The 144179-nt window shown below is 28.0% G+C and overlaps 1 protein-coding gene across 2 annotated transcripts; it reads right to left on the reverse strand.

Annotated features, from left to right (window-relative positions):
- Positions 1 to 1047: 1047 nt before the first annotated feature.
- LOC107448079 (uncharacterized) lies at positions 1048 to 91261 on the reverse strand. Of its 2 annotated transcripts, XM_043039404.2 has the most exons (23): positions 89596 to 91261; positions 31070 to 31215; positions 28975 to 29080; positions 27972 to 28132; positions 27632 to 27758; positions 26281 to 26520; positions 25191 to 25358; positions 23816 to 23935; positions 22175 to 22585; positions 20818 to 21063; positions 19886 to 20230; positions 17969 to 18232; positions 16582 to 16845; positions 15168 to 15407; positions 13791 to 14033; positions 12609 to 12860; positions 10832 to 11146; positions 9586 to 9936; positions 8398 to 8605; positions 6976 to 7121; positions 5897 to 6108; positions 5685 to 5720; positions 1048 to 2583 (listed from the first exon to the last, which is right to left on the reverse strand). In XM_043039404.2, the coding sequence occupies exons 1-23, from the start codon at positions 90893 to 90895 to the stop codon at positions 2518 to 2520; spliced, it is 5967 nt and encodes a 1988-aa protein (XP_042895338.1). In that variant the 5' UTR covers positions 90896 to 91261; the 3' UTR covers positions 1048 to 2517. The 2 variants fall into 2 exon arrangements, with proteins under 2 accessions (XP_042895338.1, XP_042895339.1); XM_043039405.2 differs by lacking the exon at positions 5685 to 5720 and having other exon boundaries at positions 89596 to 91230.
- Between the last annotated feature and the right edge of the window lie 52918 nt (positions 91262 to 144179).

Consider the following 144179-nt stretch of genomic DNA (forward strand, 5'->3'; position numbering starts at 1 on the left):
TGAGTAATCAGTAAAAGTCCTTAGTTAGAAGTCTAATTTATGATTGTGCAATACTACAAAAAATTTATGAGCAAATCGAGAAACTGGGTTAATTAAAAGAGTGTTGTATTACTCTAACCGCAAATGACTCTCGAAAGTGTAAATATTTCTCTAATACATAATTTAATGATAAAAATGTGTATAATAATTCGAAGAAAAATTTTCTGCAAAAAAATGATTCTTGCATTAAAAGTGATGAGTTTTTTTATTGAGTAATAATTATGCTGATTTGAATTATCAAGGCAAACGAAAGCTACCAATGAATAATAACTATGAAAATGTTAATAAACAAAGAGTTTTTATCAATAATATATTAGAGGTAAACATAATAAGCATAGAAGATTCTATTCAAAAGGTAATCAAATGAAATGCGTTGATCAATTTAATAAGCATTATACTATACCTGCATCAAATCATAAATTAAAATCTAAAAATAGCTGCTAACATAGATTTGGAACTGTTTATAGGACTTGAGCTCAAGAATATGGACTTTAACTTACAAAAAAATTCAGCTGATTGTGATCAATCAAAAAAAAATATAATAATAATAACAAATAAATAAACTGTTTGTAATTTTCAAACTTTTCTGTTGCGCTTTTCTCATTGTTTTTTCAGGTAGCTGTCAACTGTCTCTTTGGTTTATTTTTTGATGGGGCACCAGACTGAATCAACTATGTCGAGGACACCATATTCCTGGCTGGACGAGTTGTGGGTGTCGTTATCAACCACCATCCGCGAACAACCACTTGCTTCCTTATTCAACAACGCGGGTGACAATTCAAAAAATTTTATTTCTTACCTTTTTTTTAAAAAAAATCTTTGAGGTAGAGCTATTCTATCATCAATATAATTTTTTTTGGGGGGGGTGAAATGAGAGAACTGTCCAAAGATGTTACTGGTACTACATGAATAAAATTTTAAAAAAAATCAGTTTACAAATCTTTCGTATACAAGAAATCTGCAAAAATATGTTAAAAGTTATTTCGAAAAAAGTAACAAAAAACTTCATTATATACAAAATTTCTTTTATTCTCATTACAATAAAATTTTTCTTTTACATATAAAATGCTTTACAAAGTAAGAAAATAGTGCTTTATAACACAGATATAGTGTATATATAATAAATCTCTCACTGTACATTTTATAATACAATTCAACAAATAGGTATTGGAAGAAATAATTTAAGTTAAACAAAGGTACAGATTTCTTCAGTGATCAACACATAAAGATAAAAACATTTTACAGTTAGTTTTTCAAAGAATAAAAAATTAAAAGTTAAGATATTTAAAGAAATAATTGCTAAAACACATACCAAATTACAGGTTAGTACAAGTATTGATGATATACAAAAATTAAATTTTAGCCAAAAAAATAATTACTGATTCACAATTCCATAGAAATTCAAAACTGCAATTAAATGCTTTTAATTATTAAAATAATTATAATTATGAAATTTTAACTTACTTGCATTTAGTATTTTAACAAATTTCTAGCCTTCTCTATCCCTATTTTTAATTTGTACAAACTAATTACAGCCTAATACTTAGATTGCTAAGTATTATTTTTAATATTATACATAAGAACACTAGATAACAAAGAACTAAACTTCAAACAGAAGATCAACACAAAAAATTAAATTAACATTTTATCACCAAACATTCCACAAGTTTTATTACTCAAACAGTCTCAAAAACTCTTTCTATAAAATTTCTAAAAAAAAATTATATAATATACTTTTTGAGCAAAATATCACACAATTTTCGACCCTCAAAAAGAGAGTTTAAAAGTACAAAAATGCAAGACTAAGAAAATATCAAATCATCCCTAAAAATAGATAAAAAATTTACACTTATTATTATTTGAATTAAGTCAATTAGCACATTATCAGATAAGATTTGCATCTATTTTTAAGGATTTAACTAAACAAATTTAGAAAATTTGACAATTTAATTAAAAGTATTTAAAATATAGAAAAAAGTCATTTTAATTTAGTTTCAACAAGTATTTAAAATGTTAATTATTGTACCTTACACAAAATACAAAAAAAAGCTCATTTACTGAAAATAAGACAAAAAAATGCAATAAAAAAATTGCTTTGACTTATGCAGTAACTTCTGTAATATAAACAGAACGTTTTTAAAACCAAAACTTCACATGTTAATATTTAGAAGTAACTCTAAATAATAAACAAAGTTTTCATTCACTATAAAATCACTAGAGAATTATTCTTCCCAAACTACTTTATGTTCTCAAATAGCTCCTTTATGTTCTTATAACCTCAAATAGCTTCTTAGTTAAGTTCTCTTTAATTGACAAATAAAGTTCTTAGTATTTTTCTTTTCAGCACACTTCTTTAAATGGCAGTACTATGTTGACTAAGTTAAACAAGTAAAAACGTCAATATATAGATAGAACTTTTTGCTTAGTTAGGTCATCCCATGATTGTTGAACTTAAAAAGTCTATTTTGTAGCTAGGAGCTACGCTTGAGTAGTTTGAATGGTTTGTCCATTTACTTTGTCTTCTGGCCGCTCTGTATCATAAGTCTAAAATGAGAAGAAAAATAGCTTGATTATAATATGATACAAAAAGAATACATTTAGAAACATTTTGTCTGAATTATCCAAACTTTATTCTTCTTGAAGAAAAACAATTTGATTAAATATATATGTCACAGCGAAAGACCGAAATCAGTGGTTGTTGACTTTCACCGGTGAATGTCGACAAACACCAAATACGCCGGTGAAAGATTGAATATTACATTCTTGTACATTCGGACCCTCACCGGTGTATGTCGACAATCACAGATATGCTTTGATGAATGTCCGAAATATTTATTACATTCGATTCGATATGAATTTATTTGTGGATATAAATACATTTATTCGATATTTTAACCCTACACTGATGTTTTTTAAGGTTAAGTGCCACTACCCGGTATACATTTGCCTGGTATACCCACACTGATGTTTTTTTTTAAGGTTAAGTGCCACTGCCCGGTATAAATTTGCCCGGTATACCCTACACTGATGTTTTTTCGGGTTAAGTGCCACTGCCCGGTATACCCGACACTGATNTACTATCATCACTATTTGATTTAACAACATAACGATGTCTTCATCATTCAAATACTGGAAGCCAGGCTCACATGCATCACTTTGAACCTTAGATTTCTTTTGCTTGTTCGAGAATACTGTTATCACATTTTTCTTGAACATCTGAAGAGGATTGTTCATCAAGCGGTATGATCTTTCTCCATGATCGTGATAACGTAGATGATTTTACCTTTGACCATGCTGCTGTTATTCCATATACTGCAATCCAATAACGAATATTGCTTCCAAAAATTTGGTAGTGTTATAACTTCATGAATCAAATTTTTTAATCTTGAAAATGTTTCTCTTTGTATTTTTTGTGTGACTCCGGAATGAGCACGGATAATCCGCAAATTGGATAATCCGCGCACGGATAATCGAGAGTGTACTGTATATCAAATAAATAATAATTCAATAAATAATTATTAATATCAAATAAATCAATAAATAATAATTCAATAATCAAATAAATAATAATTCAAATAAATAATAATAATTCGTTAATATAATAATATTAACGAATAAATTAATATAAAATAGGATATAACAAATATTTCGGGCATTCACCAAAGCGACTATATTGACATTCAGCGGTGAGAGTCAGAAATAAGGGTATTGAGCAAATATTTCAGGCATACACCAAGCAACTATGTGAATGTTGACATTCACCGGTGAATGTCGACATTCTCCAGATTTCGGTGTTTCACCGTAACATATATATAGTCTCTCTACAAAAAGATGAAAAAGAAAAAAATTTATAACATTTTAAAAAATAAATTATTCTGCATAAAATAGCAAAGTATTAAAACTTTTCTAATTTAAAAGGTTTCAAGAGAAAAGAAAAAGCTTGATTATATCATGATGCAAAAAGAATACATTTAGAAACAGACTAAATTATCCAAACTTTATAAATCTTGATGAAAAATATTTTGAATAAATGTATTTAATCTCTCTACATACATTAGAAAAAGAAAAAAAATTCTAAAATTTAAAAAAATGAAATTATTCTACATAAAATAGCAAAGAATTAAAATTCTTCTAATTTAAAAGGTTTCAAGAGAAAAGAAAGAGCTTGATTATATTACAATACAAAAGGAATACATTTAGAAAAAGTTGAACTAAATTATCCAAACTTTACACTTCTTGATGAAAAATATTTTGACTATATTTAGAGTCTTTCTAAATGCATTTAAAAGAGAAAAAAATCCTTACATTTTAATTATTCTACAGAAAATTATTAAATAGAAAAGTATGTTTATAATTCAAAAGGTTTTACTTTGTACTGCATATAAATAGTTAAAACAAAATGGGGAAAATAACACAAAAACAGACAAATGATTATATCAATATAAAAAGTGAAGCAGCTTCAGTGTCAGAATACAGAATTAAACTTATCAACACAGAAATGCAGAAAAATCTACAAACAAGTTACAACAAAAAAAAGGATTAACTAATAGAACAAAAGGAATAAGAATATTAGAAAATCTTCCATATTCTCTTACCTACCAACCTTTTATTGAGTATCTTGTTCCCCCAACATATTAGTTTATCCTTTTTTCTTGTAGTAACTTCTGTTGCATCTCTGCTTTCCCCCCCTTTTTTTTTTGTTTTGACACAGAAGAAAGTGCTTCATTACATTACCAAAACAATTGTATGTCTTTATAAGTTATTTTTAAGCTTACTTTAATTTTTTTTAAACTTTGTTGGAGCTTTACAATATTTATAATTTTGAGCTTTGAAAAAAAAGTGAAATTAGAATTTAAAATATTAAGCCTGATAGTAAATAAAACTAAGAATAAATTCATCAGTTCAAAAACCAGTTATATAAATTAATTACCTACATAATAAGTTATGTCATTCATATTTACGTCGCATAAATTATCAAATAAAAATTAGATATCCAAATAACAGTTTACTTTTGTTTATTTAATTTTTTTTTTATTTTAAAAATAATTCAATTATTTTTTGCTAAGTAGAACAAATAAGTAAATAAATAATTAAATTATTAATATTCTGCTTAAAAATAATTAAAATGAACAATGCAAATAAACAATGATTGATTTTATTAAATTTCAGTTTTAAAGACTTTATGTATCAATATATAAAACTAGACACAGTATATTAAAACTATTATACAGTGTTTATTACAATTTCAAATGGAAAATATCAGTAAAAAGATAATATAAAGTAAAAGTTATAGTTTAAATGCAAAAAAAAAAGTACATAATGCATATTTCCCTATAACCATCTCAAATATGACTCTATAATCATAAAACATAATTTTACCTAAAAAAATTAATAAAATAAAAAGAGAGGAGAGGGTATTTTTGAGAAATGTTAATAATCAAAAGAATATTATTAGTTAACAGAAATCCTTAAGTCTCTTAGTTTCTGAGGCCTAAATTGATTTCATAAGTTCATTTTAAAACAGAATTTTTTTTTATTATGAGGTTTAATTCAACTAATAATTTAAAAATAACGAGGAAGAAAAATGAAAAGAAAACAGAAAAGTAAGTTGAAACAGAAGAAAAGTATTAGAGATGTTAGCGTACCTGTCTAAATATTTCTTTTAAATCCAAATTCTTCAACTAAAATAATAAATGTTATGAGATAAATAAAATAAACTAAAGAAAAATCATAACAAAATTTAAATGAAATAAAAATTAGTCTTAAAATAATATTATTTCTACGAAAAATAATAAGGACCACAGATGCTAATTTGCTTGTTGTAATTTTTTCAAAATTTTTTTTGTTTTGAACTTACTTTATAAGTAGGATTATCATAAGCTGACTCTGACGGCGTTCGGGAAATAGGAGCTTTGGCAGAGGCTTGCCTCTTTACTAAAATGACCAATAAAAGTACGAAGCCAAAGCCAGCCACAGCAGCTACTACAGCAACAACAACCAAGGCAATAAAGTAAGCTCTGTTTTCATCTTCCCTATTTTCATTACTTTGAAGTAGTTCAGCTTGTTTCCCTAATAAATTAGAATTCAGATTAATAGAGGTAAATTAGCATGTTAAAAATACAATAGAAATTAAAATGTTAATACTATATGCTACAGATACCAATAAATTGTAAAAAAAGCAACTCTGTTTTAAAATATTATGGAGAAAAGGCACAAAATGTTTCTGCCTTGTGATATGTTTGTGACAGATTTTTAAATCAAATATGATGAGTTTTTTTTTCTTTTAAAAAAAATTATGAAGTTTTAACTTTACATTATTAAACTGAAATCAATTCTATTCTGACGCTAATCATTTGACTCAAAGACTACAGACTTAAAAAAAGCATATTTTTGAGTTTCCTTTACTTAGACAAACAGATTGGTATAGGTTAAAGGAAATGCTCTAAAATTTTTATAAAAATACTAGGCGACTAAGCTCCATCTTCGCTGTTGCTCACATGCATCTGAATAATTGTTGTTTCTTGAAATAAAACAGTTTTTTCTAGGAAACCTAAATTATTCACCTTGAATATATGTACAAAAAAGAATTTTGTTTGTTGACCCTTGTGTCTAAACTTCCCATGTCCAAATATTTCTCTTATGAATCTACTAAGATATACATCTGAACATATGCAATTTTTCTAAATAATAATTTTTCAAAATAACATTTGAAAATAAACTTTACACTGTTATAACAAATTTGGTTTGTTCACTACCATTATTTAACATTGTCGCTAACCAAACAGGCGGATATACGAAATACAATTTTTGTATTCATCACAAGCTGATTGTTTAGCTCTAAATCATTTAACAAATCTCTTTAACTATAATTTATAATAGTATATTAATGTAATTTGCAAGAAAAATAATAATTGTAAAACAGTTTAGAATAATTACCATTCGTATGATCTTCTTGACTAATAACATTTTCAGTTTCTGAAACATTAACTTGAGGTTGTTTTGCAGACTTTGTGATAAACTCTACTTCATTTGATGTTAGTGTTTGGCCATTAGTTAAATACAGCTCCAGTTGAGCTAAATATCTAAATAAAAAAACAATGCATTATTAAACAAAATAGCTCAAAATAAAATAAACTAGAAAACTAATTGTGAGTTAAAGTTTAAAATAAAGGAATGGTACAGTAATAAAGGTAATGAATTTTAAGTTTCTGAAACATTAAACAGAAAAACTTAAAAAAAATAAAACACTTCATATATTATTTTATTTTCAACTTATTTTTTAAGCTAACACGTATTTTTTATTAATTTATTAATGAGATATAAATAATTAAAATTTTAACAAACATATCGCTCTGAAACAATAAAAAAAATGATCAAATTTTAATAGCAAAGTTTTATACAGCTATATATTAAGCTAATACATTAACATTTATTATAAACTCTTACAAATTCGTTTCAATCCTTTCCAGAATAAAACTAAGGCTTCATTAAGTACATTTAAATTCTCTTATTACATTCAAAGCAAAGAATATTACACACAAAAAATTTTTAGTACAATTATAAACACTTCAAAAATAAAATTTCAAAGAGTGTAAAATTAAGTAAATGAACCAATTAATTTTCAAAATACAGATCAAGAATGATACATATTGCCATAGTTATAAATTCTTATTGTGTAACAATTTACAGATTTCTGCATCAAAATTGTGCATATTTTGCCAACTTAAACACTTAAAAAAACACTTAACATTATAAATTAACTAGCATCGATATATTTCTAGTATTTTTATAAATTATATATATTTTTGAAATGTTATACAATTTTAGTTTTATGACATCATTAAAAATTTCTTGTTAGTTCAAAATATAAAACTGGCTCGCTTTTTAATTTATATAATTTTGCTTCATTATATTCAACAAATTTATTCAATGAATACACAATAAACTAATTTAATATAATTCTCTCTATTGATTGTGCGCTTCAAAAATTTTTTAATAAATTCTTTTATGAATGTGAAATTATGCAAATGAAACAAATTACATGAAAATGCAGATTTGCAAGACTGAACATAATTACGTATTATTACACATTTAACTTTAGGCATAACTTAACTAAAGAAAAATCAATACATACATAGATATTTCACATCTGAGATTTTTACATGGAAATTAATAAAAACATTTTTAGTGACATAAAATATTTCCATAGATTAACAGATAAGAATAATTTTGATATATTTCTATTTAACTTAAATATTATCGTCATGTAGCGTGTTTCTTAGAATTTTAGTTACCTGAAAGCTTTTATAAACTTTTTAAAAAGCTTTATTAGTTTATAACATAAACTTGGAAACTTACTTTTTTCCTGGTTTCAGATGATCAAGCATGATATGATTAGTTTTTGGCACTTTGAAACTATAGGACTGCTCTCCATCACTAGTCTTGTACATGATTTTTATAACATGAACATATTTTGATATTGGTTCTGGTATACCAGCAAATTGGAAAGATGATTTATCTTCCTCAAGTTTATTATTTTCAACAGAAACTTGTAAATGATATTCATCTAAAAATAATTAAGCTAATTTAATAATTATGTGACTTATATCATTAACATACATAAACGAATTTAATTTCAAAATCACTCCATGAAGACATAAAATATTTTCTATGAAATCTATTCAGGTTTCACAAGCAGAGAAAGACCAATTATTTTTTTTTTTTAAATCTAGTACCATTTATTTCAAAATTTTGGAGTATTTTTCAAAATATTTAAAACCATTATAATCTATCCTTTTTATTGTTAATGAGATATTAAATTAAACCATGAGGAAAAAAAAAAGTTTATGGTTAAAAATTGAAGCTTGATTTCCTCATTTCTCCTCTTCAAGGGAAGCTTTGAATAAGAGAATATATTTTTAGTATTACAATTAAAATCTGCACAGATTTTTCACTTAAAAAAAGCATTCACATAAAAACAAATATCACTTTCATGATACTTATCATATTACGATTAAAGCTTAGTATAATATTAATTTCTGAACATGTATCAGTATATCTAAAAATATACATTTAATTCTTCAGTGTATTTCAAATATACTAAAAAATTGAAATGTAATATCAATTGAAAACAAACTTATAAAAGTTCTTAACCATTCAGTATCAAATTTAAAATATTTATATTGAAAGATTTTTTTCCCATTTTCTGGAAAAATATAGATACATAAGTAATGTTAATAAAATATTTACTTCATGAAATGCGAACATTCTATATTTCATCTGCTTAAAAAAAATGAAATTTTAGAATTAATAATTTTTTAGTACAAAAATTAAAGGACATACTAAACGTCGATAAAATAGTTTCGGCTTAACCCACTGACAGTTCTGCATGTAAAAAGTCGTATTTTAACCTACAATCTTCTCCCCATAGCAAAACCTGTTTTCCCCATGTTATTAGATAGAAAAATAGTGTATTGGGGAAAAACATTCTCCCAGTTTTGCTCCTTTGCTAAATCTAATAAATAAAAATAAATGTAATTTACAAACCCTTAATTTTCTTGGCAGTTCTAAATTCTACTCCTTTTCCAGAAACAATTTTAGTTGGCACATCTTTTGGAGGCATAAATACAACATCTACAATGTAATCTGCAGCAGGTTCAAGGTCATGTAGAAAATATGACGTAACATCTCTATGAATCATCGGAGTTGTAATCCACTTATCATCAGCCTCATTTTTCAACTTGTACTTCAATTGCATGGCATAGATATATTTCTTTTCCTTTAAATCAAAGTTTCTCCATGAAATTCTAACTGTTTTAGCGTCAATTACATGAGCTTCTGGATTAGCTTCAATTATCATCATAGGAGGAACAGTTGTTGTGGTAGTGACAATTACTTCTAAAAAATTAGATATTTACTATGAAATAAAATTTTAATAAATAAATTTTTAAAAAAATCAGTTGTAAAATTTATTTTTTAAAAAGGAACTGGTTTAAAAACGAACAAAGAAAAATTAAAAATGCAAATACATTTTTGCAGTATTGTAATACTACTATTTAAAATTGTCATGAAGTGATTATACATAAACTATAACTCGAAAATTTGATGTATTATCGTCCCACATTTGAAAAAAAAAATAAAGAAAAAAATTACTTTCTAATTTAATAAAAATATTGTGTTTATAACAATTCTCTTTCACCATGCTCCAAATAAATGTATCACATATGTTATAAGCAATAACACAGTTTCAACATCTTTCTTAAAATAATACAATGTTTAAAAAATAACACATAGTAATTATAAAGAATATCTTGCTTTTTTTCAATTTTAATATGCCCAAGTCTTAATACAAGATACTACAAATTAGGGAAAGAGTTCCAAACAATTTAAATGCTTATTATGTGTTCAAATTTAACAAAACAAAATAAAGCTATGAAAAAACTTTATTTGGTTTTAAATCTTATTCCCCAAATTTCTGAACAAAACAAATGTTTTGTCAGAAATTTTACAAATCTGTCTACAATTGTCTTAATATCCACATATATTTTCTTTGCATAGGTAGCATATTTTTGAAAAACTTTCAAACCAAAGTTTTACCGAAACTTAATGAAGAATTTAAAATTAAAATACAACTTATTAAAAAATATTTCTTTCAAAGTCTTAAAATAGTTAACCCAAACTTTACTGCTTGTAGTAAAGTTCTTTGATTTTTAATACCAAACTTATTTTAAAAAAAATTCATTTGATCTTACGTAATTTTTAAACCTAAAAATTATATCACATGTTTTCATACCTTCTGGCATTCTTAGCTTGAAAAGTTCACTTTCAGGCCCTCCACTCAGAGCATCTATTTTAATTTTTACTTGCAAGAAATAAGTGGTATTTGGTCTCAAGGCATTCAAAATATATTCTATATTAGGGCTGTCAAAAAGTCTTTTTGGTCGAGAAAACTTCTGGATGTGCCACTGGTTGGGTGGAAGGGTAGGATCAGTAGTAAAATGAAGTTCAGCATGTCCAATCAACCCAACAAAAATATTTGACAGAGAGAAACGAACTCGCACAGCAGTTGAATTAAGGGCAACAACATTGACATTGTACATTTCCTGGCCTAAACACAAAAGAGGAAATTAGTATGACGTTAAAATAAATTCTGAAAAACCAAAGGTTTTAATATGCAAAACTTTTAGACTGAATTATTCTTTTTTAAAAAAAACCTATTAGAAAAATAATAAATTATAAATAAAATTTATAAATAAAATTTATAATTATGTATGTTTAAATTATAAATGTTTATATATGTTTAAATTATAAATGTTTATGTATGTTAAAATTATAAATGTTTATGTATGTTCAAATTATAAATGTTTATGTATGTTTAAATTATAAATGATTTTATTAAACTGTTCTGCTACATAATAAATTTCTTTAAAACAATTTAAAAGCACCATTTTATTTTAATACAAAAACTTCCGATTTTTCTAGACTGATTTTATCGAATCGCTCTGATTTTTGTAACCGGTAGCATTAATTTTTCGGAAATATCCCATGCTAAAAGAAATTTTCTTTAACAAAATACCCTTTATCTGAACACTTTTTTAAGAAAGAAAAAAAAAATATTATGAATTAAATTTTTTTGAGGGAAAAAACAGACTTTTAGGCACATTATCAAAATTAATTCCCTGACTTTTGGGGTATTTTAGATAAATTTTTTAATTTTTCCAGTGTGATAAAATTCCGACTTTTTCTTGTTTTCCCTGATTTCCCTGCTCAGTAGCAGCCTTGTAATAATTTTTTATTAAAATTTATAATGAGTATAGATTTTTTAAAACTTTTTAGAATCTGTTTTTTGTATAGTTTGATTGATTCATTGAAGTAATTGAATTAAAAGTTTAGTGATTATAACTTACTCTGTTTTAATAAGACTTAGTAGGTGCATTGATGATTTTATTAAAAAATTTAAATGCAGGTGCTGTTCACTGATGTGTATTGCATAAGAAATTTATCTTTTAAATTTAATGTTACAAATAAATGTAAAAATTTTATTTAGGTATTTAAAATTTTATTGAAATATAGATATGATGAAGAGCTTACATAAGTTGCAAAATTGAATTAAAAACAACATATTTCAAGAGGGGAAAAAATGAAAAAGAGAGAATAAATTAAAAAGTTGAAATCAGAAAAGTGTTAATAAAGTAAACCAATTTTAGCATACAAATAAAATAACAATAAAATAAATGAATTAATTAAATTAAGGAAACTTTACTAATTAAGCTTTTGAAATCATTTCAGAAAACATTAATTTTAGAAAATTTTAAGTCAAAATAGCTATTAAACCAATTGCACAAAATATAGTGACAAACCCCTATAAGAGAAAAGATTAATGTCTATTTTAGGAATTGATACTATTCAGCTATTTTAACTTTTTTTGTATTACTTACGGTTTATTACTAGTTTTGCACATGTATTAATATGCATAGTAAATAAATCTAAATATGAATAAAGTGCATGAAAATATCTGCCTAAATATTTGAATATTAGAAAAAAGAATAAATATAAATTATTAGCACTACCTCCAACAGTATTATTGCATAAAGCATAGGGACACATAAGTGGATTGTCTGGAGTAACAATAACAGGACGAAGACACTGTTCAGTAGGGGACATAAATTTCTGAGGAATTGGTGGACATCCCCCACGGCAATCAACATGTGGTATTTCTTCTCCGGGAGCCAGTATACAACTGCACAATTTTTGTTGATTTGAATCCTGTACATCCCATTTCTCAGACACTAAGTATCGAGATCCTTGAAACATGCAATAATCTACAAAAATAAAACAATTTTTTTTGTTGTGACTCTTCAAGAGTAAATGATTTATATAGAACTTAAAATTACACTATACATAGGTTACAAATAAAGTAGTGCAATACAAATATGAAATATTTTATAACAAATATGTTAATAAAATTGCGTATTATTCCTTCAATATAATTAGCAAAGTTTAGTGCCTTTTATGATAGAAAGGCAGAGAATATCATCGACAAATCGTTTACTGATGATAGCCACACCAAAAAAATCAGATTCTGAACCCTATCATAATAGCTTTGATCTATAATACAATCATCCTTTACTGTAGTCCATTTAAAGGCTTCTTGCACAGCTCTAAAACATTCAAAAGCAGACTTAATTTTAAATCATGCTGATCTCTATTTCCAAAAATTATTTTGAATGGTAAAAACAACTTTATCATCACACAGTAACAATTAATTTCACTAACCAACAATTAATTTCTCTTCTACACTATTAGCATTGACACTACTACACTATTGACTATTAGCATTCCGATCGGTTTCATTAGAGCTTTTATCCTGCAGATACTATAAAGAATTCCCTAGAATCTGCCATGAGACAACAAAGCTACATTGTTATTCTAGGAATGCTGTGTTTGGGGATTTGTCTGACATTGTGGATCAATGACTAGTGTTTTAATGTTGTAAAGTTTATTTATTAAGTTCCACTGGATTCACTTGGCTTAAGTTACGAACTTGCGACCTCACAGTGGTCCGCTAAATACCAAAATGGACTTGTACCTACTGTTTTATGGTTTTATAAATGGTGTTTAGGTTCTTCTGGATTCACAGTGGGTTAATTATCGGCTGGGTCTTAGCACTTGTATTAGCAAAGATTTACTAGTTGTATTCAACATGTTTATTTGATATAATATAGGTTAAAAAACACAGCACAAAATCTTACTAGGTTTTAGAGGTTCTTTACACATCCATTTCAAGCAACATGTTTCACCAGGTGCATAACCTTTAAAGGCCAGGTTTGGAGAACAAGGTAATTCAACAGGTGGCACATCTGCAACTGGAGGACATGTATTTTCACAGGTTACATTACCATTGACACAAAAGCATCTTGTTCCACAAGGCAGAAGTTCATCATGGATTTCCTGGAAGTTTTCAAACTTTCTTCCATTTAACAAGCAAGAGCCATCTAGAGAAAGAGAAATTTTTAGTTAAATTTACAACATGTTTTGTCATACAGTTTTAACTGAATTCCTAATTACATTAAATCAATATCTAATGATTTTTTAACAATAATTATCTAATTATATTAATTTTAATTACTGATATGACCTTAATGTTGGTATTTCAACCAACTATGTTGCATTTAAAGCAAAAGTATTTTAACATGAGTTCTACTAACATTACATTTTGNTTTTTTCTTCATTTTTTTTGTAATAATTTTGAAATTTTTACTTTAAAATAAATACATATACCGATTTTTAAAACCATCTATAGAGGGGAATTTAGCGATAAGCTTCTTTTATCTCACTTTCCCATCCCTAAACAAACCAAGCAGATATTTCCAACCCTGGCAGATAGTGCACCTGTAAGGTGTCAGTGGGATCACTATGAATTTTCTGTCAGGATTGTTCATCAGCTAAAGATTACTAAATATTTGGTTTTTTTTTGTAAGCAAGACGAAGAGTAATGAAAAATAACACATTTTTCGCTACTAAATAATATTTTTCAGTCATTTATTTAATTAATGTGTAATAAAAGAGAGGAGTTTGGGAACCATTAGTTAAATTGCCTGCGTAACGGATATAGTGAACTCCCGCTTATAGTGAACCAAAATTTAGGTCCCTTGAAGGTTCACTATAGAACTTGACTGTATATTCATTTTAATTACTGATATGACCTTAATGTTGGTATTTCAACCAACTATGTTGTATTTAAAGCAAAAGTATTTTAACATGAGTTCTACTAACATTACATTTTGCACTTTTATTTTCTAATTCAAAAGTTAAAGTTTGATTGCTCTTATTTAATCAGCTAAATTTTGATAATGATGAAATAAATAAATTTTTTGTCTCTGGATAAGGTGAAATAAGTAATTCAGCAGAAAGTAAAGTCATTGTTTCTTAGAAAATAATGTACTTTTTAATAATTATTTCATATATTTATAACAAAATAAAACATACAAGCACAGTGACGGCATTAAAATGGTACAACAATAAAAAACTTGTGCGCCATATTCCACTACTTAATTTTAAATGAAATACATGAGGGATTTTATAATAAGTCAAAAATCTAAATCTATAAAATAGATACCCTTACATACCATTTTTGCATTTAGCCGGAGCACAGCAATGAGGGGGTGTAGGGAAAAAATGAGGATCAATGTCCCACTCTAAACAGTTAGTAATATCAGCAGAGAAATGATAAGGGCATTCTATAGCAGCACAATTCACTCTCAAATCTTGTCCACAGTGACAAAGGGCAATGCATCCATCATGGAACTCTTGACCCATATCATATCGCTGACCCTTAAACTCACACTGTGGGCGAGGTGGTTGAATACCTGAAAGAAAGATAAAAGTGTGAGGTGCATTCTCAAATTATAAAACATTACAATTTATTTTTAAAAGGTATTATTACAATCAGAATAACAGTTCTCCTGCAAGTTTAGCATGAGGTAAAAGCTCGTAGTTTATCTGCACACTAAATCAATTTCTCTTCCATATTATACAACGAAAAAATATGCTTGACAAAGAAATTTTTTTTGTACAAATTTGGCAAATTAGTATAACGGTTAAATTTAACACATATTTACAAGTTATATTTCTTATATTAAATGAAAAACCATACCGATTTGAAGAATAAATAAATAAACAATAAATAAATCACCCATATTTACATATTAATTTTAAAAAAATATCTTGAAACTAAGTTTACTACAAAATAGTTTAAATTTCACAAATATTTTTAATAACTATAAACCTGTGATTCAAATCTTCAAAATAAAAAGCCTTATAGAAGAAAGTTTGCACCTTAAAAGGAAAAATAATTGCATAAATTATTGATAAAGTTGTAACCAAATGCAATGAACAGTTAGCAAAACAACTTTTACATTCATGAAAATTTTATTTCTTTTGAAAAAAAATTAATGTTTGCTTTAACAAAAAGTGAATATTTATACTCATATGCTACATTTTTGTTACCAGTTCTTATTAAATGAGGATGTATTAGAATAAATGAGGATGTATTAGAATTCTCAAATAGAACACATTCATTATTCAATTCTTCAGCAATGTTATATATATTTCCGTATTATTTACAAAAATACTTGTACAGATAAATAAATGTGAGAAAAAACATGAATATATTACACTTTATATTTTATAATGATGTATATTAGCAGTTTTGCTTTATTCAATAAAATTTCTATAGAAATAAATTTTCCTTAATGACGCAAAAAAATGTATCAATGATACAGTTTAACTCGAATTTACTAAATCTTCAAAGGAGCAGGTATTACTAAATTTTCAAAAAAGGCAATTTGCAAAAGTTTGGTGGAATCTATGGTGAAATGCTATAGATTTGAAACAATTTAGAGGAAAAATCATCTATCTTGGAGCAGTTAAGGTGAATTGAAGCAATTGTATGGTCTACTAAATCACATCCTTGAAAATACCTTAATAGAGTGAAAAAAGACTGCACGCCTCAAACAAAATGCTTAAGTATAAACAACTTACGCCTGGGAGCATCATTGCAGACAACATATGGACAATTGCATGGCCCATCTGGTTTAATGAGCACTGGATGAGGACAACGTGCTGTGGGTATGTGAGCATTTGGAGCGAGAGGTGGACATTGACTTTGGCACTGAATACTTGTATTACCATTCCCGAGAAGGGTACATCGACAAATTTTAGTTTTGCAGCCATCTTCTAATTCCCAAATATCTCCTACTCTGTACACTTCAGTGTTGTCAACAATGCACAAGTTTTCAGCTGCGCCTACAAATAGATATTTCATGATTCCAAGATAGATAAACATAGAAAATACTAAGATAATTAAATATTGCACAGAATAAAAATAAATACACAATATTTATTATAGTTATTTTTGGAATAAATTTTTTCTGATTATATTGTGAAAAGTTACAATAAAAAATTTTAAATAAAAGAATTAATCACCAGACATATTATGAGAGAGATTTTTTTAAAATTTATTAGATAAATAAATGAGAATTTTTTTTAAAATATAGTTAATATTCATTTATAAATTGAAATAAACGATTGTCCTATCTTGCTTTGTAAAATCTCTTTTGTTGATATTTTCTCATGCACTTTAATTTGCTTGATAAAAAAGCAAAGTATTCCCACAACATTCAGGACTGAAGAGTCATGGAAGTAGAAACTTGTAAAATTGCATTGTTTTTGTTCTTCTCAAGTATTCTGCTTGTCAGATAATGTTATCATCTATATGTCTACACGTTCCTAATTAAATTTATTACTGCCAAAACTCTTTTTTCTTTCATAATGATAATTATTATTAATTCATATTGTTCTTTTGTGGCAATTAGACTTCCGAAATTTAATAAAGTTATTCAAAGACTTACCAGCTGCTCATTTTCTAAATAAACATATCCTTTTTTTAAGTAATATTGATATAAAAATTGATAAATGTGGTGATTCCTTATCCATTCTTATGTACTATTCCCATCAGTAGCAGAGTTAAAAAATTCTGCACATGATTGAGAGGTTGGTGAGTGTGATATGTAAATTAAATCAATTCGATCTCCTATCTTAATAGAGTATGTTGCAAATGCAAGCATACAGTTTTTGTTATTTTCAGATTATCACTAATTATGAATCTTAGTGTGCTTACACTTTTAACACACTAGTTAGGTTCTAGAACACTTTTAACAATCAAATCAAAATGTACAGCATAAATGTTAAAAAAAAACAGTAAAACAAAATAATTGAACAATACAATTGCTTAGAATTCTAATCTATGAAAATCCCTATTAGATGATTAAAAATTTAGATTTTTACTACCATATTTCTCAACATGCAAATATATTTCAATAAACTGTAACTATGACAGATATTATACACAAAATAATTTTTTTCTTACTTGTAAAGGGTACTCGTCCATCAGGCATTAGAGGAATTTTACGGCGATTGCACATTGGAATCATACAGCATGAATCTTCTTCTGAAGGTACCCAATCACATCCTTCATAGCCAACTGTGTCGATGTAAATTTCGCATCGATCTTGACACTCAATAAAACCCTTTTCTCGGCAAATGCATTTGTGCTCACAACCTTGATAAAACACTTCACCCAAAGCATAGGATTGGTTGTGATGAAAGCAGCCTTGGAAAACTGTTTTTACAGCTGTGGAAAAGAAGTAATAAGTATCAGTTAAAATTTGCATTCTATCATCCATTCAACTAAGCAATTAAAATATATAATAAATTTATATAGAAATATGTATTACTAAACCTGAGAATTAAAATGAAAAATGACTCGACAGTAACTATTTAGCAAAAAAAAAAAAAAACAACAATTTGGCACTCTTTGATTAGCTGAGTATCATATGAAAATCCGGCCAAAATGATAGTAAACTTTTTAAAGTATTATGAAGAAGGATTGTTAAAAATAAATTCACTTTACTTTTACTTATTGTGCTTTGTGTCATATTTTTTATTTCCAATGGCAGACATGAAAGACAAATTTGTAGCCAAGAACAATATAAAGAAAGAACAAAAAACGGAAACAAGAGCTACAAAAATAAGGAGTCTATAGGTCTGAAATAATGCATCTCGCCCGCCAATATCGTTCCCACAAGGGCCCGGGAGGAAGTGCAGGGCAATGTCTTAAATGGTTAGCGTCCATTTCTTCTTGTTGGTTACATAATGGACAAAGGGGGCTTGAAAAGATTTTAATTTTATACAGGTGTTTTGATAAACAGTCATGGCCAGTGGCGAGGCGAAAAAGGGCCACAGATTTTTCTCTTGGCCATGACGGAATATCTTTAATTCCTTCCAACCAGTCCTTATTTTCATTTGCTTCTTGGAGTTTTGCTTCAAATGTTGCTCGCAGAGAGATTTTTATTAGCCTTTTCGCGGTGTGGGAAGGAACTGGCTTAAGGGATATTTGTAGAATCTTGGCGGCTTTTTTGGCCAAGAAATCTGCAGTTTCGTTACNTTAAAAACAAAGGCTGTTTGCACCTAACTTTGCACAGCACTAGCACTTTATTTAACACACAGCACTTTATTTAAATTTAGTTAAAACTGTAAAATTTTAATTAACGTTTGAATTAATATTGGTTCTCTGGTCTCGGATCACTAAATCTTGACTTGGACCACCATATAATAAATAATCACTGCTCACATTTAACTAACAATGGATGCAAATGGATGGTATGCTGTAATATTTGTGTGCTTTAATCTGAGTTTTGGTCACAAAATAGCATATTTCCTCATTTTTTTCCTCCATAAACTTTTTTTTTCACAAATTACAATATATGGGTGGGCTTTCCACCCATATATTGACATTTGTCTTTCGGATATCAAGGCAGATGTGATGACCACTCATTCAAAGGGCAAAATATAAGGTGTACCAATGTGACCTCTACAACATGAAGGACAGATGGAACACAGAAGAAAGAAGAACATCCCTGTTTTTGACTGGGATTTGAACCTGGGACTATTATGACATGAGGTCAGCTCTCTGACTACCTTACAGGCAGGTTGGCACCTTTCAATGTAATAGCTTCTATTTGGTAATTATCGTTTTTTTTTTTAAAAAAATTCTAATAAATACATGTAAATAAATCAGTGAACATAGTGTACTGAATAGTTATATCTTTTAATTACTGGCCTTGTGGACAAGAGACTAAATTTTCTTAAGACTAAAATTTTAAATGTTTCTATCCCTAACTTTAACTGAACACAATCCAAACTTAAACCGTTACATTTGCACATATAAGATTCAAAAATAACAAATTTTTTTAACATATTTACAACTTTTTAAACAAGAACATACCAGCAGCGAAGGTCTTTACATTAACAGTATTGCTGAATTCAGCCATATTGAGGTTGGGTGTCCCTTGATTCTCTTTTCCAACTTTGATGTAATAATCTGTTTGAGGTATTAAATCATGAATATCAAATTCAAAGACCCCTTGCTGAACTTCAGTCAAATCCTTTTGTGTTAAGTGTTTCTTATTCCACTGCGAAAGATCATTCTCACTGTCAGATGATTCTCGATACCACACTTCTAATGAATCTCTTCCAGCCATTGAAGGAAGTTGAGATATTGACAGAGCTAAACGTACACGAACAGCTGTACCATTTTGGGCTAATGCAGACAAAATTTTCAGAGGTAAACCTAGAATTGAACATACATAAATAATCTTAATTTTGCTGTTAATACTTCAAACAATACATTTGGTGTAATTTTATAGAAATTTCCTGAAGAAATGAAAAAAATTTTACTATGAAAAGTATTTATTACAAGAAAATATGTCTAAAATCAAAATAGATTTTAAAAATAAATTTCATTCATTTAATGTATTACTGGAATGTTTAAAAAAATTATCAGCTTGAATTAGAATAATAAGAACAACTGAAAAATCCTTCCAAAGATTTTAACATGTCAGACTAATTTGGGCATTTTGAACTTAGTAAACATTTGGGAAGAAAGTAATAATTCATAAACATACAGCAATAAAGTATAATTCTTTGGAAAACTTTTTAAATAGTGAAGGTAAAAATCAATCGTTAGGAAAAAAAGCTAAAACGTAGAATATTAATAACTCATAAAAAACAATAATCAAAAGTAAAACGTAAATTATTTTTCAAGTACAATAAAATTCCAAAATGAACATTTTTGAAAATTATAATAAAATATATAAGCTATAAATTTTATTAAAATTGAAATCAATAATTGAAAAAATAAAGGAAGAAAATATTTACTTTCAACTTGTTCTTTTTCAGTACTTCCAGGAAAGCTGCAGAGCATAATTTTACAACAAGGATCATCCGGATCTTGAACTTCTTTGCATGTAGGACCACCCGCAGAAAGAACAGTGCATCTAGGCACACATGATACATGTCCTCTTCCTTCACATGTGCAATAAGCTTCACATCCATCTTCAAACTTAACTCCTCTGTCATAAGTGATATTATTATATTCACAACCATCGAAGAGCATTTGCGTACCTGAAAAAAAGTTTTTTACTATATAATAAAATCTCAAAATAATAGTTTCAAAATCAAAAGTTAACAAAGAATCAAAATTAAAAAAACACATTCTCAATCAGCACAACAAAGACTTTAAAGTAACAAATAAGCTTCTGCACTTGTAAGGACATTTTCTAAGAATCTTATTAACCATCCAAGTTTATTATATCACATTTTTCTGTAATTGAGTAAAATGATTAATTTAGCTTTTTGATATGCTTTAGACTAGGTGCCAGATATGTGCCTTTGTGCACATATTTTTATAAAAAGTAAAATATTATTAATTTTTCAATAAAACTTTTAAATATTTTAACAGTTAAAAAAATATCAAATAGTTATTTTATATTATAGTACCTATGCTTCATATTTTAAATATTATTTAAATATATATTTAATTCCTAGAATTGACATTTTTTAAATAAATTTAACGTTGAGTTTTGATTCTAATGTCAAATGTGTTAACATGTGTTCATGCACCATGAAATTCACATGTTACAAAACAATTAAAAAATAGTTCATTTTAAATATAAAATAGAAATTGATTTTTTTGAAATAAAATATCTTTACAATAATATAAAGACTAACATTACTTGAAAAATGGCATAAAGTTTAATAATATCCTTTCAATAGCCTTACTGGTTTCTTAATACCAGATAGACACCAAAATAAGACAATTTTCACAGTAAGATGACACAATACCATGGAAAATACCATTAATGGCAAATTTTACTTCATGATCATTGATATTTTAAAATTTAAAGAATAGAAATAGTGAGTTCAGGTAAACCAGGAATAAAATTTGAAATATTTAATACTGAAAATTCAGAGTACCAAAGTGCAAAAAATTCATGACTAGATTAATTCACTACTGCACTATCCTGAGTAATTCTATTGCAATTTTTTACATTTGGAAATTTAATTTTAATTTTTTTAAAAAAAATTTCATGGTTTATTCTATACCTGAACTCAATCTCTTTCATACCTTGAAATACCAGCAGAGGTGAGAAAAAATTTGCTATGAAAGTTTTTTCCCCATTGTATAGCGCCTTAAAAATAAGTAATATTATAGATTTTATGGAAAATAAAATACCCTCAGGCTCTGTATTTGAATTTTCCTCCGACTTCATCTCAGTTGGAACCATACTTCTTGAATCTACGTCTTGTGGTTTCTTAAAATGGAAATTTTCTTCTTCATTGATAATTGTTTCAGCAGAATTATTAGACATGACATCTGAATTAGCAGAAATATTTAAAGAATCCATACTGTGATTACTGTTAGAAGTAAGATCAAGTTGAAAAGGAGGTTCAGTTGCAACTGGCATTTTGGGTTCATGGTTATCAGTTTCTAACTCATTTTTTGATTCTGATTCATCAGATTTTTCTTCAGAAATAATAGTTTTATTGGTATAATTTTCTTCAGAGGCATCTTTATCATCCAAATTTAAATGAAATCCTGACCTACTTGACTGTGTGCCATTCAAAACAGTATCTGTTGAGTTAGCTATTAAAAAGAGGCAAAAGTTTTAGTTAATAATGATTATTAATGATTAAACAGTACAGATTGATATTTAAAAAATAGTAGACTCAAAATGTCAACTATGATATAGATAGTTCATGTATCAAATTTAGTCATTCAGCAAACTTAGATATAGATGTATGCTGTCCAAAGTTTAGCTCTGATTACCATAAACAAGTATACAACTACAGTACCGTTAATTAATTTTATTACACACATTTTTGTTTATCAAAAAAACACAAATAAATTCTTGCATGATATAATAATTTATTCAAGAGAAGAAACCTATTTCATAATATGATCTAGTTTACACAACAGCATGCTCCCTTAAATTTTTTAATAATCTAAGTACGTCTCCTTAAAAGTGATTATTCAATCTCACACCCTTGGCACATTTTATTGGTTAGTTTCCCCAAAATTATGGATCGAATAAATTTCTGGTTAAATTAAATTAGACATCATAGTTTTGTCAAGCAATATCTGGTGCACATGTTCAACCGATCAACAGTGATTAAAATTTTTGTTCCAGAACATATGCAAAATAGATATTACTACAATATATTTTTAAATCCAATGTTTGATACCAAAATGAATTGTAGCAATTTTACAAGAAAAAGCAATGTGAAAATTGCCTTAACCGGCCATATTTTGCATGCTGTTTGTGAAAAAGCCAAAAAATCAGATGTTTAGTGAAATGAATAAGGTGTAATGTAGTGCGGTATTAATAATTTAAAACTAAAAGCAAATAAAAAATTTTAAAAACAAAGATTGAAAATGCAATACTGGAAGAGTAGATTAATGAAGATTAGATGAATAAGAAAAATTAAAAATTTTTAAAAACAGAAATTGAAAATACAATGCTGGAAAAGAAGATTAATAAAGATTAGAAGAGTACTAAAAAATTAAAAAAAGAGCAATAATTATTGAAATGCATATGCAATAAATATTGAAGTACAGGAAATAAAACTTGTTATATAGAGGGCTTGTTGAACAAAATTTTGGCATACAATTAGATAATTCATGCATACTTAAATTCTGCATAATAGAATTGGCAACAAAGATATTGCTAAAATATTGCCCACTCATAATGCACCTACTTATCCAAAAGACTATCAATTAAAAACAAAAGAAAAATTACAAGCATATAGTAATAAAACAAGAGAAAATGAAATATTATTCACCTAATATTTTCAGAATGAAAATAACTATGCTCACCTAAATAACAACCTATCATGAAATCATGAGGATTTCCTGTATATCCATCAGCACATTCACAAGACATTTTTTCAGACACACATTTTGCATTCTGTCCACAGTAAATATGTTCACATATATCTGCAATATTTTTCATATTATAATAACACTTTTTACACATGACAAGGCAACTGTAAAAGCTTATTAATATTTCTCACAAAAAGTACTTTATCATTAAAGAATATTAAATTGGCAAATTAAAACTACACATAAACAAATCAAAATTTATCAAATAAGACCAGTTTGAAATAAAATATATTTTTCCTAGAGAAATATCTTTTTTGAATTTACACTTTCAGTTAGTTTATTAGTGATTCTAAAATTTTATATTTTCATATTTCCATTATGAAAATAAAAGATTCTGAGAATATATTTTAGTTTCATTATTTATAACAATTCTAAAACAAAAAAAACAGTTTTAAAACTCAAAATTTTAGAAAAAAAAAATAAAGAAAAATACAAAACCTTAATTTTATTGCAAACAGTAATTTACAAAAAATATTCTTTCTTTAATGTATATGTTACCGTTAAAGTATGAAATCCGTTATTTTATAGAATACCTAGTTATTCCATGAAATAACTGATCGTGCCCGTTCAAGTGTAAAACTCTCTTGTATTTCATGGTTTAACTAGTTATTTCATAGAATAACGATCTGCTGTCCGTTAAAGTGTAAAATAATCTATATGCTACAGCTCAAAGTTTAGGTACTGGTCAGGGATTTAAAAAATGTTCGTGTAAAACCCAGTGTGTCAACAAAAAATGTTTTTGTTTTAGAAATAATGTTCTTTGTAATTCCAAGTGTCATTTTAGTAATCCTTGTTGTAACAAATGATTTCTTGGTACGTTTCCATAAATACCATTTATACGCTGCATAAATTAGATAAATTGCTTCTTTTCCATTTTAATTGTCTATCATTAGTTTATTTATAGAATACCTAGTTATTTTATTTTAGATAAATTGTTTATTTTACACTTTAACTGTCTCTCATTAGTTAATTTATAGAATGCCTAGTTATTTCATAGAATAACTAGGTAATCTATAAAATAAAGGCATTATATACTTTAACGGTAACATATATAAATTTTAATGCATATAAATTCTAACAATATACTCTTTTATACATAAAAAAAAACATTTTAACCTTTTTTGAAATGGGAAGACTTAAAAAAATAAATAAAAAAACAAGCACATAAAAACTTTTTAAAAAAAAATAACATCCAACAATAACAACTTATTACATAGTGTAAATTCATTATTGCAGTCTTTTCAAAAAATTATCAATCTTATTAAACTTTTAAAAACAAAAAGTTGCATGAAACAATGAATAAATCTACCTTCAGCCATCAATGGCTGTACACATACAGCCCCACCACAAGAGCTTGGACAACATTTCAAATTACCATCGCAGTCACCATCATGATCACAGTCAGATAAACATGACTTTTCTTCAGCTTCAGGTCCTTCTAATATTTCAGGACAGTCTCCTGTCTTATTTTTAACACCTAACAAATAAATAATCAAGTTTAAAATTTAAATAACATGATAGGGAACATGTGAATACTTAATTAGTATGAATTATACGTTCATTGGCCTTTAAGACACTTAAATAAATAGATAAAAAAAACATGCATGAAAGCAATCAAAAATAAGTTAATACTTAAAAAAATTGAACATTGCAACAATAAAGTTATTAAATGTTTCATATTCATTGGTTATCAACACTTAAAATCAGCTCATCTGTTTTCAACACTTTTCTTTACTTACATCATAAGTTATTAAATACACAGGTGGGCAATCTCTGTGCTAAAATACAAACTAAGGCAAACAATGTTAAAGAGCACAAAAATATTATAAAATACATATTTTTGTGCTCTTTAATAATTTTGTGCTCTTTAACGTTGTTTGCCTTAGATCATAAGTTATTGCCTAACAAATCACAACAGTTATTCCTCGTGTACTAAAATTGTTAATTCTCTTTTAATTGCTTAAATTAAGTATAAAATAAGAAAAAAATATAAATCCAACACATAATTATCAAACATCAAATTTAAATGTATTCAAATTAAATAAATAGATATTGTTATATTTAAATTCATAAAATTTTTTAAACATTATTTTACTGATTTTAATTAATTAAAAATGAAAATTTCTTTTACAGAGTTCTTCAGTTTTCTTCTAGTTATTGAAGCATTGCAATCAGTTTCAAATTCTTAATTGCAATGAGGAAAAAAAATTGCATTGACTTCGAACAAGCATTGAATTCTTCTGTATGTTTTATATTTGTTCTTTTATTATGTACTGTTAATATTAATCGAGAGCATTTTTATGTCCTGTAGTAAATATTTATTTCTTACATTTTGCAAAATGACCGTTTTCCTAAACATATAGAAACGTAAAATTTAATTAAAGATAAAAATTACCAACCTTCAGTCTCTATGGAGTATTTGCTATTTGAGCATCTTATAGTTACACAGCATGGATCAGAAGATAGTGGTTTTTCATAACATAATGGATCTGCATTGTTAGAGCCTAGTTTTACATAAGGTGAATTACATCGAGGAGAACAGGTTGTTTTGTTATTTCCATCACAAGTACATCTAGAATCACATTCAATAAAATATTCTTCTCCAACATTGTATATTTTATTATCTACTACACAACCATCTAAATTATAAAAAAAAAATTATCATTATTTTGTGATATAATTTATAGTACATTGCAAAAAAATATTGAAGTAACACTTTATACAGTTGACTAGAAAATTTAGTTGATGAATAAACATAATAGATATTAATTAAAACATTAAAAAAAAGTGTGACTCATTTTTTTCAACATTTATTTCTTTTTAACACCTCATAAAACTTTTGTCCTATTTATTTTTTAATAAGCATAACATTGAAAATAATCAAAAGAGGCAGAGAAGAAAAACTAATTCTATATCAAACCGTGAACATACATTTTTAATTTCAGTTCTAAAGAAGCTACAGGACTAAAATTTAGGCTCCCCATTATTTTACATACATAAAAAATTTGGATACAAGACATAGTTTTAAATTGAATTCTTTTAAAAGATGAAACTTATTCGATTCTTAAATATTTGATCGGTAATGGTAAGCTGATGAGTGGAAATTTGAAACTCTAGGGAATAATTTATAAACACTAATCAAAATCTTTACCAATTTAAGTTTTGAAATTTTTCTTACAAAATCTGCTCTTTATTTTTATGTGGGTTACACACAACAACCAACCATGACCAAGCACATTGCCCAGTTTTTTAGAGCTATATCTTTAAACTGCCATGGTAGGAATTCTGTATATTTTTTAACTAGATCAAACATGGATAGAACCTGATCTGGTACCCCCTCTCTCCATATTTTTTGCTACAATTAATGAGATGACTTTGAACAACAAGAGATTTAAAGTGCAATCTGCTATATACATACTGGCTATTTAATGGGCTGTCAAGACTGAACGTACGAATTCTAGCTCCCTACCAGCAGTGTGAAAGACCACTGAAACAATAATGTTTTCCCCCCAAAAAACTTTCATTCTTAATTATTATTTTGTATTGAACTTATAATGATAATTTCAAATAATTCTTTTTTCTTCATTTTTTAGATTTTAAATACTTTATCAGTTGAAGTAAATAAAGTAAAGTTGATTTTAGGAAGTGGAAAAAAACCTTTACAAAAAAATATTAAAAGAGAAGTTTATATATTTCTTTTTAAATCAAATTATTTTTAGCATAATAATTGTATGGTTATGATGACTTTACCAGCTGTATATGCAGTAATGACTTCTGAGGGTAGTTCCATTTTATCATCTTCCCAAACAGCTACTTTCACATTGTATGGTGTATTGGGTTCTAAATGTGTAACAGTCACAATTGTCTGAGTTCCAGTCTATAAAACAACATAAATTAATATTCATGCACAAAGATCAATATTCTATCAAACTGAAGTATTATACATATAACATACTTAAATGTAATAAAATCAAAAATTTTGAAATATTGTTAATATTATGTAAAAATAAATTTCACAAATTAATTTTATAAACATTAATGTTCTCTTATAGAAAAATTTTAACACATGCAAAACAGAAATAAACTGTACCTTCACTTTAGTCCAGCTTTGATTACTTTCATCAGCAGGTTTATATTCAAGTACGTATTCAGAATGATAACTAGGTAAACGAAAATCATCCCATACAACAGTCAAAGTAGTTTGACTTTTCTGTTTGACCAAAACTTTAGGCATGTTTCCCAAGACATTTTCTAAATGAAAGAAAAAAATTTATATATATAATTAATTTTGTAGCTAATGCAATTTTTCTCATACAGATACAGTAAAACAATAACAATGAGAATAATAATAGATAAATAATAAGTGAGTCTTTGTATCAAAAACGAAATTAGAAAATATATATATATGTAGTTGGGTTAGTACCTAAGGCTTAGAGCTGTGCTTCCCTAAGTATGGTATGCTTACCCCCAGGGGTATGGGAAAAGTTTGGCAGGGTTACGCGTTCTTATGCGAAATATCTCGCAACAAACGGAAATTTCAAAAACTTTTATTTAAAAACAAAGCTAGTCATGAAAATTTACGATTATGTATTTTTCTATTGGCCATTTTTAAAAGAGTAAACAGTTAATAATTAGTGGTGTCAACAGCCAGTTGTGATTTTTAACTTTTGTGTAATTTTTTTAGAGTAAAAGATACATTCATTTTTTATTAGTGGCACACAGCGTTACGAGAAATTTAGAAAGGGTACATAAAAGCCATAAGCTTGGGAAACACTGGTTTAGTCTAATGACTATTTGGACTTAATCACTATTTTTTTGAAGGTTCAAGAAAAATTCAAACTACAACCATTATATTTTCAATTGTATGGTTTTAAGGGGTATTGCGCTTCCGTTAAAATAAAAGAAACAGTTTTGTCGACAAAAATGACAACACTTTATTCGAATTATAGCACAAACATTTATTGATTTTAAAATCTATAAGGCCCTACTAAAGAATTTAAGTCTCTGAAACACTATTATGAGTAAAATTGTAAAAACTTTTAACCTTCTAATTAAATAACATGAGAGAAATTGGTTTTTTGAAAACTACCTACCTTTAGTCTTGAAAGTGGATATTTCTTGTTTACCATCTTCTTCAACTTTAACATAATAAACTTTTCCAGGTAGAAGATTTTCCAATTTAAAAATTGGCTTAACACCCTAAGGAAAAAAAATCTAGATCAAGTATTTTCTTGACACAACTTGATAATATGAGGAAGAAAGAAAATTATTCTTACATAATTGAAAAATAAATAAATAATATATTTATAAAAAGTTTAGCCCAATTAATATTATTAAACTCGACTTATTTAATTACTAAAAATATCCTTAAGATACAATAATAATCATTTCTGAATGTTTTGTTTTCGTCATCAGGGGTCAGTCCACACCGAATTTACTACCGTTTAGCGGTACCTTCACAAATTCAACTTTAGGAAAAACGGTAGTTTCACAAAATATTTTTTCTTAAAATGCTATTTTTGTATTCCTTAAGAAATGATAAATCCATATTCTTGCCATATTTTTGTGTTGGATTTTTAAATATAATTTTTAATTTTTCACAAATTATGTCTAAATTTTCACAAAATAGGTACCTCTCAGAAAAACCTGGACAGACCCCTGGTCATAGGATTGTTTGATTTCATTTTCAATACAAGGAAATGATTCACAAAAGCTATATTTATAAAGTAAAAGCTCATACAATTTAATTCAATATTACAAAATTAGATTAAAAAACTACATAAATTATATTTTTACATTATTGGAATTCTTAAACTAAAATCAAGCATTTTATTATTCATAATTTTGCTAAGGGGCCTTTGATAACTTTTACAATTTTAAGTTTTTATATTTTATCAATTAATGGAATGCATAATAATTCATATTTCTTAAATTGATTTCCTTAGATTGGTTTTTGAGCTTCCAACAATCTTCTGAGTATTTAAGAATTCAAAAATTATGCTTTTGCATAACTGCTGTAATTGTGAGTTTCTATTAAAAAGCTACATTTGCTCTTTAAAATTTGAATTGAATGAAGTTTTAAGTACTGGCTGATAAATAAGAATAATACGAATATAATTAAGCCATATANTTTTACAATTTTAAGTTTTTATATTTTATCAATTAATGGAATGCATAATAATTCATATTTCTTAAATTGATTTCCTTAGATTGGTTTTTGAGCTTCCAACAATCTTCTGAGTATTTAAGAATTCAAAAATTATGCTTTTGCATAACTGCTGTAATAGTAAATTTCTATTAAAAAGCTACATTTGCTCTTTAAAATTTTAAAATTTGAATTGAATGAAGTTTTAAGTACTGGCTGATTAATAAGAATAATTCAAATATAATTAAGCCATACACAAGTATAATAATTTAATATAGTTTTACACAAAATATCAGAATTTTATAAATTTATGCTTTACAATATTTATTAATACATTTCCAAATTACATAAATAATAATTCCATACAGAAAAACAAATTATTTCTTTATAATAAATATTAACCATTGATAATAAATCCCATTATTCAAGCAACTGTGAATTTTGTTTAAGTTGCCCATCTTAATTACCCGTTGCACATTTTTAGTCTTAAAATGACATCAAAAGTTTATTAGAATATTAGATATATATATTTGTTTATTTTATTTCTTAAAAATATAAATTTGAAGTTTCTAAATATAGTTTCAATTATCTTTACTTCCATGACATAATCCAGTTATAAGTACCATAAACTAACATTATAACCAATTGGGAATTAACAGTGCTTAATAAATCAAAATCAACTAATGAGCCGTAAACTAAACTGCAATAAATTTTAATTACAGGACAGTAAAATAACATTATCTTCATAGTATTTTACAATATTTGAAACAATTTAATTGAATTAATTATTTACCACTGTGCTGTAAGAAATGCGAGTATTACAGCTTTAATATACTGTTATAGTTTGTACTATGTTTTTCAACAATTTTATGAGATTTATAGACATCCACTATTCAATAAATAGTCAATGATAACGAGGCAACTAAATTTTCATAGTATACATAATAAGTAAAACATTTAATCAATTACATATTAATTTAATATTTTTTCAAAAGTATAAATTATAATTGTTGCTATAATTTACGAAAAATTTATAAACTCACATCAACTTTCGTCCATTCTGTGTACAGTCCCCGAAAAACAGGTGAATAATATACAACAGCTTGAGGCAGCAACTCTGAATGAGAAGAATCCCATTTAATTCTGGCAGAATTAGCTGACACATCAAGAACTTCAATTCCGAGAGAGCCTGCAAAAATACATTTTATCATTTAACTGACATTGATACAAAAAAAAAAAAAACTAATTGATTTTCAATGTTTAAAAAATTAAAGTATATGAAGCAATACCAAAGAAATTAAATTAAATTATAAATTTAATCCATAAGATTAAATCTAGAAAGTGACTTAAAAAAATTTGAAGTTATGTTTTAATAAAAGCAGCGTTTCTTTGTTTGAAATTGAACTAACACCGCATTCAAATTAAATATTCATGTTGAAAACAGTGAGAGAAACTTATACACAAAAAATCGGAAATATTTTTAAATGTTTACGCTATTAGTTGCTTAGTTCTGCCCGTTTTAACCTTAGTTTTTAAAGTCATTTATCAAAAAACAGTTCTTTTTGACAGCAATAGATGGCGTTAGCACTTTAACGATAGATGGCGTTAATCCGTCATTGTGGTAACAATAACAGACTCATTTGGTTGAAACTTGATTTTCCTGTCGGGAAAATCCTGTCATAAGGAACTTGAACAAAATTATTAAGTTGAGAATGTAATTATAATAATCAATTTATTTTTATGTTAGTATTTTTTTACATTAAACACTGAATAGTTAGATGATTCAAATTATTTAAATGCAATAACTCAAACAAATAAAAAATTATTAAATCAATAGTCGATAATAAATTCCAATTTAACAAGAGAAAAAAAAGATACATCCCGAAACCATGATAAGACTTTTTATAAATTTCATTTTTAAACCTAGTATAACGATTCGCATTTTTATAAATTGTATTATTTTTTTTTATTTTTTTTCATTTTTAAAGAATTTTGAATTTATGTTTGATATCATATTGCTTGTTTATTTCAATTTCTAGGTTAAGCATTCATAATAATTTTTTTTGTGTTATTTTATATTACAGCTGAAGAGAATAATTAAATGCACACTAAATAAATGTCTGTAAAAACGTTAAATAAAATAATAATAAAATAAAATAATATAAAATAAAATAATATNGAATGTATAAATATATATATATATATATATATGTCAAAAGTGATGAACTACAGCTCCAAACTGTGGCAATGCTTAATCGAGCTACTTTGCTTTCAAAGCTGTTAATCTCTGTTTTAGTAGAAAAAATTATTTCATTTCTCGGAAACGATTTGACAAATTTTGAAATCCTTTTTTCCTTTAAAATTACTCACATGAAAAATTTATACTGCTCACAATTAAATAATTAAGTAAAAAAATCATGTATTATTGTTGTTGTCGTTTCGTAAAATTATCTTTAATCGGTTAAATTTCATATCAATATATTTCTTTTAATTAACGCAATTAATAAATTCTAAAGAAATGAATAAAAATTCCAAACGTAAATTAGAGATTTCTTTTCAACCCCCTAATATTTTTAGCGTTAAAAGTTTGAATTTACAAAAAAAAAAAGTTGTGTACTATATATAAAAATTTTGTAAAATTGCTACGTTTTTGCAATAGATATTGCAACTGAATTAAAACTATTATTAATGTACTAATTAAGTATTTGTTTTGATATTAATTAGCACATTTAAATTGCATCTTCCCCGAAGCATAAATATTGAGTCGTAAAACCTGAAAACTCATAAACAAAATATAAAGTTAATTCTATCATACAAACAAAATATAAAATAAGGATTATTTTTCATTTTTCTACTGCTCAAATTTCCTTTTAAAAATCCGTGAACTATACAGAGTAACTATTATTAATTACGCAATTGTAACTGAAGTGCTAATCTATACATAACTCATATAAGTATGATATATAGGTAGGTACAGCAAAGGGAAATCTTAATTTCTGATGTAATCATGTGTGAGGTCCATCGCATGCAGTGATGTGATTCTATAGATGCGCGCATGTAAGATGAATTTCTTAGGTTCTGCGTTGAGGTTCTCAAATTTTAATGCTTCTGCATGTCAATTCTTAAATTACCTAATTTTAAACTAGGACATAAGGAATAAGAGACGAAAAAAAATAAATAAAAATAATTCTATGACAAAATAAATATCGCATGCAGTTAATAATTTTTTTACCCATTTAAAGTACGTCTTATTTTAACTTTTTAAAGTATGTTGTGTATGTGATCAGTGTTATTTACACGGAGGTTCATTATCTATTATTTAATTTTATTTTTAATGAATGGAAAATTAAGTTTGCGATGCGTACCAATTTTTCAAATAGAAATATTTAAAACTGCATTAACAAAAAATGCAAAGTGTGGAAGATTTGACCTCGAATATATTTAAACCTTGCAAATGCTGGAATAATAATTTTGAACTCCGAAATCCATATCATTTTGCAGTTTTATGCGATTAATTTAATAATTTTTTTTTTTAAGAGTCGTGAAAAATGTCAAAGTATACCGGTTCTTAAATGATTTGAATCTCCTGATTGATCGTATGCTGATAAAAAAACTGATAAGAATCTGTTTTACAATCCCATTTAATGAGTGTGCATCGCTAATTGGAAAAACACTTAGTTAAAGAATGCAAGCAATAACGTTAACATATGATACCAGGCAACTGAATACATGTGCCATTTTGTCATACAAAATGAAATCGCATTGTCAGTCTTGTGAAAACCCCAAAAAAGTAGATCAATGCTATCGTCAATGCATCGATAGGCGGATACTCCAAAGAGCAATGATTACAGTGGAATGATTGCCATTTCACCTTGAAGAAGCCTCATTGATTGCACTTCTAGAACTGTCACCAGGCATTCAGAAGAAGACAACCACCGCCTATCTCTGCCTCAAATCTCGGAGGATAATTAAAGTTGCCCTTGGCGTAATTCGAAAGACACTAGTAGACTAATGAACTTGTCGATGATTGATGTATAAAGAAGCAATTGCTTTTTTGCCCAGGGTTTTAATATTAGTGACATTATAAAGTGAATTATGTACTTTATAATATTGGCCTTAAGTCACTAATTAAAGAGAGGAACCATACGATTGCTTTTGGAACTCATCCATAAAACAAATTTTAGTGAACACTGATAAAAAAAAGTAATGATAAATAAGTATGTAAGTACTATATTTAAAAAAAAAAAAAGAAACATGCATTAAGAATAAAAACGGCTTCGTATCAGGCATTTTGAGCATGTAAAAAATGTGATGTTTATAGATTTTTTTATTTCTATTTATATATTTTTTATTTCTATTTATATATTTTCATTTTTATTAATTATTTTTTCTTCACCTTTTTACACATTCTCGGACCCACATACTTGTTTGATACTCGAACCTGCTACTTTCTTAATTCTGTTTCCCGCACTGGCTGCATTGTAATACCACCCTGACGATGCTACGATGTTTGTCAGTGTTTGTATTTTAATTTCTTTTTAATATATTTCCTTTTTGATAGTTCGGTTGTTATTTCCAGTAGTGCTTTGCTATTTAGTTTGTCATTTCGTGTTAATGATTTTTCTTTTCTTCTGCTGAGCTGATACTTTTAGTTCTCTTTTGATGTAATAATTTATTTTTTTATTTTATTTCATCTTATAATATTTTTTTATATATATACATGTGGGGGGGGAGGGTGTAGATATTTATATAATCACGGGTCAACCATCCTGTAAGACGTACACTACCTCTCTGATTGAATATTTCTTTATATTAAATAAAGATTTGTTCTCCTTTACTCATAGATATTATGAGCCCATTAAATTTAAATTATTAGATTCCTTAGTTTAAATCCTGCCAGAAAAAAAAAACCACTGTCATAAGATAATAGTACAGCCTGTGTGTAAAATGAAATTTTAACATCACTTATTATTTTATCCTATTTTTAAAATATTTAAATATTTAAAATACTTCAATTTAAAAATTCGTATGCATTATTGTTATTGATAGAATTTACATAATTTTTCTTAGTATATCCACTGACCTTCTAAAGTTAGGGCATTTACGTTTTAGTTGGAAAAGCTGATCTTCATTTTCATTTATTTTCTGATTTCATTTTCATTCATTTTCTTAATTTCATTTATTCTGTGCTTTTAAAATTAAAAAAAAAATGATTAGGATGTTTGATTAAAATTAAATTTTAAAAGTTGTTCGAATCACGGAGCTATACCAAGTAAATAAATAAATAAATAAAGCTTATAACTATATTTTATGTTCTTAAACAATATAATATTGTCTTATATTGTTTAATCTTTTTTCATTATTATTACTTCTATTTATTTATTTATTTTTTCACTGAAATCATAAAAACGGAAATTAAATTATAGTCAGCAGCATTGGAAAAATTCTTTACAGTCAATAACCATCATATTTGAAGTAATTATGGTGTTCTTTAATAAATGATTTTTTTTTCAGTAGTTATCGCTTGATTTTTACTCTACAGATATCAAGCGAAATGTTAAGAGTTGAGATTGAGCAAAAGTCGTTTGGCAACGAAGCTATCAACTTCTTTGATATTGTTTATTCATCTTTCTATCCACAGCTACCGAAAACTATAATGATTGGGAAGATGAAAAAAAAGGGACTCCCGAGAAAAGATTTAAAAAAAAAAAGCTATTTGGTTCTCATTTACTCATTAGCACACAGGTCATCGGCATGGCAAGATTCAAGGATCCGGTTCGAAAGGGTGGATTAGCAAACGATTCCTGGGGCGATGCGAAAGTTCCGCCCGGGCGTTCTGCTGCTCTGAGTTATTTTCTTCATCGTAATCATTATCATTTCTTTTTTTGTTTTTCATTAGCAATTCATTTCACTTTTAAAAAATCGACACTTTGAAAAGTCGTAAATGTAAATCGGTCTGTATGATGCACCAGACCCCTCTGAAGAGATGAATATTTATTGGGAGGAATTTCCGTAAAAGCGCTATAAACGCATGCTGGGTCGGTTAAAGAATTCGAAAAAATACTATTACTTTTTCTGGTGAAATTTCATGCTGTGATTATTTCCCACGCACGGCCCCCCCATCTGGCAGTGACTTTCGTTTATTTAAATGGTTCGGAATCTAGTTAAAATGAAATTAACGTGTACCGATAAAAAACACCAAAATGGAATTTGCTACTTATTGCTTATAACACAGGCACGTATGCACAGGCATGTATGAACATTATTTCACACAACAGATTTACGTATTATTATTTTTGAAGAAACATGCGTGGATGTTATTTTTATGGACACGCATGGATGTATGCACAGTATGCATGCAAGCACGTATGCACTTACCACTTACAAAATACGAAACCGCTTACAAAAATAAAGTCTCAATGTTAAGCTTCATAAGTTGAGTTCATTCATTTATTTATAGTACTGCGATTTTTATTCATTTATTAAATTTTTTTTNATTTAAAAAAAAAAAAAAAAAAAAAAAAAAAAAAAAAAAAAAAAAAAAAAAAATTTTTTTTTTTTTTTTTTTTTTTTTTTTTTTTTTTTTTTTTTTTTGATATTTAATAGAATTTAATTATTTTATATGTATCTAATAAAGCAAGCTAAAAAAATAATGATTAATATTTTTAATTTACTAATAAAAAGTTAAGAAACTAATTTACGCTATTTTTTTGTTCAAATGTCTGCGAATTCTGCTAATTGTTCATTTTTATTAGGTACTCTAAATTGCTTAAAAATGTGGCTATACAATTGCCTTTGCCAAACATTTTTCTCTTTAAAAAGCATTATGGATTGCCAGTTCCATAATTGAAAATACTGTTATTTCAATTTAATATAAATTCAATTAAAATAGTTTGCGATTAAATTTTTCCACAAAGAATTCATAATATAAATGTCTAGCGTGACGGGAGGTTTGCGTGTTTTTCCACCTATACGATAGTATTCATTATCAAAATGCACTGACATTCATTATTAAAAAGTCACCTGTCATCAGAATATATCGCCTCCAGAACCCTTTTCCTAAATGACCTTGATTGGAGATGGGTCATTCGCCACGGGTGGACAAAAAAACTTGACACATTTTATCCCCGGTCTACATAACAATTTTTTCCTTCACTTATTAGACTTGTGGGGCAGAATTACTTAATGAGTGGTGTTTAAGGTGTCTCTCAATGTCTTACCGACGTAAATTAAAGCTTCAAAGTTGATCCCTAACCTTGAGCTTGTGGTGGGTTTTCTCATTTTTCAGCCATTTTTGTCTTAACGCCTCAGATGTGTAATTAAAAATGCCGGTTATAAAGCCATTATTAGACTGAAATACCTGTTTGGATGTTGAAGTGTATGCAAATAACATGAAAGCATGTTTCTAAGAAGGTCGATGGTTCTTCTCGAAAGAGTTTAAATATGAAGAAAGTTCGCGATTGATTGATGAGAAGAGTACACAAGTCCTTTCAATCAAATGACTAAAAAAAAAAATTTCTTCCCTAGAACTTTAATGCATATTTTAAAGTAATAGCACGTAATTAGCATTGAAGAACATAAATTTAATATCTCTCTAAGAAATAGAATTGTATTTTTTTATGTTAATCAGATTTATAATTTTAAAATTCACAATAAATGACAGTTGCATAGTCATTATGAACGACTATGCAATTGCTTGAAAGTCAAAATGTATGCAAATAATATTAAAAAAAAAAACAAGTTCTATGAATTATCAATAAACTCAGAAATTCAATGCATATTTGTTTGGTTTATTTTTTTCTCTCTTGCACACTAGAGCTTTAATGCATATATTTGAAAAATAGCATGTAATTATCAATAAAAAGTTTGATTTGAACGAGTAATTAGCATAGTGACTGGTACAAGTAATTAGCATCAAAAATGAATTTTTTTTAGGAAATAATAGATTTGTTCCTGATATTTAATTTTTCAAAAACACTGGACAATCACATAAAAGTCATTTTTGAATGTATTTAATCAATGGTCGATGGAGGAGACATGAGTTCGATGATTCTTTTAATCAAAGAGTTCACGTTCTTTTCTTTGTGAATTTTAATGCATTTGTATCAAAAGAAAGAAATTTGTTTTCTCCCGTGAAAAGAAATAATTTTCTTTGTTTCTCATCTATAAAAATAAATTTTCGATTTTAAAACGTTGGGCGTTAGCACAAAATTGTAGTTGAGAAGTAATTGTGAACGTCTATCAACTTTCTTTGGGAGTCGAGTGTATATGCAAATAACATCAAGGCAGCATACTTCAAAGAAGGCAGCCCGATGGTTCAACACATACAAAGAGTAAGTTCTTCTCTCCATCAAGTTTAAATGTGAAAAAGATGAAGTTTGAAGGCAAAATTAGATTTTTCTGATAAAAAAAATTATAAAATTTCTTTTCCGAAATTCAATGTATATACTATTAGGACAATACATAACAAAAAAAAAATTTTTTTCTCTATTCAGAATTATTTTTAGTTCATTTGTTTGTTTTTGCTTATCATTAAAAAAGGGAATTAACTTTTTAAAAAATTTAGTCATAAAAAAATTTAAGCATTTTTAACGTGTCGATCTTTTTTTTTTAATAGGGTGGTTAAAAAAGTATTAATTGGAGTGAAGAGTACTCCGATCCAAAAGTTTACTTTTTCTCTTTAAAATTAATGCATGCACACATTTGTATAACAGAACGCAATTAACAGAAAAGAATTAAATTTGGTCTGTCTCTCACGAAAAGTGATAACATTTCTTTTGTTGATAATCTATAAAAATGAATTTATAATTTCAAAACAAGTTAGCTTGTACAAAACGGCAGTGGCTAAGTCATTAAGAGCGACAAAGAATTCTAATTTGCTGTTTGAAAATAACGTAAAAACGAGGTATGTATTTCTAGGAAGGTCTGTGATTCTGCCTTATGCAGTTTAAACATGAAGAAAAAAAATTAAATAAAGGCAGGAATGCATAGATTACTTTGTTAAAAAAATTAAATCAAATATTTTGTTTTGAAATTTAAAGCTTGTAATCCTTGGATAACAGAGTGAACGTAATAAAGGTGCCATTTTAAGTGTAATTTTAAAAGTTTTGATGAATTTCTCCTCATTAGAAAATGTGTAAGTTTAAGCAAAAGATAAATTTTTCCTTTAAGCATTTTAATGCATATGTGTGAAAGCATATGTATGATTTTACGCATTTATACACAATTAGCACAAAAAATTCTTACCGCACAAGGAACCGTTTAAAGATTTTCTTTCCTTAAATACGCGAAGGTGATGTTCAGATTACGTAAGTTATCCACCAAAAATATACCTATTCCTTACATTTTAGTTGATAGGAATAGGCTTGTAAGGAATTGGTTTACTTTTGGTGGATGACTAACATAGTCAACCTTTCAACCTTTAACGGATATAAAAGTTGACAAACGACAAAATAATTATAATAGGCTTTTATTAACCCTTCAGTTATAACCAAATTTGATGTGTTTTAAGAAAATTATTATTAATTATGGCGTAATATCTTATTCTATTATAATAATTTTTATAACTTGATATTAACTTTTAAATCTATTTGTATTTATCGAAGTGAGGTGATTAAATGAAAATCCTTAAAAATAGTTTTTTTTCTGATTAAAAAAGTACTTTTTAAAGTATAGAACACGAGTGCACATAAGTACGGACATTTTTTTAAAAACTGTAATGCTTAAAACGACGCCCGGTGGCTGAGTAGTAGCGCTTAGCGCTCTCGTGCTATAGGCCTTTGGTTCGATCCTCGGGCTGGGCAAGGTTGACTCATCCTTTCAAAGGATCGATAAAATGAGTACTAAGCATGCTTGAGAACTAAACATTGGGGGTTCCGCGTTCGGCTGACAGTCCAACCGGAGCATCTGCTCTTGCATTTCATAGTCCAAAGTCAAGAAAACTGAGATGGCACAGTAGGCTTTGCGCTTTATGAGCTATCGTGCCACTGAGTTTAGTTTAATAATTAAAATTCTAAATATGAAAAACTTGCATGATTATGGTTATAATACTTACTTATTAAATTTATTTATTCTAATTCCCCCAAAAAGTTAAAATAAGGAAGGTTTTTTTATTGTTTATACGACTGCGTTACTTATTTGTATTTTTTACATATGATTACTTTACTCATTTGTGTGTGTGTATTTTTAAACGAAATTACCCATTTGGGTCTTTGTTTATACGTTTTAATTACGCTTTAAGTTGCCTATTGTTTGTGAATTAAAAATTTGATTAAACTCCACACAAAATTCAAACAAAAGTTTTTTTTTAATCATTTCTGGATAATTTTTGTTTCTCTAAATTTTAAAAGTATTGTAAGTCTTTCTTTGTATTGAAATAACCATGGTTTAATTGAAAAGAAATGCTGTAGAATAAAAAAAAGAACTAGTTTTATTGATATCCTGAATGCAACTACTTGGATGTAATTGCTTTACCCATTTTTGGCGACGATCAGTCCAAAAAGCCACTTTAATAAGTCTAGTAAGAAAATTATTATTGTTGCCACATCGTTAAGACCAACCAAAAGAAATAAAAACATTAAGAGAGAGGAAATTATGAAAGATGGTAGAAAAATATAGTCTTATAAAAGTTGGTCATTTGCAAATAAAAATCCCATCAAAACCCGGACATGGATTTGACAAATTGCAAACACTAGAGCACAGCGCTATGTTTGCAGATAGCTCCATGCAACCGGTAGCTACATCAATCAAATATAGGGGATCGGGAAAGGGGGTAGAGGATTAAGAGAGAAAAAAAACGTAACAGGTTATCGATAATTTTTTTTTAATCTCTCTTTCTATCTATTTGTTCTCAAGGTCAAATTAAATGGGAATATAAGATTAAAGGATGTAATGTTGATGGTGGATCCTTTTAAAAGATTCGAAATTATGAATTAATGGCGTCCATAATTGGAATTCTTTAAAGCTACATCAATATCCTTATGTTGGGATATTGATGGAAACAAATAATTTTCAATCTTATAAGAAAGATTTGCAAGAGCTACAATTAGAAAAAATTACAATAGTCAGAAAACATTATTAATATATATTTCATTTGTTTTATGGGTACTCATGCACCTGTTTATGTAGAAAAATTTTACGTATAATTCAATAATTAAGGATAAATATTTAGTTTCCTTTTTCTGCATTACACATGTTTAATTTCGTCTTTGTTTCGAAATTTATTTACTTTTATGTAAATAAAAGAACTACTATTTCTATATATTGTGTGACAATAATTAAGTGCACATTATAGAGCTTTATTCATCAGTTTAAAAACCTTAAAATAATAGCTGATGTCCATTCGAATAAAAAAAATTACTTATTTACAAGCCCAGCTGGAGATAGAGCAATAGAGCTTGTTCGTCTGGTGTAAAAAGCTTATTAAAAGAAGTTACTGTCAATTATAATTTTAAAAAAAAAATTATATATTTACAAGCCACCCGTGACAAGAACTACGAAGCTTCCTTCTCTATAAAAGTCACTGTCCATTGGAATAAAATATACTCATTCACAAGCCACTTTGGGATAGAGCTATACAGCTTATTTCTGTAGTGTAAAAAGCTTCTTAAAACAGTCACTGTCCTTTAGAACTAAAAAATATTCATTTATCTTGCAAACCGCCAGGAAATAGTGCTATAAAGCTTGATGTGCTAGTGTAAAAAGCTTCTCAATAAATGGACTGTTTGGATAGAAAAATATATTTTGTTTTGTTTACAAGTCACTTGGGGATAGAGCTTACTTCATTGGTATAAAAAGCTTCTAAAGAACAGTCAGAATAGAATAGAATAGAATAGAATAGAATAGAATAGAATAGAATAGAATAGAATGGAGAAACATTCACTAGCAGCATTGGAATAGAGCTTGTTTTTCTAGTGTGAAGAATTCTTAAAAGTAGTACCTGTCCATTAGAATAGAATAAGAAATTATTAGTAATATATTATCTGCCTTGGTAAAAAAGTATTTAAGTAAAAGTAGCCACTGCCCAACAGAATAGAAAATATACCAGCCACTTTTTGATAGAACTAAAGAGCTTGCTTCTCTAGCGTCAAAAGCTTCTTAAAGCTTCTTCTACAGCTGTCCAATACAATGAAGAGATGTATTTATTTTATAGCCGAGTTGCAATAGAACTATTAAGAACTTGCTTCCTTAGAGTAAAAAGCTTCTGCAAAACATTATCCATTGGAATATCCAATATAATATTCTAATAAACTTATTTTTCATTCACAGAAAGTAGAAAAATTGGCTACACTAAGCGAGGTAATTTTATGTTAGCACTTTCTGCATAATGCATAATTAATCTCATCTGGGTAAAAAAAAAAATCTTAAGATTATCTTTTTCTAGATTTCAAACTAAAATTACATTTCATGAGGTGATAAAATTTTATTGCTACGGCCTATTCACTTTCACTACATTAGTTTTCTGCCGAATGAACAGGCCTTGACACGAGTACAAAGATATAAATAAAATATAAATAAAAAAAAGTAAACAATAGCTTTATTTTGAAAAAAAAAATTCTTTGTTCGTCTTTACAACTTAAATGGAAGCGAGATTAGTGTAAAATAAAACGTCATGATGTGATATCAAGTTTAAAAACATGTTGTTTTTTGACGCCATAAATGTATTCAAACACATGTGTCACTGTATCAAAATCAAGATCACGTACGAAACAAATGTAGGGCATCGATTGTTGCACACTCGCTAGTTTTCATTATATTCATACGTGTACCAACAATAGTAAACTCACAATGTCACAAATCACATATGATTAACTGTAAATGCTAACTCAATTTTTTTTTATTATGAGAATCTATACTGAAGATTTTTTTTATTAAATTTGTGAATTTTTACGTTAACTTGTGAACTCAAAACTTTGTTTTACGTTTAGATAAATGTTTATGTTAAAGTTATGTAAATGTATGCATTAGGATTATTTAATTCGTATTCCGAGTATAACATTTTGTTTTAGGTTAGCCGACGTTTTTATCAACAAGCAATTTTAAAATTAAATGTTATCAGAATTTTTGACAGTATAAAGAAAAAACATTTATTCGTAATATTAAAACTTGCTTCGATCTGATTTAACTATTTAAACGGTGTAAAGATTTACGCATAAGGTAGCCATTTTTAAATTTACACTTCAGATTTTTTTGAAAACTTACATCATTCTACATTTTTAAAAAAAAATTTGCATGTTTAACAAATGTAGACTAATTTAATAACTGCTGTCGAGATCTATCTTCAATATCAAATCTTTAATATAAAATATTCTTTAATATCAAATGTTTAATTTAATATTAAAATGTTAATGTAATATTGTTGTAATATTAATGTAATATGTTTCATGAAATATTATATGTTCCATTCATTAATATTTATAATTGAAAAACTCTTTGTAAGTAGCAAAAAATATTTAATGAAGGCAAATGTAATTGGATGCTAATTTCTAGTTAGTGTTAATAAGAAAAACAACTTTATTTTCAAACTTTATTTTAGAATCAGTTAAAAATAGCCATCATAGTTTTCAAAATTTTAAAGTTTATTGAGTTTTTAACCAAAAAATTGTCTTGCAATACTTCAGTTTATTAAAAAAGTATCCTTACTGTAAAGCATTAAAAAAAGTATTACAAATGTTTAAGTAATTGAATGTTTAAATAATATTTAAGAATGAAATTGATGAATTTAATTAATGTTTCAATATGATTCAATAAAAAATTCTCAAAAATCAATTTATTTGAAAAAATTATTTTTAAAGAAAATATATTTTTAAATGAATATTTTAAAGAAAATCTCTTTATACATACAAAAAATAATTATAAATGCTGAAGGCTGTTTTTAGCCATTGTTAATAGAAAAATACTCTATCTTCCTTTTACGACAAACTGACATTGATTATTATAATATATATTATTATAACTTTATCATAAGACATTGATTTAGAATTTAGAATAAACAATAAACATAAAATAAATTCTGAAATCGTGCTTATTTTATCATTGAAAAGTAAGCAAAAAATCTTTCATAAACGAATAATTCAACTACATATATTTTATTTATGCTCTGCTCAAAATAATCTGTATTAAAAATGTAATTTACTAAAATATTTCGAGAAAAAAATAAAGTAATTCCTATCAAGTTATATTTCTATCTATCAAAATAATACTTTACATTTAATTAACTTATACATAGATTCCAAACAATTAGTTATAAAAAAAAATTCTAATGCATTTATATTTCTGTAGTCGGAGACAAATAAAACATTTAATCTCAAAAAGTTTATTTCGTTTGTTTTTAGCCCTATTATTTAAAAAAAAAAGAATATGAAAATCTATGAAGTGGAATATAATTATATTTGTAGACAAAGCAAAAATACTGCGAACCGTAAATCAGACATCAAATAAAAACTCTCTTTCTTAGAATTTGTGCGGAGGATTTTTTTTTTCTTCAAGAGATAAAAAATTGTTTGCGTGTAGCGTTTTTCTGATAATGATGCAAAAAGAATAAAAATTCGATCAACTCTTCCAACGACCCGTGTCGGATGCTGAGTCTTAACTTCAGAGAATTTAGGTATTTTCCCACTCCGTTTTTGCCGTTAAAAGCTATTTTAATAAACTGCAATTCACATTTAAATGTTTATTATGGTTGAAAAATATCAAAACCTTTAAAACAACAAAAATTTTAAATCAAAAGATTTCATTAGTAAAAGTAGATAGTAATAACAACTCTTGAAGTGAAAATATTTTCTTTAAGAGATTATACATTAAACGCTTGGTTTCCTTACTAAAAATAAATATTATGGAGACTTTGATGTTATTTCAATAATGATTTCATGGGTTCGAATCTGTTTACTGTTCGAATCTGAAAATACCAAGAAAATTTGAAATCGATAAAGATTGTTCCGATTGCAAATGAATAAATAAATTAATTTAAAAATTTTAATAAAAACACAGCTTAACCTAAATACCATGCCCATTACCTAATGAAAAGTCTAACTCCAATATCCAGTTAAATTTCTTTCTTACGGTTTTGAAACCTTAATACCTGAAAATTGTTTTAAAAAAAAACGTTAACCATATTTTTAAAAAACCGTTTAAAAAAAACAGTTTTGTATTCAGAGTTTTCTTTAAAAAAATCATACTAATTGTAAACGATTTCAAAACCATAAAGGTAAAAAAATTTCTGTACCATAAGCTTTACGGTTAATTGGATAGACAGACTGCTACCGGTTATTTCACCGCAATTTTGAAATAAAAATGTTAACAGTGTATATTGATTTCATAATTAGCTAGTGTTTTCAAAGGAAATTAATAAAGGTAACCAATTAAACAACTATTTTAGTTAAGATCTTATAATTATTAGAAAATATTTTGGATAATTAAGAAAAATTTAAGTGTAAAAAGGAAATTTAATTTTTGTTAGTTATATTCATTTAAAAAAAGGCTTGATTTATTAATTATTATAAATAATTTCAGGAAAAAAAACAATGTAAAATTTCAGTAATTTATATTAATCCGATAACAAGCGAGAGTTGTTAAAAAAAGAAAGTTTGAAGCTTCTGTTGCTATTATAATCAAGAATCAGCTATTTGAACTAAAAGCTGGCTGCCAATTACTAGAAAACATGTTATATCATAAATAAATAAATTTAAAATATCAGTACTTCATAAGATCATTTGACAACAAGCAAGAGTTGTTGTCAAAGGGCATAAAATTGTTTAGAGCAAACATTTATAGCCAATTAATCAAAAATTATAGCTGAAATCTCATACATAATAGAAAACATTTTGTAACGAGAAAAAAAATTAATAATAAATTTGTGCATTTCAGTAATATTATATTGAATTGATAACTAGAAACAGTAATCAAAGAATTTAAAAGCGTCTAGTACAATCATATGTAGTCAATAAATGAATCATTCCAATTAAAATCTAATAATTATCAGATAACATGTCATTCTGCAAAAAACAAATTATGGATAATAAATTTCTATATTTAAACGAGTTATATTGATTTGATAACTTAAAAGAGTAGACAAAGACGATTAAAGTGTCTAGTGAAAATGAACATACTCAAATAATCAGATAATCTAAAAAAAAATTGATAAATATTCGAAAATATAAATTTATCCATTAAACATCAAATCAAAAATAATAAATTTTAGTAATTAATATTAAGTTGATAAGTAATGAAGAGTTATCTAGGAAGGTTACTGTGTCTCGAGCAAATGGACAATTTATCAGATTTTCTAATTAAAATCTAATAATTATTATAAAACATTCTACACCATACATAATTAATCACATAATTAAAATTTTATTTTAATCATGTCATCAATTATATAACTAAATTTGGCCAAAAGTTATAAAGGTAAATAAAATAATGCAGTAAGGTATAATTAAATTTACAGTATATTTAATTCCTTCTATATTTTTAAAAATGACTATCATTATTCATTTTAACTCATTATAATCAAACACAATTAATTTGAAAATATTTTTTAATTTGTTATTAAGAAATTCAAATGAAAAGTTTTGCAACAATTAATATTTTTCCTCTACGTGGTAATATTATTTTAGCTTTATTGTTTGCTCATTGTTTTTTAGTAGCAAAATTATTTTTATAATCTAAATCATGAATATGTAAAATGACATTTATTTTCATAATTTTACATCGTTAATTTGCAAATAAATGCCGCTCCTATAATATGATTATCACATCTTATTTGGAGAAAAAATTAACCATTTTAATCTTTTTCGTTTCTTAAAAGCACTATACCTGTTATTAATATTTAATATTTACGAAACATAAATAATATTATCTTTTTAATAAGTATTCGAGTTCTTTGGCGATTTCTCAATGTAACAACATTTAATTCAGAATTCCACTAGTATTCAATTAGGGACAAACGATTTATCTTAGATTTCCTTAACTGATAATAGTAACTGCTAGTGATAATAACAGAAATAATTATATACCAATGATTTTTAAAGATTTATTACTTTTTTTCCGTAAATGATCCTCAAATAGAAACAGAAATAAAAAGATTTTAGAAATATCGCTATTTCTTTTTTTTAGGGATAACCGTAGATAGGAACGAGCTTCTTAATACACTAAAGCTGGGTACGTAATTAAGGTATTTTGGAAATCGTACAACTAAATGAAGTATAAATTACCTGTCTCCTCCCCTTATCAATCGAATATTGGACGAGAACGCCTTTTAGAAGTAACCTTGAAGAAAAATTAGAGTTCACTGACGCACAGAAAAAATATTAAAGCCATCTTCAGGGACGAATGGTGTCTTTTGCCTTTGGGCAGGAGGACTTTCAAACGTGGGAAAGCATCGATACAACTTTCAATAGTAATCAATAACGTTGACAAGAAAAATGTTCCATGATTAAGCGAAAAAAAATTCTTAAAGACAATCGGCATTCCATTCTTCTGAGCGATATCGAAAAAGTACATCGGAATTTTAAATCCGATGCATTCAGAACTTATGTTTATAAATTGATAAATATGACAAAAGCACGCGATATTTCGAAATCGTGCTACATTACCATTTCATTGAAAGGGTGGTAAATTAAGTGTATAAGTATCCTCGGATTTGAAATCAGTGGCGCACTGGGTTGATTGTCAGTTTTTTCAACGGTTCTCTTTTATCGTTTACATAAATCTGAATTGATTTTGCTTGATAGTCGTAAGCCTAGCAACTACCGTACAGACCTAATCAATCGCTTTTCCATACTGACAGTCAGAATTTTTCCATTTGCCAAAATCGAATCAGATATAGAATACCTGAGTGCCAGTTCAAGCTTTTCGTTTCTCTCTTCTCAGCTATTGCTTTCAGATTCAGTTAACCACTTTGGTCAACCGGATACGGACAACTGGAAATTCGTTTTATTATATAATCATAACAATATTTAAGGGTTAGTTCAAGCCTTTAAGTCTTATGTTTATCACCTGGCAACTAAATGTCTTTTTTGGACCCAGTTAAGCACTCTGCTGAACATACTATTGAAAATTTTCTATTGGCCAGAACAATCAGCAGAATTAAAATATCAATAGAGTTAATACAGTTTTTGCTTCTTCCTTGCTTGTTAAACTTCAATTGGAGACTCTAAACAGGAAAATAATTTTTTCTTCCTATTTGATAAGGATTCTACTGATCATGTAAAAGTCCGTATTTGATTTGGTTTATCTGTTTGCAAATTGTGCCTTTACCCTTCGCGATTTCTGGTGTTCAATGAAACATATTTAACCTCGAACCTGGGTGGACTCGGTCTCAAAAAATCCTAATAATATCAGACACAACTGAGTATGGGTGTGAACTAATATTCAGGCGTGTTCCAGACACTTTATATTGGATGAAACCGATCTCATAGATACCTTGTTTAGAAGCATTGCATTCTCAGCACAGTAACTACATTAAATAAGGAAGGATATGACAATATACTTCAGATAGTTTAAAAGTAGTGCTTAAAAGAAATGAAAGCAATATAAGTACTTCTATAGTATTTCTGAAGGAAAAAATGTGATCACTTTCCAATAAATGAGGATAAGCACGTGGGTAAAATATCAAATCAAAACTTGTCGATATTTAAGTGGGTCTAACTGTGGGTGGATTCTAGTTTCTTTCCGTCAAAGTTTAAGGAGAAAAAAAAACATCCATAAGACAAACTCTTGAGAATTGAAAGACCGACGACTACACCTCCATTTGTAATCGAGTTTGGTCACGAGTATTTTGTAATTTAGGTCAGAGGAAGAAAAACTTTACGACAAACATTTGTGAATTTATATGAAAGAAGTTAGAAATTACCTGAAAAATCGTAATAAATAAATCCCTTAGTCTTTATGGATCAAACCTATAAGACAAACCTAGAAAGCCTTGTGTAGTTCAGCGTTAATGTTTTACGCAAAATCATAATATCGTTCAAATTTGCTGCATCCTAAATAGGTTGCTGAAACCATACGATTATGTTCGTAAAACTTGCTGACCCACTGCTGTGGTTCAACTTAAGTTTAAATATGGTCATTTTAACACCTTGTTAATATTGAAAGTAAACTTAGACAATGTACAAGCAGGAAAAATTCTAGTAGGATTACCATACTATATGGTAATGATATTAAAAAAACAACAACATAATTCCGGTTAATAAAACCAAAACATATGGTATTTAAACCATTCATTTGGTAATTTTTCATACGCTAATGGTTTACCGGGAATTCTGGTTTTCAAAATTATAGTTCTTATTACCGCACGTTATTAAAAAAAAATACAATATTGAAAAGAAAATTTAACCGAATAAATGGTTTTTATGCCATGCTCTAAATTATCATGACAAAATTACCAATTTTACCACAGTTACAAATTTTGTCAAATATTATAAAATTATATTTTATTGCTATTTTTGCCAATATTATTACCAAAGCACTTTAGTAAAAATTACTGTGCTTCATGGTATTTCCATAGAGCCAGAAGCACAATAAATTTTACCTTATTCTGGTAGTACTGTTCATACTTTTTTTTGAGTTCATATGGATGAAGTAGCATTATGCTGTAGCTTTGAAAAATATGTAAGGAAAGTACTCCATTTATTTTAGAATCTTTCCTCCCAATGGCTATAAACATAAATTTTATTTTTTAATCTTCATCACAAAAAAAGTGCTTATTTTTTCCTAATGGTTAATTATAAAAAATAAGGCTTGAAAACTTTTGATCCTAATTTCCTGAAATTTATAAATAGATTCAATTTAATTTGTTTTGAAGAAAGTTGTAAAAAATTTTGCAGCTCATTAAACCTTACTATCAACATAATTCATGCGAGGTGCTAAGTTTAATAATATTATCGTACTTTTTAAGCTTGATTACTTCTTGAACTTTTTAAGTTTGATTTTTAAGCTTGATTACCCGTTCTTCGTACGAGGTGAAAAAAGTAGATAATGTATTAAAAATGAACAACGCTACGGAATTATAGACAAAATTAAAAGACATAAACACAATGAATAAAGCTAAAATAATTGCTTTTTTTTTGTTTATTATATTTTGTTCTTTGTATTCATCATATTTTATCCTTTGTACTTATTATATCTTCAGTATTCAATATCATTTGGTATAATGCTGTTGTTTGACGCCAACTGATGACAATCAAAATTTATCACAATCAAGCGATTTTCCCTGCTAATTATTCCTCTAAAGAAGCCATGAAAAAATCTTCTCGCAGTGTCTGTATTGAAGCTTTCAATCATTGATGCAGCTCTAATCGGTTTTAAATATGCTAACATTATACATTGTATTTAAATTAGTATATTTGATACCTTTTAAAACTAAACCAATTAGTTTAATGCCAGCAGTGTCTATTTGCAAAATTAACTAATCATTAGCATTAATTATTATTATCAATCATTGGCCTACCCGTACCTATAATCAAATTTAATCAAGCATCGGTTTCTTCAATAATAATAAGGCGATTTTACGTTTCTTTTAAATGAATAATTACTACTTCTCCATTTATTTGGCTTATCAATACATAATTTTTATTTCAACTGGATATTTGCAACTCGAGAAGAAGCGAAGTGATTACGCCTAACCACGTGATTTAATTGGATACCTGCAAGCGACGTCATACGTGTGTGTTGAATCTGATTGGATTCAGAGTCGACAAATGCCGCGATTTACCGACAAGGACGTCACTTGCAGGTATACAATTACCGTTTATTTTAAATTACTTAGTTTTATAGAAGCACGTTTTGAAAGCGTAACTTTAAACAAAATGAACACCTGGCTTTAGATAAATTCAGGAATACTATTTCCGTGACGTAGTCTTCCTATGCTGCCATGTTCACGTTGATCATTGAGTTAAATTAACATAGCGAATAAAAAATAAGTTAAAATTAACGAACATCAATTCCCTTAAAATTAAAGAACAACAAATTCCTTTTTTTTAATGAGAGCTATAAACTATAAAAAAAAAGCAACTCTGATGTTATTTTTAAAATATTTAATAAAAAAACGTAATCGTCTGCATTTAAACTTTTATCAATGGCAAGTTCTAAACCAATAATAAGAAAATTCGTCTTTTTTTTATCTCTCTCGAACGGTTCGTAGTAGAATATGTTATTATGTCGACAATGACCTTCCCAGTGCTTCGAACTATTAATATGCTAAATTTTATCGCTCTTGGTCGAATGGCTTAGGAGTCTATAAGAACAGACATTCATTTTTATTCATTTAGATTATCGTAAAGATTCAAAAATTATCGTAATGAAATTCACGATACGACTATTATAAAAATCAGAAACAGCTATTGAAACTAAATTTTAAACATTTCGAAATCGAATCATTAAATAAAGTTACTGCATTATAATCTAAAATCGATAACATTCCGGAAATAAGAAAAAGAAAGTCATTAATTGCCTATATTATTTGAAGAAAGAATTTAAAAAAAAAAAATCCGATAAACTAAAAGCTTTGTAAAATCAAGTGAAACCGTAGAATCTGCAAAGATTTAAAATGCAACCTCACTCAACTTAGTACGGATAAAAGAAGAATAAAAAAGCTTTATCCCTCACGTTGTTTGGATACTCTCGTTTCGCGTATTGTTATTTTGTCCCAGATTCTTTCTTTACAAATTCTTTACAAAAGAATTGGATTTTTTTCTTCTTTTTTAGCTCTCAGCCTCCAAATCGTTGGTGTGTGGAAATTTTAAGCTGCACCTGTTTCATGCGAGTAGACGGTTCCTTAGTGAAAAGATATTAGAGATATCAAATTGTAAACTATGAAATTACCAGAAGCGTAGATTTACTGAGAAACACGATAAATACGTGAAGGAATTTTAAACAACAAGCAGTACTATTATGTTTTGAATATAAGCAATGTTTTGTAACTTAGTAAAAGTTGATCTTATATGATACAACTTCAACTGTTCATTTACAGTTACATCTTTAAATTTTTTCACGCATTACGACTAAGAAACACGACGTATTATTCAACTTAAGGAGAAACACGATGATTATTTGAAGAAATTGCAGACAATAATCATAGAAAATAATAGTATATTTTGAAACCTATTTTTAAAACTTTTTTTTCTTTAGAATGGAGGAAAGTCAAATGATTCCAAATCGGATTCTGGAGTAAGAAACTGTTTATACATTTGCTTAACAGTGAGGAACAACAATTTAAAAACGTTAAATTAATATGAGTGGAACTTTTTTTTTCTTTAACTTTTCTGCTATTTTTACACGGCATTTTTGTCTGCCGTGTAAAACATAATATATCGAAACATAATATATGATCGGAACATAATATATCGAATTTCTTATAGCTCTAGAACCATTTGTAAAAAGTCCAGAACCGTCTGTTTTGTTCTGAAATTCGGAAATCAACTACAAGGAGCAATTTCAGAGCCAATCCGAAAAATATTTAAAAAATTTTCACTGGTCCGTTCGGAAGAGATGTTTGAAAAATGCTTTTCTCGCATTAGTTAACATTAGTTATTGCTATAAATAAAAACGTAAACGATTCTGATAGTCCGTTCTCTAACGTTTAATTACTTTTCACAAATTATTTCAATGTGAACGGTATGTGGATCTTTGCTGCCTCAATGCATCAGTATTTCTTGAGCTCTCTAAAATCACGTGTTTATTTTGTTTATAGTTGTGACTTTAAAATGCGTTTCCATAGTACAAAATAATTTAATATTAACGGTAATTGTCATAAAGAATAAAAAGTTATGCACTAAAAAGCAAAATTATTGAAGAAAGGGGATGATTCATTAAGAGGAATCGTAAACAAATCGCCATTTAATATTGACGCCAATACTGCTTAATTATTTTTGGTACTTAGTACTACAGTATTATGGAAATGTGCGTGGTTTTTAATAGGTACGAAAAATAATAATGTATGTACTATAGTACCATGGCAATATGTAGGTTTTTCACGATCCACCGAAAGGGATAAGTACGACATAACGACAGTGCAAAACACAAGCAAAACATTCTATATTTTTTGCATTAGCTGCTTTTAAATTTTGTTATGTAGTGGGAAACTGTTGTGACCTTAAATAGGCATTTTCTAATGAAACGCAACATTTTATCAAGGAAAATTATACATTTAATGTAACTAAAATAATAAAAATAAATAAATTTGTATTTAATGACTGGAAACGGTAAGTGAAGTAAGTTCTAGAAGGAAAACATACCTACTTATATTTATTATATTCTATATTGGGCGAATGCTTTTTAGAGCTATTGTTTTCTCATATTCGGTGTTAATTTATTTGAAGTTCGTCCTTCGCCTAATGGGCAAGAATCTTAATCTTAACCGTGGAATCCTTCAAGCGTCAAAAAAACAGTGAAATGAGATCAGTGAGACGTTAAAGAACAATGAAAGTTAACATTAGTGAGAGAAGGCAAACGTCTTCTTTTAATTCGGTTTCATTCTGTAATTAAAGATTGATGAATGTTACTTTGTACCAAGAGGAGGTCGTCTTTTGATCTATATTTATAAAAAACAATTGAAATCACTTGTTGATGAAAGTAAAATGTGAACCAATCCAAAATGAATTCTTGTGTTTATTTTGTTATTAGAACGATGATTCACAAGACGGTGTTGAGCTAAATTTTTTATTAATAATTTTTTTGTTTTGTTGGAAAAGTAATTTAATTTAAAGAAGAATCTAAGTCACAAAAATTAAGTCATACATAGTTATAGGTAATCACTTATAGTTTATTACAAAATTAAAGTTATACTTCTATTAATTAAAAACATAACCAATTGTTCTAAACTTATTTTGTTATAATAATCATTTATATGAGTTTATACTGTTTTGGGACATAAGAATAAAACGATAATTCATAAGAAGATGTTATTCAAAAATGGTTACTAAGTACCAAAAGAAGGTAACGTTTTCATTTATATTCATGAAAAAAAATTGTTGATGAAAATAAAAGGTGAATAATTCCATAATAAATGTTTTGATTCAATTCAGTTTCGGGGCCGATGAATAGTAAAAAGATGGTATGCAAAACTGCTTATAAGTAATTTAAAAAAATAGTAAATTTGGAGAAGGAATTGAAACATATCAAACTAACGAGAGGTAGATATAAAACTACTGCAGAATAAAAACACAATCAATTGTTATACTATGTTGTTATACTATGTAAAATTTGTTATACTATGATATTGCAAGCTAATAAAAAACCATTACCTGTTTGTTGCATCGAATTGCACGCCAAATGTATGCCAAGCTCCCAGCGCGATCGTATATCAACTTCGCCAATTCTTAAAACGACGTTGCACAATTCTTTNTTATTTTTTTTTTTTTTTTTGCTTGCTTTTTTAAATTGTGTGAAATGAAGAAAACAAATTTTATCAAATAAAAACTGGCGAGTTTTTTTTCTTCTTTTGCATCATATTTAAATAGTATTTTCTGCCCGCCTTTGAAATTTATGGAAGAAAAATAAATATTATTTCTTACAGGTCATTTTCTTCTACTGCAAATCTAAAGTTAAAATTTTTTATCTCGCATTTGATTTATTAAGAGCAAGTCAGCATAAGAAGCGCTTTTTTTAGTAGTCCAATCAAGTCCAATGCTCTCGCAACGTCATATAGTTGTTTCTTTTTTAAGAACGAATGGTCTCCTTATTTATGGAAACGCTTTGTGAAGTCTAGGACTACGAAGCTATAACCTTTTTTTTTTTTTTTTCAATTATATGATATCTATCGTAAAAAATAGCACGAATTAAAATTTCCGTCTGACGTGTTTAACTTTTAAAATCTCTTTTATTGTTTTGCTTCTTTTTTGTTTACTTTGATATAATCGTTTATATGCGTTTATTTTGTTTTGGTACCGATGATACTGAAAAATATGATGTGCAAAAATTATTTAAAAATTTATTTATTTTTCAGTGTAGCTTAGTTTAAAAAAACATTAAAACGAAAGTAAATTCAAAAAGAAACATTAGTTATTATATTGATCTTATAAACATAATCAAATGCAATTCGCTTGTTTGTTTTATTATAGTTGTTTATATTAATGAATTTTGTTTTGTGTCTGATAGTTTACGAAGATGTGGTATTCAAGAATAATATGTATGGTTATTTTTTTTCCATAAGAAATTGTAGTTGATTTCAAACAAAGAAAAGGAATTTTGAAACTATTGAAGCGATAGTTATTTAACCAAAGTTTAACAAATACATAATCAAATAAGATTATTTCGTCTTATTATTATTAAAATAATAATATTTTAGCTATAGTAATTGAACTTTCTATCTCAATGATTTTGGGAAACTAAATAATTTAAAACTCTATTTTTATTAAAATACCCATTTTGATTATTTAAAAAGATCTATATTTATTTAACAATGAATGTTTATGTAAGATCTAAAAGCATAGGATTTTGAAAAAAAAAGTAAATTCCTACGATTTTATAAAATGGATAAGGGCGATATTAAATATTTTTTTGGTTTTATTTGAAACACAAATTGAACATGGATGTTAGGAAATCTAACTTGAAAAAATGACCCCCTCCACCTAATTTAAATTTTTTTAAAAAAAAGGAAACTAGTGGATTAAACTTATTAGGCACTGTTTTAATGATTATAACCAGAAATAATCTGAAGACATAAAATTTATGATCCTGATATAATAGAATTCGATAATCATTAATGTTAATCCTCGGGGCATTATCGTATTCGATAATTATCGTTATCTATCGAATATTATTATCTTTGATATTTATTTATAAATTTAATGATCCTGACATTATCGACATCGGGAATGACCAAGGTATTAATATTCTCGTAGGACATAGTTTTCACGATAAATCTTGGGAATACTATATAAATTTCGTTATGGCTTAATATGAATAATATTGATAATATCTGCAATACGATATTTATTGCTGCATTCATTAACGATCGTGATGCTATCGCTGTAGATAATTATCGTTTTTCATCATATTTTTGTAAGACATGGTATTCACTTTAAATCATGAAAATATTTTTTAAAATATCGTTATAACTATGCACAAAAAATTATCGATAGTTCTCAATATATCGAACTCAAAAGTACGTACTCTTCAGTCAATTGCATTTTTAATTAACTTTAACTTAACCTGTAATTTTTCGAAACCTTATTTTACACCTACAAGACATAACAGGCAGGTAAAAACAACCACTGAACAAAATTATTGAAGTTAACAAAAAGAAAAGGAAAAGAAAAAAACCCGGAAATAAGAACTGGCGACCTTGAATAATTTAACATCCAGTAAATCACGTTGTCGTTCATCACTTATGTGGGGGTGGAGGTGGGAGGGAAAGGAGTGCGTTAAAAGAGGTTCTGATCTGCTAGGAGGGATGGCAGCAGGGGGTCGAGTCCACCTTTATCACACGATGAAAAAAATAATATAATAATGAAACGAAATGCTATGGAAAAAGAATGGAACCAAATAACAACAAATTCCTCACGTGACCCGGTGAACGATCGAGACGCGTGCCGCTTACGTCAGTCACGACTTGAGCGGCAAAAGTCGTGAGGTTTCGGGATCGGGCCATTTATGCTAATGCCACGGAATTTGCGCAATTCCTTCAGAAAGGAAAGGGGGTAAAGGCGTGATAGAGTGAGGAATGTGCTTTCGTCGTGGGCTTTAGCGGAGAAAATAAAGCACTTTTTTTTATTTTATCTGATTTCTTTTTTATTTTGAGTAAGTCAAGATTTGAGATCTTGATAGCCTGAGAATTCGGTAGCTCCATTGAAATTGAAGATTGAGATAACACTATATTCAGTGATGGACGTGTTATGAGATAATACCCATGGCATTAATAACACCATTTAATTAAACATTAACAGAGTATTAAAAAAATATTTATTAATCATCAGCGAGAACGATTGAAAAAACAAGACAATACAATGTTTATTACACGGGAAAAATTTGTTGAAAACTAGAGCAAGCAATTATGAGCAAACCCACTCGGAGAAATCGGTTTATGTAACAACGTAATGCCTTAATAATTTTTAATCATTATGTACATTTGCTGCTATCTTTGGTAGTTAATTTGAAATTATTAAAGGTTGTTATTTAAAATAATCAGGTATTAAGTTGGATTGTGCTTTAGTGTCAGTTGCGTACATAGACTTAAGTGCGCCGCCATGCGAGATTTGTAAGAGCGTCCTGTCTTATAATGACGCAATAAAAATTTAAAATTATAATATGAAGCGAGAACACTGTGTTGAAGATATACTCAGATATTTATAATCATTAATGTTAATTAACTTTAAGATAATAAATGAAAATCGTAATTATTATTAAAGGTAGAATTGCGGTACTAAACTGAAACCTTGTTTACGCGTACCATATTGAAATGATTTTTCTTATAATACAAGAAAATAACTGTCTCATAATAATTAGATTTAAAGTTTAGAAAGTTTAGATAAGGGTTATTTTTATTTAATAAGTGAACTAAGTATTATTTTATAAATGAAAAATATTTTAGTTAATAGTATTATTTTTTCTGGTGAGTACGCCCCTCCCTCCTTTCACATCACGAATTTACGGTGGAGTTATTGACGCCCCTACTAAGTGTCATGTTTAAAAATTTAGGAAAGATTTATTTGCACTTGTTAAGTTGATCAGCGTGAAGTTATTATTAAGGTAGCAATGAATTTGAACGATAAATATTGCACTCTACAAAATTTTTAACTTTGGTGTTTATAATTTTTAGAGCAAAAATTCATTTTCTAAGACATAAACATCATTGATATTTATATACACAGTAATAAGAATTTTAATTTTCAGTGTTAACTATCGTTATTTATTAAGAAATATAAACTAAATCTAATTAAATGCTTATGATATGAATTTGAAGACGCGTAACATGAAGTTTATTGTTCAATTGTTTATCAGAGGATAATAAATAGGGTCAAGTCATTTTGACCATAACAGATAAATGTCTCTACAAAGACAGACATGCATAATTAAAGAACATACAATAAGTGGTTTGTTTAATAGTGCTAACTATGTATAATTAATATAATAACTAATAGTTTTATATTATTAGCATTAATTATGATCTTTTATTTTTATAAAATAAAATAAATTAAAAACAACAAATGAAATCTTTGTTTGCTTAACATGGAGAAATGTTTATTACTCTATTATAATTGCAATTGAGCAAATATTTATTTATTCATATGCAACTATGTTCATTATTTGAACTAATAGTTGACACTTTAAAAAGATTACTATGGAAATCCTGTTTTAAATGAACTGAGTCACTTATTTTACACAATGATATTTAATGAAGCCACAAAATTGGTCTTACCATGTGAACAGAAACATACCCTGAGAAAAAAAAAGTATGATCAAGACTACCAGAAGATGGTGAAATTTATCGTGTTTCTAGCTCTATGAGAACAACAAAAATCTCAGTAATTTTTACTGAGGCTCTTTGGCCATGATTTTGGTAAAATTGACACTAAAATATTATTGTTTAATCTGTCATCAAATTTGGAAAATACGGTAATTTTATCAATGCTTTAAAGCATGGTATAAAGACCATTTATTCGGTTAAATTTACTTTTAAATTTTGTATTTTTTACTAAATGTGTGATAATAAGAACAATAGTTTTGAACTCGTAAACCGTTACCCTATGAAAGGAAAAATTTCCAAATCAATTGCTTATATACCGCATATTTTGTGTTTAATAACTAAAATTATGTTGTTGTTTTTCCCCCTACAAAAAATGGTATTATTATTCAGTGCGGTAATTTTTCCAGAATGATTTTTTTTTCGTGTAACGAATTTGTTATTGAAATGTGTTATTAATCTTCGCTTTTTTGTTTAGTACGTTTATCAAAGTTTTCCCAATTTTTCCTCTATTTTATTATAATTAGAAGTTTATTTTTGAACAACAAAACATTCAAGCCTCCATTATCTATAAAATAACCAGATTTTACAAGCGTTTTCATAAAAAATTCATTTTGTGTAAGTACAAACAACAACAAAAGATTCGTAAAATTTTAAATAATGACTAATGAAAATATTAATGAAAAATGGTTACAGACAGACATTTATATCGAAAGCAAAAATTTGACACTTTCTATCCATATCGCATTAAAAAGGATAACGATATTATAAACAACCTTATATTTGTATTGCACTGTTTGCCATTTTTATAGAACGAATGATATATGATACAATTGGAAATGATGAAGTTAAATCTAAATTTTCGCTAAATATAGATTAAACTAGTTTTGTTTCATCTCATCCTGATAACCAGGAAAATACTGAAACAAGTTATCAGACGAAACATAAAAGGTGACGTTCTATTATGCAAAGTTACGAGGCCAGGTGTTTGACCATAACACTGAAAGCAATTTGCAAAGATGATCTTAACAGGTTTTGAAACGGTATTCCAGACGTTTTCAAGCAAAAGGAACAGAAAAGTATGCCAATTATGTTTATCAAAAAGTTCCTCTACGGATTCTCATACTGACATGGATAACGAAGCAAAATTTACCAGACGTTTTTTCATTTGAAGCGTCAAAGGTTAAGATGTTAAGCAAAGGTTAATGTTTTAAAGAAGTAGAGTGTATTATACTTCTTATTTACGACCTTATTATAGTCTCCATCGCGGTAGGTTACGGGTACTTTTTGGGTTTATAAATACAGGACAAAGTTTAACTACGAGTTAAACTACTTTCAGGTATTGTTTAATAATTTCTTCTGTTAGAATAATACTTATCTATTTTTAAATCGGTTATTTCAGTTGAATTTGTATTTTTTGAATAGTTCATAGTTCCTATAAAGATTTTTCAAACCTTGTTAAATGTGCCTTTTTTTTAAAACTAGGACAAACTAATTTTTTAACCATAGACTTTTAAATGCAATTTTAGTCAGTTGAAAATTTCGGATTGAAGCTAAATTGTTGTTTAAGTGAATATGTTTATCTGCAAATATTTTAAGAGTTGTTCTGTTAACATTTAGTGTTGTAGAATTAATTGATAAAAAATTGCTGAAAATTAAAAGTATCTTAACGGATTAAATAAATTTGGAAGAAAAAAAATATTTACGTTAAAAAAACCCGGTGATTAAATAATGAAAGATTGCTGAAAAAAGATTGAAGATTTAATTACTAACCTTTTATGCTATTATTCAGAAACAAAACGGCTATTTGAATGATTCATAATTTTTGTTTTATCACGATTCAATAAGGATAAAATAGAAGATAAGCCACAACGACAATACGATTTCACTATTATCTTGCATGAATTTTAATTTGAACCTTAATGCATTTTTTTTTAATTTGTGAAAACTATTTTTTATTGAATAACTAAGATATTTTCAATTTCTTGCATTAGTTCTAATTTATATCTTGCATAAAAAAAAACTTTTCTTTAAGTATTTTAGTCGCTTTTTATGCATATAACTAGTTAATAGACTACAAAAACTATTAAATATGACGTGTAGGGCCCGAAGTTAACAATTGAAATAGTAATTTATTTAAAAAATAGATTGAGAATACTTTGATAGATTTAGAAAATAATTTGTTTAGATAATTTGGTTTAGAAAACGATTCATGATTTCAAAAACTAAGTTTTGTATCCCATGTCTTAAAAAAACTAAATAAATTCTGTAGAATTTTTTAAGCAAAGTGTCATTTGCTATTATTTTTTTTAGAACTTTTCGCTTTCTTCTGACTAATTCTAATCCTTGAGAATAAAACAGCCACCTCAAACATAACCGAAAAAAATTCAAACACACTCCCATTAAAACAACACACTTGAAAAAACACCTCTCCCTTTTTCTTAGAAAGCGACAAAAAAACGTTAAACACTCCAGAGACGTTATCCGAACACCTGAGGCCAAAAGAGCCAAGACCCACGGTTATGGCAAATATTAACAACACCCGAGACTGCTTTAGGACCCTTGTCAACCGGTCCACCTGTCATTGAAAGAGGCCCAGGTAGGGGATAGATTTTTTTTTTCATCTGTTGTCTCTCCACATATTATATAGAGCCTGGAGGATGAAAAATTCCATCCTTGAAAGTTTTTTTCTGCCATTTTTCTCATCCAATAGGAGGTTATTTGTCACCGCGTCCAGAAAAAATTCCTTCATGTCTACCAGCATAAATGGTAGGTGACAACGTCGAACAGGATGTCGTAATAAGCAAAAAATATATGAAATGGAATAAATGTGTCAAGTTATGGTTGGCGGTAGAAGGGTGTATATAAAAAAAGGGATAAAAATGCAAGGTACTGTCACCTAAATAAAATTGGAAGAAGATTTGACTGATTATATTTATATCACTGTGCATGCGCAGATTTTAAATTAGACTGCATTTTTTACGATTTAAATGCTTGGCGCGTGAGAGAAATTTAATGCAAAACGAATACTAAAAGCAATCTTTACTAACCAAAGAAAATGGTAACCTATACTGGTTTTTTGTGTTTCATAAGTGAGACATGCTAAAATTAACGCAAAACTTAAACTTCGACTTTTTAATTTTATTTCTGAATAGCTATTTAGCAAAAAAAAATTTATTTTTTTTATCAAGTAAAAAATTCCGGATTAAATTACTGTAAAAAGTACCGTCACTCAAGGTACCGGTAACTGTGTGAAATCATTAAACCACTCTAATTCAATAAATATTACTGTAAAAAATTCATGGTATATTTTATGGTAAAAATTGATTTAATGGAAGATGCACCAAAAGTGCCGGTACTTAATATTGTAATTTAAACCAGAATATTTTACAGAGTAACTTTTTTTTAATAAGTGAACAAATGAGTCCAAAAACCAGTCATCTCCACTTTTTCTCAAACTGAGATTTTGCATTTTTAAATTTAGCTGACGTAGGATGCAAAAAATTCATGTCCACCTACTTGATATAGTATATTTTGTGTTGTAAAAAAAGCTCTTTTTACAACACAGTTTTTTGTCTCGCCTGTAAAATTAGTTTTCTTCGAGATGTGACAAGCTTTCTAACTTATTGATTAAATTAAATAGTTTGATAATTATTGACTATTAATACTATGAATTTTACGTTAATATTGGAGATATGTTAATTAATCGTTTCATAGACAGAAATGTGTTAACAATATATTGATTTACTTTTCATACAAACGTATGGGCAGCTCGATCACAATTGTTCTCTATTGTCTTTCCTAAACCATTTAAAAATCGTTATATATTTTCAATTTATTTTATGTTTCAATTCCAAAGTAAAATTCTTATTATTATAATTTTTAGGTATTTATAAAATAATGTTAAATTAGATTAATATTAATAATTCATTTTTAAATAAATATTTTATTCCTTAAAAGATAGTTTCACGTTTAGAAACATCAGTTGAACCTTGAATTTTAATATGGTTCAGCTTTGCTGCAACATTAATGAGGTACAAAACTGAAACGTTTTATTGAACCGTAATTTATAAGTGTTGTTTATTAATTGCATAAATCAATAATTTGTAAAAGGTTATGTTCTTTTTAATTTACAGAAATTTTTAATATACATTAAGAACATGTTAGACAACAGCAAACCATTAATAACTATTATAAAGAAAATTTTGAAGAAAAAAATAATCAGTATGAAAACTGTTTCCTTATTTCGTATTTAATGTTCAAAATATAGAGAAAATAATATAATAATTGCAAAATAGTTAAATTTTATTAAAAATTTTAAGAATTAGAAAGCTTTTTATTTCTTCAAAATTCTATTAAAATCTGATAATATTATGGAGTTCATGGGCTATTTTTAAGCAAATAATGCAAAAACATTGCGTCATGACCTTGTTTTATTTTGAAATAGTTAGCCTACATTATAACTTAGAAAAGTTGCAGTTCTCTGGTTATAACAACCAGAGAGAATATTTGACTTTTTTATTTCTCCAAAATTCTAATAAAACCTGGTAAATGATACACAAAAAAAGTTGTGTCATGAAATTTTTATTTATTTTGATATAATTAGCCTAGATAATAAGTTTAACAATTTTTTAAAAACGTGCGTCGTTGGGTACAAAACAAAATTTTGTTTGGAAAAAAAATTAAGAAATTTTATAAAAAAATTGACTCAAAATTTACAATGAAAACTACAAAAGTCATAAATGCTTGTAAAAGTTGCAATGATGGTTGCAATAGTTCTAAATGATGACATTATGATATTGTAAGTTACACATCTTATAAAAGATTTTCTTATTTTGACTATTTACTGTTAAAAATTTTAAAGCATGTTGAAACTTGTCATGAAATGTACAAAATTTCAATAAATTTTCAGTTATGTAATTCTTATAATTTATAAGTATAACCATAAGCAATATTAAAATCAGTATTAATTAACACTCATAAAACACTGGTTACTTAAAAATAAAATTAATAAACTATTCCAAAAAAACTGTTTCAACATTCTTCCGATTATTGAGTGCACGTTTAAGATATTATTTAGCTTTCTTTTTTTTTTCATACACTATAAATTAGGCAGTATTCCGAATATGCAACGCAAACCAATTACAAAGAATGCCAAAAATTCCCCAAGAGTAAAAAATTTTCCAAAAGGCAATGTTGAAATTAATAATGATTAACAAAAGTAAAAATTGATAAATAATGCTTTTGCAACTTGAGACTATAACCAAAACAATGTTAAGATCAATATTAATTAACACACACAAATCACTTGTTTTTTAAAAGTCGAATTAATAAACCGTTTTCAAAAACAATTTAAACCTCAGATTATTGAGTTCACATTTGAATTATTACCTTTTTTTCCAATTCATTTCAATAGAAAGAAACAAATCGAGTCATAAACAAGAAGAGGTGATATTCCGTGTCCGTGCTGCTTTTGCCCACAAATAACAGAGACCTTAAATAGGTACTTATCTCATGGACAACAGCCATGACGTCTCCAAGAGGAAACAAATTTACCAAAAACAATATTAAAATCAATAATAATTAACAATAATAATTGAAAAGCTTTGATCTTACAATTTCGAACTATGATCAAAACAATGTTAAGAGCAATATTAATTAACCAAATAAAACATTGGTTTCTTAAAAGACGAACAAATAAACGTTTTCAAAAGCAATTTCTATCTCAGATTATTGAGTTCACATTTGAATTATTACTTTTTTTTCAATAGAGAGAAACAAATCGAGTCATAAACTCTAAAAAGAGGTGTTTATATTGCTTTTGCCCACAAATAACAATCGCCTGAAATAGGTATTTTTCTCATGGACAACTGCCATAACGTTTCCAAGAGGAAACAAATTTACCAAAAACAACGTTGAGATCAGTAATAATAATAATAAAAAACAATATTCTTACAACTTCAAACTATGACCAAAACAACATTAAAAGCAATATTAATTGACACATATTAAACACACTTATATATTTTCAAAAGATGAATAAATATACAATTTTTCAAAGTAATTTAAACCTTAGATTATTGAGTTCACGATTGAATTATTATTCATTTTTGAAACTCATAAATAGAAAGAAACAAATCGAGTCATAAACTCTAAAAAAGGCAGTATTCCGTGTCTGCATTGCTTTTGCCCACAAATTACAGTCGCCTGAAATAGGTATTTTTCTCATGGACAAATGCCATAACGCCCCCAAGAGGAAACAACTTTGCGTAAATAAACAGTTTCTTCAAAGGTCATTTGTCTTCTTGAAGCCTTTTAACTCTATAGTGGGTAAAAGAGAGTTATGCGTCAACCTAGAGGAAATGCGGAAGCAATGAAGCTAAGTTCAAGATGTGGGAACTTAAACTTTAACTTAAACAAATTCCCAACTACAAAGAGAACGAGTTAGGATGTGGATGAAAGAAATTAATTCAATTTTTATGTCTGCAAAATTTCACGCATTTTGATTGAAGATTTATTTATCAATTTGCTTTGATAATGGAAATGGGTTTTACAAATAATCGTAAAATTGTTCGAACATGTTTGAAGTGGTAATTACTTTATAGAATTCTTTTCCAATGGAATGAATAAAATGGTCGAGAACAATTTTAACAAGAAAAATTCTGGTATGAGAAAAATTTGTTTTTCATGTATATCGTTTGAAAAAAAAATTTCTACACTCTTTTAAACTGCTAGATAATGAAGTTATTGTTTGGCGAAAGAAATAATTGTGATCAAATAAATTTTCAAAAGATTTCCTGTCAACTTTCAAGAATTCTAAGTTCATCAAGGATATGTCAAATTTCTTTTAAATATAGCTCTTAATTGACTTGATTGATAGCTGAAAAACGTTTTGATAATGTATTACAATTTCAACTTACTTTTTAAAATTTTTTTAATATTTAATTTACACTTTCCTTAATAAGTTAATTTTTGAGAGACAATCTATATTCTAATAACATTTCTCTGCTGCCATGGAATTTATATGGTAAAGTACAATTAACAATAGATAAAACTGACAATTATAACGATCTTGAAATACTTTTGTTATATTTATAATTTTTTTAAAAATACGCGAACTATTAAAAAATAAACTTTTTTAAATAAGCAATGAGTTTTCATTACTATAGATATGTTAATATGTATATCCATGATTTTATAAAAATCTTATCTAACGAATACATTAAGTACACCTCATTCATCAAACTAAGCAATACCTATATTTTATATAAAATGTCTTGAAATTTAAATGTCAGTTATTGAGTTGAAATATTTCAAAATAAATTGGAAATGAGAAAAGTAATAATATTTAGCCACTCCAATAAACCATATACGACATTCTAAACTAAAAATTAAGGAATGATTTAAACAAAAAATTATTATATCTTTAAATTACTATAGCATAATCATTCAACAATAGATTTGAAAATTTAAATTTTAAGTTAGTAGCCTGTTGCCCGTAATCTTAGTAGGCACTTTTTTCTCAAACCGTACGAGTCGGCTACTTACTATTTGATAAGTTGCCAACGTTCTTTTTATTTAATAGCATTTTTAGCAAACTTTTTCTTTGCTTGGATTAAAAATATTTTTATAAAAAAATTCATATTAGAAATAATCTACAACTATAAAAAGCTAATTTGACAAATAATTTAAATATGCAACAAATTTAGCTAAACGTACTGACTTTAAGGAACCTAATTTTAAATATTTGGGGGAGAAAAGGTACATTTAATGTATACAATACAACTTTGAAACATGTGAATTCTTACAGAACTCTCCTTCTATATAAATCTTTCCATCACAAATTAATGAATTCTGAAAGATCAAAATTTTATTGGAGGCATTGGACATTTTAATGAAAATCCTATTTTCCAGAGAATAATCAGCATTAATTAGTATTAATGTACTTTTATCATTAAAACATTTTTAAAATATAAGGGGAAAAAGTGACCGGTTGCTTATTTGATTTCAGTCACCATTTTTTTTTTTTTTACTCCCATGTGGCGAATGGTTATTTTACTGTCTGTCTATTCATCAATCTTTCGCAGTTTAACGAAAGAAAAATACTAATAACTTACTGAGATACACGTAAGAAGCTAAACTTTAAGCAAATTAATAAAACACACGCATAAATTTATTACATATATACACGGATAATTTGAAAAAGTAAAATTTAATAAACTGCAATACAGCATTGAGATTTTTTACTTTTAGAAAAAAAATTAAACTTTGAAATTATTTAATGCTGCCTATACTGGCTATGTTAACGATATACTTATTTAGTTTCATTTGCATATAAGAAATAAATATGGGGATTGTATTAAATGTTTAACATTTTATCCTTTAAACTCAATAAAAAAAATTTATATATCATTCTTCGCTGTGTTATCTCCTAATCCAGTGTTTCCCAAAATGTGGTACGCGTACCCCCAGGGGTACGGGAACAGTTTAGCGGTGGTACGAGTTCCTACACGAAATATCTTGCAACAAGCGAAAATTTCAAAAAATTTTATTTAAAAAAAAATTAGCCATGAAAATTTACGATTACGTATTTTTCTATTGGCTATTTTTTGCAGAGTTAGCGGTTAATAATTAGTGGTGTCAAAAGTCAGTTGTTATTTTTAACTTTAGTGCAATTTTTTAAAGTAAAAATAACATTCATTTTTTTAAGAGTGGTACACAGCGTTACGAAAAATTTAGAAAGGGTACACATAAGTCATAAGTTTAGGAAACACTGTCCTAATCAAACAAAATGAAGAAGCATAGAAAGTTAAATTTTCAAATTCGTTCAATGATTCTGTTTTTAGTTCACCTAATGGATTTAATGACGTTTAAAATTCTTGACTAATAACTTCATTAAATACTAAAGAGAAATCGAGTGTAAATCAAATAGAAATGTTATTTTTCTCCGACGAAGACTTACTTTATAACTCGCGAATCCAGTTCAAGTATTTCTCGAGATCTTTTTTCCACGAGGATTTTGTTTTCAAGCTTTGCCCTACATACGGGACTCTAAAAGAGTTGTTTTACCAGAACTAGTTAAACATAATGACCTTGGATATCCGTTATTCTTTGCCACATTCACATTAGCCCACTATCACACATGCAAATATGTAGATAAACAACTATGCTGATTTTTTAAAAAAACTAACATTCCAGAAATAAATATGTAAGTGGTTCGGATTTATAACGTTTTAACAGTTATCTGCGTAATTAAAATAAGAATTATTATCCCTTTTATGTGGGACATTCTCTCAGATTTTTGATCAAATTAGATTTTTATTACAGTGTTTTTCTGTGGCTTATAATTTTAAGTAGGTGTTAAAAATACTTTTTGTCATTCGTGTAAGAAAGTAAAACAAACATAAACGTTTTAAACAAAATGGCCTAAATATTAGAGTTAATCAAAGGCTGTAAAGGAATTTCTGATTGCTCATATCTAGCAGAAGCTTTATTATAAAATGCATGTTATGTAGTGAACTATTTTTCATTTTAACAGCTACAGTCTTCCAGATTTTAGACTAAATGAAATGTTTAGTACATCACGTTCCTTTGTCTTTTCTTTAAGCAGGTATTAAAAACACTTACTGTTACTCATGAGAGAAAGAAAAACAAATATGAATTTTTCGAAAAAGTATTTTTAAGAAAATGGCCTTAAATATCATGCACTTTAATTAATCAAACCGATAATTAATCGAGCGAGCTTAAAAATGCCTATATCTGACAGAAATTACATTATTAAATGCATGTCGTGTAATAAAATGTGAGCTATTTTACCTTTTATCTAGAAAAATTTTGAAAATTTTATACCATATTAGATTTTTAGTACATCGCGTTTTTGATGTTAAAAACCTTACAAGTTAAAAACACTTTTCGTTATTTATGTAAGTTTTAGTAAACATAAGAGTTTTAATAAATGTTCTAAACAACAATTCAATTTAACAGATTTAGCATAAAGAACCTTTTGCTGTCCAAAGCCATAAAAGAATGAAAAAACTGAAATTGAAAGCGCATTTATTGCAAAGCAATAATAATAATATTAGCTTAAAATAAGGTCTCAGTTGTTTCAATACCATACACATCTCATTAAAATAAGAAAACTGAAATGTCAGAAATATCATTTGTCTATAGCAGCCATATTCTCAAACTTAGTAATTTTATTTTTATTTTATAACCGTCGTTGAACAGCCGACCCAATTTCATGGATTTACGACTACTAATGTTCAANCAGTCACCATTTACTACACGGAGAGTCTTCGGCCGGCGAGGATCGAACCCACGACCTCTTGGATATGGGCCCAGCGCCCAAACTTAGTAATTCTCAAACTCTGTTATTATTGAGTTTTAACTCTGTAACTTGCTAGCTCAAAATATTCTGTGGTCAATGGCGAGCGGAAATTTCACGCCCTCCATTATAAATAGTTATTCCACGCCCATTTATAAATAGTTGTGATTCCCTAAACCGTTGTGTAAAAAAAAAAAAAATTTCCTTCCGAAATTTTATTGAATACAGTTAATTTTTCATTTCATTTCATTTGACAAATTAAATAAAAAAGCGATTTTAATTGTGTTCGCTTTTGCTATTCGCTTTTATGTTAGCTGACGATTTCTGCTTCTTAAAGGAATTTATTTCAATTTTTAGTTCTAGTTTTGTTAATATAATAAGATTTTATTATAACACTTTTTGACGCGCGAATTATTTTCTGCTAATAGAATCAGAAATGAGTAAAATTTGAAATCCAGCTGTCACAAGTTTCTTACATTTACCATAATTCGACTGTATATATATCTACGTTATATCAGTAATGTTTATTCGCTAAACTTTAAGTATCGGAAGAAATATGTCATGATGCTTTTTATAAGATTAATAATATTTAATTATGTATTCAAATTATTCGAACAACCTTCTAAACTAGAAGTATGTTTATATTTTTTATTTTATTTAAAAACAACAGATTAAAATTGAAAATTCTAAAACGATAAGAAAATTCAGCCATTAATTGAACCGTTTGCTCAAAACCTTTATTGTTCTTGAAATATATGGAAATTCTTTTATGGTATCGTCTTAAAAGGGTCTATGTTCAACAATGAGATGTTTAGAGTAATTTTACATTCTTAATTCTGAGGTGTGTAGAATTTGAGAACTTAAAATGAATGTATAATTTTCCTATGCATTATAATTAGGAGACAACATCTTTAAAAGTATAATAACAATAATATATCTTGGGAATTAAAATAATACATTTGTGTAAATATCTTTTATTTTATCACAAAGAGACTCTCATTTCGTTCAGTATATACGACTTCACATAGACCACATTTCTTACAAAATAAATAGGCAGCCAGTTTCAAACTTCATTAAAATACGTCTAGGGAAGAAAAAAAAGAGGCAATTTCTAGAGAAGTGTGTGAAAATAGCCATCATCATCATCAACCCATCTCTATTATTCCATGGGAGGCTTTCTCTTTTTTCAAGTTAACCTACATCAATAGTCCTCAAACATCCCCATACTTGTTGTCAACCCTGCAATTACCGCTAGATAGTTTTCTCGGCAAAGCAAAAAACATGGGGGAGATTGTTTTCGCTGCAATGGGACATGGTCAGGGGGAAAGAAGGTTTTTCGGGGGAACAACATTTTCGGCGATCGACGGAGCGTCGCACAGTAGCTGAGCGAAAACATTTTTTAATGTTTTTTTTCTTAGTTTTCTTTTCTTTTCTTTTTCATTTTTACCTAAGCTGGAAGGCATCGTCGCACCTGGAACTCACGTACAAGGTCAAGGTAATTAGATTGGCGCGAAATGGAGCTCGCTTGGCGGGGATTCCGTAAAGTTTTTTTTTTTTTTACTTTATTGAGATTTAGCGGAGTTTTTTATTGGACTTTTTTAGTCACGCAATTTAAGAAGAAGAAAAAAATTGATTGTTTTGAAAGTATTGCTATTTTAGATGTTTTTATTTCTTTTTGAAAATTTTGAAATTGAGATAAGATTGTTAAAAATTTGTCAGAAAATTTAGTATTCATATGTAAATAACTGAGACATAACAATATTAAACAGGTATTATTTTCACTCAGTATATAGATGTTAGTATTTAAAGCATATTTTAAAAAAAAGATGCATTAAACGTAAGTAATAAAGCTTTATGTATAACTTAAACGTAGCTTTCTCAAATTTTATGTAGATGAATATTTGACTTATTATGAAAAAAAGAATATATTGTGTGAAAATAGATACATTAAATGTAAAATATATCTTGGAAAACAAATTTTTAATTAATCAATTTAGTAAAATATCTATTGCAACGGAGAAATGATAAGAGAAAATAGTTCCATATTCAAAACTCTGAAAAAAGGTGTAAATAATATAAAAATTTGTAAAAAATTTAGTTGAAATTACTATACGTAATGAAAACTTTAGAAGAGCACCATTTTATGAATTTCATATAATTTAAAATGCAATTCAGAAGTTAAGAAAAGTTAATGAAGTCCAAACGCTCTTGCTTTTCAATAGCATACAATAAATTAATCAAAGTGTACAAAATAGCTAATAAGAATTACATAAACTGTAAAAAGCATTCCAATTTACTCCTTTGTAAAACTCATATAAACACAGAATTAACACGTTCTCTCATCATATCGCTCAAAGAATTTATTTGAAAATTTCTGTGTTAGCCATTATTATTTCTGTTTTGCGGTTGCGGTTAGGTAACAATTCTGAGAACAACTAGGGTATTCATAGTTTTTGCTCAACAACAACCCTTGAGCATCCAACCGAGATAAATGAAAATGTCTACATTTAAACATAAAGATATCTCACCAAGTATTTTTGGTGTATTATATTTATACATCAATGTATTTATACATCAAGTTTTTTGGTGGATTATAATCTTATCATTCGCGTGATAAATAAAAGTTTACTGATTTTATTTGATTGTTAAAATTATATTTTTATTACATTTAGTAATTTTAACTTTTTGTTGCTTCAATTAGTAATCACAAATATTTTAATTCGTTATTAAAATGAATTAAGAAATTATATATATATCTATATATATAAAAATCTCTTGTCACAGTTTTAGTGGTTAAACTCCTCCTAAACGGCTGGATCGATTTTGATGAAATTTTATATGTATATTCAGTAGGTATGAGAATAGGTTTATAACTAATTTTTTTTTCATTTTTTGGACAGATTTAACGTATATTTTAAATATATCTTTATTTAATCATATTCCAATCCAAACTAGACATAGAAACCTGATAAATCAAAAAGTAATATTCACGCACGTTGCAACAATTCACTTTAAACTCTAATACTTATGCTCGCCCTTAAAAGAAGAGCATCAAATATATTTGCAAGTATGTGAATAAAGGCAGTGATATGGCAGTATTTCGAGTTGAAAATACCAATGTGACCGCTTTTCCAGTGAATAACAACGACGAAATAACGCTCTACCAAATTGGCCGGTACATCAGCTCCAATGAAGCTGTTTGTCGCAACTTTGGATTCCCTATTCATGATCCTACCGTTAGTCATTTAGCCGTCCATCTTGAAAACGGTCAGCGCGTATATTTCACGAACGAGACAGCGATTGACAGAGCTATAAATCCACCAAGAACTACACTCACCGAATTTTTTTGAATTGTGTAATCGTGCGGATGCGTTTGATGCCTTTGCACAGACATTACTCTGTTCAGAAGTACCACACTATTTCACATGGGCTCAAACAAAAAGAAATGGACTTCCCGCAAGCAAGGCACACCGATGAAGGCNTATATATATACAGATGCGGAAGTAAACAACCAACCCGTTGAATTCTGTTGTTCAAATTCATTCACCTTTATTATTGATAAAACTTGATGTCATTTTTTATCATCTTTACTATGAATCAAATTCAACCACCTTTATTGTCGATCAAATTTGATCATCTTGACAATCGAATTCAATCATCTTTAAAATCAATCAAGTTCTATCAACTTTATACAATTGCTCAATTTAGATCAAATTTGTTTATGACCCTTACTATTGTTCGATTTCTATAACTTTCATCGATCACTTTTACTATTGATCGAATTCTGTAACTTTAGCTGATAACTTACTATTGGAAAAATTGGGAGATGCAATTTAGTATAAATAATTGAATAAGTTCCCCTCATTTGTAACAAACAATCATCACACGTTACAATCATAGACAGCAACGTACTTTAAGTGAAGCAACATATGCATTATAACTCTTATCATCATTTTACAGATCTCTTTAAGGAAAAGGGCCAATTTAGTTATGTATAAGATTTAAGAATGGTCCAACACCTCCCCTTGACGTGTCTGCTGGAATTGCAAATTGAAACTGCTGCTAAATCCTAGAGTAGTTCCTGATGAACAAGGTGAGCAATCAAATCCAAGGCTACGAGGCACGAGGCCGCACCCAATCCCTGGTCCCCTTTCTTACAGCAAAAAGGGTGTGCCTAAGATTTTTCGCAATCATTTTTTTACTATCTTCTATCGGTAGTAACTCTGTTTATAAGGCAGCAGTGCAATATTTGGCAGCAGTATCATTTAAAACAAATTACTTAAAAAATCGCAAAATTTAGAGATGCTTTTATTTTTACTTTTTTTTCGCAAAAGGAGTTTATTTATGTTACATCTATATTCTTAAAAAAAATACTAATAATAAGAGAGATAACGGAGATTTAAGCTTTCTCTTCTTACAGCTCCTATTTCATATTAAAATTCTTTTCATCTTATCGTATTTTAACTACAGTAAATTGCAAAAAATGTCATATAATTTGAATTTTTTGACCTATATTTCTAATTTCGATTAAAAAAATTTCTATAATATAATTAATTTAAACGTTTTCTACTATTTATTTAAAGAATCTGAGAAACTCGTTTTCATTGACACTATAATACCTGATAATGTTTCGTAAATAAAATATGAAATTGACATAATTAAGATTGAATAACATTTATAAAGAAAATTAGTATCGATCAAAATTAATTCAGCTCCATAAAACTTAAAAACAATTTATTGCTTTAGCAGTAATCGCCATATGTCTGTTTTTTTACACTAGCATTAAATCTAGAAAACTATAAAAATATGATATAATTGTTGTTTCAAATGCTTTAAATTTGTAAGCTTGTATTTTTAAGTTTGTAATGTGTTGCTTTGTTTTCCAAATATTTAACTGTAAAAAATGATAGTTTCATGTCTTTTTTTTTTAAGTTTAGACTTGTACAAATTAAACACACACAAGGCATTAGTTCGATGTTACAAATACAATAATTATACTAAAATTGAGTTATAACCTTCTATTTCCAGTAATTTATATTTTTTGCATGGAGTTGACATTAGCATAATAGGAAATTCTGCAGATATCGTGTGTTCAATTCAATTACTAACATGTATTCACCCTGGGTAGACTATAAAAAAATTTCAAGGTTGCTTTAAATTGGCATTCTTGAAACAACAACTAATGGTAGTTTAATAAGAAAATAGGCCTTTAAATTCAGATATAAGATATTTTTTCTAGTATCAATAAACTTAGAACAATTTTGATTGCAAAACAATACCGAATACTAAATTAAAAAAAACTTTATTTCGTATAATTTCTTGAATTTTTATTGGTTATCTTTATTGGAAAATGAATTGTAAAACAAATGATGCAAATGAACTATAAAACAATTGAATTCTATTTATTGACATTGAGCATCATTGCACAATATTATCATGCATAAACATAAGATTTTAAAAAAGTAAATTATGAAATGAATCTTTTTTACTGATTCACGTGAGAATATATTTTTTTTCGATTATCAATAAACAATGAATAACTTTAGTACGAATAATCACTGAATACTACAAAACACAAAAGCTTAAGTTTCCGTTTCATTTAAAAAAATATACTTGTAATCAATTTTATTGAATCAGCACAACAAAGAAAATTTTATTTAGTAGCATTTTAAAAGAACATCAAGTATAACCTTAAGAATCTGAATTAGTAAATAGTAAAATGAATATTTTTAACTTATTCACGAGAAAATAGACCTAAATAAAAACGATCACCAATGAACAAAGAGCAATTCTGGTAACAATTTATTGCTCAATACTTAAAAATTCAAAATTCTTAGAAGTTTTTTATTTGTAAATAAACTAATAATCAATACTATTACGATAGCACAACTATGAAAGTTCTGATGGCATCAAAAATCCTTTCTAAATACATTCAAATATAACCTTTTTATTCTGAAATTGAAAACCGTAAAATAAATCTTCGTAACTGATTCCCATGAATATAGACCTAAATGAAAATATTTTCGTTTATCGATAAAAAAAAACTTAATTACAAATTATTACTTTATTACTGAAAAGTCCAAAAACTTTGAAGCTTCAATTTTATTTGACAGTTCATCAATTTTACAAAACTTGAGCATCACTGAAACTTTGATTTAATACCATCAAACGACAATGCACGATTCCATCATATATAATCTTAAGATTCTAAAATAGCAAATCGTAAAATGATTCTTTTAAACCGTTTCACGTAGGAATTTAATTATCAATCAACAATGAACAACTGTAATAAAAATGTATTACTTATAACGAAAAAATCACAGAAACTTAGATTATTAGTTTATTTGAAAATAAAATAATAATCAATTTTATTAAGCCTACACAACAATGAAACCTCTGTTTAATGATACCCAACGTCATTGCACGATACCATCAAATCTAACCTTAAGATTCTGAAATAGCGAAACGTTAAGAGGAACCTCTTTTAACCCATTCACGTGAGGTTAGACAATTACACTAGATTTAAAAAAGCATTACAAATGGTTACAAAATTTTCCAGGCAAAGTCCATTCTTATTGCGACACGAAACTCGCCGGATGTCTTTATTCGTTTTTAAACAACATCCGACGAGATCTTCAGATATTTAAATTGAGTCCAAACTTAATTTGATTAAAAGTCCTTGAGCTTGAACGCTTTATAGGGAACCTCAATCTTATCCTAATTGGTCTTCTGTGACAATTTTGATAATGGGGGATTCAGTCTTTTTCTTTTGTTTCATCAACAGACTAAATGACCCAACCTTCTGGTCATCCATGCATGCAAATTTTTGTATTATTCTTAAGATCGAATCCCACGCGTAAATAATGGCATGGCATACAGTTCGTTGTAATTACTCCCAAACTATACATGTGAATCAAATTTTTTGCAAGATGAACAACCTCTTTTAGGTTTGAGATAATCCGTTGTTCGAAGAAACTATGCATTATTGAATGAAAATCGTGACGCAACAACTTCTTATGAAAGACAAGGGTTTTTTTTGAAAAAAGAAAACTATTATGTTTGCATTTTGCATTATGTATAAATTTATGACTTGCGAAGTCTATAATTGTCCAATTGCATCTTGTTTCATCACATCTTTGATTTAAATAAGTTTTCTCCAAAATAGAAAAATGAAACATTTTGCCTTTGCTTGAATAGCAATTCAATTTTTTTTAAAAATGTATCAGCATAATACAATTTAATTGAAAAAGAAATCGGTTCAATTCACACAAAATTTGCTCAACAATGAACCATACTATCATTCAATTTGCTGCAAATAATTAGGGTTTTTAAAATTAACCGTATTTCAGGTTAATTTGAACCATAATGTCGTGTAATTAAGTATATCAACGATTAACTTGCACGGAAATATTGTTCAGATCCACGTTATTATTCAAAAGATATTAAAATCAAGATGAGCCAAATTTTTTTTTCGGTGTTGCATTGCTCTTTATTTGTAATTATCTATTTTTATAAAACTTATTTTAGTGCATAGTTATTAGTTAGAATACTTTGAAAGGGTATACTGCAAAAACAGCATCGTCAAAGCTACCAGAATATGATAATATTTACAGTGTTTTTGGCTCTATGGGAACATTAAAAAACTTGGTAATTTGTAACGAAGCTTTTTGGTAATGATTTTGGTAAAATTAACAATAAAACATTTTTCCACAATATGGGATAACATTTGGTAAATGTAATAAAATTTGGTATTTTTATCATAATACCTCAGAATATGGCATAAAAAACATTTATTCGGCTAAATTAATTTTTCAGTTTTGTATTTTTCACTAAATGTGTGGTAATAAGAACTATAATTTTAAAAACCAGAATTTCCAGTAAACCGTTACCTTATGAGCGGAAAAATTACCAAATGAATGGTTTAAATACCGTGTATTTAGGTTTTATTAACCAGAATTATATTTTTACCAGAAATTTTAGTACCATACAATTTGGTAATTTTTCCAGTTTTTTAAAATACTATAAATATTTTCAGTATTAAACATTTAAAATGATTTAGGATATTATTTTTTCGAAATTCCAACACAAATGCTACATTATTACACATAAAAACTAATTAACCACACTAAATATAATAGTAAATTTAACAAAAGGAACTAACTCGGCTTTTTTTAATTTTAATACATACAGTAGTCTAGCGTAAAAAAATGCTATATGCACAAATAAACGATTCAAGAAACATAATGATGATAGTCTCGGTACTATGAGCAATTACCATCATCAGTGTCGAAACACAGAGTGAACAGAAAATACAGAATAAATCAAATCACATAATTTTGTGCTTCAATCAAGTTGCAAATCATTCACTCAAATTGCAAGTCAATCACTGTATAACTGCAATGCTAATAGCTATTTTTTAATGTATTCTCTCTCCCTCCCTCTCTCTCTTAAATAATAAAATGTAAAAGAAATGATTGACATGTTGATAAGTCATTCTTTTCAATGACAACATTCTTCTATTCAGTGAAAAACTTCAATTCATATTATAATCAAACGGAAGCCACAGGTGCGAGTTGAAGGGGTTGATTTATTTTATTTTTTAATTTTTTTACTTTTTGGAACGAAAAAGAACTCAATCCCCGAGTAATATTTTTCTATTGTTCCATTCTCTATTGAATTTGTTGCTTTTCTTAAAAAAATGTTTTAAATTTCATGTTTGAAAGAAAATACACTCATTCTATTTACGTATGAATAAAAAAAAATTTATAGTTCAAGAAGTAACAACCAATTTTCAAACTAAGTTTTATTATTATTTTCTATATACTTTATTGTAAAAAAAAGGATTTAACGGCAAAAGCATGAATTTTTTTTTAAAAAAAAACATGCTTTTTTAAATTTTAGTTTCAAACTTTTTAGCTATTTCATTTAGGGACTAACTTATTGTGTTTGCGATTTATTGTGTGCATGTAAAGCAGTTGCAATACATAAGTAGGGTACTACATACAAAACATGTGCAAAGTTGAACAATACGTATGTAACATACAAACATATACTGAAACGTATTTAAATCAATCAAACGAAAAACCTGCTAACTGCAGTTATGGAAAAATATGTTAATTCTAAATACAAAAAATTCGAGTGTCAAGCTATTTTATCTTTAATAAGAACATAACTATCAATTTCTTATAATATTTCTGTTACATTTCATCTTTATCTTTTTAAACTATTATGTTTATGATACAGTTTTATACAACCCTGCAATTATTATTGTTATTTACACACTTACAAGACGTGATAATGCTTATTTTTAATTATCTAAAATATTTTGTAAACAAGTCTTTTTGTAATAATTTTTTTTTTCAATTTTTATTAAAAGAATTGAATTTCTTTAATTTTTCTGGAAATTTCAGATAATGAAACAGCATGTTTTAAAGTAAAAAGTAATCAAATATCTCTGAATTCAGTTTAAATAAATNATACATATATATATATATATATATTTGATAACAATCTACCATAGTGTACACTTCACTTCATTATGCTGTAGAATGAATCGAGCACCATATTAGATATCATGCATATATCTTATAATACAGCGTCCTAAATATTAAAAAACAATTAAATTTAAAGCAAAAGAATTTTTCTTGTTTTTAAGATACAAAAATTTAATTAATACCTTTTTTCCTCTTCAGCTAAAATGACTTAAAAATTTTACGTTTTCTTAAGGAAATTAGTTAAATATTAACAGTTTTTGAATTAATCAATTAATGTTTATCTCAGTACAAATAAGTTAAAATTACGTAAGTTAATATGATAAGAAATAAGTTAAAGTTACGTAAGTAATACGTTAATATATATCTTATTTGAACGGATTTTGTTACTCTAGCTTAATTAAGACTGACAACAATTATTATAATCCAAAAACATCACTTCAATTTTAAAATATAAGTAAAGAATAATAATAATGAAGGGAGTGACGCCAAATATCCAAGTGCGCTACCGCCAAATGGAAACTGTTGGCGAAAGAGACGCAAGTCTGAAGCGAGCCAGGGGCAAGGCGGAAAGGTCATCGTCTTACGGCCCCTCCTTTACCTTAACTCACTTGGACTTCAAACAAGATGCTTACTTAGAACTGGGCTTTTATGCTGCCTACCTGTCTCTTAATTTTCAAAAACGTAAACAAGTATACAGTCATGAAAATAAGAAATGGAAGTACGGTAGTTATAAAGTTCAGTGACCAAAGTTATAAATAGTAATAAACCGTAGAAAGGATTTATAGAAAAAATATTCGCTGCAATTAAATCGCATTAAATATTATTAAAAAATTACTTATTTTTGAATTATTCAAGAGATTTAGTTCTTGAAATCACCGGATTGAAAACTGAAGAGATATTGATAAGATAGATGTGAACTTTAAGTTACAATATTTAGTAGGAAAAAAAATTTTAAAAATAGGTAAAGTTGCATAAATAGCTCAACATGTTTGTTATTTTTCAATACATTAAATTAAGTTTCAAATAGTAACAACACCCAAGGAAATGTAAATGAAAGTTTTGTTCATTGGCATTATTTTACGACTAGTTAACTTTTATAGTAAATTAGTTACAAAATAGCAAGAAATAAACATAACTTTCATTTGCATTTCCTAGATTGTCGCTATTAATCTGTGAGTATATATTACACAGCATTCATGCCAATGCTTATTTGTTTGTTATTAGTATTTTCTGTTTTGAAGCATTTACTTGTAGTTCTGTATCTTTCAATTTGAGAAAATGCTTCAAGTATAAAAAGTAGCAATAATGGGTAGATAAAAATCCATGCACGATCAAAATTAAAATATTTATATTTAAGTTCAATACAGAATGCATTAATCAATACAAATTATTTCACTGAATCAAATTTAAATGAAGTACATAATCTATTTTAAAGCATCTTAATGTATCGTAGAACTATTATTTTTTTTACTTGTCTTTGTTAAAGCAAAGCACATTTAGTTACTAGTTGTAAGACATTAAATCACTGTTCAAATGTTTGAGTTATTTCATGTTGTTTCAATTAAGATATGGATTTTTATAATCAATTTTGCAAAATAATGCCCTTTCAATAATGCACATACATATACACATATTTGTAGTTCATTATACATATAATGAATACGTATTTTTTTCCTTATGCATTATTGCAGAAGAAAATAAAGTGTGCATGTCATGTTAAAAGTTAGAAATTAAAGTTAGGAACAAAATAGCAATGCATTTTCTACAAAACAAGTTAGGAAGTTGAGTATTTAGAAACATATACTCAATTTGATTTCTCAATATATACCTGTTTTGTCTTTAATTATAAAAAAACGCTTAATTTTAAAATTTCGATTAAATCAATTGATGTCTGAAACTAGAAATCCATTCCGCACCAAAGAATTACTAATTAATTTTTAAACAGCGACTGTTACACTGCGTGATTGAAAATCAACTTCAGAAAATATTTTAGTTGCAAATTGAATAATCACTAAAGGTAATAGATCAAAAGTGCATGTTCATACAGAAATTATAAACGTCTAATTACTTCTTTTAAATTACCATTTGAATTCATTTTAATGCATTGTTTAAGAGAAGAAAAAACGTTCTAAATTTAAAAATCTCTGAGCTGAAAAACAATGAAAATACCTTCCAGACATTCGAAAAGAGAATAAAAATGTTCTGGAACATCAAGGACCTATATGTAACCTCATCTTTTACCCAACCAGTTAGGCTGGGCATCACAACGAGATTCTGCAAAAACTGGGACACGCTTTGGATGTAGGTGGTGGCTATACGATTGCAAAATATTAAGTCGTTCATTTTCTTTTTACATCTTACTACATCTGCATTAACTAATGTTACAATGTTTTACATTTTGAAGCATTGTAAAAGCAAACATTATGAGTAAAACAACAAATTTATTTAATATATTAAAGCAGTGTAATATTAATCGTGATTTGTACTTATTTTAAAACACAGCAATTTTACCCACAAAAAATTAGATAATGCACTTTAGACGACTGCTTTTAATGAATTTCAAAGGAATTTCATCATAGTTGTATTAAAATATTAGATTTACAATATAATAGTGTTAATTCCTTCTTCAATTTCAATGCATTAACAACTTCGATTAAGTTGTTTGTTGCGGTATGCATATATGCTTTAGAGTATATCAATTTAATCTTCAACAGAAGATTGCTCAACAAAAATGCATTTTAGGAAATTGTTTTAAAAGTATTTCAAAGAAATTTCGTTATACATTGTTCGAATTTTTTAAGTGTATTGAACCATAATAATGTCTAAATATTTGTTGTAACATCAATAATGTGCTACGTTGAACCATATTATCATAACGCAACTAACTTAAACTTGATAACGCAAACTATGGTTTAACATATTATTTAACAATTTGAGCAGAAAGATGGCTCACTTAAATACATTATTCAAGTTGCAGCAAACCACATTATTGTTCAAACAACTGACATTTTGGTTGAAATAAGAGCATAATAAAATGTTGTTTATCAGCTTACGCTAAAGATTTTGCAAATATTTAACACAGTATTTAAAAATGTATTTTGCGAGCAAATTAATGGAACTACGGAAAAACTAAAAACTTTTTAGGAATTTGTTTTAATAATTTTCGAAACATCTGAAACTATTAACTTTTTTTTGAAAAGCAAAATCATTCCGAATCAATTTGCAATCTATGTTTTAAAGAAATTGTAAAAGCAAATTCAATGCACCTTTAAAATATAATTTTTTTAAAGTAATAGATGAACCATTATAATTATTTTTTATTTTAAGAATCTTTTAAAGATTCAAAAATCAAGCTCGTAAAAAACCTGATTCAGAGTACGTTAATTTGTTTAAATGTTAAGCATAAATTTTGATAGTAAATACAAAAACTAAGTTATTACTGTAAAATATGACCGTACTGTTATCATGGAATCACTTCCAACTTTATCTTCTTTTGACCAGAGGAAAAAAATCAATCACCTTTGGCAAATAAATGAGGTACTATAACCTGAGATGTTCAGCCAAGCATCAATTCAAATTGAAACAAAAACGCTTCTGTCTTTTTGTGTTCCGGTAAAACACATCTAACATTACGAACAACTTTTTTCATCACGTTTTTTTTTCTTCCAATTTTTTGAATTGAAAGACTTGTACGGAATGAATAGTAGGAAGTTGTCTACCCCGTTTAAAGACATCTCGTTGTATAAGTATCAATCGTTCATTGAACTAAATTCTTTTTGTTTTTTAAACTAACAATATCAGAAAGATTCTATTTGATCTGTAGAGATTTTAAGATATTTACTTCAAATTTTTTTCTTACATACTATTGTTTTTTTGTAATAGGTTCATTAATATTTATGCAAATGAATTTGCTAAGTTAACTCCGTTTTATTTATATTATCTAACCATCTGAATTAATTTAATTGATAATTCCTTTTCAAACATAAAATTTTATTTCTTGTGTTAAGACTTAGAATTAGAGCAAGTATACACATTTGATATGTTAATCCGTTGAATGTGAAAAGGCTTTAGTGATATAAGTTTGATTTAAAAACAAAATTTAAAATTTACCTTGCACAAACTTATCTTAAAAAATTCCTCTCTAACAATATTCAGAAGAATTCTATATTATTTTTAGACACTTTCAGACATTAATTTAAACTTTTTTCTTCCACTGTTTTTCTTATACGACAATTAAATTTATCAATTAATATTTTAACAATGTAATTTATTTAACTATTTTTTATTTATACCATACACACACCTTAATTTGTTTCATTAATAATAAATTTAATTTTTTCCTATAAGATAAAACTCATTTTCTATTTCTGTGTTTAAAATTATTTTCTAAGATAAGAGGAAAAATGCGTGGGCGATTAATTAACTCGTTGATTCATGGTTTCTTTAATGATAAGTTTATTACTAAAATTGAAACTATATTGAATTTAAATTTACTTGAAATTTATACAATTTTAAGTATTGAAACAGTTGGAAACATGAATAGTAATTACTGTGCTAAGTTAACAATAAACATTGTAATAAGTTTTAGAAAAATACAATTTGGGACTTTCTGATATTGTAGCAAATTTGTGCCAACCATTGATACAGCCATTAACGTTCTTTACTTATTATATTGACTAACCATTATTGATTAAGAGAAAAACATTATTCGATAAAGTACCCCTAACCCAAATCAAACATCACTATGTTTGTTTTAAACAATGGAAGATCGTAAATTTAAGACAACACAAGGAAATGGTGTATCTGAAACAATTCATTATTACAAAGGAGATTCCCGAGACAAATGAAATTTTCACTTTTCGAGGAAAGTGAGCGGACGGATCAAAAGGCATAAGGCACTACCTGATGACCATTGTTGACTCGCACGAGATGAGATGGGCTGGGAACAACTCAACCGTAAAGGAATGGAACGTTTTTTTTTATATCACAAGTCATAGCTGAATTCGAGAATTTGTCGTTTCCCCATGAGAATGGCCAAATATAATTGCCAAGGAAGTGCGATTTATGGTGATAAGCACACTGAGATGATTATTTGTGTTGTGAAACGCTCAGGGGCAAACTACAGTGCTCATGGTCTCATCTCTGCTTTGATGTCGAGGAAGCCCGTGATGGGGTTTTTGAAAGTCAAGCGACCGAAACTTAATGAAATCAGAGATAATTTAAACTGAAGTAATGGGAAAGGTAAAGTGCTATCTCATAAGTGCTCACATTGATAGCATTGATAATATTGTTATTTCGAGGTCAAACATTGACTACCCGTTACTGAACACTCGTATTTTTGCATCCTACCGAGTTAGTTTTCAATTAATATATGTGTAGTATTGTGATCAGGTGTTTTTTATAGATCCTCGTGAATAATATTTGATGTGACATTGTAAATTTAAAGTAATAAAAGGAATGAGTAAAAAAAAATTCTAAGTCAAGCAAATGAAACTTCATGAAAGTAAAGATAATTTCTAAAAATAACGCAATGGAAAACCTTTTAGTGCTGGCTAATAAATTTAAACTGCACACTGATAGCATTGATGATATGTCAATTATTGGTTAAAAATATTGAAAACTTATATTCACATTGTTTTATTCTATCTAATTAGTTGCAATTAATCCATGCACAGTATTGTGGTGAGAGATATTTGGGAGCAATTTTTGGAGCAACATCGTAAATTTAATGCAGCACAAGGAAATAGTAAAATACTTTGCTAGTCAAGTGAGCGAAAATTCAAAAAATTAAACATAATTTAAAACGAAATAATGAGAAATTTTAAGTGCTTACCCTTAATGTTAACGTGAACAGAGATGATATTGTATTTAGAGGTCTAAAGTATTGAAAATTTAACTATGCATTTTTAGGCATCCGTATTTTTCTATTGTGCCATGTTTTAATTAATCCATCCGCAATGTTGTGATTGTAAATTTATTATAATTGTTCTGAATTGTTTATCTCAATAATTATCAATAAGTAATTTATCAATGATACAAACAAAAACAAATTAAAATTTTCTTCTCAATTTGTTTGTTTCAAATTTAATACTATGTTTTTTAAAAAAAATGTTTGTTCTTTTAGTATGTTGGTTCGGATTAGATACAAGTTTCTAAGAATCGTGTATAATTTGAGGCAGAAAATTTATTAAAAATTCAATATATAGAGAGGAGAAAACTACTTTGAAAAGAAATGATAGTAAAAATAAGTAAAAAAAATTTTAAAAAGTCAAAAATTAGATCAAAATTTAAATATCTATTTTTCATAGAACTTATTACTTAATTGGAAGTCGACAGAAAATTTTATAAAACTAGATATAAGTTCTTAACTAAATGCTCTTAGATATAAGCTCTCTCTGTAGATAAGATCTTTAATATATTTTTAATTATAATTCATTTTAAATTTTATTTAACAAAAAAATCTTTTTCTTGGAATCGGCGCAGCTCGCATCATAAACATTGCTTCATTAATATACTTAATGATACAAAAATATATCAATCATTGTATATTTAAGTGGATAACTTAAATTTAAGAAAGATATAAAGCATTTTAAATACAATTTACATACGGAAAATAGTTGTTGAAGCCATAACTCAAAGCACACACGCAACACTCCATGCTCGAGTGATGAAAAAAGTTAATTTGCCATAAAAAAAATTGCCGTGGCATGTTTTCCGCTCAAATAAAATGACAAAATATGAGAAATGAAGATATGATTTTCGTGTAAGAGACCTCAAGCGAGTTATGATTTAACACTGATCCTAACACGCAAGACAATTTCACTCAATACAATGACTTCTTTAAAGCACTTAAGAAACGCTTCAGTTGTCCATAAAAGCAATTCAGAAATATTGTGCTTAAATGTTTAAACGCCAGGGAAAATATTCACCCAACCATAATTTGTATTTCAATTAATGTAAATTGAAAAAAAATAGTATCTGTTTCTTGCTGATAGACATACTTTGCGAATACCTATATCTAAAAATGCAGTTTTCAGCATTTAAACTAAATAAAACACGATTTATTTATTTATGAATATAAAATCACTAATTTATTCACTGTATTTAATCTTATAATATCTAATTTATTTCATTGTGTATTAAAAATGTACAATTAATCCTGTATATTTAAAAAAATAATGAAAAATTAATTATGAATTATAAAATTAATTACGAAAAGTAAACTACTCTAAATAACAGTAAGAAATTTAGCTGAGCTTTGTATGTAAAATGTACTGGGTAAAAAAGTAATGTAATATTTGGTTTACTTTTTAAAAGTGAAAATTTAAATTAAATATCGAAATTTCTGTTTTTACAAAATAAAGACATCAAATGATTTCCATATAAAGTTATAGAGCTTTATGTTAAAAAGTTATATTTTGCATCTTTGAGAGCTTTTAGAAATTTTGTATTTGCTTTTAGAAAATTACATTATGTAATTGAAAAGGGTATTCTGAATTGCTCATTGCAATTGTTTCACGCAATTATGTATGTACTTAAAATCTCCTTATTAAAAATTAGTTGTAATGTTAAAATTTTTTATATTCGCTAGTTCTTATGAAAAATTAAAGTTTTCTATACAGTATAACCAGATATTTCCGTCTAAATCTTAAACACGGAGAACAAAACTTTTGTTAAAATTACCTTACTGTAAAATAATGATATTTCTGGTAAAATAAATAAATAAATAAAAAATTTGAAAAAACAATATTCCATTTAATAAAAACAAAATATAAGATATTTAAACCATTCATTTGGTAGCTTTTCCATTTACAGAAAACTTTAGTTTTTGAAATTATAGTTCTTATTGCTACGTAAGTAAAAAATAAAAAACTGAAAAGTAAGTTCTACCGAATTAATGGTTTTGATACTGTGCTTTAAAATATCGTGACAAAATTACCAAATTTTATTGTTAATTTCCCTAAAACCATCTCCAAAGCACTTTCTTGAAAATTATCAAGATTTTCGGTGTTCCCATAGAGCCAGAAGCGCAATAAATTTTACCATATTCTGGTAGTTTGGATCATACTTTTTTTTCTCCAGAAATAAAAATAAAACTCTGAATATATTTTTAATCCTTAATGCAGAAACACTCCTTTCATGCTTATGTTTTTTTTTTCTCATAAAAAATAGACATAAATAAAAATTTTAACTAATGAAATTATTTTGATTTCATTATGAAAGCTTGTTAAAGCACATCCTTAAAGTTGCCAACTGTTATTATAAAATACTTCAAATTTAGAAAGACTAGTGATGAAACTTTTTTTTTAAAACAAAACTTGAAAAATTCATTGTTTATAGAAGTATGAAATAAGGGAAGAGAAGCAACTAATTATATTCCTTATGAAAGCATGTCGAGATTTTCCCACTTAAAAGATTTGACAAAGTGTGTGAAGAAAAGAACTCTTGTTACGTGTCGGTAGCTTCGAAGTGTTTCATCACTTTATATTCAAGAGCAGTTCACGCACATCTTTTAAAAGAACTGAACTGAGAGAGTGCATCTGATAGATCTTCTTGATCTAATAACGAATGAATTATATTAAAACAATCTTTTTTTTTTAAAGTTTAATGCTCTTAATGCAGGAAATGACTATTTAAGTGTAAAGAATGAAACGTATGGTTGCTTGCAATTTCTTACAAACTTTTAATCTATTTCTACGCTGAGAAAAAAGTATGATTAAAAACTACCAGAATCAGCTCGAAAATGAACCATACTATTATTCAATTTGCTTCAAATAAATAAGGGGTTAAAATGAATCGTGTTTCAATTCAATTTGAACAACGATGTCGTGTAATCAAGTGTATGAAAAATTAACTTGCACGATAATCCGTGTCATAATTCCGTACAGATCCGTGTCATAATTTGAATAGTATTAAAATCAACGAGCATAAATTTTTTTATAAGTGTTAATCTCTTTATTTGTAATTATCTATTTTTTACAACTTATTTTAGCACACAGTTATTAATTAGAATTCTTTCTAAGGAAATTGTCTGAAATGCACTGAGAAAAGTGTACGATCAAAGCTATTTAAATATGGTGAAATTCACCGTGTTTCTGGCTCTATGGAAACACCAAAAAGCTCGACGATTTTTACTGAACTGCTTTGGTAATGATTTTGGTAAAATTAGCAATAAAGTATGGTTGTATAATGTGCTAAAATTTGGTAATTTATTCAGAATATCTTAAAGCATAGTATATAAACCATAAATTCAGTTAAATTTAATTTTCAGTTTAGTATTTTTACTAAATATGTGGTAATACGAACTATAATTTTTAAAACCAGAATTTCCCGTGAACCGTTACCATATAATGGAAAAATGACCAAATGAATAGTTTGAATATTGTATATTTTGTTTAAATTTTATTTTATTAGAACAGTCAAATTAAAATTAATAAAAGCGATAGCAATATAATTTTATGTATCAAATAAAACCAACATTCTTTTATAAATCACGTGAAGGATACACTAAAAATAAATATGGTTAAGACTAACAGAATATGGTAAAATTTACGTTTTTCTGGTTTTATGAGAACACCAAAAAAACTCGGTAATATTTTCTGAAGCAAAATGTTTTTTTCTAAAATTAATTATAAAATATGGTTTTATAATATACGATAAAATTTGGTAAATGTGGCTAAATTTGTTAATTTTATCATGATACCCTAAAGCATGGCATAAAAACCATCTATTCGGCTAAATTCATTTTTCAATTTTGTATTTTTCACTAAATGTAGTAATCAGAACTTTAATTTTGAAAGCCAGAATTTCCTGTAAACCGCTATTATATAAACGAAAAAGCTATTAAAGAATGTTGTAAATACCGTGCAGTTCGGTTTTAGTAACCAAAAACGTCATTACCATGCAATATGCTAATTTTACCAGAATATTTTCCACCGTGTCTTATTTATTATAACTTTCTAATAGTTCCTTAATTTAAGCTCAATTTATTATCATTCCTTGCTAATTCATCACTAGAGATCTAATAAGGAGTAGGTAACAATAAAATAATAATGTTATTTATACATTTAATGTGCTATTAAGAAATAATTATTTAAGAGCAACATTAAAATGTATCAGCTACCGTTTCTTACTTTTACATCACTGACTTCTACTAATTTATCAAACAATTGTAATTGTAGTTTATTTTTTACTGAAGTGCTGAAGTTCTTAGCGAATAGTTTAACATAAAAATACAAAAATGTGTTCTTGTTAAAATCCACTTCCAGATGGTTTTTTTTTTCTTTTCTTTTTAGCATGCAATAGTTTTCTTCCATGTTTCTTGAAAAGCTGCATTATTTGCAGTTTGTTTATGTTTTTAGGTTCCAGGTAAGGTTTAAGTAAATATATTACACATTTCTATTTATTATATTCCATTAAATATATTTTGGTATTTTTTAAAAAATAAATAAAAGCATTTCTAATATAATAAAAGCAGTAAAACACCTTTACAACTGCTAAATGTGAGACAAAATGATCATAAACGGTAAGGATTCACAATTGGACCAACCGATGGCGTGATGGTTGCCATTTGGTCATCATTACGCACCAGCCGCCTTTTAGGCAAGCTGGAAAAAAAGAAGACAGGCTACCACTCGGGAGAGACAGTGAAAGTAAAATTCTGATATTGAACACTGACTATAAATGATTAAGGAAAAAAAACAAGTAAAATTTTGAAAACGACGACAACCTTAATGATATTTTAAAAAAGTATCCAAATTTTTAAAATACGAAATAGAATTTAAATTTTTTTATTGAATTTAAAAAAAAAATCAGTCTTATTCATTTTTAAGGAACATAAAATCTAAGAGCATGGAAAAATACCATTGCTTTTCATATTGATTTAAAACCATTTAAAATCCTCATATTTAGAAGAAAAACTAGAGACTCTCATTATTTTATGACAAAATTAGATTATTAGCACTTTAAAAAACATTATACAAATAGAAAAAATAAAATAAAACTTCCTTCATTCATTGTCATAAATTAAGATGAAAAAACATACAATAATTCATGAACATAAGCATGCATTGTTAATTTTAGCAATTGCGATTGATTTTTTTTTTAAATAAGATTAAGAGAAAATTATTTAAAATTGTTTATATTTTGAGGAAATAAAAGGTGTTTATTATTAGATGACGAAACTTCAATTTTAGAGTTACACCATCATATGAATTATAATGTACATTTTTCTAAAGAAAAATCTGAAATTTATTTTATTTAATGCAGTTTAAAATAATTCATACTTGCATCACTAAAATGCATTCTAGAGTTTTTGAAAGATACAAATGAAATTACATAATGCAAACTTACCGTGGCAGGTGTTAGTCTGAAGGTTGCACTTAAGTCCAAACTCCTCGTCACAGGGCTCTTCTGGAGAACAGGATTCCCCAGCTTGACGTGCACAAATGCTTCGACAAGGACACTTTGGGTCAGATAAGGTCCTCCCGCCCACGCAATTAGAAGGGTTAAATATAATTTTGGGTTCGTTACACACACATTTTCCTTCCGTGTTGTCGAAATTCATTTGTTTCTGTTTACGAACTCCAGGAGGCATTGTGCTGGTGATTTCTTGATGGCCTGTTGTTTTTGTTGTATTTTCATGGTCATGTTCTTCATCAATGTTCAAACTGTTATTAACTCTATTAAAAATATCCTCGTCGGTCAAGCCATGCTCATCTTTAATATCAAGGCTATCGTTTTCGATTATCTTTTTGGACATATGATGCAAGTCAATTGGATTCACAGTGGTTTTTTCTGATGCAGTGCTATGCTCTTCATCATCACGAGTTAAAATCTCAGATGTTGTCGTTTGCGCTGCTTCCATAGGACCCAGTGTTGTTTCTTCCATTACAGGCATATCAATTTCGATTCCAGCAAGGGGTGTATAGGATATATGTTCTGTTTTCTCAGAACCTAACGCTGATTTTGACAGATCATCATCTACAGCAGACTCTTCAGATTTTTCAATATTTGATGTCAGAGTGGTGAAGCTATCTGAACTGATGTCTTCGTGTTTTGGATCTCGATTTAACTCTGTAGACGAATCCTGTTCAGATGTTTCAATTAATTTCGATTCAGTTTCCGATTCTACAGTACTCACTGATTCTGTCATTTCGTCATCAGTACTCATGGTGGACGAATGCATTTCGGAATCATGATCTTGAAATTTTAAACTGTCGGATTCCTCGTCTTCTGAAGTCATATCCTTCTTCTTAAAAGCCAATTTGTGTTTCTTTTTCATATCTTTCTTGGCATCAGTTTTAAATGTAATTGATATAGGAGTATCGGTTGATTCAATTGTATGTGAGTCTGAATTACTAGATTCATCGGTTGAAACTGTCGTTACTATTGAACCCTGATTTTCTTCTGAACTTAAATCCATTTTTTCAGTAGATCGCAAACTGTTACTCTCTTCTGAACTGTCCGAAATTGTGTCAGAAGAAAATTCATTACTCAAAACAGTCCCTCCATTCATACTAGAATCTTCTTTATTGTCCGTTTTTCTATCATCTTGCACCACACCACTATCCAACAGTGTATCACAAAGTACCATATGACAGACAAAACATGACAAGAAAAAGTACCACAATGCTTTCGAAAGCATCATCATTCACAATAAATAATATCACAATGTTTCTAAAGAAAACAAAAAAAAAATGAGTGCGGAACTCAAATTACTCACTAGCAGTTTCGATAGCCAAACTTCTTCATCGAACAACGCAAAACACTAACAAATCCACGAAATCGATTCATGCCAACTGATCGCAAATCACTTCCAAGAGATCGAAGAAGACTTCATCCTCATGAAGAGAATCCAGAGAGCAGGTTTACGTGTGAGCCACTCGAACTGGTTACGCGTTGTGAACTGAAGCTCTTGAAGCAAGTGAGGCCGTTACAGAGACCCTGGGGCCGGAAACCAGTGTGTGTGACAGGTTTACCTTTGGCTACTGCAGGTTTTTCGTGCTACCTACCTTACAATTTCTGATTTTTTATTTTATTTTCCTAATGCCATCCCCCGGTTTCTTCACTGCTTTATTATCTGACCCACCCTACCTTGCTTCTTTTTTTTAAAAGTTATTTTTCTTCTCCCGGCTTCATATCATATATATATATATTTATTTCTGAAGAAAAACTCGAGGTGTTTACGTGTCGGGCCTAAGGGTGTTCCTCTCTATTCTGAGCGCAATGCCTCCTCGTTATAATTCCGTCCATCTAAATTTGGGATGAGATTGAGATTGCTCAAGTCGTGCGCGTAAAAAAGGGAACAAATTTGATTTCCCTTATTCGAGGGAATTTCAATTTTTTTTTCCTGTTTACTTCAATCTCATCTTTTTAAGTAAGAAAGATATTGAAATCGTATTGTAAATCATGACACCTACTAAAGATATAGATTAAGTTATTATCATTTAAAAAGAAAGTTAGAATTGGACAGTATAGAATTAAAAGTATTCTACATATTATTCGTTATTTTGAGATAAAAAACTACTTTAAATATTCGACTTATACTGAAAAGTTTTCAGTGTTTTACTTTTCTTTTTAAAACCTTCTTCCTTTTCGCATTTTTAAATAAGTAAAGTGTCAAGTCGCATTGATTATCACTTCATCTAAAAGTAACAATTTAGTAATTTAAATGTATTTTAATTATCATTCGTTATATTAAGTTAACTTTTTACTCCACATATTTGACAAATGTAAGGTATTATTTATCGATTTAAAATTTTTAAAAAAAATCTGTATACTTCATTTTTTGTTTTTTTTAATTAAATAAGCAAGATTTGACCCGTTATAAATCGCGACTTCCATTAAAAAATACCGAGTTATTGAATATTTCGATTAAAATAGCAGATTGGATGCTAATGACTTCAATTAAGAATAATAATAAGTTGTTAATTAGTTAAAACAGTATTCAAATTATGAAAACAGTACAAATTTAAAGGTATTATAAATCTCATTCGTTATTTTGCAATTAAATTTAATTTTTCAAAAAATGCTAAATAAAATTCATTGTGTCAAAAATGCTAGAGTTATAATATTAGAGTCAGTTTACAGATATTATAAATGTCATGTATTATGTTACAATAAAATATTACTCTAAATACTCGAATGATATTATTTATTAATGATATTATTTATCATTTATTAATTCCTTTTTTTTGCTACCTTCTTCATTTTTGATTTTTTCATTACTTTTAATAATAAAATAGCGAATAATAAAATAGTATTGAGTAGGACATCAAGTACAAATAATAATTGATTATTGATTATTATAAAAAAATATCCTGATTATTATCATAGGAGTATCGATTTAAATTAGTCTAAATACTATTTTACGATATTTTCGATAAAATGTTTTTCTAAATATTCAACTAATGCTAAATGCAATTTATTGCTTTACTCTTCAATGCAATGTATAGTTTTTTTCAGCTTGTTTTTTTATTCTCGTCATTTAAAGAAAAGGCAAGATTTTAAATTACTTTCTAAATCATGAGAACTAAAAAAGTATATTAAGATAATTGAATAAATAAAAGAATATTTAAACGCTAATGCTATGCTATGCTATAAAATTGTTATTGCTATCTTCTTCACTTTTATTTTTTTAACCATGCAAAATAAAGAATATCATTGCTCATGACTTCAACTAAAATTAAAATTAAGTTGATTATTTAAAAAATATTCAGACAACGTAGCGATTTACTTTATTATCAAATAAATGGTTGTTGTTACAGTGTAGCAAATATTTGAGGAATTTTCTTCGACAAATTTTTCACTTTCCAGTAGCTATGCTTAGTATTTCAGCTCATAATTCGTGAAAACATCCATCAAATTAAATTTTAATGTTAAGGAAATTAGTGATTTTAATATAAATAATATTAAGCTAAGTGTAATTAGATTGTGTTGTAATTTAAGTTATATAGACGGTCTACACGAAAAACTTCATGTAGACTATGACAGATAAAATTTACTCTGACAGATTAAATAATACTATATATTACTGTCCATTTGAAGAAATTAAATTTATATAATGAAAAGAATATGTTTTACTCTTGTTGCTCGTTATCATTTTTTTCTTTCTCGTTATCAAATTCAATGTTCCTTTACATTTCTTGCTGACTTTTCTAATTTTCCAATTTAATACATTTAATTTAAAATGTCTTTTTGCTTTTATTTTGCTTTTTATACGCATATTTATTATTTTACCTCCCTGCTTATATCTTGATATTGTAATGCAATATTTCTATTCTCTTTGCTTTATATACACATGTTTTTTATCTGAAATTATTTTTCTTTTTTTTTCCATCTTACTATTTTACACTTGTACGAAAACTTTAATCCTAAAATTACAATTTTTGTTAATTTAATTCTCAAACTTCTGTTTAAGGATTTTTTTTCTGCACATTTTCTATAACTGTAGTTATATAACATTCTTATTTTTTTTATAATTTATAACATGCTTATTTTTCGTTCTTACTTCCTACTTTTTCCAGAAATTGTATTGTTTTATTCTTGATTGATTTTCTTTTTATAAACACCCTTTCTTTTATTCCTAATTTTCTTCTTCTTTTTTTAAATCCTATTTTATTTTTGCAATCCCCTTTTTCATGAACATGAAATTATAATTTTTGTCATCACGTTACATTCCTAAAATTTCATTCTTGTACACTTATTTAGTGAGCCTTTAATAAACATGTATTGTTCCTGAAACAATATTTCTTTTTTTTTTCTTTCGTTTTCCTCTTCTATTCTCGAAACTTGATTTTTATACTCCAGTTTTATATTTTTGTTATACCTCATTTTTTAGAAAAAAATCTGAGCATTGCAACATATAATACTAATTCAAAGTATTGTTCTCCACAACTTACTAACGGTCATTGATCTTTATTTTCAAAGAAAATATAAATAATAAATGGTAATAATATTTCGAAAACATTGAACAAAATCATTATGCTTTACTTTTACATTAGTCTATAAAGCATAATGCCTTCAAATATATTCATAACTATTAGTTTATATTATTTTTCGCTTTATTTACACAGCTGGAGAAGTTTTCTCGTGAACCCGTTTGGTTGGATTTTTAAAACACCATGTTCCAGGAACTTTCGTTATAGTTCTTTGTTATTTAAACTTATTTAAAACAGTATTTTGTAAACATTTTTAAACTTTTCTTAAGCTAACACAAATTCTATTTATTTTCGATATTTTTAAAAAAAGCACATTTTCCTTCGTTTCGTTGTATTTGAAATTAATTATTTCCATTTTAGTTATTTTCAACATTTTGTCTTGCATTTTGCATTGGTATAAAGATCGAAATTAAAAATAAATAAGTAAAAAAAAAGAAAACTATTGTAATTTTTTTTTAAAAAAATTTGAATCACAAGACAAAATTGAAATAGTAAGTATAGTTTCTGGGGTACCTGCGAATAAGAGGAGTGAATTTGAAGAGACGCATTCATTGAACCTTACGGAACTATGAATGGTCACCATAATTCCTTTTAATGTAAAATTTTCGAGAGGAAAAATCTTTTAATACACTATTGTTTTTCAGAAATAATTCTTCGTGGCTTAATCGGTCGAAATCTACTCTAATGTCCTTTCCACTGTGGTTTCAGAGCTGGAAATAATACACAATTCAATGGTTGAGGTTGCACGGTGCGAAGACCGAGTGATTGCTTCCACCTTCCGCCCTCCAATCTAAACTGTTGTAGCATAGTGTGCGCATGCGTCAGTGTTATCTTCAGATAACCGTAAAAATTGGAATATAACCAATAGCCCATTAGTGATACCCTAATCCGACTTTGACGACTATACTGTTCCTGAGCCGCGATGGCTCAGGGGATAGAGCCTTCGCCTTCTAATGAGATAAATCGGGTTCGAACCCCAGAGGATGTTGGTCGATACGAATCCACATCCGGCTTGTACCAACCACAGTACTGACGTGAAATATCCTCAGTGGTAGACGGATCATGGGTTAGAGTCCTTTTGCCGTCAGGCTAACCGTTGGAGGTTCTCGTGGTGTTTACGTGTCGGGCCTAAGGGTGTTCCCGCTCTATTCTGAGTGCAATGCCTCCTCGTTATTATTCCGTCCATCTAAATTTGGGATGAGATTGAGATTGCTCAAGTCGTGCGCGTGAAAAAGGAACAAATTTGATTTCCCTTATTCGAGGGAATTTCAAAGTTTTTTTTTTCTTGTTTACTTCAATCTCATCTTTTTAAGTAAGAAAGATGAATCGGGTTCGAACCCCAGAGGATGCTGGTCGATACGAATGACGGATCATGGGTTAGAGTCCTTTAGCCGTCAGGCTAACCGAGTTTAACCGTCTTCTTCCCCATGTAAAGCAAATAAGAGTTAATTCCATCAAAAAAGTCTTGCAAGAAGGCAAATTTCTCCCAATACTTGATCCAGGATTTCCCTTGTCTTCTGGATGGAGTTTAAAATTGGGTCGGCTGATCAACAACGGTTATAAAAAAAAGAAAAGAAAAACTAAACTGTGATCAGGTGGATTGGTTACAGAATTTAAATACGATCATATTGAGGGGAGAAGGATACTTTGAAAAATGATTCGGTGTTTCGCACTTAGATTTTTACGTTTTGGTATGTAATCGTCTAAACATACATTAATTACGTGGAACTCAAATTAAGCTGCATTTTTAGTGTCTCCGTTGACGACAAGTTTTGAGATCAATCCCACAGGATACACACTGTTTTCAATTGTGGACAATTGAAAGACACTGATAGAAGAAAAAGAGTTTGTAGTGATATATACTTAAATTATACTCTAATGATTTAAATGGCGCTAATATCAAGGCTAAAACATTTATCATTTTTCTTCAACGGTATACAATGGCTCATCTTTAACATGGTTCTGTTTGACATTTTATTGAAATTTCAGTATGCACATATTTATGGTTCAAGGCAATATTACAAGCTCAATAAAATAGTTCAATGCTTAACGTATACTTTTCGAGGAGTAAAGCAATTGCAATGGTGATAAGTTTCAAAACCAATTCAGTTCATTTTCTGAAAAATATTGAAAGTGAAAAAAATTATCTTCATTCCCGTGGATGAAAAAATTCTGGTAAAATTACTATATATGATAACTGACATTTCAGGTAAAAAAAACAACAACATCATTTTGGTTAATAAAACCAAATGAAACTTTTTAAGCAGTTCATTTGGTAATTTTTCCATTCCATTCGTATGGTAACGGTTTACTGGAAATTCTGATTGATTTTTCAAACTAAAAGTTTTTATTATTTACTACACATTTAGTAAAAAATGGAAAACTGAAAAGTACATTTAGCTGAATAAATGGTTTTTATGCCATGCTCGAGGTATCATCATGAAATTATCAAACTTCACCACAATAACAAAATTTCATTACACATTACAAAGCTTATTTTATTGTTAATTTTACCAAAATCATTACCAAAACCCTTCGGTAAAAATTACCTAGCTTTTTGGTATTCCGCATAGAGCCAGAAACCATATTCTGGTACTTTTGATAATACAGGGTGTTTATAAAGTCCCGGACCCATTTTGATGTTTAATAACTCATAAAATAATAAAGATAGATTAAAATTAATAACATAAATAGTACGATAGACTCAAAAAGTTTCATGACCCTTGTCAATGAACTTCCACGTGTGCCCCCTTCGTCGCACGGAGAATATCAAGTCGATAGTCAATTTCACGCCAGGTAGCGGCAAGCATGTCAGCATCGACAGAGGCTATTGCGGTTGTAATTCTGGCTTTTAGGTCATCAATGTTCGACCCGATCCTCCTGTAAATATTGTCCCTTATAAATCCCCAAAGAAATTTATGGATAAAATTTTTATGTTGAGGTAAATAAAAACATGTTCAGGTATTTTAAAATTTTTATTTACGTTATAAAGGTTACATTTTTTCACGTGTTGCATCATTGTTAGAACTGAAGAAAATTTAATAAATCTTCACATCAAATTTCAATCATAATCTATCTGTAAGGTCATTTTTATTGCAAATTAACATTGAAATTTTTTAATGTTATTTTAATTATAAAATTTCAAATGCAACAGTGCTAGGAATCTGAACCACAGTATAGTTGGCATTTATGACAATCTTAAATGAGGAAAAAATATTATTTTAAATTGCTTCATAATGCGTGGAAATGCATTCTGCCTTGATTTGCCTGTGGTGTGTTTTCATTTTTTTTTCTTTGGCTACTTCATGTTTTCTGTTTCATTCTTGGCTACCGCGGGTTTTTTAGTTTTGTGTTTTGTTTTCTACTTTATGTCTTCTCTTTCCTCATATACTAGTACATTTTGAGAATGAGTGTCTATTTTCACACGACACATCGGCATATTTTTTCACACTACACATCGATTTTTACTCCCTTCACAAGTGTTTGAAGGAAAGGAAGTTTTTGTTATTATGTATAAATTAGGATTATTCATATGATTAATTTTTTATTGTAATTCTGAAATTTGATTACCTCAAACTATTGCTTAATTTGAACTGAAAAACTGCTTCAAATTAACACCCAAATTAAGGTTGCAGCAAATTTGGACCGTATTATGGCACAGGGGGAAAATAGCATTAAACCGAATTTTTACAACAGATTATTTCGCAATAATTAACAATTATTTTTCTGAAATCTATCTGAAAGATGAACGTCCTGCTTCGTGACATCTAAATCGTTTAGGCGTGTTTTTATTATTAAAAAATAAAAGTGCTTTTCTTGAAAGAAATTTAAAAAAAGAAAAAACATTGAAGTAAATGAGCCTTCTTTGTGACATATATAGGACATTGATTATTAAAGCGTAAAAATGCCGAATCGATTCATCATTTCTCTAGTTCTTCTGCTGCCGTTTTTATTTTTGTTTTTTTTTAAGAAGTCTGTTCGCCTATTTTCACTGAAAATGGTGGCACAAACTCAACTTTAATCCTGATAAGAATAGCAACTGATAAGAAGCGGAATTATTCACTTATTTTAATAAATTTAATTGCTTTTAGCCATTCTAATTAAAATACCTTTTATTATGATTACTATCAAAAGACATTAAAAATAAGTTTCTAGCTTCGGGATAATGGAAGCATTAAATGTAAAGCATATTAGCGGTAATCTTTGATCTGATTGTTTTTATACAAGTTGCCGGTATTTTCTAATTACTGATTCGTCGATAAACTTTTAAAAAAGGAATGCTAGTTTTATCAATTGTGTTAATATTAATACAAAAAATTTTAAAAGGTAAAATTATTTATTAATTTAAATTTTCAATGAACCAATTGCCAAAAAATTGTTTTGAAAATTAAAATCATAATCAAAATAAAATCATGATTCAGTAATCATAATTTAAAATAGTAAAGTCATAATCAAAATCATAAAATAAAACTTAAAATCACAATCACAATAATTGTAAAATTTAAATATTAATTCCATATCAAAAAGCCTGCTCAGGTGGTGTGGTGGATTAGGTTTTCACCAACCTCAACTTATAGTTCGATGCCTCGATTTAAAGTTACAGTGTCTTATTAGACAACATTTTCTTCGATCGTTTCTAAAGGTTCGAAATCTTATCTAATGTAACTTCCAGAATTGGCTTCTAAAGTGGGTAATATCTCATCGATTTCTGAACTCGCGCGATTTCCAAAGCAGGATCATAATCTTTTCCATCTACAATCAATTAATAATAGAAATTCATAAATTCTCGATTTCGTTCAGATAAGTTTTTGGTTTCTTGTCATTTTTGCTGCACATTTTCTTCATTTTCAACTTCTAAACGAGTTTGAGATCTGGTATGAGCTGCGTTTAACTCTGGGATTTGTATTGGTGCTATTTGTAGATGTAGCAGTCTATTCCTTAAGAGATATTGACTTTTATCCAACTTACTTCTAACCACAGCCGCCTTGGTTACAATGTCGCCAAACTGTTTGGATAGTGAAACTCTTGCTAATAACAAACAAGTTGGACCTTCATCTAATGGCCGTTGAACTCCCACAGTTTCAACTGTAAACATATCTGAAGTCACATATTGTCGGCATATAGCATCAATAGTTGCACCTGAGTCTCGAAGTACAGGCATTCTAAACCCATTTACTTCCCGCAAAAAGGTGCACGGAGTGATCTACTTGTCCTACTCCGATTCAATTATCTTAAGTAAGTGGTATTTGATTCTCAAGCTTTGCACATTGGGACCTAAAGTGATTGGAAGATCAACACTCTCAGATTGAAAAGGTTTAAGCCTGTCAAATTGTTCATTAGATTTGCTTGCTTGTGCTAGTGTTTTTTTTAAATAGTTTCTTCTTTTTCGTTGAAGCAGCTCCCTTTGAATTTTTCCGAATTGACATTTTCTTCTCCCCAGTTGGATCTCTTTTTCTCGTTTCCTTTTTTCGAGCTTTGTAGATGCGATTATTTTTGACCAAGTATCTATAAAATGCTTAAGCACTTTGTACGGAACTTCTCGTTTGATCGGTAATTATTAGATCTAAAGGTTTCAAAACTTTTCATTTCTAATCTCTGAACCCATTTATTTAAATAATTCCTTAATTCAAAAACGAAATCTTTCAGACTATGATTAAAACAATTTTTGGTGTTGAATAAATTTGATCGTAAATTTTCCAGGACTTGGCTTAAAACGTTTCACTAAAATTTATTTAACATGGTCGTAGTTGTTAGCTAGTTCTACAGATTCTCTTGCTATTAATTTTGTTATTTCAGGTTAAAGAAAGAAAATAAATGAGTAAGTCACTTTTCTTTGGGAATCTCTGGTCGTTTTTCGCTTGAAGGTTAAAAATTTTTTTGAATAAACTTGCAGATAATCTACATATTCCACTGAGTATTGCCAATATTTTGATTTGTAGGGTCACTTGGTAGAGAACTAAGTATTAATTTTTCAAGTTCAAAATTATTTTTTTTCGTCCACTTCATTTTCGTCTTGTATTCATCGTTCTGCCACGTCTTCTTGTCTTTGTCGTTTTGCCATTTCTTCTCGTCCTTGTGATTCTGCTATTTTTTCCTTTCATAACGAGTCTCATTTATTACATCCAATATTTCTTAAATTTGATCCACTTCGAAGTTTTTCAAATTTCTAATGAGATTTATCATTTTACACACAGTAACATTACTCATGGCAGTTTTTCGTAACTTCTCAGTTAATTCTACTCAATCGCATTTTTCAGCTCAACCACAGAAAGCCATAAAAATAAACAATATGGTAACACAATTCGCATGAATAGAGTGGTAAGTTAATTTCTTATCTTAAAAATTCGTTAACCTTTGTTAAACAAACATGTTTGATTTTTAAAAGAATTCTTCAACATAGAGCTTAGCACTCTTTAAAACTTATTTTATTCCATAGAGAAACACATCCAAGTCCAAGTAATTAAATTTTACCTACGTAAAATTCTAAATATCAAACATTTAAAACACTCTCTATCAATCATTTAATAATACATAAAAAAAACACTCATTCTATTCATCAAAACTTCTTTTAAAATTTTGTTCCGCTAGAAATTTAAGAATATAAACATCTAACATCAATTTACAATTCTTTATTTCGATTTGTAATTCTATAAAATGAAGGTGACAATATATCAACTACACAAATTGCAGCACAATATGTGAAGTACTTACATTTATTTATAGCCTGGCTTCGGGCATCAATATTTCAAATTTTGGAACCGAATCCCGACACTTTGGCACCAATAAAATATATTTCAGCTCATACGAATGTTAAAACTGAAAAACCAGCTTTTTTAATTAAAAAATAAATTTATTTACATTATCAAGAACACTTCACATCAATTCTAATTCATTCTATCCGACAGATAATGCCACAAATACTGGAAATTCTTTGATCGATTAAATACTTCTCCACTTATTTCTTCCGTACCGGGTAGTTTAGTTTTCTCACCAACACAGTTTTTATGTTTTCACGTAACGTGTTTACTAAATTTCTTCATACACACACTCAGAAAAAAAAAGTCGTCTGAATGCAAACTATCAACTTCCAGAAGTTCCAAAAATATCGTCTGAGTTGTCTACTTCGTCGATCACTTGCTTTATGCTGTTTTTATTATTGCTGATGGCGGAGTTTTTTAGAGACAGTACAATACATTGATTTAGTATAATAAAATCTCATTAAAAATTCGATAGTTAAGTAAATTTCATTAAAAACTAACTCTCGTCGGGTTATTATGTTCCTTGAAGTAAATATATGTGCATTATAATGTTTATATTATTATTTTTACATAATTAGAAGCATATTGGCTTATTATTAGGATCCACAAATTAAATCATTAAGTAATCTAATTACTAACTAGTAAAAATTATGCTTTTGAGTACAATGTAAAAACTACAATGTAATAGCTCTTCGAATTTGGTGCTGAACTACCCAAAACTTCTATGCAACAGCACTTAATTTAAAATTGAATCAGGCACTTTAATTGAGATTGAATATGCACTTTAAAGAGGTTAGTTAAATTTAAACACCACCATACTACATGGTAATTCAATTTCTGAAAAAAAAACATAATTTTGGATGAACTGAAATAAGCTAAATAATTAACGCAGACAATATTTTTAGTTACGAAGTTAGACACAAAAACATATTTTCTCTAAATAGGCATTCCTTTTTTTTCGAGTGACTGATTCGGATTTCTGACTCCCAAAATGTAGGGGATAGCCAAAGCCTTAGAAATGTTTGTTAACAATTATGAAATTTCTTCATCCAAAAGTAATTCCATTGAAAAAATAACGTTTAGTAATTATTTATTATTTTATTTTTTAATAATCGGAAAAAGTTTGAATTGCCAAGTATACAATTTTTCCATCATTTAAATGAATGCAGTTAAAAGTAGTAAAAGGCAAAATTTGAGCGAAATCGGTGCTATAGTTCCTGAGAAATCAAATTTTAAAAAAGTCGTACTTTTATTTGTACACTCTCAACAAAAATGGATCAACGTGAAAGTACTATATTGTGTGTAATATCGATATTTTGGGCCTAATAAAGAGCAAACTTATTGGAACCTTAATAAGTTGTTTGAATGAAAGGTGGGTTTTTTTTTGTTGTTGTTTACATTGAAACCTAGTATCTAGTAATTACTTTTAAGAATTACGATAATATGGTCCAACTTGACATTTTATTAAAGCTTTAGCAAATTAGAACAATATTATTATGGTTCAATATATAGTTTCTATCAATTCTATTACTTCCAACAGATCAGTAGACTTTTAATTTAACTAAATTTAATTTAACTGTTTTAGCAAAATTAATTTAAACTAATTTGCTAAAATTAAGAACAAAATTTTAATATATTTTAATTTAAGCACTATTTTATTTTATATTTCTTCGCTGAAATCTACTGTGATTATCAAAGCCATAAGTTGCTAAGTAATAGCCTTTAACCCTTTGACGCAGAATTTTTATGAAACATATTTTTCATACTTTTTTAATTATTTTGTGTTGATCTGAATAAATTAAAAATATTATATATAGCGTTTTAATACTTGTTACAACATGAAACACTGGTGTCTTTTTCTGCTCTTAAGGTAAAATCTTCCAGCGGCCAAACAATAATTTTTCAAATTTGCATTTATTTGCATCTAAGAGAAACAGATATTCGTCATTGAAATTTCTTCAAATTAAAAAATCAATTATTGATAAATTTTTGAGTATGAATGGAAAAAAAATTCAAACTAATTTTTTTCGGATTTTATATTATAGTGTGAATATAATTCCGATATTCTAAAGGATTTCTTTATTAGACTATTTTTAATAACTATAAAATATTAAAATATAGTTTTGCTTATTATTAGAGCGTTAGGAAAAAATATATATGATAGCTACGTCTCCTCTGCGTTCAAAGGTTTAATAACTTTGTACTAATAATTCTAACTAACATACATCGTTAAATGATGACGTGTTTAATCTAACCACCAAAACCTCATTTATGAATGAATTGGTTTATTTAGAATCATAGCAATTATTTACTCCTTAAAAGACGTTTATGTCTTATTAATGTTAGTTAGTTGTTAAATATCTTGTGGGATTCAGTATCATTAAAAACATCATATTTAGGTAGTGAAACCATATCGGCCAAGTCATTGTGTTAGTTAGCGATTCGTGTGAAAATGAAAATGATATGGAAATGCCGCTATCATGAACAAGAAAGGCGTGTTCATTCAGGCATTGCATTTAAGTTCTACTTTGTGTCTGGAAGAGGTAATAAAAAAGACGTAGAACGGAGTTTTAAAAAGAAAAGTTATGACATTTTAAAAGTGAAACTGGTTTAAGATCAGTGACACTGTAAGTATTAGAATCATCCAAGTCGAAAGAAGCAGTTGGTGTTAATGTCAAAATTGAGTTTTAATTTCGATTTTTCATTTTTTCCTTATTACTTACAGGTAGAAAATGATCTACTTCAATTTATAAATATTTTTTTATTGCTCAATAAAATGTAAGAAAATTTTTTTCATAATTGTTTAGAAAAACTGAGCTATAATATCAGTATCTTAAACCATAATACGGAGCGAATTTTGCTAAACCTTAATAAAATGTTAAAATAAAGCTTGTTTCCATTCAAACTGAACCACAGTATGGACCACTGTATCGTTTGATAAAGATTAAGAAGCAAGGGGCGAAAAAAAGTCGAACTCCTTAATGACTTTTCATCGACACTGTAAAAAAATGGCTGATCAAATTACGGTAAAAAGTACTGGCACCCTGAGTGCAGCATTCGTAAAATCTATTTTTACTGTAAAATGTTATACCGGAATTTTTATAGTAATATACAATTAGAATAAATCAGCGATTTTGCAGTAAATAATGTTGTGAAATTTTTACAGTAGGTAATATTAATTTACTGATGGCGAGTCCGTGATTTTACAGTTAATAATATTGTAAAAATTACGGTGCATCAAATTTTTGTTCCTTAAATTTTACGGGGAAAATTGATTTTACGGTACTTGCACCCTGAGTGCAGTTCCTTTTTATCGTATTTTAATCCGGAATTTTTTCATAGTTCAGTGTTCGGATCTTTTTCGTACCTTTACCAGGTATTGGAATCTTTTAAATTGAATAAATTTATTTTTGCTCACAATTATAAAACTTGTGTATGAAAAGATTATTCAGAGTAAAATATTATATTTTATAATTAGTTATAATTTTTTAAATTTTTAATTTAAAAGTAATTAAAAAGAATTGAATTGTTATGTATACAAATAAATTAACTAAGCTCTTTAAAGTTCATATAAACGCTTGATTGAATGCTAATTTGAAATCAAGTGTTATTGAACGTAATGTTTTGGGTAGCTCAACACCAAATTAGGAGAGCTATGACACCGCAGTTTTAACATTGTACCTCAAAATGTAACTCTTGCTAACTAGCATTTAGGTTACCTAATTATTTACATTAGGATCATTATAATAAACCAATTTTCAGATAAATATGTAAAAATAATAAGATAAATATTATACTGATCTTATATTTATTTTAAATCGAGTACTACCTAAGATAGAATAATTTAATGAAACTTAATTCCTCATTGAATTTTTCAATGAGATAACATTCTACTGAATCAATGTATTGTGTGAGTCCTAATTACCATTTTACCAAATGAAATGGTTTAAATACCGTATATTCTGGTTTTATTAACTAGAGTTATGTTGTTTTTTTACCCAAAATGTTATCTTACGGTAATTTGAAAATTCGTTGTATTTTTATGTAATGACAAGTTGATTAATATTGTACTTCTTAAACTTAATTATGTTATGCTACATTTTAATTTGAACGAAAACCTATTTTAATTTAACACTTCGATTGAAATTCGAAATTAGTTTTTCAAGAGAAAATATTTTTTTGACCTTTATGTAACTTTAAATCAGGCATGTTGATTAATTGCTTTAAAAATAATAATAATAAGAGTTCTAATGCATTTAGCTTTCTCTTTTGTTATTTCTGGAGTTTCCTTCGAAAAATATTTAATGTTTTTTTTTAAACAATTCATACCTTATTCACTTCATAAAAACCCATTAGTGGACAGTTCGCCTGTTTTTGATTTCGTTGCAATTTGTAATTTCAATTAACCCAATTTTAGCTTCTTCATTGCTTTCTTTATTTCAATAAGATTAATCTACTGTAATTATAGACTATTTAATGTTCGACATTTCTTAAGAGCATTTGCGTTCATAAATTATTTCAATTTAGTATTTGTTAATATTATATTTGATTCCTTAATTGTTAGTTGAAATACAATGTATGCGAATAATATGATAGTTTGTAAAAATTAAGTTTGTTTGATTAAAGTGTGTTATTTAAGAAAATACAAACCTTAAAAAATATTATTTTAATTGGTTCTGAGATATTCAATTTTAAAAAAATCATCTATTTATAATTTTATTTCTTGAGAACTATTCGTCCGATTTCGTCAAGTTTTTGTATTTTATCATTTAAAATGAAAAATTTTTAATAACGAAAACATTTATAAGCCTTTATATGCCTTATTTAAAATTACATACTTTACAAAAATGAAAAAAATTATTATTATGGCTCTAATTAAGAAAGTAAAAGAAAATAATAGATAATTATAAAAAATATATTTAACGTGATTTTTTTTTGTTGAATAAATGAATCCTCTAATAGAGTTCAAAGAGCCGTGGTGGCTAAGGGGATAAGAGATCTCGCCTCCCAATGATCCAGGTTCGATCCCAGAGACAGCCGGTCGATTCGAACTCCGCACCCGGCTCGCACGGACTACAGTGCTGACGTAAAAATATCCTCAGAGGTAGACGGATCATGGGTTAGAATTCCCTTACAGTCAGACTAACTGTGGGAGGTCTTGGTCTTCCATTGCTTTCCGCTCCATGTAAGACAAATGCGGATTATTTCTATCAAAAAGTCCTCCACGAAGGCAAATTTCTCCCAATGCTTGATCCAGGAGTTCCCTTGTCTTCCGTATTAGGTTCAAAGTTATAAGGCTAATGAGTCGAACATTAGCAGCCATAAACCCTAAATTGGGTTGGTTGTTCAACAACGGTTGTAAAATAAAAATAAAATTGTGTTCAAAGTTTTTTAATTTAGTTAAAAAAATTTTGAAGGATAATACGGAAAAAGTAAAATTAACATTGAGTTGCCCAAAATAACTTTCAACCATTCTTCTGGCTGAACTTTTGAGACTATATTTTTGAATGAGGCATCCTATATAATTTGAGAACCAAAAATCCAAAAAAATGGTATGCTTATTCAGAGAAAGTATAAACTCTTTTCTACATGAATTATAAAATTAAAGTATAATGTTTTTAGCCATATTTGAAAACAAAAAAACAAAAGAAAAGCATTGTTTTTCTTAAAGTTTTGGATTTTTTTTTTAAACATTTTAAACAAATGCATGCAAATATGTAGTTGTTTTCATAGGGAGGATAGGGTATACCACCTTGTGCTACGTAGGCTACAGCAGGAAACAATTAGAATTAAGCACAGACAAAGTATGGAAATAGACATACTATAGTATCGGTACTACAAGCAAAAACCAAAATTATAGTATGTAAATTTCTGTACTTCATTTTGCCTTCTTCGCGTTGGTTTTTGTTTTGGGCTTCTAAAATTTGCTACATTTATTTTTTCCAGTTTTCTGAATGTTTAGTAAAACCCTTATTCACGTTATTTTTTGCTTACTTTCTTTCTTTAGGAACCTATAATTTCCTAAAATGATTTTTTCCAGTTCTTAGAATGTTTAATAAAACCCTTAACTCTATTCACGTTTTTCCCCCTTTAGGCGTCTATACTTTCTAAAATTATTTTTTTCCATTTCTTAGAAAGTTTATTGACACCTTTAATTCTTATTCATGTTGTTTTTTGCTTTAGGCGTCGGAAATTTGCTACAGTTCTTGGAATACTACAATACTACCACAACTTCGTACAGTTTTTCTAGTTCTCGGAACGTTTCATAAAACTGTTAAAATTTGTCCACTTCGTTACAAGAGATGATATTTCGCAACTATCTTAACGAAATACAAGGACTCAGTAGATCCCCTCGGACAACGCGCGATTAAAATTCACGCTCATAGAATAAAATAGCTTTTATAAGGCTCATAAAATTCTTTACGATATATTCTGCTGAGGAAATTTTATTACGATCTCGAGATTTGCCATTTATTTTTTTTATAAAACATGAGCAATAAAAACTTTCCAACAGATGTGTCAGATAAACTTCCACACTAAAATAAATTTTCTCTGCTAAATGAAGAAGAGTTGAGCTGTTTCTAAAAAAAAAAAAACCAAAAGAGAGCAAAATACAATAGGAACCAGTGTTACAATCAAGTCTGACGTCCAATCCGGCACGTGCCAACCGAAATCCGGGTGGTGACACGCCCACCAATAGACTTGCCTCCATTTCTCATCGGGTAATATAACGCCAGTCATTATCTACGGACAGTTCAAGATGGAAAAGGGTAACATTTTATTATTTTTTAATACTACCCATCATGCACTAATAAAAAATTTCTTGAAGGAAGCGATATGATGTTATGATTTTTTTTCTTCTTCTCTTACTCTTAAATACAGGCTAAAGATAAATTGAAGCAAGTGACTGAAACATTGTACTGAAAACTGTATTAAACATTTTAATTGCAGTGGTTCTCTTTATCTTCTTATGAAATGTGCGTTTACTGACTTATTTTTTAATTTAGAAATACTAACAAATATAGCAAATGATTTGGAAGAAAAGAAATTATAACCTGTTTTAAAATTTTAGATATTTTTAATTATATGATGTTCAGAAATAAGATGAAGCTATTGTCCGTGCCTTCAAATGTCTGTTTGCAGTTTTGAGTTAAAATATTGTCTTTTCAAACTATTTGCTTAAAGTACTTGGAAAATTTGCTATCACATGAATTACTTATATTTCTATTTCTGCTGTGCTCCTTAATTATATATTCAGATTTTTGGATTGTAAAGAGAATTTCCAATTGGCTTTGCAGTTTTAGGCTCTTTTGAGATTACTCTTTACAACATTGTAAATAATTATCTCTTATTAACGTCTTTCTTATTTTTTTTAAATGATATAGTTCTACAATTAAAATTTTTTATAAACTATTTATTGCTGTTAGAAACTAAATTAGAGTCATTTTTTCGCAAATGGGCTAATTCAAAAGGAATCCCGCCCACACGCAGCATGCTTGGTTAAAAACATGGTAAAACTGACTGTGCTATGTAAGTTATACAAGTCAAACTAAGACGTTTTTTACTTGTGTGATCATGATGCACCGTGGTTAAAATAAAATTAAATTAAAGTTTTTGTTTTGTCAGTAAAACTTAATCGAGTGTTTCTAAAATAATCTACAATTTCGAAACCAAATTTAAAAAAATGAAAAGAAATAAAAGTGTACGGGTGCACCGGATTCTGCTCAAAAAACTATACATTTATTTTTAAGAATTTCAAAATTAGTTTTACAGTTCATAAATGGTTGGCGTGCCTAACTAAAACCTATTAAAACTATTATGCTGTTCGAATTTTCAATATATAATTACGGTAAAATAGCAGGCAGCAGTTTGTCCATTCAGCTAACGGTTAGTAACATTTATTTACCTTTATGGTTTTGAAACCGTTTATAACTGATATGGTTGAAAAACCGGGAATACAAAATTATTTGACTTTGTAGCCATTTACAAGGACATTCAAGTTGGGTTATGCCAGGCTTTTCCTTACGCGAGGGACATTGAAGCCAGGTAGTGGGTCTAAATTGTGTTTTGTCAAATATTCAGTGGGATGTGGCTTAATTAATTCATCTGATGGTGTCATCTGTTGTGAGAGATAAGAAATGCTAGACTTTTTTGTGTTAAGTAGCTCTGTTGCGCTGCCTCCTACGCATAAATGAGAGTTTTACCTTAAAATAGTCCAGGATCACCAATTGGAGATTGTAGGATAGTGGAAACTCATCATGTAAAGCAGGAATGAAATAAGTATTTCGGTGTAATCTTTGAAGTTCGAACTCTCGTTCAACCGGTCATGAGATTGACAGATACTAATCATTCCAGCTACAGTATGTTCCCAAATACAGGAAAAAAAGTGTCTCCAAATTAAATTAAATTCTGGTCGTTTAATCACATTAGGTGAAAACTTCCAATTAGCGATTTTTCTCACAGTTTCCAGCTTGAATACCATCTTTCTAATGGTTATTTGGCTGTTTCGGTTGAATATGGTAAAATAACAATTAAATAAATTGTTATTTAGCCATTTTTTTCAGTGTAGCATAGGCTTCATTTAATTTTATTTTCAGATTTAATGCGTTATTGCTGAAGTTACTTATTTCGAAAACCTTGTTTTCGATTTTTTTTCTAAGGATAAACCCGTTGATGCTCCTTGAAATTAACTTTAAAACTCGATTAAAATAAATTCTTACGCTTTCTTTAAAAAATACAGAAATTTCTCGCATTTCTATCTCCCTCTGTTTTTCTTTAATTGATTTTTAAAATCATCGATTCTATCCTGAGAAACCGGCATACGAGAACCTAGAAATTTTACACCAATGTATATATAATATTCCTTTTCCAATGCTTATTTTAAAAATGAATCGAAATTTATTTTTGTCCTTCATTAACAACCGAAGTACAGTGCGTAAAATAAAACAAACGGATCATCTTGATTGACTTTTGATCTGATGAAAATACGACTTCTTTAAAATTCAATTTCTCAGGAACTATTCAACTGATTTCACTCAAATTTTGTATTTTGCTTGGTAAAATTTCATTCTTTAAAATAATTAAAAAATATATATATCTTACAATTCAAACTGTTTTAGACTGTCATTAAATAAAATAATAAATATTCACTAAAAGCTGTATTTTTTTACATGAAATTGTCTTCAAATAAAAGAAGTTCATAATTTCGTGCAAAAGATTTTCAAATCTCTTAAAAAATTCTCAAGGTAAGGAGAACTATGCGAAAAATAAAATTAGTCCAAAATTTGGATCGCTCCCCTGAATAAACTATTGGAACCATATTTCCCATATTGCAGCTACCCCCCACCCCCATATTTTGGATTTTAGAAATCCAAATCTGTTCATAAGGAGGAATGTTTATTCGGCGAAAGTACGTTTTTCTGTCTGATTTCATAACTCAAAATATCGTGTTTACTAATTAATTAGCTATATGAAGTTACCACCTTGAACCATTATGATTGAATTCTAAAACGTAAAGATCTAATTATTAGATCAAAAAATATTCAGAGAGGTTCTTTTTTACCTTTTGGGCACTGTATTTTAATGTCGCGCATTTATCGTGAAAAAAAAAAAGATCTGCATTGACATCGTATGCAGTGTTTTTATAATGCATTTTACATCGAACATCAATTTTTCAATACAAATAAAACTTTATTATTCGCATGCAAATAAAAGTTTTTGGATAAACAAACTACTTAAAAGCTACTTTCCTTCTCATGTGTAACTTTGTAGACAATCTAATTACTATTCAAAAAATATGCAGAATGATAACAAAAACCCACCACTTAGTTGATGTCAAGACGTGGGTTATTTCCTTAGTCGTGCTGAACATATGATTTAAAACCTACAGTAGCAACCATTTTCATAATGAAAGCGATGACTAATGATATTTTTTCTAGATATGATTCATATCTTGATTGATTTTAAGTAGGTAGTAAAACTGTCATCGTAAAACTATGTAAATGTTTTAAAAAGTTTAATCTTTTCTCTGAAGATTGAATTAAAAGTATACTAAGTTATTTTATAAGATGCTTTTGTCGCCATGTATGTCAAAGTCAATTTTTATGAGCACTCAAAATCTATGAACACTGATAATTTTATACAGCTGTGATCAACTCGTCCTTTGATCAAAAAATGAATTAAAATGTACTTGAAAACAAAACAAGTATTTTATAGCTTACGAATGACAAAGGTTTTTACTAGCTTCACCAGTAAACTTATCTTATTAATACGAAAAACATAATAGTAAAATATGCTCTTGACTCAATATTAAAATGTTTATTGATCCTAAAAATCTCAAAAATATGGAGAAAAAAATTTTAAATATGAAGCTTTGCATTTTTTTAAAATTATTTTTTATTATGTATTATTAGTTTTCTGATTTTAATAACTTTTGTGTGTTGTGTATATTAACTGCTTTGCCTTTTAACTAGAAATTTTAAATGCGAATCATGACGATTGTATACGATTGATATCTTTTTCAAAACAAATTGAATATATATATATATATATATATATATTCAATGAAATGGAGTACTGTGCGAGAAATATCATAAACGTAGGGATTAAACATAAAACCATATTTTTATGAGATAATAATTAATAACCCAAATTAATCGCATAATAAATTAAGGAAAAATATGTGTTTCAAAAATTTTAGTTTTATTTCCAAATATTGAAACTGCCATTTTTGACTGGTTGAAATGAGGAAAGTAAAGGTTGAACTTCATTTCTTTGACGAAAAATTACCATAAAAAGACAACTGTCCTCTTTACTTATTCGTACTTACTCATTGGACAAAAAAATCACGTGATTTGATTATCAATAAACAAGGAAGATCCAAATTTCTTTGGCTGACATCAACATAAAACTTATTAGAGTTACAACAGTGCTAACTTGCATATTCATTATTTATCCATTATTTCAAGGTGTTTGCATATAATATTCATTTAGATAATTATTAAAAATTAAATGCTTAAAACTAAAAATGTTTATTTTATTTTATAGAAAGTATTAACCTTGTCCAATACTTTAAGCAAAATATAATCAGTATTTAGTTGCCATTTTAGAATTATTAAATTGTAAATAAGTTTTATTTACTTTTCAATAACTTGTTAATAATTTCATAATAACTTTTACTGAAAATCATGTTCAATTGACTTAAATGATAAATACAAAATAACTATTTTGCTATTGCGAAATAACATTTTGGGCTAAAAATATTTTTAAAAAAAATTTTAATAACCAAAACATAAAGTAAGAATATATATAAAAAAAAAAAAAAACAAGTTTGGAAATGAAGTTACAGACAATCATACTGGTACTCGAGCAAAAATATTCGATATAAATTTTATCCCAATAGAATTGGAAAACATTTCTGAGAAACTAAAACTGTATCAGAACAAATAAAAATGTTATAAATTTTTTTGCAATTTTTAAACTTGCTATAACAATAATTTTTATTGCTATAAGTTATTGTATGCTATAATATTTGTTATTTACTATAATTTTTATTTGCAATAACATCTTTTTTTACTTGATCATCACGAAAAAAGTATATATATATCGCGAAACAATTGTGGGGGATGATGAGCGAAATGAATGGGGTATGAAGCCCCTAATGTCACATATTGAGTGAGTTGCTTCGATCACCACTTGTCTTTTAGGGTTTAAAATCATGCTTTTCATCTTCAGCGTTATTTTTTGTTGGAAACTGATGATTCGAATTAAGATTAAAGCTTAAGACTATAAAGACGTTATAAAATGTTTCTAGCATTCAGAAAATTATGAAAATTAAGATATATATTAATTATATTAATATATACATTCATTACTACTGTAATATACATTAATTAAGAGATATAAGGTAAAATAAATAAGAGTTATAAATAAAAAAAAGCAACATATTTCCGTATTGCCTAATAGTCAAAGATTTGATAATATACACCTAAGAGGCATTACATTATGACCACCTTGCTAATAACATGTAGGACCACCTTTAGCCCTCAAAACTGCTAGCACCTGCCGTGTCATTGATTCTACAAGGTGCTGATATCTGAGGTATCTAGTACCAAGCGCTCACCAACTGGTCCTGCAATTCCCTCACATTGCGAGGGGGTAGCGTGGCAGCACGAATTTGGTTTTCCAAGTAGGACCACAAATGCTCCATTGGATTAAAGTCAGGTGAATTTGGGGGCCAAGACATGACTTGAAAGTCACTGGAATGATCCTCGAACGAATCCATGACGATTCGATCCTCATAACATGGTAAAAAAATATTAATAATAGTTATTGTCACATTCTCTGTATGGAGTTTTCGATATACCTCTTTTGTTGGCCTTTCAATTAACTGTACAATCAAATCATTATTTTCTTATAAAGTGCCTTATAGTTTGATTTAAATGTGCTACATAAAAGTATGGATTATCGTGTTGTTTGATCAAGATGTTATTTATTACCTTTTAGAGTATGTGGCATAACTACCACTACGATTATTAAACATCAATTCACTAGTATATAAGACATGCTAACTCGATTCAATCATGGAGTACCTATCGATTGATCGAGATTGGCATTATCGAAAAATCCTATTCTCACATTGCGATCTGCGGACATGATATGAACATGCCAAAGTCGATGGATGGTACACATTGAAAAGTTGTCTAGCTATTTTTGACTAAGTCTTTTGTCTTCGTATTGTAGCTTCTCAGTGTAATTTACACGCAATTAGATCTTGAACACAATCGACTGCTAAAAGCAACACAGGAGAGACCACACACACAACTGTGAACTTAATGCAGCTCTCACAAAAAACACTCAAAACTCGGTGAACTTAATACAGCTCTCCCGGTCTTTTGAAAATACTGGAACTAGAGGTAATCGTTTATCGAATTCTATCCCTGATAAAATTCTGGTGGAGAAGTATCGTGGGGTAACTGTTATTACAATTATGAAACATCATTTCACTAGTTTATAAGACATTCTCACTCGATTCTATCATGGTGTAACTATTGATTGAAAAAGGTTGGTATTGTCAAAAGATCCTATCCCCCATCAGTACATAATAAAATGAAATTTATATATCTATTCGGAAATTTTTGATAAATTAATAGACAAAACGGTTTTGATGAAAATCTTGGTATCTAAAACTTTATTCAGAAATTAAATACACTGGAGTGATTCGTGAAATTGTTGATTTATAAAAAGTTTTTTTTTGATAGGGATATATAAAAGTTCTGAAGTTGAAGACATGTTAATTAGCTTTTATTGCATTAAATACGATGGTTTGTAGCTTAGAATGACACATGATTCAAAGAATCAACTTAACAAACATGTTTAACACATTTTTCATTTTTTCCAGTGCCTATTTTTAGATTAATACTTCAATTTCAAACTCGATTTATTCTAAGAAAATAATCTTGAAAAACAATTTAACTTTACTTCTAACCAAAATTCATTGTTCTTTCAAATAAATACTCCAAATATTAATCTTTCTTTTAATCACCCTTGAATTTCATGTTGATAGACATGTTTTTTTCTTCTGAAAAGTCAAAAATGAATTTTTACTTCTTTCAGCTTCTATTTTAAGAATAAAACTTCAAAAACAGAATTATAGTAACAAAAGAATACAAAAGACAAACAAACTGATCCATAGGGTCAAAACCTCCATTGAATTGTAACATTATTCAATGGCTATTTCATTCGTTATTAATTGAAACACCTTAAGAAAAAGCTTTTACTTTCAGGGTCGCCACATCCGGCTCTAACCTCGAGTTTTGACCTCCCATTCCTATAGAAAGAACGCCAAGGAAGCTCTAGATGTAATTGTTTTAAGTAATATAATTCTGTTGTTAAGGGATCAAACGATTTGATGGAACAAAATGCAGCATTTCCACGCAAACAATCTTCAGCGTCTTTATGGTAGCCAATTAAAAGCCCCCTTGTGGCAAAGGAGCAATTTATAATAGATAAAAGGATTCTATTGCGTGACCTGAATTACTTTTAATGGGTCAGTGTTAATTCTTGTATTATTTACAGGAGAAAGGAAATACAAGTTTTGTGTCATGGATTGGTAATTTCATTGCAAGTTTGAATACAATTGAAAGATGTAGTGATACGATAGGTATCTAAAAGTCGTCATCCTATAGAGATGTAGACAGGAGAACAAAAGCAGTAATTTTTAAGATTGTTGTCAAATTATTTCATATGATAAACTGAGACTTCAAACTTTGCGCAGCTTAGTTATAAAATTAGTTAGAAATATTTACTCGACTAAATTAACCATATAACTATAACTACAAAATTTTGTACATCTACACTTATTGTACATGGTTAAATTCGCATAACTTACTCAGGAAACATGCGAAATTTGATTTCAAATTTATGTTTAACATTAATCCGTATTAGAACAATAAATGGCAATCTGAGTGCTGCGGGCAAAATTTATAATCGTATTATATTAAAATTTATCGTTATTAAAAATTCCGACCACTTTCTGGCTAGCTTGAATGTTCATTTTACTATAGAACTCTGTGCCTAATGTCAATGCAAGTTATATGCGTTTCCTTCAAGACTGGAACTGAAATAAATCACAAAATCGAATTTATCTTTAATCGAAGTATCAAACACATACTGACTAGTTAGATAACTCAAATTTCAACTGGAGCAATAACATGCCGAATGTCAAAACTAGTAGCAATTGTTTCCTAAATGGTGACTTTTTGGGCTCATTTATCACTATCGAAAATTTTACGACTTCCGTGAACAATCTAATAAAAACTGAAAAGAGAAAATAATAAAACGAAATGAAATAAATTTAAAAACGATGTTTTTCAAATAAACTGCAATGATACTTCAAAACTGTTTTACAATACATTGTAAAACATCGATGCACAAGCGTTGAAATAATTGAAACGTACAGTTTAAATGTATTTTTGTGGTTTTCTCATATGAAGTGATATATTAGATTTATCGAAGTGTCACTAAGAGTCCTGAAGGCGGATGGACGAAGATATGGACACCCCTGTTTGTGTGCATTAATAGTTTTCTTTCAAAGTTATAAATTGTTGAAATTAATCGATTAAAAACCGGGATAGCCTGGTCGGTAGGGCGCTGGGCCCATGACCGAGAGTTCGTGGGTTCGAACCTCGCCGGCCGAAGACTCCCCCAGTAGGAAATGGTTACTGATGCACGTTAAATCTGTCAAAATCCTCCATGTTCCCATAACAAATCAATACCACTGGAGGTACTGGATTGGAGATCGATCATTCTTTGATTCAGGTCAAAAATTACGATCTGTGAATGAATGGATGTATGAATGGGTCACGCCCTATAAACGGGCGTGACGTATGGTGTGGCTGAAGTCGAATTCTTGGCCATAGATTTTGCCGCTGGAAAATAAGAACAATCGCACCCTTCTGCTTAAACAGGCATACGAAAGCAAGCAAGCAAGCAATCATCTAAAAAATCCTACATAATGATCCACACGTTGCAAAAACAAACCACCTACAACTTCCTTGAGACGACAATAAAGTGAAAGAATTGCCTTTAATGATAAACAATTTGTATGAACTTTGAAAAAAAATATTAAAAATTCAGAACAAAAACATAAAGGGATTTTTTTAGTTAAATACAAGTACACAATATTGTATAAAAAAATAAATTTTATTTTCAAATTCGATGGGTGCCGAACGAAGATTTCAATCAAACTACAAACTCTATTTTGATTTAATTATTTCGGCTGGCTTTTGGCTGCGATCAGCACATAACCCGTTCACTGCAAATATTACGACTTGGAATATCGATTTCGATTTTACGATATGGCTAGCATATTAGTTGATATCTCCTTTTTCCCAACTTTCACACAGATTTTAAGCATCGATAGATATAACGAGAATTTTGCTGCTTGCATACGCCAGAAATTCGATTATACTCAATTCCGCTGGTGACGAAAATTGAGAGTCGTACTCGAATCAACCAATCAATCACCATTCGCTTAAAAAATTCTCGAGAAATAGAGCAATACTTAAAAAGTAAAATTAACGCTAAGGGGTCCAGTGTTTAGATCTTTCTCCTGACCAAACTATGGGGACAATATTTCCCGGATTGTGGCTATCAGCTATATATTTGGATTCAGAAACCCGAATCCGTTGAAAAAAGGTATGTTTATTCTATTCATAGAAAGTACGTTTTTGTGTCTGGTTTATTAACATAAATATACGTCTGCACTAACTAATTAGCATGTTTAAGATCACCCCCTCAAACCGTTAAGATTGAGTCCTAGAACCTGAAGGTCCGACCATTATTAGATCAAAAGTTCAGGGGCTGTGCATTAGTATCTTTGTATTATTTGTCTTCTGATGCAGATATTGCATCAGAAGACATTCATAAGATTATTTATAAGATTAAAAATAAATGAACTAAGCAAAATAATTTAATGTTTTTTTCTTCATTAAGTTGGTACATTATGCTTATTTTTACCTGTATAGACTGTTTTTATTTTACATACATTTGCAAATATCCATCATATTAAAGTATTTCGCAATTTAGTTTTCTAATCTCTTAATTGAGTAAATCAAGATTTTGTACAAATCTTTGTCCGAGAGCTGGTCAGTATTGATCCAGCTGAACAGAAGAAAGAAATTAACTGAACAGAAACAGGAACAAAATCCTTAAAAATAATTTAAAAAACAATATTCGAAACAAAAAGAAGAAGTTAATAAAAAATATTCTTCTCCATCAGCACTACAGCCTGTCCCAGACCAAACCTCAATAGATTGCCATTAGTTGATAACAAACATTACACTGTGAAAAATTTCGAGTCGAACACCAAAAATTCTCTACTGAAAAAAGTACCGACATTCAAGATGCCAGTACTTTTTACTGTAAAATTCATTTTTGCCATAAAATTTTATGGAATAAAAATAAATTTAAGAACCTTAAGTCTTACAGTAATATTTAAGACCAAATTTTCTTAGTATAATTCTATTAAGAAAGCAAAGCATAGAATTATTTTTTGATTCTGAGTAGTACTAAAACTGTTGTATGCTGTGTTTTCTACGTGCACGTTATTTATTCTATCCCAAAGATAACGCTACTTTCTTTCTACGGTTTGTTTATGCTCTTAAGTATTTCTTTCTATTTAGTATCTTTGAGGAAAGAAGTCTTGCAAAATAGTTCCATTATCATATTAACAACTTATCTTCAGTGACACAAAGATTAAACGTTTCGTTCTTTTCCTTTATCTTGAATGAGTAGATCAACCGGCAAAAACGAATGGGTTACGCCCTTAATTTATATGACTGACATTTGTAAAAAATGAAACGATATTCTTCCATCTCAAATTTTCGCTCACATTTTTGCGGCTTTCGGCCTTCGCACACCACCTGTGATAAAGTTAAATGGATAGAAGGCCTTTTTTAATCTGCTATTAGAACTCATTATTATAAACATCGAACACTTAATTTGATAGATGACAAAATAAGAAATGATTGCAATTGATGAAAATTATTACAGATTGAAATCAAAATATTTATTCGGAATTATTCGATCTCGTTAAGAATTTCAATTTTAATTTAAGTTTTAAATATTTATTATAATGGCTTTTCAAATCAATAAGATTTTCACGATTAAATTATTTTCTTAACAAAATTATTCAACTTGTAGATTAAATAGACACAGTTGAAATTTATAGAAATGGCTCACAATAAAATGTAACATTTTTAAAAATCTATCAAACGAAAATACTGATCGAATTAATTAATAATATGATTCGTTAGTGATTAATTAACAATGGGATACTTGTAAATGATGTAGTGTGGGTATATCGATCTTGATTGGTTGTCGAAACATGACATTAGTTTACGTTAGCAACTGTTCTTTCTATTCTATTTCGATTAAGTCAACCTGTCAAGTATCAATTCCCTTAAATGACACATTCAATATTCTTCCACAAAGATTTCAATTTTTTCTCTATATATTTCTTAATTTACACAAAGACAGGCAGTAAGTCATGTGGACTAATAAAATTAATTATGCATCGAAGTTGCCAGGTACACAAAACAAAAATATATCATGATTACAATAAAATACATAAATAATTAATCTAAGTTAAGTAAAAGATGCGAACGAGAAATATTTCTTTTTCAATAAATTTGATGTGAGATGCGACATAGTAATTAACTTCATTAATTAACATAGTAATTAACAATTTTAATTAACTTCACGGTAATTAACATTCTAATTTGTGTGGAGAAGCTTAGCTTAACTTTAACACGGCATTTTGCTAATAAACAATCAGCTGGCGCTGATGCCATAGATCACATGAGTGGGTATCAGTGATCTTCTTCTTGAAATTCAAATACTCATGAGAATAATTCCGCTTTGAAAATACTGCGCTCTCCATTTCTTCATTAATTATTGCTTTTTTTAATTATTAATTACATTTGTTATTCCCTCAGCACTCTTGATTAATGCGGTACTTAGTTTCACTCTTAAGCAGTTAGTAGAACTTATTTGGATAGGATAGGCCTCTGAATACCGATTTTAATAAAATGTGAAAATGCTAGGTGAAAAATTTATCTAAAATTTTAACCATTTGGTATTGCGTGATCCTCTAGAAAATGCAAAACGTAAATGTTTTTAAATTTCTTGAAGAAAAAAAAAACATTTTAATATTTTTCCAAATTCTCAGAATACACATGAATATCTTTTCAAACTGAAAAAAAAGTATTGTCAAAACTACCAAAACAGTGTTTTCTAGCTCTATAAGAACACCAAAAAGTGTGGAAATTTTTTCCGTAGTGCTTTGGTATTGTGACAGGGTAAAGTTGCAAATAAAATATGGTATTATTATCAATCTGTTTGGTAATATAAATTTGGTAATTTAACCAAAAGAGTCGGAATAATAACAGCATTAGTGTAATTTGAGATAACGCAAAATTTTTCAATTCAAGAGTATACTAAATAAAATCGTTTGATAATTTCTATTTTATTTAGTAGATAAACTCTTGTTTTCTTTGTTTTCGGTCGGTTATTTTTTTCCTTCGAAATGTAAGCTATGAACTAACATCTATTATATTAATCTTTAAAACTGCAAAAAATAAGATTTTTTTTTGAATTTACTAATTCCTCAACCAGGCAAAACTAAATAAACAACTTAACAGTTACGTATCAGGCTGTATCAATATTAAATAAGGAAGCGTGGAGGTCGCAGATTCAAACCCGCTAGTAAAAAATTAATCACCAAAATATCGTTACTGTTTTCTAGAGTTTTATAATTTTTTTTAAATTTCTATCTATGTTTTTATTTCAGTGCAGTTTGTAATGACTGCTACTAAAAAAACTAATTTTGAGCTATTTTGTTTATTTTAAATTTATAAATAATTCTAAGTATTTCTGTTTGAGTGATTATTTTCAAATCTTAAAAACTAAGAAAAAATGAAGCTGTACATATATTTTTGGAGTCTGTGTACAAATTCTTTTTTTTAACAATTGATCTTCGTAATATCTGAATGAATGTAAAACTACAGAATAAAAATAGCACTTTACTGTATAAAATGGGTTTAAAGCTCGTGATTTCATATTAAGTTTTTATTTATTTATATTTGCCTTTAAAATTACCTCATTTTAATGTTTAGTGCAATTAAAGTAAAAACTATTTTAAATTTGCTAACATGCAGGGAATAACGTAAAATAAGAATTATATAAAACAATAAATATGTTTTATTCATTATCCACACGTAAATTAACAATGAAAATATGTCTATTTTGGTGTTTCCTTTAATTTTTTTTTTCATATTCCAATTCTACCCTTTATTTTTAATTTTGTTTCCAGATGGCTTTAAGGAGAAGTATTACATTACAGCAGTGTTTCCCAAAGTGTGGTACGCGTACCCTCAGGGGTATGGGAACAGTTCAGCGGGGGTACGCGCTCTTATGCGAAATATTTTGCAGCAAACAAAAATTTTAAAAATTTTTATTTAAAAACAAAGCTAGCCATGAAAATTTACGATTATGTATTTTTCTATTGACTATTTTTTGCAAAGTTAACAGTTAATAATTAGGTGTGTAAGCAGACAGTTTTGGTTTTTTGAACCTTTTCGCAATTTTTTTGTAGTAAAGGTTTATAATAAATTCTACTTATTTAGATTATTTTTATAAAATAAAATTTTTTTTTCTAACATAGAATATGGATAGCTGGTTAGTATCTACAAAATTCTGTACAAAAAAAGAAAAAATAAAGATATTTTTAAAAAAATACATTTAATTTTCTTATTAGTGGTACACAGCGTTACGAAAAATTTAGAAAGGGTACACAAAAGTCATAAGTTTGGGAAGCACTGCATTACAGGAATAATTTGCTTACTACGTATTTCAAATTTAATTGTTTATATGCATAATTCAAAATAAGAATAATGTAAAATTAATAAATATATTTTTACTTATTATAAATCCGCAACTAAATTTACTATACAAAATACTATACTGGTTTATATATATTTATATATATACCAGTGTGGAAAAACCCAGTCAGTACGGTGTATCCCGATTTTAAGTATTTAATTTCTGAAAGGAGTTTTCGTTTTATGAATTAAATAAAACGCTTCGTGACACCTCATTTATGCTACGTATCTGCTTAAAGTTGACCATCCAGACCCCGGTGTCTGTTCTTTTCTTTTGTGACCCAAACAAAAACTCGTGCTTCCTACATTCGCGGTCAACTTTTCAGGTTCTCCCTTTTACGAAAACACCTTTTAGAAAAGAAACCAGAACTTAAAGAAAAAGAATAAAATATTTCAGATTAACCTACATTATCTGCAGCCACCTCCTGTGGAGGTCTCTTAACCCCGACAATTGCACCAAATAAGTCGAGAAAAGAAGAGTTGTAAAAATGAAACTGCCCGCTCATAACAGTTTGAATAAGCCGGCTCTCATTTTAAATTACTTTCAAGGAGTGAGTAAAATTGTTAAGCTATCGGGAGATGTTGAAATTCTAATATCACGATTTATTGAAGAGTTTAATCTATAAAATGGTTTTAATTTTTAAATTTAAAATATCGCACTATTACATATATTGCTATTGAATTATTCACGGACAAAAACATTCTGATAAAATTACCGTACTGCATGGTAATGACATTTCTGATAATAAAAAAGCATCATTCTGATACATAAAACCGAAATATACTATTTTTGGACCATTAATTTGGTAATTTTTCCATTCATAAGTACTGCTTTAAATGTATCGGAAAAATTTTTAAATAGCAATTTATTTAACTGTTATTTTGCCATATTCAAGAAAACAATAAAAAAAAGCATATATAAGATGATATACAAACTGTTACCTCTGAAAAAAATTGTTTATTAACTCTTTTCACCTAATACTGTTAAACAACCAGAATTTTAACGCACCAACTAGACCCACCTAATCAAGCCATTTGGTTCCTTGCAGATGGGTACGTATTATAACCGAGAGACCTAATCTAGAGTTTAATCTATAAAGAAGAGTTTAATGTATAAGAAGTTTTATCTAAGAAGAGTTTAATCTATAAAATGGTTTTAATTTTTAAATTTAAAATATCTCAGTATTACATATATTGCTATTGAAATATTCACGGAGAAAAAAATTCTGGTAAAATTACCGTACTGTATGGTAATGACATTTCTGATAATAAAAAAGCATAATTCTGATAAATAAAACCGAAACATACTATTTTTGAACCATTAATTTGGTAATTTTTCCATTCATAAGTACTGCTTTAAATTTATCGGAAAAATCTTTAAATAGCAATTTATTTAACTGTTATTTTGCCATATTCAAAAAAACAATTAAAAAAAACATAAATAAGATGATATACAAACTGTTACCTCTGAATAAAACTGTTTATTAACTCTTTTCACCTACTACTGTTAAACAACCAGAATTTTATCGCACCAACTAGACCCACCTAATCAAGCCATTTGGTTCCTTGATGATGGGTACGTACTATAACCGAGAGACCTAATCTATTAGTCTCATGATCGACAGAACGGGTGTTCGAGTCCCAGCGTTGACACCACGATATTTCCTCTATCCCTTCAACACGTGAAGAGTTTCCAGTGCCCTGAAATCCCCAATTTGTGACCCTGGGCTATTAGAATACGATGCTTTCATTCAAGCATAGATGGCAGTTCTATAAAGTTGCTTAACTATCTCCAATGTCCAGTTACATGTCTCTTTACAGTTTTGAAATTATGATTGTCGTAAATGGTTAAAAAAACTGCATAGTTTTGTATTCGCGGTTTTTTAACCATACAAGCTATAAACGGTTGCAAAGCCGTAAAGCTAAAAAATGTTCGTTACCGTGAACTTTATGGTTCATTGGATAGATAGACCTCTGACGGTTATTTTACCATATATTTTAATTTTAGAGTGAAAATTTTAACACTGTGGTAACAGTTTAACAGGAATTCTGTGTTTTTTTTAAATTATAGTTCTTATTACCACATTTAATATAATGATTTATTTAATTCTTAGCACATTTAATGAAATAACACAAAGCTGGAAAATAAATTTAAATGAATGAATGATTTTTATGCCATGCTCTAAGGTATCTTGATAAAACTATCAAATTTACTACTTTTACCAAATTTTATACATTATTAAATTATATTTTATTACTAATTTAAGCAAAATCACTTCGGTAAAAATTACCGAGCTGTTACTTATGTTCCCATAGAGCCAGAAATATGTTAAATTTTATTGTATTCTAGTAGTTTGAAACATACTTTTTCTTTTTCGGTATACTTTTGTGATTTCATTGAAAAAGAACTTTATTCAGGGAAAATCTTTATTCAGAAAAAACCTTTATTTCGGAGGTAATAGAAATTTATAAAGAAGATAATTCGATTTCCTTTTTCATTCTAGGTTTTGCAAAAATAAAATTATTTTCTACTTTTTAATCTATTTAAGAAATTAGTTTTTTTTCAAAAATTACTCCCATCTTTTAAGTTTTACGTCTGTTAGTTTGTTTAAATCTGAACGATGCCAAAATTTAATTTTAATGAGAGATAAATCTTGTCTCTATCATGTCTTGTATTATTATTAAGCATAGAGCTCCTGGTGAAATTCAATAATTCAAGCTTACAGGAAAACGGGGATAAAGTTACTATAAAACTTGCAATTTTAATCAGACACTAAAATTTTAAATAGAGATCTTATCAATCTAGTTGGAAAGTGGCTGAAATTACTTATTAAAGATACCAACCTCTCAGAAAAGAAAACCTGTTAGCAAAAAGTAGTAATAGTAAAATTTTTATGTGAAACTAAATGCATCGATATTATAAAATTTCTGTGTGGAAGCATATGATTTCAGTAAACTCCATAACCTGTTCCATTTTTCAATTTTACCGAAGCATTTTGGTAATAATTTTGGTAAAATTAACAAAAAAATATTGGTTTTATAATATATGATAAAATTTGTTTAATGTATGGTAAAATTTGGTAATTTTATCATGATGCCTCAGGCAGGACAAAAAAAAACCATTTATTCGGTTAAATTTAGTTTTAATTTTTATATTTTTACTAAATGTGTGGCAATAAAACTACGAATTTAAAAACTGTTTCCGTAAAACGTTGCCATATACCATAACGTTTAAATATTGCATATTTCTTAACCAGAATTATGACACTTTTTACCAGAAATGTCTTTCCCATACAGTACGGCAATTTCACCAGAATTTATTTCCCCGTGTAGTATTCAATTGCGTGATCGGTCTTGACCTACAATATATATCAAATATTGTAGATCATAACAAGGACAATTTCGGACATAATTACAAATTCTTAAGATACGAGATTTGTTTATATGCAGATTAGACTATTGATACAGATTTATTATAGCTACCTAATACGACGAACAACAGTTTCAAACATGAATTAAAAAAGAAAACTCTTTTGCACAAATAGTATATCAATCAGGCATTTTAGCATAATTATCTATATTTTTTAATCGAAATCTTTTAATAATAATATTTTGATGAGAAAAATTGTCATGAATGGGTTGAATGTCTCCTAAATAAAAGATTCATAATAATGCCGTGCATTTTATTCATAGTGCTGCATTAATAACTTTTAAGAAGATTTGAATTTATATCAAAGTAAGGTATCTTGACCCATTGTTGGAAACTTACCTTTTTTTTTAATATCAACAATAATTGTTATACGTCATTATCATTCTTACAATTTTATTTTCTTTAATTTGTCTTAACTTCAAATAATGACCGCATCATTATCTGATTGAACTTTATTCCCCTTTAATCAGGTCATCATTATTTCTATTTTATAAACATCCATAGTTAACGGTATTATGTGAACAATAATGTATTTGAAATTAGAATATAATAGTTAAATTTTCATGGATATCTCGCAAAAGAAAACCATCTCAAATCATAGCCATATAAAAAAATAGAACTTTATTGATTAGATATAATTAAACTTTACTATAAAATAGTATTTTTTAAGTATTTATTACTTTATATTTTTAAGTATCTAAAAGAATCAGAAATTCTTATAAATATTTCAAAATACAGAAACAAGGTATTAAGTTTTATAATGTATAAATAAATTTAATAAACTTTCTTTTGCACTAAAAAGCAATTTTTTTTTATTTTTAATATCCCAATCTGTAAAAACTTAATTATGTGATTTTGTTTTTGTTTTTACTAAACTAAATTCACAAATACGTCATAAATTCACTATTCACATTACAAGAAGTTTCAAAATATTTTATTTACTTTGTTTTTTTCCTTAAATTAATAAGAGTCTCAGAAATGAAAGATTATGATTCTCAGATGCTCATATGTAATTTCCCATATTTATGTTTCGATAACCATGACGTTTTGACATTTATTTATGAATTTTCAGCTTGTAAAAAAATAACAATAATTTGAAAGAAATATTTTTTTTATCTGGAAAATAATTTACATGATCTAACACTTTATTAATACATATTAAGAATTGCATATTGTAAAGTACAATATTACATGTTACAGTGCAGCAAAATTAGTCTATGTTAAAATGTGACTCAATATTTTATGTTATCACCTTAAGTAATACTAATTCATGTTACACAAGATAATTTAAAGTAACCAAATATCCTCCAAAAAAGTTGCAAGGATTTGCATAGTAAATTCGTGATTTGCTTTTTCAAACTTTTTTTATACTTTCTTTTCTCAAAAGTTAATCAAAATTAAAAATTTTTTGAGTTTATATTTTAGTTATTATTTTAAGTTAGTATTTCAAGTTTATCATCGACGAATTAAACTTATTTTTGTGAAAATAAAATATGACCATTGGTTAGTGAGATTTAAATGTTCAACCGTATTTCTGCACGGTAGTTTCCTTCAATTCCTTCGATTTCAACACGAGGGAAAAACGTTTTATGACCGTAAAAGCTGATACGAAGGGAAAAAACGATCTTTGCTCGGAAAGGAAGGGTTTTTTCCTCAGTACGGCTTATTTTCACTGTGTCATAACTCTCGGGGGAAGCCGATTTTTTTCGTTATTGATTTTTCAAAACTTAGTAATGATCAAAATGCAACAGATAGTGATACTATCGTCATTTCCGTGAAAAAATGGACGTAAACCATACTTCCCCTTTGGATTTCAATTATGCTACACATATGTGTAGAACGAATGCGCAAAAGTAAACAAGCTATAACTTTAGTTATTATTTTTATATATATAGTTGTGGATTATTAAAGAAATAGACGTAGTTTTGTTACTTTTTAACATACATGTAATTCTGTTATTTTTTAAGAAACTGTACTTGAAAAAATTGTTTTATCAGGAGAAAAACATTTCATGTTAAGGTAAGTAATGGCTACGTGACGTTGACTAGAGCCAAATATAGTAAAAACTAAAGTGTTTAACCTAACTGACAGGTAAACTAAAAAAAAAAATCTAATGATGAATCAAAAAATATGTAAAATTTTTATTTTTTTTTCACTGAAAAGTTGGTAAAAAATATTTAATAGTTATACCACTTATTTCGCTGCCAACAATTAAAAAAAAAATTTTTCAAATACAATCCTGAAGCATATTTTAAAAAATAAATCAAAAGGTTTTTGATAAGAAATGTTTAAAATAAATATTTCTCTCTGAGCTATAAAAATAAATAAACATTAGAACTCTGACCTTGGCATCGTTTTAGAATATGTTTTGACATAATTAGGCTATATGTCCAATGATCATTGCCCTTTTTAAACATGCAGTTGTGTATAGTCTAGTAGTTTATGTCTAGCTTAAACCTAATTTTTGCTGATATTTGTTAGCAATTCCCAGATAAACACAAAGCTTGTAGAATATCTTTTCACAAATTTAAAATTATAAAAACGAGTTCTGTATTTGAGTTCATCAAGATTTAATACTGTTTCAGGTTTATTTTAGCATTCATTTTATCTTATCACTCAAGGATCCACAAAAAAATATTTTAACATTGAAATTAAAACCTTGGTATATTTTTAGCCATACCCGATATTCTCACGGCTTTATGAAACATAACTCATTTTTATCGTGCTCGTATTAAATATTAAAATATCTTTTTCATAACTATTCCACCCATTTAACACGAAATGAGATATAAATATTGGGCCAAATAGTTGGCGACCCACATTTAAATCATTCACGATTTTAACCATCTTTTACTTAAAATGAATACAAGTCATGACTTCATTTGTTAGGAGATTTTTTTCTTCTTTGCACTATTCTAATGAATCTAGAGTTAAGATCTTATTAAACACAAACGAAGTATCTGAAATACTCACGGTGTTTACCTAGTTCTGCCCAACGATTGCATCGAAATCTTTTGAAACGCTCGTCTCTGTATTCGAAATGGAAGATAAGAACAGGAATTGTGAATGGTAATAAATAAAGAACTCTTGTTTTGCGATAATTAGGGGTTGTCTTGTTGTGAGTATAGGCATTTTCTAAATGAGTTAACTATATCTTCCAGGAGATTTTTCCAGAAACAAATTGAGGAGACTTAATTTCGATAATTAATTACGAAATCAATAAATAAGTATCGTCTAAACACCATTTTGCATTATTTCAAATATTATAAATCCATAAAATTTAAGCGATGTAATATGTTAAAAAAAAATTAAAAAGTACGTAAGACTTTGATGAAAACATTTTACCAATTATATTTTGAAAAACATTTGCTAAAAAAGTAGGTTAAAATAACATTTTTGATTTAAAAAAATACATACACTTTGCATAATTCCTGATCAAATTACGGTACAGAGTATCGGCACTCAGGATGCTGGTACTTTTTACCATAAATTCCTTTTTTAATTCCATGTTATGGAACAAAATATCTTATATACAGTATTTTTTACAGTAATAATTAACGTAAAAACACTGAATCATTCTAATTAAATAAATACCACTGTAAAAATTGCCCTATAATATTTTGGGGTAAAAATGGATTTTTCGATAAAATGCATTTTACAGGTGATGCTCCCAAAGTGCCGGTGCTTTATATCGCTATTTGGTGGGTATTCTACCATGCAAAATTGTATATGTAGTATAGAATAAGTATATAAAAAATACTAACGAATCTTCAGGGACAGTTTTAAAAATAATATTAAAATTTAAACACGTAAAGAAATTTAATTTTCTACTGTTGGTAACTAAAAATACTATTTATTAAATTATCCATAGCTTAATATTTTTCAGTGGTTTTTGCTATAAGTGTTTACTTATTTTTTCCTTATTATTATTTTAACAATAAAACGTCGAATATTTTTATAAATTTTCTTAAGACTAACAGAATAATTATAAATATTCAGTTAATATTCTGAAGATTAACTAAATAATTACATTGAATCTATAAATATCTTTTTTTGATAGATTTTGAAATATATGGCTTTAAAGTTAGAAAAAACTTGTAAATATTAGGACGAAAATGATTTTGATATAATTAAAGAAAAAAATAATTTTTAATTATTGGAAACAAAATTAAATGCGTTCTTAAGTGAAAAAAATCATCAAACTTTTTAAGACATTTGTATCTTGGACCCATGAATGCAAATATATAAATAATTAAGCAATTAACACTATTATTTTTTGGTCATTTTAAGCAAAAAGGAAGATAAAAAAGCTTCAGAAAATAAAAAGGCTATACAAGAAACTGGATGCTTTATGCGTGTTTGATAATAAATTTTAAGGGAAATGCAAAACTTAAAAAACTATTTCAAGCTCACGTTGAAAAAATATTTCCTTCAGTTTTGCACGCAGTTTTTGAACTGCCAGTTTGTTTTAAAATTAGTAATGTATAGAACATGGATATTAAGACCATGAAATATTTCACAGACATTATATAGACATATGCGTTGTATGGTACTGTATTGTGGCTGGATGAAATGTAAATTTTATTTCTAACGTTTTTCTTAATAATTATGATAATTTTTTATATATTTAAAATAAATTGAAAATCTTGAAAATAATTTACATTTTAATTAGTTCAAGAAAAAGTACCATGAAAGTAGTTTCAATTTTAAGTATTCAAAGATAGAGTAAACAAAAAACACAAACAATAATAATGAAAAGCACTCATAAATGCATGACACAAACAATAACTTACACCACATGCTAAATTTATGATAGAATACTTAATGACCAAGTCATATACTTCATAAGTAAATATTATTCAAAACAATTAATGTAGTTCCTGTATATTTCCATAAAAATGTGTTCTATATATTAAGTAGAAATAGTTCTTTTTTTAATTGTTACAAGCTTATGCTTAACTGTTTTTTACAAAGTCAAACAAATAACGTTTATCAGACAAACAATATTCTGTTACAAATAAATCATTAGTAGTAATCATAGTTCTTTTCATTAGAGCTGTCGAGTTGTAAAAAAAAATGCAAGATTTGAAAGTAGTATTTGAATTATATTGATAGAATTGTATAAAAATTTAATTTTATCGATCGTTATATACCAGTCCTTTTACAATCCCTTTACATTTCAAATGAACTTAAGTGACCCTTTGAACAAAAGTCTTAAAACAGAACTGTCACATGATGCTATGGAAGGGTTAAAAGGCACAATGTAAAATAAAGCAATTCCTATTTTTGACATAAGCTGATTAGAACAAGATTCATCATTCTAATAGTTAAAAATATCTTGCCTCTATATTAATTTACTGTAAAACCTTTTTCTCAAAATTTTGGAAATAATCAGGTGATTAACATTTTGGTGAATTTTTTTTTTTACAAAAATAACAACCAACAGTACACTAACGAACTTATTTTACTCTAAATGCAATTCTGGTTCGAGCAGTTCACGTAATTTTTTTTTACGTAAGCTGCTTAAAACTATAATGAGTTAGTTTTACTTTAACACAAATATTTTGCTTATTTAAACAAACAGAAAACTAGATATGGAAAACTACGAAAAATTTCATGTCGAAAAATCGAAGTGCTAAAGAAAATATGTAGGTATGAACTTCCGAAATATCCAACGATAATTTGAAACTTAAAATATTATAATTTAAATAACCATTTTCAAATAGGTACCTAACAATCATGCATGTACGTGATAACATGTGAATGTAATTTAGTTAGTGGTATAAATATTTATAAAGAAATGTTTTTATCTGTAATGTTTTCAATGAATATTATTTCACTCAGTAAATGTAATATTATTCTAAGAGCATTTAGTAGCTTAAAATGTAATTTGGTGCAGATGGGCATTATCCCTCTCAAGTTCCTTTAGGGTTCACGAATTAGTGATACGAATACCAAACCGCACATCATCTGTAAAAAGAATGTAAATCAGGACGTCGAATAAATTTCAACAAACGATTCTTCATCGAAATAACATCTGAAATAAGTTACTCACCTCAAAAGAAGGGTTAATGTCCTCTCCCAAGGTGGAGAAGTGTCCGTCATTTTCTATTGACCACCTGTTTATAGAGGGAAAGGAAAGTTTATTGAAAATTTAGAAAAATAAAATGAAATAAATATTTTCAATTAAAATGAGGTTGCTTTACGATTTAATAAAAACGAAATTAATAAAAAAAAATCGTCTGCGAAAAGTTAAATGAAGCTGAAAGTTAAAAATAAGAACATGAAAACAAAATAGCGAGTTCTATTAAGTTTCTAGAAGATAAAATTACTTTTTAAGAAAACGATGAAAGTAAAGTGAATGAATTCGGTTCTTTGTATAATTTTAATTATGTTTTTTCAAAAAGATAATTATTTATTTTTATAAGCCAAAATAATAATAGAGTTAACTTAAAAAATATTTTGTAAGTTAAAATTTTTTCATTTTTTTTTTCAAACTGACGCATTGGTTTTAAGAAAAAAATTAAACTGCTTTCGATGAAAAAAAATTTTTGAATACCAACGTTTAAAATTGACAAAAAGAAGGATTTTTATAAAATCGTCTGCTTGTGTTCTGCTTTCATATTTTTAAACATCATTATTTAACAAAATGAAATATACCATACCTTTTTTAAACTTTTCTTTCTTTTTAAATGATTGCAACTTTATAACAGCAAAAGGAATTAGGAGGAGATACTTATAAGTAAGTTTAAAAATTGTTTGAGATTAGTTTCTATCATTAGAACTCCATTTTGATTAAAGTGGAAATGTAATACCGAATAGTTTTCGAATTTTCAGATTAAGTTGAGGTTGTGAATAAATTTTAGCTTTTTTCCATTTAATGTTTCATTCGTACAAGTTTATTCCAAACCAATTTCAATATTGAAAAAAGTATAAAAAGTACTATATCTGTCAAGATGTTTATTTCATTTTTCTCAATGATCTCTTTTTTTTTATTGTACGTTAACTAGCAAACTTTATATCACATGGCCTGCTAGCTATGAAAGAATAATTTGCGTTGTTAAACTTATTTTACAATACAAAACTTTGTTAATAAACAACTTGATCATTGAAAAAATACAATTATTATTCTAAAGGTGTCATATTTTGTTATTTCAGAGAAATGAGTTTATGTTCAAACGCTTGAAACCTAATACTTAACATTTATGCTGCAGTTAGGGTTAAGAAATTAACAAGCCAAACTTGTTTCAGCGACAAAGTGGATTGAGATACAAAATAAATTAATTGAAATATGCCATTTAATTGTTATACATTGAGCTGTGGTATCTCAGGTATTAAAGATTAAATCTCCTAATACGGAATCCCAGGTTGGAAACCCAGCGGTGGTTGAACAATACGAATTTTGTTCCCTGCTAGCACTGATAGGACCACTGTGCTTATGTGAAACATCCTCAGTGTTAGACGGGTGGGTTAGTTCTATCAAAAAGTACTCCAGAAAGTCTAGTTTGTCTCAACGCTTGATACAGGAGTTCCATTGTCTTCTGGGTTGGGCTCCACATTTCAAGGCAACGGAGTTGAACTTTAATAGTCGTAAACTCAGAATTGGGTGGGCTGTTATTAAATAAAGTACCCTTTATGATCGAGAATTCGCTAAGGAAGGTCTTATGCATGCATTTAAAGTTTCAGTATAATTTATTTAAGTAATTATCATTTTATATGATCTGACATTTGAGAGATGGGCAGAGGATTGTCAGTACGCCCAAATTCAAATGTAAGAATTTGTGCTTTATTCTGTAACAATGTATGAATCAACAAATGCAACAGATACCGTTGGTTATGATTGAAAATTCACTATTGTAGAGAAATTTGCAAGAGATGTTGCACTTTAAAATTGAAACAAATGACTTAAATTTATAGTCTTGTTTGATCAATGTCTTGACTCAATGTGAATTAAACTTTAATAATGTATTTGCCACAATGGAAAAATCTAGATCAAATTACTGTAAAAGTATCGGACTGAGGGAGCCGGTACTTTTTACCCATTTTTAACGGAACATGTTACGAATATAAAATCTGATATACGCGTAACTTTTACATTAATAATTACCGTAAAATAACTGAATCACTCTACAAAAATAAATATTGCTGCAAAAATTGCAATATAATATTTACGGTAAAATGGATTTTGCAGATGGGGCCAGTACTTTGCACAAAAGTGCCGGTTCTTTATACCGTAATTTAGCTGGAAATTTATACAGTGCATAAGTAGAAATATTGATTTTTTATGAGTGGATGGAAGACAAGGATTACTAATATCACTGTAATCATACACAAAGGCGTGGGGTAATGTTAACACGATGGTTCTCATTCGCATCATCCATTAAGAAATACTGTGCATCTCTATTATGACTTAAATAAAATATCTACCATTAAGAAATGCTCCCCACTGAGTCTTTTTCAAACTTTAAACACGCAATGAATTTAAAAAAAACTCAGAAACTCACACTACAATTAAATTCTTTTCCTGCTACTGAATTTCTATACTTAAATTATCTAGCACACGTGATGCTTACGTGATTTTCCGAACTTACTGCTGTTACCCTCAGGCGCTAAAGGTTGAAGACCCTAGTTTTAAATATTTAACCGCAGAAAAAGCGTTATTTCTCAACAGATTCTGCCATCGATGAAAAAGTTGAACACACATAAGAAAAAATGTCTTTTTATAATTGTTAAACTAACTTTACTTTTATCAGGAAGTTATCTTCTTACTATATTTTTCATTACAAAGAGATTATAAAATCATCAATAAGACATTAAGGTTATCATACACTAGATATAAATTATATACACATTGTCCATCTAACAACTATGAACTTTCACTAGATGATACTTGAATCAATAAATTCACTAGTTTACTTAATTTCTTTTGCTAAGTTCACTATAAAATGATGATTTCACGAATCTCTCTAGGTTTTGAAATAATATCATACATCTAAGCATACAATTTAATTAAAAATAAAAGTTACTAAGACAATCCTCAGAATCTGCAATTCCTTTCGCATATTTCTCTCTTGAGAAACATTATCATTATTTTTTGTTATCTTAGTATTTTTATATTGAAGATTTTAAACAAGGTCTGCATGCAACACTGAAGAATTTAGACCACATTGTTTTTATAATGATTAAAAAAACAAAGTTGCTTATCTTAAATATATAATTGATATTTAAATCTATTGTGTCCAAAACTAAGGTTAAATTTCAATTTTATTCCATAAGAACTTGCAACTTCTCTTGATTGTAGACCTGTAAAAAGAAATGAAGCTATACGAAATATTACTACTTTCATTTAAGGAATAGAAAATTTAGTATCAATATTATACTTTAATATAACTCTTAAATCAGATAAAATAAAATGTTAATGATAAAGTAAAGTTATATAGCTTTAACTGAACATATTTTATATGTTTTGAAAATAAACTGAATCAAAGCTCTTAATCTGTCGATTACAAATTTCGGAATAGTTCAGAGCAACTTAAATTTTTATTTCATGAGATTTACTTTTCTTTTCATCTTGTAAACGCTTTTGACCCATATTACCGATACAATAGATTAAAAGATTACTACTTATTGATAACATAAAAGGAGTCACATAAAATTTTAATTATTACTAAGAAACAATAGAGAGAAAAGTTATTAAAGTTTTCGATTTGATTCTGATTTTATATTAAAACGTTTCATCCGTGGTTCACACTTTTCTCAGAGTTTTTTTTCCTTGACTTTTTGAACCGTCACACGTGGTCTGAATTGGAAAAAAAACTGACCAAAAGTCAGAAAAAAAGTTATTAAAAGTATATTTTCGTCTTGACCGTTTTTCATAGAACTAAGTAAAGATTTTGCATTGGTATTTTTCCACTAACATTTTTAAAAAGAACGAAATTAATTTCTGGGACATTTTCTCACCTTATTGAAATATTCTATCTAATTAATGCAAATGCCCAAGTAGAACATACAAAAAATAGCATTTTACATACCCATACAAAGTTTTTTAAAACAATCTTTTGTTTGACGTTGATTTTAATGTTTCGTTACAAATAATAACAGTATAATCGACATTTTTAATGGATACTCCGTAGGAAATAATTATAATAGAATTAAAAATAACAATTTAATTATTCATAACTATAAACTTTAATAATAAATTTAAATTTACTACTTTTTTGTCTTTTTTAATAAATATTTTATCTTTCCCCCCGCAATTTTTTCTAAATTAAATATTGCAATTCTTAAGATGCTTTCAAAATATTGCGTCTATTCGATATAAACAAGGTTTATTTTGTGTTAGAATAAAATTTTATTCGATTTTAAGGTTACAAATTAATTTGCAACTTACCTAAAGTGGTGACTTTAAACCACAGTAAACACATTTAAAAAAAAAGAAAGAAAAAAAACTTTGTATTTATAATTAAGTTTCACCTTCTACATTTAAAAAGGGCTAATAAGTTGTATTTTGCAAAAGGTTCCGAACTCTATACTGTAAATTAAAACAAGTATCCAAAATAATTATCAAAAAGTGCCTGTAGGTAATAGATCCAAAGCAAAAAAAAAAATAAATAAAAGAAGTTTCCGAACTACATTTGATGTAAATAAAACAGGAATATAAGTTGAAAATTGGATCTTAACCTTACCTTATCTTAAGTTGAACACTGAAAATAAGTATAATTGACAAATTTTTAAAACCCTTTAACTATTTCAAGACAACGTTTGTTCTTCTTATGTTAAACTATTACAAGCTTAAAATACACATTTTTATTAGAAGTAATCGAACAAGAGTAATAAGAAATCGAATGCCTCCGAATAACTTTTTGACCAAATGAACAAATTTTCACGTAATACGATACAATAATAGTTTGAAAAGCATATCCTAACTAATTAAGCTATAAAATCAGATAAAAAAAGAAGATTTTCTGAATAAACTTATCATTTTTTAATGTGTATAGGTTTGATCAAAATTATGGTCCTAATAAGTTAATTAAAAAAAAAAAGTCAAGTTTTGGTTGCTCTTGAAATTTTTTTATTTTTATTTTTATTTTTTTTATTTTTTTTATAATTTTTATTTTAGTGTTACTTTATCTTTTCCTTTTTTCATACGCATGGTACTAATTGAACGATTGAAAACATTTTAAAACCAATTACAAAACTTGTTTTTTCAAAGATAATTTAAAACAAAAATATTTTTTATTTCCTTTAAGTTATTATCTAATATTTATTTGTTATAAATTTGATAATGATCATTAAAGTCTAGAATGCAAGGTGTCAAGTTTTCTACCTCCTCTGAAACAAATTATTTATTTAAATTCGTAACAAGTAAAACATTTTAACTACTAAAGCGTTATTTACCTATTGAAGATACTATACACAATAAATCATCAGCCTCGATTTAAAAAAAAGTGTGCATTCAATTAAATCTAAAATAGGTTTCACAAACGTTGCAACCTGTACGATTAATTAAAATAGAAACTAATTAAGTAAATTTAAAACTAAGAACTTTTTATAACAACAAAGTACTTAAAATTGCCCAATGTATCTTTCTATCGTTTATGAATCAATCGGTGGCAAAACAATCAGATAAATTTAATCCAATACAAATGAATTAATCTACAGTATTTCATGTGAAAGAAAAGAACCTAATACATAATTAGTAGTTAATTAGGTTATTTATCTCCATCAACATTTTTTTCAAACATTTAATTGAATGTTTTCGGGAAAAAATATTTATCTGCCCATGAAATATAATGTGTCAAGGATAGTTTTAATTCCTTCCTGAAGGTTACTAATATTAAATCGAACTAAATAATTAAGGGTAAAATAATTATCTTTATATAAAATAACTATAATATACATTTTTATTCAAATATTTTTATAAATTTTTAATAGTTTTTAAACAATGTATATTTCCTAGATAAAAATTAATTTAAAATTATCTAATTTCAAATTTATCTCTTAAACACATTTAAAAAGTAATAATGATTTTAAATTATTATATTATACCAACTAAATAATGCGTAACTAATATTAATTTACTTATTTTTATTTTTAATAAAACATTTTTAAAAATTTATAGGGTCTGGTGGGGTAAATTAAGTACAAAATCAAACTTTTTTTTAAAGAAGGCTCTAAAACCAAACCCTTAATTTATTTCATTGGAACTTTTATTGCATTTTAATTACATTGGATTCATACAGATTAATTATGAGGCATAATTTATTTATTTTATTTGATTGTTTTCTTACAATAATGCATTAAAAAATATGTTTCGGTATACCCACTTTACCCCAGAGTGGGGTAAAGTGGGTATAGTTCTGAAATTAGTAAATATTTCACTGAAAAACATATGCAATTATTGCTTTATAAAAAAATGTTCTTAAGTAAATGTATCAGGATTATATTTTTTTAAAAATAAAACAAATTAAACAAAAAAAAATTTTCTTCTTTTTATTAAATTAGAGTTAATGTTCAATTCCGATTGCTCAACTGTTCAACGTTTGCAGATATGTTCCTATTATTAGGATAACCAAAATCTCAAGAAACTTTCTGAGTTAAATCACATGATTAGTAAGAATCTCCAATATATATATATCTATATAATCATCTACCGATATGTTTGTTTTTAACAATATCGATATCAGTAGATATAAATAGGTAAATTAAGGAAAAGTGCAGTGGGTCCTCCTCTTCTATCGTTATTGGTAATCCGATTTCACTATGTAACCAATGGTTCAATATCTGCAAATATCTGCAAGACAAACAAAATCCTCAGGACACTTTCTGATTAAAATTACATGATTAGTAAAAGTCTCCAATGAAAAATACATAATTATGTAATTATATGTTTCTAACAATATCTATATCAGTAAATAAAAATAGGTAAATCAACGAAACGTGCAATGTGTCCTTTTCTATTGATATTGAATGTCCGATTTCTCGACGGTTCAATATTTGATCCAATTATTAGGATTAGCAAAATCTTTAGACACTTTCTGAGTAGAATCACGTAATTTTCAGGAGTTTCTAAAAAAAATAATATATAGTCATCGACCGATATGTTTTTAACAGTATTTATATCAGTAGTTAAAATTTGATAAATTAACGAAACGTGCAGTATATTCTCTTCTATTGATATTGAAAGTCCGATTTCTTAACTCTTCAATATTTGCATATATGATCCCGTTATTAGGATCAGCAAAATATTGAGATACTTTCTGAATAGAATCACGTAATTTTCAAGAGTTTCCAAAAAATATATATAGTCATCTACCGATATGTGTTTTACAGTTATCTATATCAGTATTTAAAAATTGATGAATTAACGAAACGTGCAGTGTATTCTCTTCCATTGATATTGACAGTCCGATTTCTCTGCATAATCAACCGATCAAGATTAGCATATATGATTCCATTATTAAAATAAGTAAGAACTCGGAATTTTTTCTATGCTCACAAGAGCGAAACTCTTAAAGGGAAAAAAAGCATTTTTTTAAAAAAAATGTTTTATGAATCTTGTTTCATACATTCAACAGAAATCTTAATCTTTTTACGAAGCCATCTGAAAAATTACTTTCCACTTCTATGAACGATAAAATACCCTCACTTTTCAACGAACTCAAACATAAAGAAAAGAACAAACATTTTTATAAACTATTATTTATAACAAAATGCAAAAAAGTGCGAGATATTAGAATGGAAATGTTTTCAACTACAACTTGTCGGGTATTATTTTTCCACTTATTTATTCATACTCCAATCATCGAAGCGTGATTTGTTTTTTATTTACATTATTTTTTTAATATTTTATCTCATTTCTATACTCTTCCGAGCGAAAAACTTTCATCCCCCGAGGATATCATTTTTTTTTAAATGGAGCAGGTTCATCTTCCTATAAAAAAAAATAGCAATTTTCGATGCTTCCTTAGCGAGACGGAGTCTACTTAGAATGTACCAAGCTGTAATGCGCACATTTTTTATAATTTTTTTTTTTAAAAATTTGAAGATGATAACCTTTCAATGGTAGCATTACTTTTTTTTTTAAATCAAAGGACCATAAATGAAGAACTATTCCAACTTTTATTTTTGTAATATTTTCAACTTTTATTATCAAAAAAATTAAACATTTATTTCTGTAAATCAAACGAAATGTTTTGTTGTACTGTATTTTGGGGAATGAACTTTATTGTTTAAAATAGACTTCAACTATGTGTTATGGTCAAAACTTCTGTTGGGTAAAGTTATATTGTAAAGGCATAATTTATTTCAAGTACGCTAATAAAGAAAATTCTACCTAATAATGGAGAAATAAAATCTTACATTGAGATTTTATTTTAAGATTTCTCGAGAAAACATAAGTATTGCATGAGAGTCCTCTTAAAAAAAACAAGCGATTTGACTATCTTCATGCTAATCTACGGAAAATTACATGATTCAATTTTCTTATTATGTTACCAATTAACATAATAAGAAAATTGAATCATATAATTTTCCGTAAAGTAGAGGATTCTTGTTTAAAATTTTAAAGCTTATTTTATGTTTTTTTTTTCTTTTCTTTTCTTATCCGTCGTTGAACAGCCAACATAATTTTGGGTTTACGACTAGTAATGTTCAACTCCGTAGCCTTATAAATTTGAAACAATACAGAAGACAAGGAAACTCCTGGATCAGTACCCCCAGAGGTATTAATTTGTTATGGGAACATGGAGGACTTTGCGACTCGACAGATTTAAAGTGCATCAGTCACCATTTACTACACGGGGAGTCTTCGGTCGGCGGAGATCGAACCCACGAACTCTTGGACATGGGCCCAGCACCCTACCAACCAGGCTAATCTGGCCTTTTAAAGTTTGTTTTAACATATTTCATACCATAAATATGAATGCTGTGACTCAAACAAACAAACTTATCACTTCCGTACAGCATTTAGTACGTCCGCGTGCGATGTTTCGGCACAATTTTAGCAGAGAGCTTTAATTTTTCCATTGTAATTTGTACTTAATTTTCCTACTGTAACATACTTACGTGAACATTCGGGATGCTACGTGAATTTTAGCATCCTACGCTCTCACAAAGATAAGTTCTGTCTAGCGCAGTGACCGCAAAACAACACCTCTTCGACAACAGAGCTTGCTCAAAAGCTATGTAAAGAAGCTTGCGGGATGCTACGTTATAGTGCAAAATCTTGCTAACATTAAGAGACAGTTGCCTTATCGATAGCAGAGTATTTTTAGTAAAATTAGAGAGTATTTAAATAGCAGAGTATTTTAAATTAAATTAATTAGGAAAGGAAAACCACGAAAAACTCCCATGGTTTATCTGACGGCAAGGGGGACTCTAACCCATGATTTTGTCTACCACTGAGGATATTTTACGTCAGCACTGTGGTCGGTGCGAACCGGCTGCGGAATTCATATCCACCAACCACTGTTAGGATTCGAACCCGGTTCACCTCATTGGGAGACAAACGCATTATCCTCTGAGCAGCACGGCTCTTGAAGAGGCGTGTAGTGTTCCTGGGTAGAACTGAAATACAATTTCTATGATTTTAAACGTGAAAAAAGTGTGTAAGAATTATATTAAAAAAGTTATGCCAAAAAATTTATTTGCAACTGAGACATCTTGAAGCAATTGAACGGACGGGAGAGGGGGGCAGCTTTCAACATTTTTTGCTAAAGAATTATTTGGGAAGTTTTATTACTTAAAAATCTAAGTTCTAATTGCTATTTACTAAATTTATGGTAACCTCTCAATTTTTTCTATAGGTCTAAGCCAAAGACAAAATACCTAATTTTAAATATTTAGTGAACCATGTATTTTGCTGAAATCCACCCTTCCTGGGGGGCAGTTTTCAGTTGGTGGTGGGGCACATTTCAACAATCGAAGGGAATGTAACAACATCATACATTTTGGAAAATTAACTTTATTCATAAAATAATAATTATAAAAATAATGAATAAACATAATGGATTGATTTATGCTTTTTCTACATTATTTTATCTTTAATTAAATCAAAATTTACCGAGAATGTCATGAAAAATGCAGCTCGAGCTGTTCCTCCGTCTAAACTTGGTTGAGGCAGTTTCATTTTAATGTCATTTCGATCTATACTACTAATATCCTCTTTTTCTGGAAAATAAAATGTTCAAGAATCTTCCTTCTTTCCCATAAAATTTACTTTACAGCTGTCTTCATCTATCTCTTTCATTTCTGCTACAAATAATACTTTTTTTTTCTTTCCACAGAACTCAACAAGAACAAAGTCATTAACCTCGATTAATGTATCATCAGCTATCTCTAAATCCATCTGTTCTTCAATATCTGTAGTGGAAGGCTTCAAAAAATCTTCACATTCTGATTCATCGTGTAAAGAAATGTCATCTGCACACTCACTTTCAGACGATTCAACAAATAATTTTTTTAATGGTTTTAACTTGAGCTTAATTTCATTTGACACTGATTTCCTCTTCTTTTCCAATAACTGAATAGTTTCTAGTTGAATGCGGTTTTTCTCAGGTGTTTCAGTCAATGTTTTGGGCTTTCCCTTTTTCCCACCTTTTTCTTTAGCCCTGGTAATGGATTTAGGGTAAGGTCTCACATCTGCAGGTGTTATTAACCTAGGATCATTAGGTTTACTTTCAGTTGACCTTGTTGGTGTGCAAAAATTCTGATTTTCTTTACTAATACTTGGGAGACAATCTATTTTACACCTTTCGTCAGTGATTTGATCCTCACGAAGAATTTCACTAGAATTAATAGAAGCTTGCGAAACAGTTACAGTTCGAAGTCTTCATCGGTAAAAACGGAACGTGAAAAGGGCCAGATTCCAGTTTTGGTGAAACCTGCAGTGATGTTTTTGTTTGTAAATGATAAAGTATGTGCAGTATTTGCTATTTTGTTTTATTTTTTTTATTTTATAACCGTCGTTGAACAGCCGACCCAATTTCATGGGTTTACGACTACTTACGTTCAACTCCGTAGCCTTGTAATTTTGAACCAATCCAGAAGACAAGGAAACTCCTGGATCAGTACCCCCAGAGGTATTGATTTGTTGTGGGAACATGGAGGACTTTGAGACTCGACAGATTTAACGTGCATCAGTCACCATTTACTACACGGGGAGTCTTCGGCCGGTGAGGATCGAACCCACGACCTCTTGGATATGGGTCCAGCGCCCTACCGACCAGGCTATCCCAGCCCAGTATTTGCTATTGCAGCCAAGTTATGTATGATAATAGCCTTACCTGGATTCGATACCATCCAATCATTCTGTGCTACTCTCAACTTAGATTTGACTGGCCCTATTACTCCAACATTCAAAAGCTGGAGACGACGAGAATAATGCGGAGGAAGAGTAACTAGCTGCTCTCAACTTAGATTTGACTGGCCCTATGACTCCAACATTCAAAAGCTGGAGACGACGAGAACAATGCGGAGGAAGGGTAACTAGCTGCTCTCAACTTAGATTTGACTGTCCCTATGACTCCAACATCCAAAAGCTGGAGACGATGAGAACAATGTGGAGGAAGGGTAACTAGCACAACACCATTATCCTTAGCAAACAGCACAGCAGTGTACAATGACTTACATGATTGTTCATCACCAAATGTATTTTATTATCGGTTGAACATCGGGTATGCTTTTTAATATGCTTGAGAACCTCCAGAAAAAGAAGCCCAGCCAGGTATTGACTTTTGGGACTGTTGACTAAACCTAAACTCCCTGGTGGTGCCCCAAATAACATAGAATCATGTTACCTTACCCTCGAAAAACAAATACAGGATGAACAGTATTTCCTAAAACATTGATTCACCAGAAACTACCTGCCCCACCTGATGAGCTCCTAGCTTGGCAACAACATTGGGAGCTTGAACAACTGTTAAAACTCCAGTTTTATCCAAGTTATATATTTGACCAGCTGTAAAATAACCAGAAGTAAGATCTCTCTCGTAATTGTTGAAAAGTTCTTCAACATGTTTTTTATTAAAAGCTGTATCTCTTGCGAAGCTGGTGCTTTCCAGCTTTCTTAAACGCAAGCTGTAGGTGACGCTTCATAAAACCTTTAACTCAGTCAATTCCAGACGTTTTATTTTTGTCCCAGCTGTTTAGAATTTTAGAGTTGAGGCACTTTCCGTAATCATAGGCAAGTTTTCGAACTTGTCTGTAAGTTGGACCATAATTGAGAATTGAACATGTAATTATGTATTCACAAAGCAGGGTTTCTTGCTTTGACATTAAAAACTTGTACACTTGTGTATTTGGAACAGTAGCATTTTATGTTCGTTGTACATTGCTTGGTTTCATCAACCAGAGAATTATTTGACTTTCTTTTTTTTAATCTATAAAATAAAGCTGAAAAGTCCATTCCAAATAAGCTTGCTGCTGCTCTTAAAGATGCACCATTTCTGACAGCTTCCATTGCTTTTTCAATGTTTTCTTCACTAAATTCTGGTTCAGTGGGCTTTTTTTGTAGGTTTGCACCATTTTTATGAACTGAAAGACCTCAAAATAATAAGATTGAGTATTTTATTTAATAGAATGTTACATCTTAAACATTTCAAATTCTCTTAAATTATTTTTATTCAAAAACAAATTTTAATGAATATTTTTATAAAATTTCAAAATAATTATTTTATTGACTCTCTTAATGAATTCTATTTTCAACAACAATGTAACTAACTGAATCTCGATTTTAAGTTTTTAAAAAAACTTGATATAGTTGAAAAAATAATTATTAACATGCTTCCTTGAACAAATTCACATCATTTCAAAAAGTTTAGAATAATGCCTTAAAGAAAAAGTTGAGTATTTTTTATGTAACAACCTGAATTAATAGACTTTTTGCAGACTAATGATTTCTTCAAAATTACTTAACAAAAAAAATAATAAGCCCGGACACCTTTCAACACTGTTGAAATGTGCCCCCTAAGCTCTACTAAAATCTACCCCTGGTACAGACATCTTGGTTAAAGTATTATCAACCACCTTAGAAAAAGACTTATTACTAATAAATAATATAATTAGAAGCTAGTTGATGAAAAAAATATCAATTACCTTATTAAAAGATAATTGGTTGATAAACACTTTCAAAATCAAAACTGTCTTTTCACTTTTGGAATGTTAGAACTTGTTCCGCAGAGTAACACAACAGTTGTAAAAAAATAGTTGTTAAAACTAAATGTTAACAGTTATGCATAATTAAAGCTTATTGGTTGGCATATAGGCCAATCATTAAGCAATATTAAAAGGCAGAAATTCTAGATGCTGAAAGGTGCCCCATGTTGAAATGTATCCCCCTCTCCCCTAACTATAGCATTTATTTAAT

Source organism: Parasteatoda tepidariorum, chromosome 3, assembly GCF_043381705.1.
Source record: "Parasteatoda tepidariorum isolate YZ-2023 chromosome 3, CAS_Ptep_4.0, whole genome shotgun sequence".
NCBI classification, from domain to species: Eukaryota; Metazoa; Arthropoda; class Arachnida; order Araneae; family Theridiidae; genus Parasteatoda; species Parasteatoda tepidariorum.

Excerpts from the sequence above, each read along its gene's own strand:
- LOC107448079 (XM_043039404.2), bottom strand. The coding sequence starts at position 90,895 with ATGATGATGCTTTCGAAAGCATTGTGGTACTTTTTCTTGTCATGTTTT. Across the intron at positions 12,861-13,790 it reads TAAAGAACCTCTAAAACCTA|ATTATTGCATGTTTCAAGGA; the intron begins GTAAGATTTTGT and ends TTATTTTTGTAG. Across the intron at positions 2,584-5,684 it reads TAAAAGAAATATTTAGACAG|ACTTATGATACAGAGCGGCC; the intron begins GTACGCTAACAT and ends TTCTCATTTTAG.